The sequence below is a fragment of the Balearica regulorum genome, chromosome 1 (genome assembly GCF_011004875.1).
Source record: "Balearica regulorum gibbericeps isolate bBalReg1 chromosome 1, bBalReg1.pri, whole genome shotgun sequence".
In the NCBI taxonomy this organism is placed as follows: domain Eukaryota; kingdom Metazoa; phylum Chordata; class Aves; order Gruiformes; family Gruidae; genus Balearica; species Balearica regulorum.
This window is the reverse complement of record NC_046184.1, coordinates 199,020,020-199,153,735: the sequence shown is the minus strand read 5'-3', so window position 1 is coordinate 199,153,735 and position 133,716 is coordinate 199,020,020. Positions and strand designations below refer to the sequence as shown.

At 40.4% G+C, this 133,716-nt stretch overlaps 3 protein-coding genes across 5 annotated transcripts; 1 reads left to right on the top strand and 2 right to left on the bottom strand.

Annotated features, from left to right (window-relative positions):
- Window positions 1–9,481: 9,481 nt before the first annotated feature.
- Window positions 9,482–21,692, top strand: IL17D (interleukin 17D). The gene is made up of 3 exons (XM_075742194.1): window positions 9,482–9,697; window positions 9,837–10,135; window positions 19,735–21,692. Exons 1-3 carry the CDS (start codon window positions 9,551–9,553, stop codon window positions 20,048–20,050), a joined length of 762 nt encoding a protein of 253 aa, XP_075598309.1. The 5' UTR covers window positions 9,482–9,550; the 3' UTR covers window positions 20,051–21,692.
- A 3,160-nt stretch (window positions 21,693–24,852) lies between these two features.
- Window positions 24,853–37,830, bottom strand: EEF1AKMT1 (EEF1A lysine methyltransferase 1). The gene is made up of 5 exons (XM_075742195.1): window positions 37,728–37,830; window positions 31,270–31,423; window positions 30,274–30,356; window positions 29,386–29,666; window positions 24,853–27,899 (listed from the first exon to the last, which is right to left on the bottom strand). Exons 2-5 carry the CDS (start codon window positions 31,417–31,419, stop codon window positions 27,772–27,774), a joined length of 642 nt encoding a protein of 213 aa, XP_075598310.1. The 5' UTR covers window positions 31,420–31,423; window positions 37,728–37,830; the 3' UTR covers window positions 24,853–27,771.
- A 5,810-nt stretch (window positions 37,831–43,640) lies between these two features.
- On the bottom strand, window positions 43,641–127,538 carry XPO4 (exportin 4). Of its 3 annotated transcripts, XM_075742192.1 has the most exons (23): window positions 127,275–127,536; window positions 104,688–104,793; window positions 99,623–99,764; window positions 99,234–99,372; window positions 87,255–87,371; window positions 86,327–86,480; window positions 77,128–77,240; window positions 74,547–74,704; window positions 74,101–74,275; window positions 69,252–69,428; window positions 66,895–67,037; window positions 66,633–66,778; window positions 65,139–65,316; window positions 63,251–63,410; window positions 61,421–61,590; window positions 60,289–60,463; window positions 58,878–59,171; window positions 57,810–57,990; window positions 56,176–56,294; window positions 55,358–55,488; window positions 54,483–54,600; window positions 53,133–53,225; window positions 43,641–49,862 (listed from the first exon to the last, which is right to left on the bottom strand). In XM_075742192.1, exons 1-23 carry the CDS (start codon window positions 127,350–127,352, stop codon window positions 49,665–49,667), a joined length of 3,465 nt encoding a protein of 1,154 aa, XP_075598307.1. In that variant the 5' UTR covers window positions 127,353–127,536; the 3' UTR covers window positions 43,641–49,664. The 3 variants fall into 3 exon arrangements, 2 of the variants coding, with proteins under 2 accessions (XP_075598307.1, XP_075598308.1); XR_012833387.1 differs by lacking the exon at window positions 43,641–49,862 and having other exon boundaries at window positions 54,378–54,600; window positions 127,275–127,538; XM_075742193.1 differs by lacking the exons at window positions 77,128–77,240; window positions 86,327–86,480; window positions 87,255–87,371 and having other exon boundaries at window positions 127,275–127,537.
- Between the last annotated feature and the right edge of the window lie 6,178 nt (window positions 127,539–133,716).

Below are 133,716 nucleotides of genomic sequence, written 5' to 3'. Positions count from 1 at the left end.
ACCCAGCTTTCTCTTGCCTGTTCTTCAGTGCTGCCATACCTAGTGCTCTGGTCATGGCATGATGTATTCCTGCATAGCATGGTAGTTCTCTTCTGTCAGGCTGACAGTCTTGGAAGACCTGGACCTCCAGGATGCAACATGCCAGGCAGGAGGGAGAATTCTCAGCTACAGACTGTAGTGGAATGAGGTATCTATCTGACTAAGCACAGTGGGAGAAAGTATTTGGGACCATGGTACGGAGAACAGGTAAACCTGGGAAACAGTGCAAAGGAGAAGGCAGGCAAGATACTGCCATGGTCTTCTAACACAAAACCATTTGAATAGAGCATCTAATCAAACATTGCAATCACACAGACATGTCCATGATAAGTGGTATGAATCACTAATAATTTGGGATATGGTTCACAGGCAGACTCCTATGGTCATCAGAGAGATTTTGATCAGCAGCAGTTTCCTGATTCAGTTTGCCCAGATGCCTAACTGTACGTTATGTGAAATTCTGTGGTTTACAAGTACAACTTCACTTTTGTTCCACTCCTGCACAAACTCCAGAAACTTCTGGAATGTTGTCTCCTATAGCATGAGGATCTGATTACATAATGCTCTGGGTTATGATGGCCACGTGATCCAGCTCCAACACTGGAATAATAAGTCCTGCTCAGTCAAAATGATTTAGCCCAGGTCCAACTCCTTCAAAACCATGTTAACTATGGGTACATCTCCACCGGAATTGCAACATCGCCAGGGCAGGCCCAGAGCAGAGGACCTGATGTGTAATCATCATCCATACTGTAAGACCAGGAGAACGGTACAGTTTTGGCCTGTAACTATTAGCAATCTCCCAGATAATTGCCCTGCATGACCCAAAGGTTAGCCTAGGCCAGGAACCATTCTTCATAAGTGGCTTCGGTGCAGCCTTCTCCTTCTGCTGTGTGAGATGTTCTGTGTGAGGGAATGCCAGATGTAACATCCCACCTGGACTCACAGCTGGAGAGTCCCCTGATGGAGACTAATACAACTGTAATCTGTTCAGGAGAAAGAAACTGTGTGCATGTCCACAGTGCTATGTCAGCATATTGTTGGAAACACTGCATGAGCTAAATAATTCTACCTTTATCCCAGAAACTCAAGCAGAAACATTTAGTCAGGTTTGGTTGTACAAAACAGACTCCGTCTTCAGAAGCTGCACTGCGGGTATGTGCTTCCAGCACCACTCAAGCCCTGATTTTGTGCTTCTAATTCTGGAATTAGTAGATCATTTAAAATTCCCAAATAAAGTTTTGGCAAATGCAATAGGACTGCTATTATATTAGTTTATTTATTTATTTGTCTTAGGAGGGCAGCAGCATTAAACCTACAAAAATGCTAATCCTCTTGAAGAACTGACTCACGAGCTATTTTAGCTTGTATTATTGTGAAAAATGTATTGGTCACAATATTAAACAGTCCTCAGTTGACTTCTCAGACCTGAGATATTCTGTAAGTCTGCTTCAGGATGTTACATACAAAGTTACCTTTCTCTTTACATGTATGAAAAATGCCTCTTTGTACAGTAGGCTCTCTGATAATGACCCTATGAGGCACTGTCATTTTACAAAACATACAGAAATTTAGTTTCTTTGGATGAAGGTGGAATGTAATCACAGCAATTCTATCCCCTGAAACAGACATTTGGCTTCTTGATTCTCTGTAGAGTTTTCTAAGTGAATTACTGCTTTCAGAAGTGGATGGGGGAAAAAAAATCATAGAATCATAGAATCATAGAATGGTTAGAGTTGGAAGGGACATCAAAGATCATCTAGTTCCAACCCCCCTGCCGTGGGCAGGGACACCCTCCACTAGACCACGTTGCCCAAAGCCTCATCCAACCTGGTCTTAAACACTTCCAGGGAGGGGGCATCCACAACCTCTCTGGGCAACCTGTTCCAGTGCCTCACCACTCTAACAGTCAAGAATTTCTTTCTAACATAGCTTCTTGGAGCACCGGCTGTGGACATTTTAGTTGGTTACCCTGATGATGAGCATCTTGGCAGCACAAACAGCCAAATATAAAGGATTATCTGGGTAGTATTTTATTTATTTCTAAACAAGACCAACTCCGCAATATCAAAGCATATTCACATATTTCATGTTTCACCCTGAACATCCTTCACTACAGATTACATAACTCCTCACTTTTAAAACAAAGCTATTCTAGAGTAACATGGGAATTGAAAGCTGTACAAAGAAAGGGTAAATAGTTCTGCAAGTCTTACGATGAACAGCTGTTTCTCTTCTTGGTTCCTTTGCAAGTGTAGTATGAGACTGTAAGAAGTTAATCTAATTTGCTAAGCTTTGATTGTTCTTCAATTCAAAGGCACGGATTCTCAGTTTTTCAATAGAAAGGCTATTGGCAACCTGTTTCTCTTGAGTTTCCACCTTTGCAAAATGAAGGCCGTTAAGGATTCTCCACTTTGCAAGAAGTCCATTTTGCAAAGCTAAATTGCCTAAAACAACTGTAAAATACGCTGAGATCCTGCTGTAGAAGATGCTATGCCATGGAAGCTGCAAAGTGGTATTACAGTGCTTGCAAATTCAGGGAAGAGGGAATGGGAACAGAATCAGCAGTTTGGATGACAGGTTGTCTGCAAACGGAATGTGAGTGAGGAGGACGTCTTTGGGGAGTAATTCAATTCTGTCTGAAGATTTATACCTGCTGGTGATGCCAGCTGAATGTTTGTTCCTTATGACAGTATGAGTTGTTCAACTTGAAGATCTACATGATGATTTCTAAATATTTTTCACATAATTACTTCAGATAGACATGGGATCTCATTAATGTACACACTGCTGCAGCAGGATGGGGGTGAGTATTTGGAATGTGCCGGTTTAGAGCAATTGTACCATTGCTGTGACATGACTGTGACATCATCGATAATGCTTGTCACAACAATGTGCTTTATTTTTGTGTGAACCATAGTATCTGAAACTGGTTGTCATGCCAGGGTTGCTATGGAAGACAACAATCCCAACCAAGGTTGCCTGTTGGTGATCAATGTTTCTGGGAAGGGATACATTCTTACACCTACCAGCAGGTTTTCACAATCATTCTAATAGTTCAGAAACTACTTTCCAAATTGTCTTAATGCTCTGATGATAACGTCTTTGAATAGGATTTTTTCTCCTGCTATGACATATTTTTCTCCAGCTGTTAGTAACAATGTAAGAGTGAAGATACAAACTGTGTGTTTTGTACATTTCAGTGTTTAACATTGCATGAAACGCTCCCTGATGGAATCACATGCAGAAAATGTTTCTTCTTATTAATATGAACTCAAAAAAAAATCTGCCTTATTCTTGCACAGCTCAGTTTTGTTTTGAACATCCTGACTTTCTCATTCCAGGGATTTGTGGAACCAAACTTATTATTAACTATCTGGCATTGATCACTATGGTGATAATCTCAGGACAGAGGCAGCTGCCACTCCCAAGTATAAATGTTCCATGACAACCCCCAGAAAGAGCATTTAGAATATTATGTAAAAGTGAAAGAAGTACTTTTTCTACTACTCAGTAGATTTCCTTCTGTCTCTCCTACCAGTGGCAAGTTTCTCTTCCCCTTCCTCTCAAATTTTTTCCCCCTTGTTTTAGTTAAAAAGAGATAATGTAAGGGGAATAAAGGAAGATAAGAAATGGTAAGGGACACCATGATGCTCACCAGAATCCAATAAAATAGAATGTGAAGATTAGATCATATTAGAATTCACAGATTAAATGATTGCACAGAAGGAGGTGGACTGTTATCTTCATTTGTAATACATTCTGGGCCAGGAAAGGGGAAAGTTCTCAATAATATATTGTTGAAACACTGAAGGACACCACCAGAAGTTTGGGAGACTATCGAGAAGAACACTTATGAACCATTAAAAGTAGCTGTTGGTTTTTGCCAGCACGTACAAAACTGCCTACAATGTATTAGAAAACAGAAGTCTAGGAATTTTCTAAGGATGTAGAACATTGTAATAAAAATGTTTATATTGGTATGAATGGTAAGGAAATTTGAACACATGGGTGCAAAATACCAGCAGGAGGAGGGCTATAAAAACAGCATGTGTTGCTGACATCTACAGTAGCAGGTCTTCAGGATCTCAGCACACGTCTACCTTCAGTTTCTCAGGACACCCAAATCTGAAGCAGAGACATTGACAAACTCCTGATGACTCACAGAGGTGGGACAGGATCAAGAGATTAACCACTGTCAGCTCCTGATGGGTACAATGAGATGCATCCAAAGCAGCACCCTCCTAAGAATAACCCTGCAAGTGTAGGGAACGGGCTTGAAAACTGGTGCTCTGTGTCCTCCATGTCATTGCAAGCCACCCGGGACAGAGTCCCTGGATACAGGTGTTGGTGCCTGACTGCTTGGTGGATTATCTACGTGCATCTTGGTGTTTGTGTGTATGAAAGTGTATTAAGGGCTGAAATCAGTTGTGTTTTAACACAAATTATTATTTCTGTTCTATGAGATACCACACTGAGCTACGTTGTTGCTACAGTGCCATGATGTGTATTTCTGTAGTCATTACATTTTCAGGATTTACTAAAAGATAGGAATTCTACAGTAAGTGATTCAACATCCATTCGTATAGTTACAACCTGTGAGATGAAATGCTCTATTTAGCAAAATAAAGGATCATCTCTAGTGGTAAAGTGCAGAAGAAAACCAGCATTTCTAGGAGTGGGTTCATCCCATTCTGATAGAGTTCAGAAAGAGTTCAGATGATTGCAACCACCAGAGCACAGAATCAAGTTTCTCATGGTATCCGTCAGCAACACATTGTTTACAACCAAAGTTAGAAGTCTAAATGTAGGAATGCATTTAAAATGCCTGAATATATTTATGTAGACCCATACCTCAGACTCTCCAAGACATCCACATACTGCTGCCATGTATGACACAGGATCTATGGGAGGTCTCTGAAGTGCCCTCTGGGGATCCAGCCAAGTACTCTAGGGGATCTGAAATGCACTCGAGACCCAGCTTTAAGCACCTGAATTATTTTGGGCAGAGTGTCTAGCTCCTAACAGATAAATATCCAGTGGCATTTGGGAGGTCGAGGAGTGTCTGAGACCCCTCAGGCAGAGCAGACCAGCACGGTGCCGCATTTATGCCAGTCCTGTCCCGTCCTGGTGTAGTGGCTACAGGCCAGGTGAGGCTCCTCACGCTACTCAAATTGACACCACGGAGCCTGTTTCCAGATGACTGAATCCTGCCCTGTGCAGCCAGGTCTGAGCTAACTGTCCACCCAGTGGACTTCTAGGCATTACAATTAAGCATTTAATGCAATTTGAGATGCCCTAGTGTATCGCACATGGCTGATGCCAGGTCCAGTGTCCTATCTGTCTAATATCCTGCATGCTCACAGGATATGAGGCTTTAAGAGAGCCAAAGAGGCACTAGATAAGTATGTTAAACACCTGAATTGCTCCCTAGTGTTTAGACACCACCTTTATTTGTCTGCACCCTCATGCTGAGCTCTACCTCCATCCATCTGGTCCTGACAGCAAGGAGGTGGCCAAGAGAAGGCGAGGTGGGACGGGACAGGGTGGTGAGGGGATGGAGGGGACCACAGCCCTGGGCAAGAGGCTGTCACCACACAGACAGGAGTGACAGCAGGCTCTGCTTGTCAGCTGTTCTCCCCATGGGCCGAGTTATGGGTTTTGTCCATCCCACGCTGTTTGAGCAACAGCCCTTTTTCCCAGCCAGCTGAGGGCTGGGCCTTCCATCACCTCTGGCACCCTCCTGGTGATGTGGTGGCTGTATCACAGTGAGCAGAATATTGGTGGTCGCCATGTCACAGGGGGTTGGTGAAACGACCACCCAGGACGGTATAAAAAGAGCTGCGTGGTGAGGTGACCCAGACTGGAGGCAGGCAGGTGAGCAAGGGCTGAGGCAAGAGGGCAGGGAAGGGAGGGCTGCTCCCCTTCCAAGAGCTGGGCCCAGGTAGACATTGCCCATGGCTGCTGTTCCTCCTTTGTCTTTTAGAACTGGAGGCTCACTCAAGGACATGACCAGACCATGGTGCATTCCTGTCCTCAGCCACTCAGCCAGAGAGATGATGTGGGACTCACAGCCTTGGCCTGAGGCTGGGAGAGCCCTGGGCAGGGAGGCAGGGGTTGCCCATGGAGGATCGTTGTTGACGATAGAGGATGGCTGCCCCAGTTGTTGATATTACCCTGTCTTTTACAGCCACAATCCATACTGCAGCAGAGTCTCACAGGCAGCTGGAAGCCTCCCCACAGCCATGGAAAACGGGACCTCTGCACTACCACACTCTGTGTGAAACTTGTCTCAAAATAAACTTTTCTGATTCATGAACCCATTGGCTAGTTCCTGTTTCTGCAGTCTTTTGGGGAAAATTTGTCTGTATATATGTACAGAAAAATCTGTATGTATACAGGAAGATTTCCGGACATAAAGGAGGTGGGGAATCAATCAGACGGTGCTCTGAGATCATGTGCGTATCATGGTTTCAAAATATGACAACTGTCTGACCACAGTTGGAAACAGTATGAAACACATGGGGGTATGACATCATCATCAACATCAATCTCCATGTTTGCAGTGGGCAAGGGCTTCCTGTTGTCACATACTGCTGGGAATGCGGTAAGGAGTGGCTGGGCCTGTCAGCCAGCCACAAGCCAGGATGAAAACATGTGGGCCATGAGACTCAGAAATGGCAACTACCTGCCATAAAAATGCACCTGAAACAACATGGTGGGCTCTGTGCATTTTGTGGGCGGGGACTTCTAGGGCTGACACGAAGGGGTGGCTGGTCCTGCCAGCCAATCAGAGGGCTGCCTGACAACCCACTGCGGTATGGCAGTGTCAAGAAAAGGCCGTGAGCCAATCACAGAGCATATGAAAACAAGTGGGTCGTGTTTTACAAAATGGCAGCTTGGTGCCATTACAAAGAACTAAGAGTCATGTCATTCGGCCAGTGAGATGAGGCAGGATGCAGTCTGTGGGCTCCATATGGACCTCGTCACCAGGCTGGCTGTTGTCAAGGGCACGTGTGGGATGTTCTGTGCTCTGTCGCTGGTAATTTTCACCTGAGGCCATTGAAGGAAAACACCTCACTGCCTTGTCTGTTTTCTCTTAGAAACAGCCATGACCCATGGAATTCCCTATAGATTCACATAAAGGTGCACATGGCTGCTATTCTGAATTTATTGATTGAAATATTATAATATATTGCATCAAATCTAGGACAGACTTTTTATTACTAAAGATTTTTTCCCCAATATTTCATTATATAGATATCGTGAAGTCCCTCATATTCACAGAAAATTATAAATCAAAGTCAATGACAATGATACTGGTACCTTAGTAATATCTTACTGACTTCTCAAATTCATGGTAGAACCTAAGTTTTGCCAAAGTGAATTTTTTTATGATTCAGATGGCTCTAGGGTAAACTATGCCATGAGAGCTGGTATAGCACTCTTTCAGTTCCCATGTAATGGAATCTCATTTGCTGCCCTTCTGTGATTCTTATTATTATTATTTGAATCAATGAGACTGCTAATCAGACAATATGATGCAACTAACGTATAGAATTAGAATATCATCTAGATGAGACTCAAAGCCTTAAACTCACTGGCAATTTAATGTCCGTGCAGTTGTTTCCGACTCACTGGCAATTTAATGTCCGTGCAGTTGTTTCCGCTCCTTCTGCCTATTTTTTGAGCCAGACCTCTCCCAGAAACGTCAATGCATATAAAAGTAGTGCATAAAAGTCATGTTTTGCAAAGCAAAATGTGACATCCTCACACTACTTGGAAAGAGTTGAGAAAAGATACTAGTTTATCAGAGGAAGAGTAATATAAAAAGATCTGTCAAGATAAATATTAGTCATGTTGCCACACATATCACTCGAAGGTGTTGAAGTAACTGAAGGCCAGGTGCAGCATAGGGCTCAGGGCGTTAGACTGGCCTGGGCTAAATGGACAGGTCCTTTGCCCCAGTCTGTCACCTGAGGATAGGACTGCAAAGGAGAGCTTTGAATTCAACTGGGAACAAAGTCCTTCCTCAGAGTTGAAACCTGATTCAAATCCCATACAGTTCAAGGTTAAGACACTGCTCATGAGTGATACTGACCTGTGATGCATAAGGTAACAAAACCACTAAAAATCACACTTTGACTCAACTCAATCACTTTTCAGAAACCATGAAATCAAGTCACTTCATCACATGATGAATGCCAGATCATTCTGTTTCAATTCCAGCCTGGTCTGTGAAGCTGATGTCTTGTATTTCTGTGGTACCAAGCTGGGGTTTCACAGTCCTTGTATGACTTATGAACATATTTTCCCTTATTCCTGATCAATATTTTCATATTTGACTATCCTTATAGTACATGCCTCAATATACATGCAGGGCTTAATCACAGCACACCAAATATTTGATTCAAGTGATAAATTCTAAAGGCTGTTTTTAGTGCAAAACATTTCAGTGGGCCACATCTTTTATGACCTGGATTACTACAGATGCTCATTTTTGTGGGTTGTGCCAGAGACTCTGAATGTATTGCATTATGTATCTGTTAAAAGTACTGAAAACCCAGCACAGAATGGATGGAGAAGTCATTAGAGGTGAGACTCACCTCAATCTCATTTAGATATGTACAATGTAAGTTTCTCACCTTCTGAAGTTGGCTTCCTTTTTAGACAGCGGAGAGTGACATTGTCGAGGGTGTCTGCTGCAGGCCACCTCGGCTGGAAGAACAAGTGGATGGGGCTTATATAGACAGCTCAAAGCAGCCTCCTGTGTGCCATGCCCAGTCCCCCCACGGGACTTCAACCACCCCAATATCTGCTGGAGGAGCTACACAGCAGGGCTGTTTCTGGAGAAACAAACCAGAGGTGCTACCTGGAGCTAGGCATGTCGGAGATCCCAAACCCCTACAAGGGACAGTGCCAGTTGCTCCAAAGCAACTGAAAGAGCCTGGACTGCAGCAATCTCCTCCTCAGCTGCAGTTCCATGGCCAGAGTTGTGCTATTTTCAGCTCTAAATCCCCACATTTTTTCTCATCAGCCTTGACACCTTGGCTCCTACCAGGCCAAAACCATCCTGGCTCTGCCACAGTCTCGTGCCCTGGCCGAGTGGGTCCCTGAGTGGGTCCCACTCGAGGCTCTGGGCCCCAGTGGGCTTAAGGAGAGACCAACTCATCTCCACACCACTCAGGGTGGTGGCTGCTGCTGACCGCAGGTACGAAATGTCGTGGAAGGGAGCGCTCGGCCCCTGACAGAGCAGAGGAGGGGACGGGGGCCCGCAGCCCCCCCCCAGGTCTGAAGGGAGAGCCGGGCGGGTCGCCCTGCGGGGTTGCTGTGGCCGGACCCCGGAGCAGGACAGCAGCTGGTGGCGGACCAAGCCCGTCCGTGCCTGCGGGGCTGCCCCGGTGGCCAGGGGCAGCGGGGCAGGACGGCGGGGCCGTGCCTAGTGCGGGACCGGCCAGCTCCCCGGCGCTGAGCGCTCGCCTCCTCCGTGAGAGCCTAAAATGTTCCTGGCATGCGAGGCCAGGGGAGATGCAGTGAGCAGCGGGGCACTTTTCCAACAGCTCCTCCGCCGAGAGAGCCAGTGGCACGGCGCGGCTCCGCTAGCCCGTCGCTCTCCTCAGCTTCCTCGAGCAGCCCGACCGCCATGCAGCGAGGCAGGGTAAGGGACTGCGGGCCGGGGACCGGGCAGGGCGGCCCGGGGGGGGAGCGCCCCGACCCCCGGGCCGGGGGACTCGGAGCACTGCGGGTGGCGGGGGGCGCGCCCGGTCCCAGCCCCGCTGACGGCGGCGTCGTTGCAGGTGCGGACGGCGCTGGCGGCGCTGCTGTGCGCGGCGCTGCTCCCGCTCCGCCCGGAGGCTGTCAAGGCGCCCAAGCGGCCGGCGCGGACCCGGACCTGCGGCGAACGACCCGAGGAGCTGCTGGAGCAGCTGTACGGGCGGCTGGCAGCGGGCATGCTCAGCGCCTTCCACCACACCCTGCAGCCCGAGCCGCCGGGCCGCCAGCACAACGCCAGCTGCCCCGCCGGGAGCCGGCCGGCCGCCGACAAGAGGTTCCGGCTCCCCGTCAACCTGCGCAGCGCCTCGCCGTGGGCCTACAGGTGACTCTGGGGCACCGGGGGGGAGGAGGGGGCTCCAGCCGCGTCGAGGGGAGAAGCGGTGCCGCGGTCCCGGCGAGCTGAAGAGAGCCCGTTCCGCTGTGTGGGACCCCCCGTGCCTCGCCTGCCCGGGGCTTTCCCCGCGCCGTGCCCGGAGTCTGGCGCAGAAGGTGCCAGTTCTGAGGGGTAACTTGGTGCACCGAGCAGCAGCTGGATGGAACGGTGTTACAGTAGGCTTCTAAATAGGCAGATATGAGGTAAATATGTAAAAACATATGTGTGAGGAATATGTCTAATGGGCAGAAAGAGAAATGAAAAACGAATGAGGTGGAGCAAGCTGTGAGATGGAGCTCACACACCCCCACTTGCGTGGGAGCACAGACCACCCCTCAAAAAGTCACTTCGGCAAATAGTCGTATGTGAAGTTCACTCAGAGGGCCCTCGGCAAAGGGCCACCACCAATAAAGCCCCTCCTGACTCTGTCACATCCCCAAAGGGGCTCAGATGCTTTCCCTGAGATGTGACTTCCGACACTGTGCTGGTTTTTAAAACGTGTCCGAGTGCAGTGTGTGTTCTGGTTACGTACCAGCAGAGCCATATCTTCACTAACACGCCAAGGGCTTGCTGTCCAGTTTGCTGTACAAGCACAGGCAAGGAACGAGTACTGCAATTTTCTACATCTGTGTTTGCAAACACCCCCCCACCCCCCCCCCACCCCCCCCCCCCCCCGAGGTGGAACAGGGGCTGACAGACTATTTTTAAGGGGACATAAAAATAACTAAGTAAATGTGTTGTTAGGCTGGTTAATACACAAAACAAGGGTCTGCACTTCTGTAGGGAATGATGGAAAGGCTTGGCAACCACTGATCTAGAACACTAAAACCAACGTGTGATCACATTCTCACTATCAAGTCCTCTGGTAGTTTTGTCTGAATAACACTGACAGAGTTGGGTTCTCTGTTTTTGGCTTTCAGTAAACACACTGCAGACAACAGCAAGCTAAAATATGCAGCAGACAACAGGAAGCTAAAATTTGCACAAACTTAAAAGGAACTGACTTTCTTGCTACTTTCTCTATATTATCCTTCATATATACCTTGATGCAGTTACTGTGTATTCAGCAAACTTAAATATCTCCTTGTTAGCGATCTCCAATAAACATTTATTTTGTGGCATGGTTTTTGCCTGCTTTTAGTCTAAGAAGTAATCCTACTGAAAGAAAAAATGGTTTATTTGCTCAATAAGCCTTTCATAAACAAAGTATTTTTAGAAATAGTATTTTTAGTAATACATTTTCTCTAAGCAGACTGAGGATTTTTTAAGCTACCTAAGTGTGCAAAAAGCAAGTACGATGAACAGAACAACTACCATGAGGCTCGGGTATTTTTTGCATTGGTTTTGCCAACTACTCGTGCTATCAGAAAATTGTTCTCCTGATCTGAAAACAGTGCCTTCCATGCTTACATCTCGTTGGGCAGGTATTTATTTTTTCTTGGAGCTCTGTATAGACTTACTTCTGAACAGAAAACCAGCTGCTATGTGGGGCCTCGCTTACAAAAAGTTTATTAAGAAACTGTAAATCCACTGTACTTTTCACCAGAATGTTTTCAAACAGTCCACTAACCCTTCAAATACAAGTAACTTGATGACATCTCCAAGCTAGAAATTTTAAAAGATAGTGAAAAAAAGGTATTACAGTGTCAAAGGCAGAATCTAAAATTATATTTAGGGGAAAAATTGTTTCTCTAGGGTGCAGAGGCCTGAGTACACTGTACAGTTAACAGATCTCATTTACAGCTTTTTTTCTTGATCCCATTTTTACTGTATCATTAGTGTGCAATGAGACAGCAACAGACATTGCAAGATGTGTAATGGAAGTGTAAAATATAAAATTGCTCATTATGAACACTAAATGCACATTTGCTATTACAACCTACTATTTCATAGATTTTGAAGCCATATAAAAGCATTATGAAGATCTGGTCTGATCTGTGGTGTCCAGCCAATTACCCTGGAAGCAAGTTCCCAAATCCCCTTAGAGCTACTGCGTGTCTTTAAAAAGGACATGCAACTCTCCGTTAAGGATTCCAAGTAATGGCACATTACATCTTGTCAGTGGCTAACCAATTCCACTTACATGATCCCAACAATTTCTTCTCCACGTCAGGGGTGTTATTCTGAAAAACTGCATACAGCTGTCTCCTAACACAGAACTTTCTTGACAAGCCTACTTACGTTTAATTCTTTTAATCTTTCCTCATGAGCTGCTCCCCTTCGCTCATCTTGCCAAGATCCGTTGCTGTCTCTTGAACTGCCTTTGAACCAGTGGAGTTGTTCTAGTAGTGAATGCCCAGAAATGAATTCACTGTAGGCAGTCCCCCCTTGTACACCCTGATAGGACACCCCTCAAAGCATGAATTTGACTATTTGAAACTTGCATCAAGATTCCTGCCCTGTTTCAGTGTGTCTCACAGACATCCTGCTCTCCAACTTCTTTTCTGCCCCTAAAGAGTTACAGTGCAATTGATTTCTGCTCTGTGCACAAAGGGTCTTTCTTCTTTTTGACTTGAATTTTAATGTCTGAGATATCTCCTGCTGTTTCTCTGTCTTCATTGGTGTTGCAGCAGTTCCCATTGTTACCATCTGCAGATTTCATTAACGTACTGTTTATACTCCATATTCCAGGTCATTAATAATAAAGATATTAAGTCTGGCTCTACTTACCTTCCCCTGCATATCTCCCTAGGCACCTGCTCCCAGCTGTTTAACGCGGTTTCTTGTAATTCTTCTGCTCACACGACCATTCAGTTCAACTGATTTTTTTCATATCAGCATTTGTGAGAAAGAATCAAATATATTACTTAGAGATCTGTGTATAACATTCACCCTACTGCATCGCATATATCCAAGCTTGTCATTCTATTCAGCGTGGAAGAATTAGGCTTGATTGGCTCAAAGTACAGATAATCCTTATGTGGCTTCTTTCCTTGTCTTTGTTCCGTGCTTACTATTTATTTCCTATTACTTGGTCTTTAATTTGGTTATACAAAAATAAAGATTTACATCATTTTTGGCTTACTACAACCCAGAGATACAGGAGTTGCATGTGGATTGCACCACAGATCCATCTGGTCCACAATCCTGCTGCTGGCAGCAACCAACGGTTGGTATTTCAGGCAAAAGTTAGAGGAACAATATTAGTTCATCTGCCTGATACTGAAATTCCATCCTGATGGCTACAGGAGATCAGTATATAACTCAGAGCACAAAGTTTAATCGCACAAATCGCTCTTCACCCTGCAGAGCTATAAAGAGACAGCAGAGTTCCCTGAAACCTGTTGAGTGGAGTGAAATCTTGAGCATACTGGGTTTGCTCAGCATGTCAGGAAGTTGGTCTAAGAATTACCCATTTTTTTTAAAAAATAGACCCAGCGGCAGAAGCTCTGCGGTGAAATCATCAAGCCAGGAAATCATCAGGCTGACTGTGTGCCAGTTTGTGACATCTATCCAGGAGTTGCCTGGATAGATACTGGTTGTTTAGTAGTATTACATGGACAGTGAATGAAATCCAGAAAGCCTGCTTGTACAAGGAGGTACTGGCAAGGGCCGTGGTGCTTGGCTATTGCTATGCTTCACAGTTGCTTCATGAGAATTAGTGATATGGGTTGTCTTACCACCTATAGATCCCTGCTGACAGCACAGGTTGGGTATTGCTTGTTAAAATTTAGAGAAACTATAAGCATGGTGAATATTTACCAATGCAGGCTCAGCTCCAGAGATGCACGCACAAGTTGCTCATGGATAAGAGCCATTATAAAAAGGATTAATTTTAAATGTGTGCCTGTTTGTAGGCTGTGACCATAAAGCTCAGAGTAATGGTTGAAAAATGTGATCCCACTGAAGTCAACAGCGCATTTACAGGTAGTGTTGATTTGTGATTCCATTCATGGTGCTGCAGAGCACAGGTGCCATTTGATAATCAGCTGTACACACCAGCTCTATTTTTATTCTCTGTTGTCTTAAGGTTATAATACGATTCATAGCTAGTTTGTGGGAATACATTCAGAGTCTTCCACGTGAATTTAGCAAAAATTCTTTATGCGTATTCAAGAAGCCATTCCTGTTTCTGAATTTCCAAATCTCATGGCTTCTGTGTCCGTCTCTGGGGCCTAATCCTGCAGTTGCCAAGGATTCATTTACAGAGATTGAACTTTTATTGTCAGTGTTGATCTGATCATGAAATCCCATGTTAGCTAGTCCCTCTCTCAGACATTGCCCAGCTTGTTTTTTCTGCTTTTCAGAAACCAGTTTCAGTTTGTAAGCATCCTTGGTTTAGTGCTCATCTACATAAAATATTTATAAAAGTAATACAGGCAAGTCTTTTTTTTCCTGGTAAAAGCCAAGCTTGTCTGCAGTGCTTTTGAAAAAAGTCATACAAGAGGGCTTTCCTTTAAATAATACTCCAATGATTTTCAAGAATCTTATCCAAGACATTTTCCAGGATTTAACATTAGCATGTGGCACAGTGTGCATATCCCAAAGATGCAGCCGAGGGAAAGAATACAAGGGGACGCAGAACTGCCATCCTTTTTATTTGAGTACATATTCATACAGCTCTTCAGAAAATCACTGTTAGCACTAGGCTATTTTATGCAAGCACTTATTGCCTGTATATAAAACAAACTAAGCATAATGTGAACAAAAGAACACCTGCTATAGAGAAATAGATGCCTTGCCAAGAGGGAAAAAAAGTTGTTAGCTCTTAATCCTGTAAGTATTTCAGACTGCAAAGTAAAGGGATGATGATCAGCTTGTTAGACTTCTGATATCATCCAGCTGTTAGTCTAGTGCTAAGAGTGATTTTCTGAGGAGTCAGCTGTATCTGCCTGCCCCAGCACAGCATCTGACTCACTGGATTTAGAAGCTTGGAAACTATGAAGTGATAATATTATTAAAAATACTACATATGAAAGTAGCAGTTCAGGACAAGACAGATTAAGTCTTTGCAAGAGTTTTACTTCTGACAGAAACTTTTCTCTTGAGTTTCCAGGCTTAGTACGTAAATGGCAGGAAGTTTGTTTTTCACTGGGAGCTCTCAAAGCACTCGTAGGGTCGTAAGGAAAAGCAGCCTAGAACTAGTCACACTTCATTAGCAGTTCCAGTTCAGTACAAACCTGCTTCTTGTTCCAGCAGATCGAAACACAGCAGCCCAGCATAGCTCACTGCTCCTGTCATTTGTAAATCGGGAGCACTGGCTAGGCAGAGTAAGCTTTACATATCAGTAACCTGAGTTCGCAGGACAAGGGCAACCCTCATCGAAATGGCTGGGCCATCTGGTTTGCAGCAGTGGCCGCAGCAAATGACACGAGGATGCAGGGGATGCTTGGGTGCCAGAGGAAAGTTGCACTTCTCCAGTCCTCCACCACTCCTCCCAGCTGCTTCTGTTGTGTTCACTCCAGTTGGGTGCATCTTTCACTACATATAGGAAAGAGTTAGTGGGAACTTGGAGCATATGTTTTATCCAGTTAATTAACCTGATCAAACATGTTTGCTCTGTTCTAGGGGAAGACATAAAAACATGACTTGTAGTGCTTGGAATAATGGCAATCGTAGAATGCTACAATGGTTTGGGTTGGAAGGGACATCAAAGATCATCTAGTTCCAACCCCCTGCCATGGGCAGGGACACCCTCCACTAGACCAGGTTGCCCAAAGCCCCATCCAGCCTGGCCCTTGAACACTTCCAGGGAGGGGCATCCACAGCTTCTCTGGGCAACCTGTTCCAGTGCCTCACCACCCTCACTGTAAAAATGTTTTCCTTACCTCTAATCTAAATCGACCCTCCTTCAGCTTAAACCCATTACCCCTTGTCTTGTCACTACACTCCCTGATAAACAGTCCCTCACCATCTTTCCTGTAGGCCCCTTCAGGTACTGGAAGGCCGCAATTAGATCTCCCCAGAGCCTTCTCTTCTCCAGGCTGAACAACCCCAACTGCATCAAACTATAGTAGCTGAGGCTGTGGTCATTATATGCACAGAGTGATTATGTTCAGTACATGCAAACAGAGGAAGCACGTCACACAATTGTATTTATATGGCTGGGTTACTGGTGTTTGTTAGTGGTTCAGGCCCAAATCAGTCTGGGTTGCCTAGAAAGATGAAAATGAGGTTTTAGTTATATGGCCTTTCTTAGTGGCTTTGAGATGAAGATACAGAACCTTGGATATGGCTTCAAAGTTTAGTGACATTTGAGTTCAGCGTTTAATCTCAGGAGGCATTACTTAGAGCCTTCAGCCTTAAAGTTCTGGCCTGGAGGCAAACCCACATCTATATTTTGGATCCATCTTTGGGTTTGGATCCTCTCTGACTCCTTCCAATCCTTACATGATGGAGTAGAGGTATCTACATCAAACTTACCAATACAAGATATTTTTTTTTATGGAAAGCAGAAGACCACACCACATCATCCTTCCAAGAAAACCTCATTTATACCTGACTTTTGCCATATGGGAATTTGGAGGGGGGAAGTTTGTTGTAGACCATGATTCCAGTGACAGTGTTCTCTTGTTATTGGTGAAAACTCATGTTTGCATCCAGAAGCATGTTCACGCTTTCCAGTAACATCATAAACCAGGTGCTAGAGATAATATAGTAGAGGAAATACCAATGACTTGACATATGGTGTGTTTAACAATCCACCACTGAAATTATTCACACTTGAGTTTGAAATGGGAATGTATCACAGGAGAAAAGTCTGTATTCCACTTTCTTCCCTTCTGCTGGCTACCAGACATTTTATTTCACGTTGATGTGAGATCCTGTAACATGAAGGTATTTCCTGGGGAAAGTAAGCAAGTATAAATGGGACAGAGAAGCTTTGCAAAAAATATCTGCGACATTACAGATGTCTGGCTATGAGAAAACTGGTCAGAGTTTTCTGTGAGGAAAACAAATTCCTTAAAAAGACAAGAATCCAGATTATATGACCATTGCGAAACAAACAAACAAGTCTCTTCTCTTTGATGACAGGATAATCAAGTTTGAGTTTGGCTGAAGCTGTGATTCCAGATTTGTTCCAGATTTGTTTTAACCTGATAAACTGGTGTTACTTCTGAAAAGGGCAGCCCCCTTCTGCCCTATCTACAGCTGCTTGTTTCTGTAGGGCTTTGTGTATATGTGGACCAAAATCCAGATTTTGATGAGATTACTTGTCTGTTGGCTGAATTCCCCCATCCATCCTGTGACCAGAAGAACATTAGCATCATCCCAGGGGTGGAGGCGAGAGGGACAGCTGGGGTGCCTGTGTTGGCAAGTGCAGCTTTTGTTGACTAGAAGTGACTGTGTAATCACAGCTCAAGGCAGATTTGCAGTGTCTCTTCTGCAGCTGAAACCTCTTCTCATCTCAGAGACCGCCTGAAAAGAGAAAAGGCTAATGCTTTGATACTCAAGGAGGTGCTACAACCCCTGACGGGGTTCTGGGAAACACAATCTAGGAATCACTTTAAGTCCATTGTGTTTTTCAAAATTGGTTATTCTGAAAAATGCTGTGGGAAGTTTGTATCACTCCATAAATAATTATATTAATGATAGGTACTTAACTTACTCATTTTTCTAATGTAATTGCCCCACTTGATCTACTCTGTGGTGATCCTATGTTGATCCCAAATAGAGGATGGTTTAAAACCGAGTGCAAGAAGTTTTACTGGTTTTGCAGCACTTCCCATCACAGTAAAAATTTCAGGCTTGAACATTCTCTTTCATATCAAATCTTTGACTGTTACTCAGGTTTTTTTAGCCAAAGCTGCTGTAATTTCCCAGCCAAACATGGGAAATGATTGATTTAGTTTGCAAGAAAAAAATGGTCCACTTCAGTGTTAGGAAAACTTCGAAGAAAAGAGGCGGTGAAATACTGCAACAGAGCATCTTGGCAGGCTGGAGAATGGCTCTGAAGGTTTTTAGAACAGGCTGGACAAACAGGGGCAAATACCTCTGAGTTTGCCTGATGGGGACATTTGGACTAGGTCACCTCCCAATGTGTCTTCACACTCTCTGTGTGCCTGTAGGATACTTCTGCTGTGCACCATGTGTAGGTCTAACCATCTACTGTGTGAAAGGAGGCGCAGGGGGAAAGGGCAGGAAAGGGGTTTCTGTTTGCTGACAGGTAAGTGCTTCTGATAGTGCCCTCAGGGTCAGCATCCTCCCAAAGCAGGGACTGGCTCTGGGGAAGGAGCACCGAGGGGTGGCTGGTGGTGCTTCTGGGCTGAATGCTGCTCCAGCCAACGAGAGCTGTCGTCCCTCTCCAGCTGGACAGTGCAACCACTGCTGAAGCAGGGCTAGTTCTGTGACTGTGTGAGAGCAGAAGGTGATCTGGAGGAAGCTTTTAGAGGTACAAAGAGGACAGCTGGCGAGGGGTTAAACATATTAAAAAATCCCCTTTTTCTGGAGGTGCAAACATCTAGAATAATGACACACAGTTGTAATAATGTATAAGTTACAGCTAAGCCCAGCAATTGCTTCGAGTATAAGCGAGAAGAACGGGTAAAGAACAAAGCAACAAATACATCACCACCACAATAAGCAGCATGGCTACACACTCTAGTACGTGTACTCCGCTGTGTACTTAGTCTTTTATTTCACAAAACAAGCAGAATGTATCAGCTTTTACTCTCTTTGCCGAAAACAATGGCTATAGGCCAGCCAGGATCTGTATGACTTGAGACCATAGTATCACATATTTGTTTCTGCATCCAGCAACATCCAGAGAGGAATGTTGGAGCTTGGACTTTGTTGGTCCAAGCTGTACTTAGGTTACAATCTTTCCAGCTCCTGCTAATCAGGAATTTCCAGAGACAGGGTATTAATAAACAAAAAGAAAGGTTCAAACAACAAACTGTAAGAGAACATAAAATAGAAGCTATACTCTTGAAGCTTTGGGGTAATGCTTTATTTCAAACTGTAGCAGGAGTGGGCAGAAAAAACATTAACTTTGCAGTTTATCTCAGTGTGGGCATGCAAACATTACTCGTCTCTGGAAGAGACAGTGGAGGTGAATTAGAGAAAGAAATACAGACTTCTGCTTTCAAGAGGAGGGTAACATTATAACCTCAAGTACACTAGGAAGCAGAAACTATTGCAGAAATAGTAGTATAATTTAATTCTATTTAAATTATAAATTTTTAAAATATCATGTCATGGCTTCAACAATAATAATGTCAACAAGGATTTGTACCAGTTTTTGAAGAATTCAAGGCAGATCAAAAGTTTGGAAATGTCCCAGTGTCCTTTTTAATGCTCTTTTTACCCATTCAGTCCAAAATGCAAAACTTACTCTGCTTCAACCTCTGAATCTCACATTTTAGAAAGCCAGTCATACTTCAGTGTGCACTGTAGGACCTGATCAGTTCTATAAGTTGTTCATCTTTTTTCTTTACACTTTACAAATAAGAAGCCAAACAGCAACAGCTACAGCTATTTTTCCTGGCAAAGAAAACAAAAGCAGTATATAAATGTTTACAGTCAAATCGCATTATAATAATGTTTTCCAGATGAATATATCTATTTTTAGAGATACTAATGAATCTTTATTATTTGCTTCCCTATAGAATTTCATATGATCCCACAAGATATCCTAAATACATTCCTGAAGCATATTGTCTGTGCAAAGGCTGCCTCATGGGGATCTTTGGCGAGGAGAATTTTCACTTCCGCAGCACTCCTGTGTACATGCCAACAGTCATCCTCCGTCGCACGTCGTCGTGTGCTGGGGGCCGTTACGTCTACACAGAAGATTACGTCACTATCCCAGTGGGCTGCACTTGTGTACCTGAGCAAGAAAAAGAGGCTGAAAGTGTAAATTCCAGCATAGATAAGCAAGAAATGAAGTTGCTGGTAAGCCAGAACAAGCCGTCATCAGAATGAAGAATATATAAAGAATCACATTACAGTATTGGCTTCACATCATCATTTCACCACCTCAGGAAACTGCACCACAGCAGCAAACACATCAACTTACCCTCTTTTTCTACTTACAGTTATTTCAGTTATAAGATGGAAAGTTTTGACCAGTCGCTCAGATCATTAGAGGTGACAATTCATATTAAGAACTTCTTTAGTTCATGTAAGTATTTGTTGCAAATTCCAGTGTAGCTTTTTTTTTTCCTTAGAGCAGAACATTTTATCCTTGCTTATTCACAGTAAATTTTAGAAGATGATGCAACTGTAAGACATGCTAGATATTACTATAGCAGGCTACTGGTTGTAGATATTTTAAAGGAGTCTCTTATACTCTACTTTTAAATACTCTTATATAAAAATCATGTAGCTGCCATACATGTGCCAAATCAGCAGTTAGAAGGATAATTTCTCAGGCTGGAAGAGCCTTCCTTTATATTGCATATCTCAACTCCAAGCAGTGTTATGGCTGTTACATCTTTGGCTATTTATACACTACAGTGAAGAAACCTTTGCTGAGTTTGTCATTTGTGAAACAATATTCTACGAGTTTGCTATTTTCAAACTCGCCAAATTGCTAAGGGTACAAAAGTGTTGAGAAAAAGCATGCTAGAATATTGTAAAACTTTTCTGATGTGGACTAAATTTAATTGCACAGAAAATACCAATTAGAAAAAACACAGATTGGGTCCCAAGAATTCTGTATTAGATTTCATTCGTCACTAACTGTTCCTTATGACAAAACTGTATTCTGTACAGTTGAAAGGACAAAACCTTTTCCATGTTAGGAGGGGAGATTCCCCATTAAAAAGATAAGTACAAAGGGTAGGCTTCATCTCAGGTACACTGCAGATGAGTAAACAGGCTAGGTCTTAACTTATAGATGCTACAGAGGTCATTGAGGTCAGTCCCAGCCAAGCCAAACATGTTAAATCCAACTGATTTATAGAGTTAGTGTTACTTATTTTCCCCTATGCTACATGTAACAGACAATCACCTGTAGAAGATGGTAGTCTGTGGAAGAGCAGCCTTCCATCTTTGCAGCTTACAGGAACTTGATGGCAAGCCCTAACGAGAAACCCTAGATGCAAAACAATTTGCATTACCAGAATAAAGGACTGAAGGTTGACTCAGTCTAGTGAATGAGAATCAAGAGTAACCAGGCATGTCTCGTGCGACCATAACTCCTCAGGGGGGCCACAATCACCAAAGTTGGTAAGCAGAACAGCAGAGAATATCTTTTACAGTTGAAGGATCATGACTGCAGTATCATTACAAAAAAGAATAAACACCATATGCAGCAATGTATTTGCTACATCAAGAATCTCAAAATTGGGCTTAATTCATAGCAGAGAAAGTCCCTATGCTACACAAACTCACACTCCTTTGGAGTGTCATTGGATGAAGAATGGAAAGATAATGAGCTAAACAGAATTAACAAGTTAAATAGAGAATGAAAGTCATATGAAAACTCCTTGTTGTGGTGCATAATTATTGACTCAGTCTAGTATAACAGTATTTTTATAGTGCAATCTGTATAGCTTCTTACAAAGCCTAAAACAACTTTAAGAACTCCAGAAACCAATAAAAGATTCCCATCACAATGTCAGAGTGAAGTTTATAACCGCGTTTCTTGTGCAGATGCTTTTCCACAATTCTGCTTGTTTTCAGATCTGTGTTTCCTCAAATTGTGATGCTTCTATCTCAAGGGGATTCTCAAAGGAGGGTTCAAAGAAGGTCATAAAGTGTTTATACTACTCAGAGAACAGCTAATTGCCTAGCTGCTGCCAGCAATTAAAGGTAGTTACCTGTTCCCTGGAGAATGTAAATACTTGCAGCAATTACAGCCACTTTTCCTTCCTCCTAATGTGGAAGAACTTCTCACCTTCTGAGAAAAGAGAAATGGTAATTAAAGACAGAGGGCCTCAAAAGGGAAGCAGATCCTCAAAAGTGGAGAAACACTGCATTAGATGATGCTTCAGCAGTCTAAGATCTTATGGTTTCGCTGTTAAATTGTGGGGTTTTTTTTTCTCCACACATGCACACTTCAGGGTGAAGTTGTACCTTCAGACTCCACAGCATAGAAAGCAAAGTCTTCACAGTAAAAGGCTGTAAAAAACCCCAACAACAAAAAAAAATCCCAAACCACGCAGCCCTTAACGTTTAGTAAATAACCACAGGGGCTACCAGCTAAAGCTGACTAAACGCTGCCCTCCAGCAAAACTCATGTTTGCCCACACACTTTTGTTACACAAATTTGTCTGCAACAAATTAGTTTCAAGAGCAGATAGATTTATTTGCATGATGTGGAGGGAAAAAAAAATCTCACTTTTTGTTGCAACTCTTTTGTCCTGCAGGCATAAATTATCAAGTCAGTTTGAGGTTTTCAAGTAACTAGAGCATATTCTGGGAATTCCTGGGAGTCACAGGCTAAGATCAGGTAAATGGAACACAATTGGTTTTGCCAATCCAGAAAAACAGATGCTTTAGCTTACATATAGCTTCAGGAATTGGATGACTGAAAGGAAAGTGTTAGAGAACTGCAAAACCTCAGTGGATCAATAGATCACGTAGGTTGGCGACCTCCTCGTCATACTGCAACAAGTGCAGAAAGCTTCCTATGGTTACAGGTAACCTCATGTTATCTTATTCAGAAGCCCATTTTCCTTTTTTAATCCTCACCCTCTTCTGTGACTGACTTTTTAGCTGAGCCACTTTGCTTCCCGATGCAGCTTTCCAGTTTTGTGTCTCTTAAAAGCTATGTTTAAGTTTCAGTGTGAGCAACTGTTTGATAATAATTTGTTAGTGAACAACTGTTTGTTAACACTTAACATCAAGAACTATTAGCTACACAAACAGTTGTTAACCTTCAAAATATCCTTCCATATATAAACTCTCTCCACATTACTCATGTGGAAAAGGTTGAGTATTAAAGGTAGTTTGTTTGGAATTTTTTTTTTTTTTAAGAGATCGTCACATTGTGGATTTATATCAGTTTCACTTCAACTGTGGTGTGACATTTTCCAGCTTCTAGCCCTCTGGTTACAGCTGCCGCAGCCTTGCCTTTAATTTGCAAGGGGAGGGGGGGGTTCACTGGAGTTCCTTCAAGGCTCACAAACTGTTGACACAAGGCAGACATGAAATGCCTCATTGAACCAACTCCAGGCCCAATAAATGCAAACAATTCAAAGCTGAAACTATCTGGCAGCTGCAGCTGATTTGAGAAAATTCTTGTTGTGCCAGGAAAATCTTTTCCTTCAATGTTGTCGTCCCTGGAATACATTAGGAGCCACAAAACACAGAACAATATCCGTGGTAAAGAGATTATTTTCTTCTCTGTAGTATCACTTAAGATAGGTTGGAAAATTCGTATCATGCAGGAAGGTTGAGAAAAGCCTGAGATGCTAGTTTTGGTTTACTAGCCAGTCATTACATGAAGGTGTTTGTCAGAATAGGTGCAGGTCTACAGCTGCAAGGAAACATGAAATTGCCAGCAGCAAGGGGAAAAGGGAAAAAGGCTGTGATGTGCTCAGAAAGTATAAACACCATTAATCTCGCTGGGATTAGGGAGCAGCCATAACTACCTGGACTAGGGCACATGAGGGAGATCTAGTAAATCCTACAAGTTTTGCTGAGTAGCAGCATGAGCTACCACTTGTTTTTGCTGTACTCCCATCTAAGGAGGCTGTGAAGCATGGCTAGAACCAGAGCAGCAGCCCAGCTGAGAGGCTGCTGCTGCTGAGGGGCAGCCCCAACCCAGCCACTGTTTCCCACCTCACTGCATCCTGCAAGTAACAGAGTGACAAAACCAGCCACCTGAGATGTTTCCCACTTGCTCTGCTACAGAGGGGCACGGGCGGAGGGGAGAAGGCAATTGCATAGTACAGAGACAGGCTAACTGCAACATCGAGCTGAGAGCATTTTTAATGGGAAGTGCAGATTAGATCTTAATGGCAGCAGTACCTTGGACTTCATGCAACGGCGTTTCTAGAAATCTTTCATTTGCCACAGTGGGGGAGATGCTGACAGCTGTAGTATATTCTCTTCCACCTACAGCTATCGGCCTGTGCACAAGACCCCAGGCTTCCTCTGCCAAACATCACGTTGATTCTGACAGCAGGGCATTGAGATGTCCTGCTGCTGCACAGTGCCTGTTCCTGCAGCAAGAAGCTGCAGCACATACGCCTCTGCAGTCATAAATGCCACTGGAAGAGTAACATGGTGATAACACTTCACCGCTGTCTGTTCCAATAGAAAGTCCATCCAAAAAGACACCCACAGTAAAGCAAACCATAACTACTTGACATGGGGTTTTTTTCATAATCCTATTACAGAAAAAAAGAGATTTTGCTGTCACATAATATGACTTAAAGTTACTGTGATGGCACAAAGTACCAATTCACTACGAATTTTTGTGATTTGTAGCCTGCTCAGAAACACAGCTACTTCCTTGGAAACAAGCATGACAAAAATAGTTTACCTCCTCTCATTGATGATGGCTGTGAATACCACTAGTCAAGCTCTGCTTGGGCAGCTGCCTGCGCTCACTGGGCTTTTGAGAGGGAAGCCGGTGGACAACGGGCTACTCTGTTGAGTGCATCTACAAAGATTTACACGTACCCTCATTTTCATAACCGTGCATCTTCACAGTGCCTCTTTTCAAAGCCATCCAACCTACATGCAAGAAGTAGCAGTTATTTTCTTGGCGAACTGAATTTCTTGGTACAACCAAATAGTATACTTGTATTTTTTTTAAGAAAGGTCTCTGATGAAGTTAGCGAAGTTGTATTTTAATTCTGATAGAAAGAGCCCAACAACACATATTTAGCAAAATTAAGCAGACAAATGAAGGCATTACTAGCAAATCCGCAACACAGGTGAAGCTTGTGCTTGAACAGCACGTTTTAGTTTAGGTGGGTGGCAAGGAGATGAGTGTCATCCCTTCTGGCAATCATACCCGTCTCACTTGAAGTCTCTGCGTAGTTTAAAGTTTCAGGAGTTACTTCATTGTCTCCATCTGCTTGGTGTGCAAGACATTGAAGTAATAAACATAAAACAGCTTACAGTTGTGAAGTATAGATTTGTGCCAATACCTATGCATTTAACATTTTGGTTTGCTTTCTTGTTTTGAAACTGGCCACATAAAAGTAATGGCATGGCCTCCTGGAAAACAGTTAAACCCAGCTGTGTGGCACCTGTGGGCAGTCATTTTCAAGGGGGATTCTGGCTTTATTGAGCTCAGCAGCAAGGATGGCTTCTGGTTTGAAAGGCAAAACTGTATCAGCTGTGGGCTCAGAGACTGTCGGAAGAGCCTGGTCTCCATTTTCCCTGCAAGCTCTTCCTCTGCTACACTTTTCTCATTTTAAAAATACCTGTTACCAGTCTGATAGGAACCAAGGCACGTGAAAGAGAAAGAAAACTGGTATCATGATACTGATGAACACTATATGGGGAGAGGAAGCAGCAGCTAAAAGATGTGAGGAGGGAAAAGCCTTAGGAAGTGAACAGATCTCTTGGAACGTGGGGAAGAGAGTAACAGTGCCTTGGATGGGTATTTATGAAGTAGTGTTGTGTCCAGCTCAGGAAGCACGATTCTCTGGGCACTAAGAGAGGATTATATTCTATATACATTATTCCTGCTCATTTGTTTACTCCACCAGGTGGGAGAATCTGTATCCAAATGGCAGAAATACACAGAAACAAGTATTCTCTCTACCTTATTAAAAGTCTTGTCTCACAAGCTTAATTAGATTTATCCCCACTGCAAAATAAATTTAATACTTCATTTTAGGTGCTTAATTTTGTAGATGCAGTGTTTCTATTCACCTTTTACACAATTCCAATATAGAAATATGGCATATAAAGACAGCTATTTATGTTTCATACAGTATATTTATAGCTGATAAAACTGATGAGTGCCTTGGAATTTATGAACCAGCGTTCACCCAAAGAGACATTAGTAGTGTAGTCAAAGGTTAGTCAAAACTGACTTTTAAAATTCCCAGTTAATGAAAATCTCTACTACTCCAAAGCAAAGTTTTTCTAATGTATCATCATCTGTTTTGATTGAAATTGATTGAAACATAGCCCAAACCTTGTATATAAAATTCAACATTTGTCTATTAGAAACAGTAGGAGTTTATCAATACATTATGTTATACCTGCATGGCCTTGTAAAATTCAACAATTTCCAAGATGCTTCTATTCTACTACTCTGCTGCTGCCTGTGGAACAGGAGGCAAAGATGAAACTGTGCAATTAGGAAAAAGGACTGTTCTTGTAACTACAAACCTGACATACCTATAAATCATCTTTAGCTTGATATTGAAATCTATTAAAAAGCAGGCACTGTATTTAATCAGATCCATTACAATTTATGATTTAGGGGACCAACATGTAGGGGTCACATTACTACAGAAGTATCTCACAACCAACAGTATGAGTAACTTGAAGCAAGAACCCACGAACACAGTCTGTAGCAGGAACGCAAGCAGTGGCTGATGTGTGGCATCTTTATTTAGTAACGACTTTGTATTTCAGGTGATTTGGCCTGACTAATGTATAGGATTCTTAATGAAAGTAAAGCTCTAATGGGGAAACCCTTATTGTGCTTTTTTCAAGGAGACATCAGGTTTATACCACCTCTGAAGATTAGCTTAACTAGTAAATAGAAGAGCCTAGTTGTGTGTGGGGTTTTTAAAAGCTCATGACTTTTTCTTGCTCTAACACATAAACATTGCAAATTAAGTGCACCGTACTTCTGCAAAGAGATGTTTAACAACTTACATTACTTTTTCTGTACAGCATACATACACACACAAGTTTATATGGTCATAAGTGATGACAAAATAGATCTGATCTTTTACAAAAAGGAGGTCTGGGTTTGTGACCAGGCTTTAGAAAAAAGGTGAAACAATAACCAGAAGTTTTTAAAAAGCCAGTCTGGCAACAATAGTGGATAGCCAGTCTTATCTTACTTGGCAACTGGTAGGCAGTTCTGATTATTATTAAAAGCAACTGGAGAGGCCTCCCCAGAAGGAGACCTATTTTCTCTTCTAGTAATCCTTTATAAAAACGTCAGCCTGCTGGATAATGAATCTGAAAACACACGACATATTCAAACATCTCTCAATCCTTTTACTAAAGGAGCATCTCTCAAGATTGAAAAAGAGACCACTATTCATGATCTTTCAACCATCCAGTTGTGGTTGTTATATATATGCATTGTTATAAACCAACCAGCTAAAAATCACTTCAGAGAGGTCACTGAAGAGTCCTTGAATGCGTGTTGTTCTTTCAGCTGGGATAGAGTTAATTTTCACAAGAAGCTGGGAGTGGACACAGCCAGGACAGGTGACCCAAACTGGCCAAAGGGGTATTTCATACCATGTGACATCATGCTCAGGACAGAATGGTAAAAACTACCAGTTAGAACGGAACTCTAACAGAGAAGTTCCCATTATCCAGCACCTGCATTGTTTGGTCCCCATTTACCTAATAGGTAAGATACAAAAGACAGTAACTGCAAATGTCTACACATTTAAAAGAGAGAGGTTATCACACCGTGTTGATTAAAGCTAGCCCTGAAAACATTACTTGCAGCTGAATATTTCAGCATTGAGAAATGTGGAGTCACTGATAAAAAACCAGAAGGAGCTTGGCTGAAAAAGTTGTAGATCTTATGAGAATCAGTGCAGTCCAGAAGCATAGTTCACGTAACATCGAAATTCATTGGCTAAATTTCGTGAGTGTTTTGGAATAAACTTGCATATCTTTACACCAAGATGCTTTGCTGCCTGTTCCTCCATGATTGCACCTGCAACAAAAATAATTAGTATTTGATGAGAAAAACAGTAACAGAATGTTTGGGCTTTTTTAATAGCTCCTCCCAAACGTGTATATATTGAGCCGGCTTTTTTTAAGGAAGCAAAGCTTAAAGCAGTGACATTGTCAACCCTTTTTAACAGCTGAAGGTATTGGGAAATTTAGAATAAATCTGAAAGAATGGAAGATGCCCCAAGGAGATGAATGTCCAAGGATTTTCATAAAAATAGGTAGAGGGTAAGATCAGTGCCCCTTTTATAGAAAACAGAAATTTGAACTCAATCTTCTTGCTACATGCCAAAGAAATTACATGGTAGGGAGCCATGGGAAATGCAAACAGATTACATATAGTCTTCTACTTAAATAAACTGCGGTGTGGTATTTACAGCTACGTGATGAGAGATCACTTCCTTGGGCAGTATTTCTCAAACTTTGTAAACTGAAGGACCACCTATCCATTTTAGGGGAAAAAATTCTGAGAACCATCCTTGTACATGACTGCCATGTGCAATTAAATGAAGAAGTAGGCTTTCTATAGCCATATATTATCTTAATTTTTATTTATTTTGCCTGCTTGGTTGACTTCCCTCAAGTTGTATGTATAGAGGGCTTTTGTCCTTTGTTTTTTTGCAAAAGTTGCTTGGACATCTTCAGATGTCTTGTAATAAGATTACAGTTTAAGAAACACCATGACTAAGGCAGATACTCGTTGCTTCTTAAACCAGTAAGTGCATCTTCATCAAGAAGGACCTGCAAGTATAGTTTGTAAGTCTTCCAGTTTCACTGCTCTAGTCACTGGGTTTTCATTCCTCCTGCTGCATTTCAGCATCTAAGATCTCCTCACTTGAATCACAGTGGCAGAATCTCCCATACATTGTAATTCACATTACAATTTCTATGTTTACCAGTAAGGACAGGTAATATGAAAAAAAAAAAAAAGTTTACTTTTTTTTCTTTTGAAGACTTAGCTAAAATCATCCCACTACTGAGCAAAGGCCATGCCAACCTATTTGTCATTCTTCCTAGTTAGCTCACCTTAGATGCTAGGTAGTATCTGGCAGCTGAAATCCTGCAGCTACTGACATGTTTAGAAAATCATAAATTTGTCAGGTTATTCAATAAGACATTAAGTTGCACCTATGTTTGTCATACCCAGAATTCAATCATTGCAATTACAGAGAATGGCCCTTTTACAAGAAAAAATTATTTCTGGAATTTTGCAGGACTGTCTTACAATTCTTCAAGAATTTAGTAAAACTCATAATGCCATATGAAAAAAGTACTGACGTTAACTATTAAAAAACACAGCCTTCAGTTTAAAATAAAGGTTGAACTAAAGTATTCCCCAAAAAAAGCTCAGGATACCTCCTTGAATTTATGATAAATTACTGCATTAGTATTTTTCTCACTTGAGTAATTTTGTCTTTTGAGAGAGAAAAAGATTCTTAATGGTGACCTAATATTTTTATTAATTATACCTGTGCAAAGCAGAATCTTTCCTTTTGTTAAGTATTTGATGGTCTCGGCAGTTTTTTGAAGACATTCCTCAGACAGATAGGGTGGATCTGCTATTACAATGTCAAAACTGTGTGGAAGGAGATTTTCAGGTAAGTTCAAAGGGTGGTTGTAATCATAGAAGATAAATTCTTCTCCATATACAGAAAACCTTCTGTCGTATTCCAGTATACACACTGAAAAATCTTTACCATCCTGTTCTTTCAGTTTCTGGTACACACTTGGTACACTAACACATGCTATCCTGAAAAAGAGACAGAATATTTAAAAGGCGAACAACAAAAAACCCTACAGCAGTCCTCAGGGCTGCTTTGGGAAAACATTTGTCCCAGAGATGTGATCTACTCTTCCTCCATTTTAACCAATAATTACTTTAATAACAAAGTTTTAAGTATTAAAGTCATTACCTATTCAACCTCCATGCTGCACAAAGACTTTAGGCTTAACTACAGAGAAAATCGTGTTTCAGAACAGCAAGGAAATATACTTGAAAACCTAAAATTAAAAATGACTCCTTACAAAAATAGGATGAAAACTAAGTTTTTCCATCTGTTCTACAGAAACATTGCATGAAAAAAGGAATTAAAAGTCATTAATATGCTCTGGAACTCTTTGTATTTCTCAAAAAATAAAGATTCATAGGCAGAGCCTACAACGTTCAATGAAATGCTGAATGGTAACATCAGTATGAACTATTAATTAAATAACACCAAAGCATTTCTGCAATATCTCAATTGAACAAAGATGAAGTACAATGAGTAATGAATTAAACAGCATGCTCAGCCTATGCAGCAGAAAAAGTATTTACAGAAAAGACATGTTAAATCTACAATGAAATCATTAAAACCTACCTGCCACCTTTTCCAGCTGCCACAACCGCTTCATTAGCCAGGCACGATGCAGTTTCATCATTGTACCAAAACTGGCTCAGTTGCTGAGAAAGATAATACACAATTACAAACAATATCAAACCTTCTGACCGTGCTATGTACAGTTAGTTTTGGTGAGTCATATTCAAAGAAAATCAAAATCCACAGCAACTTCTCAGTTCACAAACGGTAAAGCTGGAAAGCCGACTATTTTGCTGATAGCCTTTTTACTTCTGTAATTCAGTGACAAGCAGCAGTGTCACTGCTGTGACACTGTGTGTTTCCAAAGCATTTACTGCAGTACCAGGAAAACCAAGTCATGCAAAATCACTGACAAGATTAGTTCAAACCAAAAGTGCAGATGCACAATATTTATGTGCTCTTCAGTTGAGTTACTTTGGCAGAAGAGGAGAAAGGAACTTGAAAAATGACAGTATAAGAGGAAATAAAGGATAAAGTACTAACCAGAAGAGGTCAGGAAGAGTACAAAAAAACCCCCAACCCAGAGACAAAAAAAAAAAAAAAAAATCAGTCTGTCAGAAGGAAAAAAGCAAGGCAGCCATCCACAAAACCAAAGAACTAAACCACCAAAAAAAATAGGACGTGAAGGGAAAGATCACTCAAACTAGATACACTGTTGGTCTCAAACTCAAGGAAGAATCTTCACTATCTTTCCATGCCAGGCTGAAGTTAAAATTTCCAGAAGGACAGATGCTTCCATTGGCAGCTTTATTCCCTCTCTTCAGGTAATTTCATTTTGTACCCCCCCACACATGGAGAACAGAAAACCGTGCCCAGATTTAATATTAAAGCAAATATCCCTACAGTGTTACTGTCCATGAGTGGTTCGATTTTGCCACTCTAGGAACATCTTGAGTGTTCCCCTTGTTAATTTAATTTCATTATCCACCCACAAAAGAAACCTGGTAAAGCCTGTTCCTCTAACTGTGCTTCACTCCTGGAAGTTTAGTTTCTTACCCAGTCTTCTTCTATTGAGCCAACAGAATATTGATTAAACCCTTGGGAGGTCTTCATGCCCTCTCTCTGCTGCTGTTCCAGATAGAACTCCTGGAGGGCAGCCAACGCATGGGATGAAAGCTGGGGAATGTCATCATCATCATCATCCATTTCTCTAGATGTCAATCGGAGGGGAAAAAAAAATTAATTAAATTACCCCTTTTCAGTGGTGAATGCTTTTAATAACGGCATACTCTGCTGAAGTAAAACAACCTCTACTGACACTGCAGACTTAGTCTAACAGCTACTGGGAAAAGCTCCTAACATGAGAAAACATACTCCCTCTACTTAGGAGCTCTTAAACCAGTGAGAGGCAGATTGAAATAACATGTCTCCAGAGAGAATTCAGGAACAGCAGCAACACTGCTCCCTTTCTATACAACACAGATTTGGCTTGTATTCTTACAGGTAAGTTGTCATTACAGTTCTTGATTTCCTGAATTCATACACCTTTTTTTGTATCAGCTTGCAGGAAAAAAAGCTTTAGTGGATTTTGCAAATCCTATATAAATTACTGCCTTTCCCCCCAGAAATAATGATAGCTACTGGTCATTCCGTCCTATGTTCAAAAGTCAACACAATTCTGACTCAAAATGAAGTAAACTAGTATTCTAGGATCAGCATCACCTGGCTTTTACTTCCACACCAGAATCCCAGAAGTCTTCTACAAACAAGAGCAGGCAAGAAGCTCAAGAAGATGTTTTTCTAAGAAAACACTACTTGACTGAAAATCTGTGTATTTTGTGCGTAAGAACACAGCCATACATTGTATCAAAGAGACATGGTATATACTAATGGAAAAGTGCAGCCATTTTCAGAAAACTCTTGAGGTGGGTTATGCTGCACAGTATCACTTAACCCTGCTCGCCCCAAGCAGCTAAGCAGCATCTGCCCAGAGGGAAACCTGACGCGTTGGTGTCTGTCCCAGAAGAGACCACCTCAGGGAACAAAGGTGATGAAAAGAGGAACCCAGCACCTGAAAAGTACTGGAGAAAAGTGGAAAAGATTCTTCTCTAAGAAACCCATTTTTTCTGCAACTGGTCTAAGAACTAGTACACAATCAATAACAGAACTTAGAAACAGGCGTACGCTGCCTTTCTGCAGAAGTCATCGAGAGAACCGTGCGTCATCTGAACTGCATGCAACTTCAAAAATTCAGTATAATTTGAAGTATAGCTGCTCAGGGTTTTTCTTTCTCCCTATTCTCTGCATTACAACAGAGGAGACAGCTTTCAAGACATTTCCTAAAACTCAGCTTCTCCCTACTTGCTGGAAAAATGGTACCATTAACTTGCCACTGTGAGATAACTCATCAGTATTCATTAGAATAATTACTCTGCCATTCCACTGACAGGGTACACACCTACATGCGAGAAGAGTAAAGCTCGTGGCTTTTCCAGAGTATCGTTTATTGACTTACTGGCTTCTCAGGCAGGGTTGGCCAAACAGGGAATCGTTCAGAGCCTAAAGACCCACCTATGCCATTAGCAAGAGAATTCTGGAGTCAAGCTACCTACTAAAACCAAAATGGCTAGTTTTGTCCCTATTTTTTGGTTGAATAGAACATAAATGCTTTTAAAGTATTTATATTATTATATTATGTATTATTTAAAGTATTTACTATAAAAATTACTGCAAGTTCACACAGATAATATAGTTTCTAGCAACAATGCTGTAATGATACACAATGCTACAATCCATTTTAGGCCCTGTACAAGAACTTTTTTCATTAAGACAGATGTTAGAAGTTTAAAATCACTCATCTCACAACTTACTTTTTTATTAAGTGCATCATACATGTAGTAATCTGGTTTGTTATTATCCCCCTAGGCAAGGACACATCTATGCTTGACACTAAGAAACTGAAACAGCTGCAAACTTGCAGTTCTTAAGTCAAAAGTTGAAATTTTGCTGTTCAGTGAGCCCACATAGGCATTTTGCAAGGACTAAATCCATGCCCCATGAAATGAAACTACTCCACGGATAACATTGCTGATGAAGCATTACCCATTTGTTTCAGTAGATAAAAAGGCATACAGTCATAGACATCTTTTTTCTATAAATATTTTTGTAGTTGATTTTTAATAGTCTTCCTTTCGGTTTGTAAAGTAAAGCCTTAGGAACCAAGCAGTAATTAACTGTGAGGTTGCAAGGAGAGGTAACTCAAAACATATGGTAGAAATATTATGTACCCCTATTAGAGCACCTTCAAAATTCAAGATACTTTTCTGAAGCATACATATATATGCCTAGAAATACTGACGTAGGTCATTAGCATGAAGACATTTTCATGCTCAAGAAACTACATCAGAAACTATTAAAGTGAGTTTATGTGAACGAGACTTGTAAATTCCTTTGGCTTTAAGGCAGTAGAAAGTCCACTGTTTGAAAGCCCCCTCTATACCCCCCCTCTCCCGGAAAGCTCAGCGCTCTCAAGTCCAGAAACAACCTTGAAAGTTTTGGGGGAGCGATGGGAGGAAGCAGAGACATCCAAGGTGCCTCTGGCGCTCAGGGAACCTTTAAACTCTGTTAACTCCCAAGGCCCCTAAGCCCTGAGGCTCCAGCTGGCCCATCCACACTTGAGCCCCGGGTCCCTCCAGGAGCAACCTGGAGCAGCCTGTCCTCTGTCCTCTCTACTAGAGCCACATGGGGGGACAGGGTTGCATTTTAGGAACGCTCTGAGATTCAGAGCGTTTGCAACACATTCAGTATTGGTACAGCCACATTACCTACACTAAACCTTGTACGAATAGGAATACAAGGTTTAAAAACTAGCAATGTGGGAAATCTTCTTACTATTACTTCATAGCTGAAGTGTTGCATTTGCACCTAATTAAAAAGCAAAACAATAAAGAAATCAGATCTCCAAGAATAGCTCAAGAACATTGCGTACACAGCTTGGAAAAATAAGAATCACAGTGAAGTCAAGTTCATCTAAGGAAAGCAGGAAAAAAGGGGGTAAGCTCCACAGAAACAGCAGAACATCAACAGGAAGGGTTGTGTTCATAGGGTAAAATGGCAAATGTGAATGCTACTGGCCTCTGAAGGGCCAGATCTACCATAAAACGGGAAAGTGAGATGACTACAACTATGCCACATGGCCCACAGCTCACACAGTGCAGCAGGTAGGACGCAGGGGGTGGAGGTGCCAGCAGACTCCTTAGTCCCTTCCCGTCTGCACAGCTCAACCTCTCTCTTACTAGATGATGAACTGTTCAGGTAAAAGCCATCACTACAGAGTGAAAGCTCTTCAAAGAAAACAAAAAATAAGTGAAAAGAGATAATACCAAGTGAAAACAGGACTCCAGGAGACTCCAAGGCCTTGTCTATGCAAGAATACTGTACCTATTTAACATTACTTTCCAGCTGTCATGTATGAAAACTCTGATTTTATATAGCCAAATTCTAAAGGGGAGGGGGAAAAAAGTTAGAAGGAACACTATGGAAAAATTACTCGTTCAAAAATTCCTGCAGTCTTTGGTCCCCTGTACATTGGTCCAGCCATAATTATGAAGTTATGATCATCTGGAAACCAGTCCTCTTTGAGATAGAGTGTGGCTTCTATGCCCAAATGTAACTGTGTCCCCTATCCAGAGAAGTTTGGAAACCTGCAGTCACCAGGTCAGCTGAGACAAGTGCCCCGAGTGCCACCTGCCTGGAGGTGAACAAGTCCCGATCAGAGTGCTGGACATGTGCCCTACCACCTTAAAGCCTGGGAGGTACTGCTCTCTGCTTGAGCTTCAGCTCCTTAACACGTACAGGGATCCAGATCCCACAGTCCCAGACAATGATCGGAGGGGGTGGCCAAACTAACCCACATATAGGTGCTGAGGGAAAAAAAAAGCCCAGAGAAAGAGTGTCTCCTGCTGGAAACAATTTTTCAGATCTTTAAATCCTAAAAAAAGTTGTCAATGATTTGACAAGATACTGGGAGTATCGCCAAATGCACTTTCACAGGAATGACGGACAGGACAAAGTGTATGAAATATATCAGTCTAAAGTAATTTAGACAAAACAAAACTCCTCCTGCTAGCTAGGGTGGTCTACCCAGAAGAAATGAAGAAATGCTAGGCCATACCTATGTCTGTTTTTGCAGAATCTTCTAATACAAATAAAACTTTTTGCAACATCTGAGAGGTCATCCTCAGTCACAGGCAGCCGCTTGTTCCCTCACAGTCAACTGGGAAAAACTCAAACCTCAAGTTTTTGGGGCCCAAGTGCCATGAACAGAACAGCCCTCTGAACAAGATGGCCAAGCCAGGGGATGTCAGAAAAGCAGAACTGACAAACCTGCACACAAACCTGTAAGCAGTTTTTTCTTATGTACTAATGGTTTTGTGGAGTAGGAAAAGAGGGACAAGGCAGGATTTGTGGACCACGAGCACCTCACCTGCCACAGATCTGAGAACAGCTCCATTTCAGGATTAAGTCCAGAGAACTTTTTGTTAACATCTACGGCAAATGGTTCAAGAGGAAAGCTGTACTAGTTCAGAGCAAGGGTTGATAGTGGTCATTCCTGAAGGTGGCCAAAAACAGCTGTCTCGGAGCAAGATAAGGCAATTACATGTGATACCTCCCCACTCTATACTCTCCCAGACTTTAGCCATTTTTCACTAAGGGAGTTGGTTTTGCATCCGAAGTGATTTATTCTGTGCATGCAGTTCTCTTAGAGATGCTTGTCCAGTATCCCTTAAATTCACATGAAGCTTTTTAGTCTATAACGTCAGCTGGTAAACTACCTCTTCTTGCTGTGAACTCTGCTACTAGCCTCACGTGATGCAAAAACTTGGCATATCAGAAGAGAAAGCAAATATACAGTCTCTCCACACCACCCCATGTGTCATTTCACAGACATCTGTAAGTCATCCCCTTCCCTCACTCCGCAAGTTGGCTCTGTTCTAGCCTGAAGGGTCTTCACCTACTCCATCGGCTGGCTGACAGAAGTCCACACATTCACTCATCCTTGTTACACGCTTCTAATACATGGTTTTTTTGAGATTAGACTAGAACGCTATACAATGATATATGTGTGATCATGTATTTACGCTGTCGCTTTATGATGTTTTTTAGGAAAAGAAATAGACTGTAACAGAAAAGTTCTAACATTGGAAGTGTTCTTCTGGCTTGCCACCAAACACTGATACAAGGCTTTGGAGAATCACATATTACCACCCTGAAGTCTCCTGCCTGAGTGGGAATGGTGTCTGCTGAGAACATGATTAAGTAGAATTTACAAAGAAATGTAAAAGGTTCTGCCAAGAGCTCCGAGATACAACACATACAGAACCAAACTAAAAAGCAGTTCTGGTCCCTTCATCTTAAGAAAAAAGATGAGAAAATATTGAAACTAGAAGAGGTTCAAGAGGGGTAGCGAGACATCCAAAGACTACGTTTTGAGGAGAATGAGTACGAGGAAAAGTAACTGATAAAGGGGTATGACAGAGCCTGTAATCACGAGTGGCAGGAACATTGTGGGCAGAGATCAACTACTGTTTCCCAAGGCAAGAACTAGAAGGCAACAAGAGTGGACTGCAAGAGCCTGGTTCAAAAAATATTAAATCAAAAGGAGCTGGTTCTTGACATGAGGTGTTGCTGAGCTATGAAGTATCACTGTTGATGACAAAATCACACTGCTTCAAAGCGACACAGAAAAGCTTATAAAAGAGAAACTCTGAGAGGATTACTAAATATGTAGAAACTGCATTGGATTCAAAAAGTAAGGTCTGGAGGCCAGGTGGCTACTTGGAGAATGAAAGTCTGATGTATTCTAGCCCAATTCCCACCCGTTTTAATACGCGCAGTCCGAGAGGGAGTAGGCTGGACTCAGAAGGGCTGTTACCCTCCTACACGTGAATGACGAAACACTGACAGTTTCTGAAGGCGGCCCTTTTCCCTGCTCCCTCTTGTATTCAATTGCTTAGAGCGCCCACTGCTGCTAGTGCATCACCGCCGCGCCCCCCCAAGAGGAGAGCCGAGCCGAGCCGAGCCGAGCCGCCCCCCCCCCCCGCCCTCTCCTCGGTCGCCACCTGGCCCAGAGCAGCGACAAGCAGAGCGCGGCCAGTCGGCGGGAGGCGCCGCGCTGCCCTACCGCTGCCGAGGGTTACCCTCCCGCCCGCCGCCTCAGCGGCCCCTTCAAAGCTGGGAGCGGCACGTCCCCGCCGCGACAGCCTTGCGCTTCCCCCAGGCCCGGGGCACCGCTGGGAACAGTCCCCCGGGCCGCAAACGCCACTCGAGCGCAGCCGGCGCGGTCCCTCCGCTACGGGAGACCCAGGCCAGGGGCAGAGCGGGCCCGAGCCCCGCCGCCCACGGAGAGGGGAGTGCCGGCCGCCCTCACGGGGAGGATAGGCGGGCGGACGGGCACGCAGTCTCCCCCGACCTCAGCACTCCCCGCACCGAGCCTGCCTCCTCGCTCCACTCACCGGCCGCCAGATCCCTCCGCGCACGCGGACCTGTCCCACCCCGCGCCAGTGCCGCGCGCAGCGGTGCCGGCCAAGGGCGCGCGCCCCCTGCCGGGGACTTCGACCGGGCGGGGCGGGGCGGCGGTCCCAGCGGCTGCTCCGCCATTGGCTGGAACGGCCGCCCCTGGCCCCGCCCCACCTCCCCCGCCCCCGCCCCTGCCGGTCGCCGCTGACAGGGCGCCCGGGCTGAGGCGCTGCCGTGCGCGTAGGGCGGTGGCGGCCTGCGGAGGGGCGCGGCCTGCCCCCGCCGCGGTTCCCTCACCCTGCCCCTCGCGGCCCTCCCGGCCACTTACACACTCCGGCGGGTGCCCGCCTGCGCCGGCGTCTCGTCCGAGCCGGGACCGGCGGCGCCTGTCCCGGAGCGCAGCTACCTGAGGGGGGCTACTGGGGCGCTGCTCCCCCGGCAGCCGGAGGGCAGCCGGCTCATTTCGCTGTGCCTTTCACCACTGCGGTGGTTCGGGCGGCTTTAAAGCGATCTGCAGAAAGGTTTCCAACTTAAATACGAGCTTCATAAAAACATACGACCTGTGCAGAGAGCCAGCGCCGTTAACTGCCTCAGCCCGGAGCGCTGCTGCCGCCGGTTCTCCCCCGGTTCACGCGTCCTTCCCCCGTCCTGCTGCGGGGTCAGGCCCAGGGCAGCCCCACATGGCTTGGAGTAGTTGTTTGCGCAGATACAGAAATCTTAGATAGGATCCACCTCAGGCTAGACATCCACAGGTAGCCAGTCATGTTAGACTTGGGAACGACGGATGTATGTCACGTTAGATGCCAAGCGTTGAAAAGCCAGGAGCTTCTGACTGCAATACCAGCCTAGCTCCGCGCGTTGGTTTTCTTGATCTGGCTCTCCTGTCCAGTGTCTCCATTTGAACTAAACATTATCAGGTAGGAACAAGCTCCCTTTCTTGTGTACAGACAGAAGTCAAGCTGCTGCTTAGATAGTTTCAAAAGATAGCAAGTTTAAAAAAAATACTGTTTCAATTAATTCACTGCATCTTTCACTTCAGGCACGCAAACTTCTCCTCATTTCTCATGTTGTGCAGGCACAACATGCTTGTCTGGTACTTCTTGTCATCTCACATTGCCCCAAACAAAAAACTTAAGAACTTCCTCACCCCTGTTTTGTGGGGGTGTTTTGGGGTTTTTTTGGTGGTTTTTTTTTTTTTTGGCTGTGGTTGGTTTTTTGTTTTTTGTTTGTTTGAAGTTCCTTCTTTATAAAGGCTTTATAAAGTCTGGTAATTCGTAAAAAGCATTTTCATAACATTGTCTGTCTTTTTGCTCATTCACTCCCCTATAAACCAACTCATAGAAAGTCGCCCATCAGATTATTTGTAATTAACCCAACAGCAGGCTCTCCTCGCATTCTCCAGAGCTAGATGTTCTTATCAGCAAAGAGTTGAGTAAGAAGCTGCTATATTACCTACGACCTGTTGTATCTTTATCTGCTGCAACACTTCACTCTGGCTGAACAGAAAGTTCCAGGCTCAGCACTGGGCACCTACAAGCAGAGCAGAACTAGTTCCTTGAAGACAGAAATACTAAATTCTGATGAAATATTTTTGCAGTACAGCTTACATAGGCAGCAGAGAATCAAACTTTCTTGCCATAACAGGCAAGAGGCGGAGATAGGCCGATTTTTCATTCAGATCCTCATAGCTTTTACCTCTCTGCCATTTAGAAACAAGGCTTTGCATGACAGTAGAGAACTGTGAGCACTTCCATTTGGTTTTAAAAGACTTCCGAGTAGTCTGGATCTGGCACTCAGTGCATTACCCCCTTTGTCTTTGACAGGTCTTGCCAATAAAGGTCTTCAGCCCAGCACAGAAGATTGGCCTATGCGAGTGCACCCATATCCATTCATGTTACCACCACTGCTGCAATTTAAAACAAACCAACCAACCCTTTTCCCTGCATTGCTGCAAAGGGACAGTTATCAGACATCTGCATGATATTACGGAGTGCAGTAAGAAATCTAGTTTAGATTCTACAGAGAAGTGACACAAATAATTTTCTTATTTCATGCATGTTTGGAAAGCATTTTACATGAAAAATGTTCTGCATAGGGCTGACAAGGAAAGGGTAAAGGAGACCAGGCAGACATACTCCTTCCAGATTTCTCAGAGCAACAGTCCCCCACTGTGATGAGCAATTCCTCCTCACCGGGAGGGTTACAGAGATCATGTGAGGTCACATGGCTGTGCAGGGCCACATTACTGAGGTTATGATATCAGATACTGCTTGGCAGCAAACAGACATCTCAAGACCTTGCTAGAATCTGTTATGGGATGGTTCTAGAAGGAAAGCTCAGGAGGAGCTGGAGTGACCCTGTAGGAAAGAAAAAGAGTTATATCCTCAATGCAATCTCTTTGGGATGGGAGGACAAACGAACCACAAATACAGGAACACCTGTAATGTGCACCCTGCAAGAAATTTCTTATTAACAGTTAGGTTTTATTTTTATTGTTTCCTAATCTTTTTTACAGAAAGGTATTTCTAGTTAGGCCATCTCCCCTCTCCTTCCACTGACAGACCCACGTCACACAGCAGTGACAACAGTCTAAGGCTTGAACCTGACAACACAGACCACTTTACTAATGAATTTCCCAGCACTGTCAGACCAGATCAGGAACAGAGCATGGAACAGTGTTTAAAACCACAGTTCTACACTGGAAAGTAACAGTTATGTTACTTTTGTGGTTTAGCTTTTTTTCCTTTTTATTTTATAGTCTATTGTATTCTTTCTTTACTAATGAAAGTCTATACTTTCCAGTCCTCTTGTTGTAGCACAAGCCATAGCCATATGAAAAAGTATAATCAGTTTTAACTAATAGGAAAATAGATTATTAAATTCCTAATGTAGAGTCTCTGCTGTTGCCATTAAGGCTAAAAAATTTAATAGCTTTTCCCCCAAAAAATCTCGACATTTTTAGGGCTGGTAAGCCAACTGCACATTCATTTGGACAGCAGCCAAGCATGCAATGCTTTACAACCATACAAGGATTGCTTCTAGTTAATGTCAACATCATCCTACTTCTGAAGATGGAAAATAATAGAAGTGGAAATACTCTACCTGCAGAACAGCCTGCAACATCTTGTCTTTGTAAGAGAGGCTTACTGCACTTTTTCTTTCTGTTCTACAGATGCAGGAGAAAACATGCACTAGAGCCCCATGGGGTAGCTCGGACAGCTTCAGGAGCCCTTGGGTCATGCAGTAGGACAGATGGACAGTCAGTCAGCTAGCCTTTTCAAAGCTTGCAGTCGCTCTCTGCATGCAAGCTCAGTGGTAAGTTTTCATCCTCAAACAGTTTATGGACTCTCAACTCTCTATTGGAGATGCAAATCTTCTTAGAAACATTACAGTGATACATGATGCCAGTGATGTCGTCTTTATTTTGTGAGGCTTTGTGGATCCCCTGGAAGTAATTCAGGGACCACAAAGAGGGCTACAGACTTCCGACTGAAAAACCTTCTACTTAAGTGACTACTAGTCACTTCATACCACCTAGTAGTATTGACATTTTAAATGGATTTTAGAAGTATTTAAAAAAACCACCCTGAAACAGAATTACCAGTCTTTATACCTTTGTACATTTTAATATCCCCATGATTTCACTATGCCACAGTGTCCCCAATTTATGCTGTTCTCTCAAAAACCGCCCTGAGATACATGCTAATGTACAAACTTGATGGAATTTTCTGGCCAGAGCCTTCTCGTGGTTGTTTTTGCTTTCCCCCTCCCAAAAATGTAATCACTCTGCCATCACAAGAAGCAGGAAGGAAAATATATAAAATATATTTAGCAAAACCAGTAAAATTAAAGTGGAACAGAAAATGCAGTCAAGTAGCAAACATTATGTACAGCAGCAGATTTTACAGTTTTTCCTACACATACCTCTACACTTATTTCACACACTCTTTTTAAGGAGGAAGAAGAAAATAGAAATAAGCTAGTGTTAAGAAAGAAAACAGCTTTTTCCTGAACAGTAAACGGGCTTTATCACTGTTTTTTGCTTTTGAAACTCCAATTCCGACTATATATACCTCTAAGAAAAATAAGAGGATGACACCATTTTCTCAGCCCCTAGAGAAAAATTACACTGTCCTCCTTTTACAGACTATACTGGTATCTTAAATAGTTACAGGATCTAGACATTATCTGGCCATCTTAAGGGATGTAGGTAACAAACATTTTAACCAAGATACAAAACAGGTATCCGATTTTTCCAGCTTTCCTGAGGCTGAGTGGATTGTTTAAATACATGTGCGCTTATCAAAATCCATGTTACAGTACATTTTTAACAGTAGTTTGTTAAGAAATCGTGAAAGTGCATAACAGCCTAAAAGCAGGCGAAAAGTACGTCAGAAGAACAGTCTTTCCTTAACGTGGCAGAAGGATGTAAGCCTCCCCAGAGCAGTGATCTCGTGTGAGGACATCAGGGATATTCCTAAAGACTCCACACTGTGGTGGGGGGGTTGGGGTTTGTTCGTTTGTTTTTTTCCTAAGTTACAATAACCATTTGAATGAACAAAAGACCATTAGAAGCATCGGTGCAGTTCTAAAATTAAATGTCCTGACCAACCAAGTTATGAAACCAAGTTATTAAACCAAGTTGTGAAAGAGGCTTTCAAATCGATACTCGTGTTGGAGTCTAGTGATGACTTTCATTCAGTAAACACCAAACACAGGGACTGCAAGCAGTTCGAATGTGCCACAAGCCCAAACGGCATCATCCAAAGCAGTAAGTTAAAGCAAATCCAATATTCATGCCTTCGCAACCACGAACAGCAGGCCAGACACAGAGGGGAGGAAAAAGGGAAGTACGTCACACCCAAAGCTCTGCCTTACTCCAACTTGCAAAGGCAACACAGCGTCAGAAAAATCAAATCTGATAACATCTGATAGACGTTAAAGTGAAAACAGTTGTTCTGTAAGAGTCAGATACACAAGGGAGGAAAACTAGTAATGAGTTATAGATCAGTCAGAGTGGGTAACTTTGGTTTTCTCTTCGGAAATGTAGATTTGTCTGGAATGTTTCCCAAAAGAAAGATGATTTTATTATTTAATTGACCACACTCACACCAATAGTATCGCATTTCATACAGCTCCAAAATAACACTTTCTCTTTTCCTCAAAAAACGTGTTGATAAAATGGCCACCTTTTACTAAGCCTTGTCAGGATGGCACGGGTTATGAAGTTACGGGATAACACTGGGATTATGGATTTTTTTTTCTTCTTACAGATTAGCTTCATCTACTATTTTACTCCACATAAGGTTGCAGACTTTTCACTTGCTTCTTCTCCTCCTCCTCCCCTCTTCCAGTTCATGTATGACCATCTCCTCGGTTGACCTGCTGACAAATTCCACTTGGACGGTTGAGCTTTCCGACCTTTCTGCTTACAATACATGGCAAATCAGTGAAGGAAAAACCCCACTCCCAACTTCACTGCTCACCACTTGAAGCAAATTTAAGTTTCATAAAGGCAAAATTGATGGGTTTTGCGTACACTTACACAAGTGTGAGTAAAGGCTTTGTACCCAAATCATTCAAGTTTATTCCAGACCTCATATTTAAGGTAAAGCAGAACAGTTCCATTTCCTACATGAAAGGCTCTTGGATATGCTGCTGCTGTTGTTCATCTTACCGGCTGCTTTCAGGGAATTCCTTAAAATTACCTTAAATGTTTCTGTCTTCCACCAAAACATTCACTGAACTAGACCAGGCCAATATAAATATATAACTGCAATAATTTTACTTCTAAACCCAGTAAAATTCTAGCAATACATACAGCCAAGATGTACAGCAAGCTGCCACCACCAGAGTTGTCGCATAGTTTTACTTTCAGGATTTGTGAAGCTTCTTTTTTTTTAAGAAAAAAAGATGTGAGTGCATGAAAGTAAGAGGGGGAAAAATAGAAAATAGCTGCAGTTAATCCAAATGTCATTGTATTATAGCACATTAGGAACTGCTGCCTGTTGCTGAACCTTTCTGACATACATGAAGTAACACACTGCTAGATATCCCTTACATGGGAACAGACCACGAGTTTGGAGAACATTTCCGTGCCAGATATCATCAGAAACTGTTTAGATTAAATCTACACCAAAAAAAATAATTCCAAACCCAGAAATCAGTATGCCTTCTGGGTAGCAAAACACCACCAATAATAGTGACCTGAAAATTCACTGTTAAATTTTTTTTGGAAGTTGAGGGAAAAGCTTAATTTGATTATATATTCCCAGCCGCTTCTGGTACTTGTAGTCCAGTGTGAGATACTCCTGTTGCACACCTCATCACGTTTGTTTTGTGGGTTTTTTTTCTGTTGATGGACAAACTCAAGCCTGAAGTGCTGATGTAAATTTAAGTTACCCCATCAGGTTTAACTGGATTTCTGTGCATTCACAGTACCCAAAGAGCACAACATGCAGCACAACGTTCCTATTCTTTTTTTCTACCGTAAGGAGGTACAACAAATGCTATTTCAGGGATTCAACACAGGTGAGATTTTAGAAAAATATTAAACAAGAATACACACAAATCACACATGGCCAAAACAAAATAATAAAAGTCTTTAGTGGAAAACAATTTTATCCTCCTCCTGCTTATGGATCTTAAAAATACACAAAAGTGTTCATTTCAAAATTGAAAATTCAGTTGTGATAAGGCTTGATTCCACAGCTGTTTCCCAAGTCTTATTGCAACAAATTGTGAAATATTTCTATGCAACTTCATATCTGCAACTGTACAGGTAAAACAATACTTGAAATCAACTAGCACTTCAATCCCTGCATTTTTAATATATAAACTCAACATAGTACTGAATTATACATTTAAAATATTTACACATTTGACCAACAGCAGTACTAGCATTTATTGCCTTAAAACTGCATGTTCACTGCATGGAGGTTCCTTATTTTGCACAAAGGGAACAAATAAAAGAGGATAATATTTTTTTCCTAATTATAAACTCTAGAAGGATTCAATGGGAGGTTGAAATGTGCTGGAGAATGCTATTAGAAAGGATTTTATCAATTTCAAGTATCAAGCTGTAATAACGTGGAAAATCACATGGGTAGTATCTTTCCCTTGAGGTTGGAAGGGTCTTCCAAATCTTTTTGTAAGAATGGCTTAAAAGGACAGGAAAAGCAAGACAGGGAAAGGGAAGAAATGGAAAAGCAGAATCTACTTTAATTCACTGAGGAGAAAGGAAAGCTAGGGATATCTTACTTCTCAGTTGCTAGGGCCCCAAGAAATCTCATATTGACAAAAGGGGGTTGTAAGACAGTTGAGAGCTTAAGGCTCCAGAGCAAATCACACTTCATGATTTGCTTCGTGATTAGTAATAGAAAGCATTCATCTCGTTTTCTGCAAAGAGGGTACGGGTACAAGCTCCTCATATTAAAAGCAAATTTATGGGGGGGTGGAGGTGGGTCAGGGCTGGCCCTTTACATTTGAATTGTTACCATTAGGCTTTGGTTATACTGAGCGACTGGAACAGATACGGGAGAAGCGAGTGGTGTTTGTTCCTTGCAGAAAAGTGTAAAAAACCCAAACCAAACAAAAAAACCCTAGCACCACAAGTGGCACTTGTCACAAGTAGAGGCACCAAAGCCTGAATAACTAACAACTGTCCTCTCACTATGTAGACCAGAACCGAGGCACACTGGTGGGGAATCTCATCTCCTTGACGAAGTAGCCACTGTTTCAATTGGCTGTAATTGAAATAACTACAGTTTACAGCAAGCATCACTGTACTGCAGTAGACCAGTCTTGGGGAATACTGCACCACTGCTGCCTCTACTGGGCTTTATAATTACGAAAATCTTCTGTTTTCATTACAGTAAATCTTACACCTCACAAAACTAAAATTAAAAATATTTAATATTTACATAGCATCTCAGATCCTCAATGCATTTTATAGGCATAAGCTAATCCTCACAACATCCCTGCGAGGTAGGTAGGTATTATCGCTATTTTAACAACAACACAGTTCTAGCAACTTGCCAATGGCCACAGAGGATCCAGTGGAAAAACTGATACAAAATTAGAGGAGCCTGGCTCCTACTCCTGCGCTTATATTCATCAAGCTACTTCCATACAAAACACCCCTTCTTATGTAATTATTTAACCAAAACTGAAACTACTTGAAGTGTTTTACAAGCGAAATGCTGCAATTTGTATTTTTGAATAGCTTTACAGATCACAAATTAGAATTTGCTTTACATTTTAAAGAATTAGGTTTTAAATGGACAACTGACTGCTCTGAGCAAGCTTATTTTCTAGAACTACATGGCTTAGATATAAAGGGATTTACCCAGGTAAACACTGGGGCTTTAGTGAGTGCTACGCATTGTCAAAGAGATGACACTGATTCAAGCCCCTCTCTTTCAACTAATAGGATTTGGACATGCTGAGAAAACAAGTTTCTCCTTCCTGAGGAAAACGGTGAGCCCTTTATCACTGAAGAGTGAAACACAAACCTCTGGGCAATAAGTAGCAGATTCTGGTGGTAATTCGCTGAAGATAATTAAGGCATAAATGCACATGAAAGTGGAAGTTTCACGTAGTAGTAGTCCACTTCTCCCTGTCCATGTGTATCTGTGCTTTTCAGAAGGTCTTGAATTTCATGACCTAACTAGATGGTCATGATTGCCAGCATAAAAAAATCTAGGTTGCATAACAGGAAATTACTATGCCAGCATTAGAACTAGCTATTACAATGGGAAGGAGCTGGCAAAATGGGAAAAAGCTACTTGATTTCTAGTCTCAGAATGAAAGCACTGGAGTAATAATCTGGTTTAGCAAAAAAAATCTAGACGAATATATTTGTTACAATTATATCATGCAGCATTTATAATTCAGTCTGAGTTGCCTTTTTTTTTCTCCCCTTCAAAAAACAGGTGTATGTTTAGAACCATTATTCACTTTGCACAGTGAATGGAAAATCAATGCAGTGATGCTATAAAAAATTCAGAACACTTACGTGGATCCAACTCTCAATGTTCACTAAAAATGGCCTATGAGTCTTTCCTATGGGCTTGAATGAGATTTTTCATCTAGATATACAGCAACTGGATGTGTAGAAGATCACTGAAGGATTTTTTTTCTTTTTTTTATTATTTTTTTGGAAGGGATATAGAAGCCAAATAGTTAAGGAAGAAGCAGCCACCTAGACAGCAGGAGTATGAATTAATAAAACTTCTTCCCAGAACCTTTTGCAACAATTTCATGGATGTCACTAAGCAGAGACATCTTAGTATTTGCTCTAAAAGAAACATAAAATGGCATGGAAAGAAAGATCCCTGTTGAATACATGAGAATGGAAGAAAAATTAAGAAACAAGAAAGGAAGAATGTTGTCTAGCATAACATCAAGCAGGAAAACTATAAAAAACCCTTACTAGGACAGTTTCCATTTAACATATAATATTAATTTTAAATGAAGGGCAAAGGAAAGTTACTTTCAAAACTAGTCTTTGAAAGTAAGTGTTTGTACTTTAACAAGTCTTGATAGTCAAAAGATGCTGTGCGTCTCTGCTTGCTACAACACAATGGGCCTGACAACGGACGTACTGGGTATGCATGTTACTTTGTCCTGAACACCAACTCAATTTGTGCTCCCATTCATCAATCACAATATGCAGGAGGATTTCAAAATTTTAAAGTTAATAAATATTTTTAAATAGTGACCCAGCTTTAGGATTAAAAAAATGATAGTGATAGAGCTAGTTAAAAGAGAAATGATGACTGAGTATATCAGTTATTCAGTCAGATCCAAAAAAATTGAAGGTATTTGCTATGATCTCTTTGAAGACTTTGGCCTAGATATTTGACATCGAGCACATCATGACAAACTAGCAGCTCCTGCTGCCGCTTATGTTCCCAGGCTTTAATGCCCTTCATCTGAAAAAAATGAGGTTTCAGAACTGCTGCCCTATCCAAACTCAGAGAAACTCTAGAAACAGTTTCAAAAACATAGCAAAACCCAGACAAATTTTAAAAAATCAGCCATCAGAACAGTTTAGGTTCTGCCAGGATCAATATCTTTTGTGCAAGTGCACAGTCAAGAAATCATTTAAAGAAAAGCATTAGAGTTTCAAGAAAAAACTGAAAGCAGTTCTAAAACCCCTGTTCTAAAAATACTACACAAATTATCTTAGAAATAAAATACTAGCTGGGAAGGTACATTATATCTAGGAGGTTTTATGGTCACTTTTTAACGTGTAAATCTGCCCTAGCTCAGTTTTCACATAAATTAAAAGAGAAAAGTATCCCAAAGAGATGGCTTTTTTTTGGCCTTGTGGATCCATGCTTGAGACAGGTATGGATTTAACTAAAAAATAAGAAAAGCCTTAGATCACTCATAGCACAGTATTACACATTTGTGTCTTTAAAATTCTGGCTATTGTGACTAATTTTGAGATGAATAGCTGAAGAATGGCACAGAATTGCAAACATGATGCTATACATAGCCATGTAAAGGTGTATACTGTACATTTTATATAAATTTTAAAAACACATGGGAAATATTCAACAGCATAATCTAGCAGAGGTCTTAAACGAAAGGGCCCACTTCTGTCTCCATGTATTTCAATCAATTTTACTAGACATACAGCATTTGTGTTTGCTTCAGTCTTCTCTGGCTCATGACTGGAGACAAAGCAGCCCTTGTGCTGCTCCCCCTTGTTGGTCCACTATACCGAGAGCACTATACTCTGCTGTTGCAATAGCTACAGTGCTGGTACAAAACACTGAGCAAGAGCAGAGCAGCTGGAAGGGCTCTGCAGAAGTGGGGCTAGATTCAGCAAAACAAAAAATCCCCCACAGCACTACACATCCCAATTACCTTTCTTGACTCCAGTCAAACAACTATGACCCATGAGTAAAAGGGTTTGACGCCCCTGTTCTAGCATAATTGTTTTAGCTAATGCCCCAACTTTAAAAGGTCTGCCAGTAACTTACACCTTTTGAGTTGTTATTGCTTATAGCAAACAGTTCAGTGTAGAAATACTTTGCAGTTGCTTGCAACCCAGGTACGAATCAAAACAGATACTGAAAGTAAAACTACACATGAACCTTGCATTAGACACTCATTCCAAAATGACACATCAACGTGAAGGGCTGCAACAGGTACACAGCAGCTTAATGCCAACATCCTAAACCAACTCTGAAGAGTCAAATCTTGCCTTACATTTCTTATCTAAAGTATATGAGCTTTTTTTTTTTTCCTTTTAAATTAAGGCAATGAAATGGCTACAGTTCCTAAAGTTCATTTTAGGGGAACAAAAATATACAGCTTTTTTTTTTCTCTGAACTTTAGGCAGCAGAACATAATGTAGAAACCTACATTGCATTAAACATGCAATATCAGGTTGATGTAGAAAAACAGAACTAAACACAAGTTAAAATACCATTTGGTTTTTCTTCCCCATTGGAACACAAACTCAAACTTTAAGAGAGGAAAAATAAAGCTTAAAATCAGCTAAACTGTTTAGAGCTTTATATGTATCTGCACCACACTCTAACATGATTTTGGGTAGAAAAGAAATCTGTACGTTTATCTGACCACTTGTATTTTAAACCAGTGCGGGGGAAAAGGCACTGCATTTTTTTTCATTGTGCCCATATCTGTTTGCACATATATGGAAAAAATTTAAATTCAAATTTTCTGTTCATTCTCTCCCACACACAAGTACAACAGATTGCAGCTAACACATAATAGCAGAAGCTGATTCAAAGTTGACCTCTCCTATTCCATTGTGTTATGTTCAAACTTCCAGGCTCTCTAGAATCTGAGATGGCTGCAAAGAACCCAGAAACAGGTACAAGATTTAGTCAGCATTCAGCATTTCTCAGTGCATTTTGCAGAAAGGGTCTAAGTTAGGCATAGAGTTTTCTTGTTTATTTTACACAGAGAAGTCCACCAACATTTGCCATAAATTCTTCTAAACTCTTTAAGAAGGCCATCTTCTGCTTACGGTCCAGTGTAGGAGGAGTGCTGCTTGCAGTAAGTTTGTTGAAGGCATCTGCTAACCGCTGGTAAATTACTGGATCTTGTTGAGTTGATAGCAGTGTTTCAACTAGCTCTGAATATTCAGCCTGTTAAACAAACAAGAATGCCATTAACTTAAAAAAAAAGATACAATGTATACAACATCTCTCATCAGGACAAAATCCAGAATGGAGGCCGTGACAGAATACTACCAGCACCTCTCTGCCTGTGCTCCAGTTTCACTGACTGGAGTACCAGAAGCGACTATGGACCTGCAGCCTTTCACCTACCTACCTCCACACCAGCTAAAGCCCTTCAATGGGACCATCAGGTTTTTTAGTAGGGCTAAAGAAGCCTCTAGAGCTGGGTACAGTGCTTGGCAGTGCAGAGTAAGAAGAAAACTTTAAGGCACGCCCTTCCAAGTGCCTTTTGGCTGTCACTTAGGCCAGGCTTACTCCCACAAACCGCACTGCTCTTTCTTCACGTCTGCCCCGGGTTCAGCGTGCCGTACCTATCATCTCCTCCCACAGGTTTTCCCTTTTCTAGATTCCCTTCCCTGGCACAGAGAGCTTCGATTCCTTAGTAAGAGTTTCCTACTTATGCTCGTGCTTACTTGGAGAGAAACAGAAGACAAAGAACACATGTCACACGTGACTAAAAGGACACTGCCACGGGGCCCCTGGAGCAAGTCCAGAGTGACTACTGAGCTCTAGGAGGAGGGGTGAAGGACACAGGAGCCAGAATGGCAGTCCCCTCCATTCTGCTGGTAAAGGGCTTGGGTGGGGGTAGACACCACAGGAAGTTGCCACCTGTGGCTGATGTTACATGGTCTTGCCAGCCTGGCAGGAAGGGCTTTAAAGTGCATGCTGGGGGATGGTGGCACCACTTCGTAGATAAGTGAGGAGACAGAACGCAAGGAAGCGTGATGGGTTTAAGAGTGCTCATTAGGAAGGATGAAACAGGTTGAAAGGAGGCCAGTCTCAAATGTCCGTGCAGGAATGCATTCAGCTTTGGAAACAAACAGGAAGAGCTAGAGCTCCACGTGCAAGATGCAGAGCTGCAACAGCACTGCAGGCACTGAGTTGTGGTAGGACAGGTGGCATGACTGGAGTGCTCCAATGGATGGACTCTTTAGGGAAGAAGCGGACAGAATAATGGCATTTATGTGACAGGGCAGATCAAATTAAGGATGCTCTTCTATGGACTGCGCAACAATCTAGTTGAGTGCTTATGGGTCATGATCAGAGGAGACGTGGTTAAGATGACATCAGGGTGAGAGCTTGTTACAAATCACTGAAACAGGGTGAGTAGTGGACTGAGCATCTTCAAGCAACTTGAGGAAGTTTCCAGATGAGACTTAGGAGAGGTTATCTCCCTGACATTTGCTGGAATGCCAGATGGACCACCCAGGGGCAACTTTGCATCTGCTACTCACAGCTAGGAAGAGCTGGTCAGGGATGTGGTAATTAATGGCAGCCTTGGCTGAAGTAATCATAAAATAGTGGAGTTCAGGATCACTAGGAGAGTGAGGAAACAGGGCAGCCAAGTACAGGCCCCAGACATCAAGAGAGCAGATTTCAGCTTATTCAGGAGACTGATGGGCGGGATCATGTGGGAGAGAGCTCTGAAGACAAAAGGAGCTCAGGGGAGCTGACAGGTCTTTTAAGGACAACCTCTTCCAAGCACAAGAATGGTCTGTCCAGATTCTGAGGAAAACAATCTAAACACTGACCCAGCTAAGTAGGGAGTTCATGACTGAAGTCCAGTGCAAGGAGGACACATGCAGGAGATAGAAGCAGGGACAGCTACAAAGGAGGAAAACAGAAACATTGTCTGGACAAGAACAATGACAGAAAAGCAAAGTTCAGCTAAAGCTGAATTTGACAAGGGATGTCAAGAACAACAAGAGCAGCTTCTACCAGTACTTTAACAGTAAAAGAAGGAACAGGGAAAATGTGGGTCCTGCTGCTGAATGGAGCAGGTGATTGAGAGACAACACACAAAAGAGAAGGCTGAAATACTCAGTGCTTTCTTTGCCTTGGTCTTTGCTGACAGATTTTCCCAGACCTTTATGACTAGAGACAAGGTTCAAGGAGGAGAGGAACTACCCGTAGCAAAGAGGATGAACCCAGGTATCTCTTGAGAAATCCTGATGCATATAAGCTCATGAGACCTGACAGAATCCATTCAAGGGTTCAGAAAGCTGACTCGTGTCATTACAAGGCTGTGCTCTATCATCTTTGAACAACTGAAAAAATCATGGAGCAAGTACTCCTGGAAGCTGTCTCTGGGCACATGATAGGAGAAAGGGATAGAGAAGAGCCAGCATGGATGTACCAAGGGTAAATAATGCTTTACCAACCTGACTGCCTTCTGTGATGAAACAACTACATCGGTGGATGAGCAAAGAGCAGAGGATGCCTGATGTTAGCAAGTCTTTAGCAGTCTTGCAGAGCATCCTTGTAACCTAGCTGGGATTTTTATTGTCTAGGTGGATGGACTACTATGTGGGCGAAAACACATCTGTATCATCAGCCTCTAAAGGACTGTGGTTAATGGCTTATATTCCACCTGGAAGCTGGTTACAAGTGGCACTGAGAGCTCTCATCTGGGCCCTGCCCTGTTAAATATTTTAGTCGGTGACCTGGAGGAGGAAAGGAAATGCACTCTCCTCAAGTCTGTGGATGAAACCAAACTGGGGAGTGCAGCCACAGGCAGGACTGACATTCAGAGACACTTCGTCAGGCTGGAGGAACGAACTGACAGAAACTTCATTAAGTTCAAAAAGGACAAATGCAACGTCCTGCAGCCGAACAGACTAACCCCCTGCGACTATACAGACTGGAAGCTGACAGGCTGGGGAGCAGATTCGCTGGATACAGGACCTGAAGGTCCTGGTGGACAGCAGACTAATCAAGTCAGCAGCGTGCCTTGTCAGCAGTGAAGACCAGCAGCACACTAGGCTGTATTTATTGTTTGTCTTCGTGTAGCACTTGTTAGATTAGATGTGGAATACTGTGCCCAGTTTTGGACTCCTAACACAAGAAGGATATTGATGAACTTGAACGAGTCCAGTGGTGGGCCACCTAGACTGTCTGGCAGGTGCTGAAAGCACATGAATTATAAGGATAATACAGCATTCAACAGGCTGCTTTGGAATATCCATCTTGGAGGCTTTCAAGACACAGTTGGAAAAAGTCCTGAGCAACCTGATGTGAATTCAGTGTTGACCCCACTTTGAGCAAGAGGTTGGACTACAGACCTCCTGAGGGTCCCTTCCAACCTGAGTGATTCTATGATTTGCCAGGCGCACAGTAACTAACCACTCTCCATTAACAATGGCTGGTTTTCAGGGTTAAGTTGTCTAAATGCCATACCTGATGCAAACACACTAATGTGTAGAATGCTTCACCTGCTGCAGTTGTCATTTCTGTATTGTGCTTCTGAAGTACCAGCATATCAAAGACCATCTGAAATCACAAAACAGAAGTAGTTATGGAGGTGTGAACTTAACTTTCTACTTTACCAACATTTGCTATTGGACCTCATCTTCCTTTCTGATAATAATAATAATGAATGTGTATTTACAAACAAGGTTGTTGTTTGTTTTGTTGCTTTTTAAAAAAAATTTAGGTATCAGTAATTGGAAAGCCAAGTTCTTTTAGAAGTCGAGTCTTGGCTTAACAGCACAAATTCACATCTGAAAGCACTGAAACCTGTTGTTGATTTATACGTGTTCTTCAGAGAGAAATAGCATCTCTTGTATTTTTCACCAAAAGTTGCAAATATGCTGGAAAAATAGTGATAAAAGCCTTTGCTCTTCCAGAATAAAACAGGGAAATTTTTCCTCAAGTTTTGGCAAGTCCTACAGCTCACAGAAAGCCAAACAGGGAACAGATTAATAAGAATGTTACTTTAAGTGGAAATTTAGAGAAAAGGCAGAAAGCTATGTTAACTTAGCAGAAATATAAAGACAAACAAAATTATTTAAGGTGTTTCTCATTCTCTCAGCTTGGCTGATGTATGCCTTTAATGAGCAATCCCCAGAAGTTCAAATGTCAGTTTGGTAAGAAAAGATGTCTTAAGGAAAACTGAAATCTTTACAAAATCAGAAGACAAGCACACAAATTCTACAATTACTTTGTTCCCAGTTAGCAGGAACCTGGTCGTTACCAGGTCACTCCAAAATTTGATGAGATAAGAGTGGATTGTCCTAAAAGGAAAGTACTAAATATGCTACTGGATTGAGAAAACACATAATTAATTTGATACATTGAATAAATGACAGCATTTTCTTTCCAGTTCCCAACTATGCTCTTTTTTTCTGCCTCTTGTTTTAGAACTCTACCCAGCCTCCAGTTCACAAAATTCTGGAAGCTTTCTATTTCACAGCTTTCATGGTAACTGCTAAAATTATCAATCAGGTTCATTCTAGAGCTTGTGTGTAGAGCATGGATAAACATAAACAGCATTCCGAGAAGCGCAGTCTCTTGTTGATTAGCAATAAGTAATTTTGTCCCTCTACACCTCCATCCTCCTTTCTACTCTAGTCCAATGTTTCCAGTCCTTCATGCTCTTTCTTCTTAAACTGTCAGTCTTTTAGGTAATAGGCTGTTTCCTACAGTATGTATGATCCTGATTAACCTGGTCAGACATGATCAATGTTTGTCCTCGTGATGCTACCTGGATGCAAAAAAACAAAGTAACACAAAACACTGATGCCTTACCTTAAGAAAGTGCCTTGTTGCTAGAAAAAGGGTTGAATCTGTTTCTTGTGCTTTTGCACACTGTTCTGCTAAAGGTGTAACAGCCTCTAGACAGAGCTGGCAAACCTCGGAACTCATTCTGATAACGGGCATTAAAGAGTCAAAGTCAGATTTCAGTTGAATTGTGCTAAAATTTCCCAGTTGTGTCACTAGAAAATATTTTAAATGCTTGTATGTTCCAAAATTTCTTTTTACTATACAGCTGTTAATAAAAAAAATTAAAAAAAAAAAAAAAAGAAAGGGGAAGAAAAAAGAATTCCAAGTTTGTTGCCTTCTTTTATTAGCTACCCATCCTAAGGTAACATAACTCCCTCTGACATAACATTTTCAGAAAGAGTCCCTTATGGTCAAGCTCATCTGTTTCTGACACGTGCCACAGATTAGTGAAAATGGTACTCCCATTATGAGAGGGAGAGCCCATTGGCACTCTGACAGGAAATGCTCTGGAGCCAGCCCAGTAGAACAGCAGCGATGTTTTGTATTACCAGCTGAGGAACTAATTCAGGAATGGCTTTGGGATACCAGCTGAAGGCTTATGAAGTTACACACTCTGAAATGAAGTAATGGAGGAGGCAGGAATGGCTGCCAGAAAAAACTTACATGTTAAACCACTTAAAGGCTGAATTCAAGCAACACAAGGCAGAGGAAATTCAGCTAATACTAGAATCTCAATAGACACTACAGCGAAACCCTCCATCACCAGAGAGCAGAGAGTAAGAGCTGATTACTGATACAGGTATTGATAGAAAAGGAAAAAAACCAAAAATCAGATTTTTAACAGGTTCTTATGAAAGCAACTCAGATTTTTAAACACTCCCAAGCTCTATAAAGGATACGATGACATCCCTAACTCCAGTGAGTACATTAGGCTCTTAAAGAGGTCCTCTGGAAGTTGTGGAATTTTCTCAGGGAATATCTCACAGATGAAAGTGATTAATTTGTAATATTGATTACACAGAGATGGAAACTGTCAAAAGAAAAACACGGTAAATTTAGAATCAATCACATAACTCTACTCTGACATAATTTCCATCTGTACAAGGAGACAGAACTGATGCTTTCCACTGAAGAAAAGACAATTTTAGACAACTTCAAAGTCACTAGAATGGCTACAACTTTATTAGCAAACACTGTGGTACAATAAAAAAAGATTGCTAAAGCTAAACAGCCGATGGTGTGAGTCTGGTATCTGCTCTATACAAATTCAAGGAGTTTTACTTCAGACATGAGCAATTCTAGTGCAGTGCAGTCCAATGGAATTCCGCCATTCCATTGCTTCATGTTCTACCCTTCTGCTGACAAGCTGCTGATGTTTATGATACGAAAGCTAGCTGTATTGTGAAAATAATTAAAGAGTTACTACTTAGGTTTGTAAGTAGTAAGTTTACACATTTCAGGTTTGTCTAATTTTGACCTGCATGGATTCACTTTTAAGAGAAAAAAGTTCTGTTTAGGCCCTTCAAATATACATTTTCTGAGCTTACAATATTTATTTTCAAACTATCTAGAACTACAGAACAGTTATTTACATTTAAAAAAGCCTAGAAAACTCAACTTATGGAGATGGAATGCATATAGGAATGAATTCTGGGAATTCATTACTATAAAGCTTTCATATTTTAGCAGCTAGGTGTAAAAATAGTACTGTACTTACCTTCAGCAGATCCTGGGACATTAGAGGCAGAACTAGATTAACCCCATATAAGACAACATCTGCTGCTGATACAGATCTATTTGTAGCTTGCCCAGGCTCATGTCCTCTAAATACTTCATCTGTAAAAAAAGACAAAAAATGTTTTGTATAAAAGGAGAATTCAACATATTGAAGGAAGAATCCCATTTCTTTATAATAACGACATTTTTAAAAATAGGACTATCTCCCTCTCAAAACATGAGGCACTGTATTAAAATAGAAGCTTAGTGAGTGGAGGCTGCCACATCACTCTATATTTATATTCATTAGGACTAAGCATTTCATAATCACGTGTACCAGATGGCATGCTAAACCAGCACACTTCAGGGATCCCTTCTATTACAGAATATTGCATTTGTTTCTAGTGATAGCTGCTTCATGCCTGCACACATAAACAGATAGTGAGCAAAATATTACTGCATTTTAATCCTTTATATATGTATTATATATTTACATATGTTTATATATGTTTTATAAACACAAGGAGAAATAAAAAGGAGAGTTAATGCAGAAAATTCTGTAGTTTAGATGTCACCAAGTTTTCTCCAGTTACAAGTAAGACCAACATTTCCATCAACTGGCAGTGATCTTACTTTTATAATTCTTGGATAGACTCAGCAACATTATTCAGACAACTTTCAATACATTTGATCTCTGGGTCTTACATTTAGGTCGTATTCACATTCCTTAGTTTCATGTTACGTATTTTACAGTGTTTTCCATGCAACTAACATCCAATATGTGACCTCAAAGAGAATATGTTACATGGCATTGACTTGTCCATTCAATGGACAAAGTCTAAATCTGGTTCCATTATTTGTGTTGTGCATGCATGACAAAACTAAAAACTGATGCACTGAATTTTGGAGTACAAGGTTCTCTCTCTCAAGACGTGCCTCAGAAAAACAATGAACAACATCAAAACAACCTAGGCAGATTCAGTTGGTTACTGAGCATGTTTTCTGCGCAAACTGCGTAGGACATTGCAAGATCTGAATCATGCAAATGTGTTTCAGCTTATTCAAAAGCAATGCAGCACAGCTAAGCTAGAACTGGCAGATCATATTCAGGACTACTGCAATTTTAAGTGGCAAATATACAGAAGAAAGTAACAGGCTGAGATACAAGAAAAAACCCTTAACTACACACACATACCATAAAGCATGTTCTGTGAATGAGGAATACAGAAAATCCTCAAACGTGATGGAATTTTAAGGAGTTCTGCATTTCACAAAAGTTGGATCTTGTACTGAGAAGATAATCCATCTGCCCTCTTGCGGTAATTTACTATTCCGACTTCTCTGTGGGTTTTTTGTCATGAAACTGCTGCTACTACAGGTTCAGATTTGCAATATTCAGATTTCAAGCTGTTTCATACATGCCTTTTTTATTTTACAAGAGCAATACTAATTTCAGATGCTAGAATACCGTGAAAAGTCCTTTGCTACTGGCACATTAAATAGTAATTTCCATATCCTGATCTAAGCAAGCCTCAACTTCAGTCCTCACTTTACCTGGATTGAACACATGCCCCACAATGGTTTTTACAGTTTAGACCACAAGTCACAGTTCAGCAATTGCAAATTCCTTCATACCTGTATCACTGAAATCTATGAATTCTTTTGATAGAAGATTAGTGAGAAGCTCCATAATGAGGAGGAGATCCTGGTACTGGTCTTCTTCTGCTGTAACATCTATCCGTTGTCGACCTAGATTATTCTTGGAATACACCTGGAGCAGTGTTAGGCAGGCCTCATACAAGTTCATGGCTTTGGCCTATAAACCAATGTTAGATAATAAGAAAACTTTCGTATGCTAGAAGTGACATATTTTGTTTTAAGATGGCATTACTTGGTTGATGATATCTTAAGATTTTACTTTCAGTTATATAACCACTTTTTGTAACAACTGCACACAAAATCATCAAGGAAGCGGTCATCTTAAACAATAAGAACACTTACAGCCATATATTGATGTGCTACGGATTGAAACAGCAGAACATTATTTTTACCAATCGTCTCCAAAAAGACAAGAGTGGCTTGGGACAGGCTGACACATCTCACTAATCTCACAAACTAGACTACCAACAAAATCCCTTGGGGACTCAACTTCAGCCACCGAAGTTTGGAGCCACAATACACTGTTTGGGCATACCCAGTTTGGAATAGGCAGGAACTCTTCTAGATGCAAAAGCAAAATCAGCCAACAGCACGAACATGGAAGTGACTCATTTTACCCATTAACTTCTTGGTACCTATTAATGACTTGCTTAGGACCAAGGCAGTGTCTCTATGGTATGCATTTGTCACATAAAACAGTGCTGCAATTCTCCTAGACTAGCCTTCAGAGAAGTTTGAGATGGTTAGAAATGTACTCAACATGGTCTGCACTCTTTTGCCACCAATACATAGAGTTAGACTAGTGATGAACTGTGGTTAAGTTTATTGGTATAACAACAGTCTAGATGTCCTGCTTTTAATCTTTGTGAGTGTATGTTTTTAAACAAAGGAATTCCTCTAACAGATGTAACCATATAGCATTTCTTTCTCTATAGAATCTAAAAATCACTACACTATTTTGTTTAAGGGATAGCACCGTATACACATGTATGCACACGCACACACACACATGCTTCCCCTCCTTCCCCTTCTGGTTGTATTTACCTCTCCAAGATAGCAAATTTGTTTATGTGCAACTTCAACAAAGACTTCTATTATGAGATTAACAGTCTCTGGTGTGTTTTTGTATACTTCCATTAACCCGATGCAATTATTAAGGAAGTCCATTAGGAAATTGAAGAGAATTGCTACGTTATCAATCTGGGTAGCCTCAGCAATGCCACAGAGTGCTTCCAATGTAGCAGTGATTTCCTGTTTCACTTCCTCCTCCTGGCAGATCTGCTGGAAGTTTTCTTGGTTTATCACATTCAAGAATCGCTGCTGAAGTGGCTGAAGAACCTTGACATTTTTAAGAAAAGTCACGTTAAAATAAGCATACTACTATATGAGATGTGAGGTTTAAGTAATTTAGCAAGCTCATGGGTTGCTTTTGGCATGGCAGTAAAAGAACCAATCACTTCCAGTTTGCAATGGCTCAATTATGTTATTATCTGTCATTTTAATGTAAGCTGAAGTGGTAGTGATTAGTGATTCTCATTATCCATCATCATCTGCAGGCTGGTTTCAAAATGAGCATCTCCATAAATATTTTATGTTATTTTGTAGTGTTTAAATAAATGACAATGACTTTCTCTGGCTCACAGTATTTGATTCTCTTCCAAATTCAGTATTAGGGGAAAAAAATTGTTACAGTTCATCAATGAAAGCATTAATTAAGATTCATGTTCACAATTATCTTTGTCGTATTATGATTCTCAATAGTTCAATCAATCTCTTCTGTAATCAGCTGTGTTTGAGACCAATTTAGAAGCTTCCATAAAAATAGTTAAATGTTTTTTCCCAATTACTTGCTGTGCATTATAGTCTTACCTTCAATCACTAATTTCATAGCTTTGCTAATAAAAGCAAATTTCTCTCAGAAAGCCAATGCTTTACAAACTCAGGCAGTGCTTCCTGATCACATTTCAGCTACTGTCTAGCACCAACATTTCTGATATTAAATATCTGAGCTTTAATGGAGCCAGGGCACAAAAAGCTGGTCAAGGCTCTTCATTATGTTCCACATTAGCTTTTGACTTACTGTCATTATCATTAAGTGAATAACTGAATAATTCATTACACCACCAAATTAAAATAAAAGGAAGAAATGACACAGTTTCAAGGGAAATTCTTAACCTTTTATAATAGCCTCTTTCAAATGTACTGCTATACTGGCTGCGTCATGAATCCTCCAGGTAACGATTAGTTGTTTCTGTTTAGGTTGTGAAGTTTTAGATACAATTTTTGGCAGCTCATGGGTGCCAAAGAGAGAATAATTAAAAAAAAAATCAATATTAGATGTTCAAAAATCAAAAGATTCTATGAGAGTTGATTTTGTGTCACCATAAAATTCCCTAAATCAACTTGTTGTACTACTTGCTAAAATGAAGGTAGCAGAAGCGTCAAAATAGCTTACCTCAGTCCAGTATTGTTGCTTTGTTTCCGTATCCATATGAGCAAAACCTCCTAAAACTAAAGCTTTCATTAGTGTTCTCTGCACAGAACTGGACAAATAGTGAAGAGGAGGGCTTCGCCTTGCAAATTGTTTAGCTAAATTCCACCAGTTTTCACACTGAATAACTAAGTTTGCCCTAAAAGAGGGAAAAACAGTTTAATTAAAGACTTCACAAAATTGTATGAGCAGAGCACATCAGGTTGCTACCAGTTGTCAGAAGATTTTTTTTTTTTAAATTCCTTTATTTTAAGGCTAAATCGCCTTTTGACTTTCATCTTACTAATGCCTCACCTCTGAAATTTCTAAAGTATATACTCTGAAAATAGCTCAATTCATATGGGAGAAAAGCAGGGAAGTGCTTTAGTTTTACACACATACACACACAAAGTTAATGGACATATTGCATGGATTAAAAGCTTAGTCTCATTATGTCAGGATAAAATAAGCAGTTTATTCCAAAACTAGCTCCTGTGGGTTTTAATTTTTTTAAAAAAGAAAATTCCTCGAGCGTTTAAATCTTCAAACTTCAGAAGAGTCTTTCAGCAGACTGTGAATGCAGGATTGCATGTATAATTGCATGTCAATTCACAAAAGTAAAATATTCAAGAATGTCCTGCTTCAGAGTTTGCAATACCAAAGAAAACCGAAATTTGTCCGAATCCACCAAATCCTGGATTTTTAAATTTTTTTTCTATATATTTACAAAGAACATTTTATACTGGCTTAGCCAGCATCTAAACACTTAACCTGGAAGAACTTGTTCAACAAAAATAAACAACGATGCAAAAATCCTTGCAATAAGAGTGGAGACCAGGAGAGTTTTCCTTTCTCGCTGCTTAAGAGTGAGGCACAAAGGTAAGGGAAGGAGAGTGCACTTGTAAACAATAACAAAAATTAGGTTATGTTTTGTCAAATACAGGTCTCACTCCTCACTTTGTCAGACAAATTTTTTTTTTCATTTATAGTATGCTACTAAAGTAATTTGACTTACAGAAACATCAATATGAAGTAGCCTACATCTGGATTACTTTGGCCAAAAAAATTTAAAGGAAGCAAAAGAAATTTTTTGACTTCCAGAGATATAGCAACTTACCGCTCTCTCCTTTCCACTAATGTTACTAGCAGCTGTACAGTATCATTTGCAAGGTCCTGCTCTGAACTCCACACTGCCAGGTTACTGATCACTTTTTCTAAAAGGTAACCCACAATCCACTGGGAACCCTCTGTATCAGCACCAAATGCTGTACTAAATGGCAGACTTATCTATAAGAAAAGCATTAAAATGAGTGAGTTTTACAGAAGCCAGAACCCCAAAGTGTACGGTAATCATTGTCAGCAAATTCTTTTCAGGCTGTCACTTCTTCCCTACTTAAAATACACAAATGCTACATAGACAAAGGCAAAGAATACCTGTAATAGAAAAATCTTTGCCAAATTTATATTGCAATTTTAAGCACAACACCTAAAACAAACGAAAGTTTCAACCTCATTACAAAATCAGGTTTGAGTATGTCTAGCTTTTAATGCGAATGCAAATTCAAAAGTTTTAAAAATTAAAAGAAAGATCCCAAAATCATCTCCCAAAAGTGTTTCCATTAATTTATGATTAAATTCCTCAAAATTCAGTGATAAAAATTATTAGAAATAACCCTAATATTAATCTAGATTGAATCTTCTAAAAACTTATTTTCATCGCAATTTTTCTGCATCTGCTTTCTGCAGATTGTTCCTTCAATCTATACATCTTTTAGGAAAGATGTCACATTCTGATCCTGGCACATTAAAATATGCTTCCTTGAAATTGCCTCTTCTCCTATCTTTTAAAAAAGGTTTCTTAAGAGTGAAATCCAAGGATTTTGTAATAATTGTGCAGGGGCTTCCTGTGAGCACACCATTAACATTTCTGACTTTAAAACTCATAATATAAACATTACTGAGCATAAGGTTTAAACAGAGGTTTCCATCACTTTCACATGTCAACACAAACTAAATGTGTGCATTTCCTAGATACTCTATTTTTTGTCTCTTCACATTCTTTCTCATGTGGATCTCCTTCTTACATGCTGTCCAGTTCTTCCCCAGCTAGTACTTTTACAAATTCTTAGCTCTGCTCTAAGTAGAAGCTGAATAATATGTCCAAATATTTACAAGTCTTTGGTATACCTATTTTTTTGTTAAGGAGAGGCCTCCTGAAGCGTTAGTATTCTTAGTTGCTTCAGTAGTGGAAATAAAGGGGAGGAGGAGGAGGCTTCCTTCTTCAAAGTTAGGGCAAATAGGACCTCCTCGGGATGGGTGGCCTCCATCAGCTGGCTGGATTACAGTTAGTTCGATAAGCAAAATCAGGATCAGGGTCTAATCATGATTAGTGCTTTCCAAACACAATAAGAAGTTGCCCTTTACAAAGAACGCACTGTTGATATGATATATACAATGAGAACAGGGAGAGGAGAGAAAGTAGCATGACATTAGCTGATGTATACTACCTTGTGATGGTGTTAAATGTCTAATTCAGAATCATGGCCAGGTTACTCACTAAATCATCCATCAAGGGCAACCACTGTATTAGAGATGAACTGTAAGATCTGATGGATAGTGAGAAGTAGCTTATAAAATTGCTGTAGTCAGTGAATTTCACCCACTATGCAGCCTGAGAGTGTGCTATGCTATTCTGCTATGCCAATGGCTACAAAAAAAATAAATCACATTTGCACCAAAATATGCAAGAAGGGTCCCCTAACAACTTATATTTCTAATTAAAAAAAAAAACATCAACTTTCAAACAAATTCTAAAATAAACCACAAGCTATTAAACATTAAAAATGCTTTATCATTGCAGTTTAAAATAGTTACACTGACATCTGCATCCACAGGATAATATTATTACTAATACTCACCAATTAATTCGTAAAAGTTACATCCTTACCTGATCATACAGCTTTTCGTCTACTAGGAGGTAAGTCTTTGCCCAACGCTTGAGGAACCATACAATATCTTTGCCCATCTGGGGGCTCAGGAGGTGCGTGAGATTTGCCCTTATTGCTCTAGATTCTACTTCTGACACCCTTAAAATAGCAGATAACAACCTGCAGATTTAAAATACAATGAGGACATTGAGAGTGGTTTTTGGAGAAGCAATGTGACTACCAAACACTTTCATTTTTTATGAAACATGACAGAAGGAACAGTATAACAAAGTAGTTCAACTCGAAGTAAAAAGCACCTGAATTTATTGTTTCTTTAAATGCAAGAAGAGACAGACAGGATAGACTGGCAAATACCCTCCAAAAAGTCAGAATATGCATTAGAAGATAAAGTGATTGTCTTTGACATCAAAATTACTGCAACAAAGAATCCTCACAAGCATGCTGACATCAAGAGAACAAAGACAAATGGACTACTACTTGGAGTGCTTGAAAAGCATTTTTGAAAAAAATGATTCTCCATTCCTTGCACCATCAAGCTAAGTGACCAAGTGGGGCCTCATGGTGCAGCTTTTGCTGTGTGATGCATACTAAAGAACAAATACAGAAATGACCAGTTATTTCTCTCTTTGTCATTACTGCAGAGAAACAGTCTGAAATAGCAAATCACCAGGTGATTGCATTAATGCAATCAGTCCATAAAACTACATTAAATATTAGCTTTTGCAGTATATCAATTAAATCTGGTAAGAATGTGACAGTGCACAAGGAATTTAGGAGTTGACAGTGCTCTATTTCTTGAAGATGTTTCAGAGCTATTCCCAGAGAGCCTCAAATCTCTCCTTATTTAGATTTGGTTTTATTCCCATGACCACTGAGACGCTGCATCAAGAAATCCTGTTTGGTAGCCACTTCTAGAAGCTGCCAATAGTGTCGAACTTCTAAATATTAGGCACATCATTGCTAATGAAGATCCATTTTTTCCTAGCCTCTTCCAGAAGAAGAAAATGTTAAGTACACAATAACTAATCTTGGGTTAAGAATCTTCCGTGTCAATTAAAAGTGGAATGCAATCTTCTGAAGTGTGAGGATTCAAATTGACAAGTCCCTTTGTGGGCATCAGCCTTCTTGCAAAAAGAGAATGGAAATCCCCTCTGCTGCTCCTTTTATAGGTGAAAAGTGGTATGTGTACATAAGCGACAACAATTCCTCCCACACGGAGGACCAATTTTGCTGCTACTGCCAATCTTGGGCAGTAACTCATGTTCAAAGCAGACAAGATCACTGGTGCTCTGGAAGGAGTTTGCTTAAGCTGTACATGTGCTGAATAAGCTACAGATTATATATTACCTAAATATTTTGATCTACCAACTTTTTAGTAATTTAAGTAATTTTAAGGATTTTCTGTAAGAAATAGAGCAAAGATGGGTTTTCAGTAGAGAGATAAAACTGTTTCTGTTTATTTCCAAGACTTTGGCTCATGTCCTCTGTTAAGACTATTAGGTCAATCTAGTCATTTCAGCCTTCCCATCTTGACTCAGCTTTATCTGTTTTGATGCTTTACTCTCATTTTTCTTCTCAGTCTTCCCCTGGATCACCTTGACTTGAAATATCATCTGTATTTATCCTGCCTTTCCCTAAAAAAAAAATCACTTCATCTTTTCTGTATTTTCTTAATCTCTCTTACAGCATTGCCTTAATGTCTGTTACACAACCGTTCTTATAAATTATTTGCCCTTACTTTAATACAAGAGAGACATTTCTTTTCTAATGTTCAGTGTTTACATACTGCTTTTTCACTTTTCAAATTCACAGAAGTCCACTCACATTCTCACTTTTTTCCTCTGAAAAAGCATTTAACATACTTAGTAGTATGAGATGCATCCTTACCTAATTACAGAATCAGTTCTGTTGTACCCTGGGATGGAAGAAGCCTTTTCTCCTGGAGATCCCAGGATCTGAAGTGTTGTATTGATGTCAACCTCAGCTGAATGTTTAATGGAATATTCCATTACTTCTGGAGGTATTAGCGGAGTCTCTCCCTGAGTATCATTAGCCAAGAGGTAGCCTTACATTAAAAGAGAAAGAGTGATCACAACTTTCTACCCTAGGTTAACTTAGGGCTTTTTGATTAGAGAATCCATTGGCTTAGCTGCAGACATCACACCAGAATCAAATGTTTGTACAAACCCTGACTAGCACTGTTTAAGTACGTGTAAGTTAACTTTAGAATCCTTAAAGCCATTCAGTAGTGAAGAACCTAAAGTGACAAGAAACCAAGACTGGAAAAGAAACTACCAAATTAAAAACACAACAAACAAATAAAAAGAGATAAACTTTGCTTCATGTAAAAGTACTACACTCAATTCAACTACTGAAGGAGGAAAAAAACCCCAACAAACCCAAACCAGCATTTTGTTGTCACTTTTTTCTCCTTCTGTTATGTGACAAAAAAAAGCCTTGATTTTACAGTTTCCCCACCAAGTCCATCTCATTTGGGACTTCTGTTCTGCTAACATTTCAAATCTGTCAGAGGCTTTCAGACACCAAATACATGTGTTATAATAAAGTTTTCCTTGTATAGCAATCGCAGATCAGGTGAAGCATGGGGTTTTATACAGTACTCTTGTGTCCAGATAATGAATATTAATTCCAGCTTTTGTCATAGTTTTCAATGTCTGATCTTATAACTATCTCTGAACTACAAACTCCATCCCAAAGTGATACAAAAACATTATAAACCCATTCATGTCAACATCTGAGAGCAACTAAAATGTCAGATGTTCAAAAAGATCCCACAAAATATTTCATAAAGCATACATTTCTCCTAACAAAGTACAGACACTGTCTTAGTTGTTATTACGATTTGCAAACAGATGTAAGATAGTTCCATCTAAAAATCAAAATGGTTCTAAATTCAAGTTCCCTGAAACATAACAAAGTGCCAGGACATGGATCATCAGCACTGAGAGATTCTGGAACTTATTTGATTCTTTGCCACCACTGAGTAATACCGTTATCCTGATCTCATGTTGATTCCCTTATAAAGTCAGGTGCCCCCAGACAATACAACTGACATATGAACAGACTAATTTCTTGAATAGGCTGACTGATAACACATCTAAAAAAAATCTGTAACAAAATCAGGGGAATTTCCAAAGGACATTACTTCGTGTGAAGATTGATGAAATCTTTTAAAGATAACATTCATGTTACTTAAGGCAGATGAAAGTGAAACAAAGACTTTGTGAGTAGTGTATGTAAGATGAAAGCATCATAAGGGATAAAATTTATAGTCAGTTAAGAGCAGTTGATATACAGGGTTGTTTCTTTTTCCTGATGTGTTCTAGCTGCAATAAGTACTATTTAAAGCCGTTCACTAACCTGTGACTAAAATAAGCCAATGAATATCCTCATACAGGTCATCAAGCACTTTATTGTCAATCGAGCCCGATGCTGGTGAGGCAAGTAACTGCTGCTGATGTCTTTGCAACTGACCGTGGAGCCTTGTCACTCGGTCTTCTAATAAACTGCAGATGAAGAACAGTAAAATAACTTTGCTGTTTTTAAACTGTTTCAGCAAAGTCAGGCTTTTCATATGTGATGGCTTCATTGATTTACATTCATGACTTTTTTTTTTTGGTACCTTGTAAGAAGAGGTATACAGTGTTCTGCAGCAATTCTCCCCAGCATGCCTACGCTGGCCAACTGGTCACAGAACTGGTCTCTGTCATCTTCCTGCAGTTCACTTATTTCTTCTTCTTCCCGAGAGGCCACACCATTAGCAGTCTTTGGTTATTGCAACAAAATTAGAAGCAACCAGTTAGTGTTATACTTGTTAAATTTTATCGTCACCACAATTTTCTACATTATTTTGACTTTTTCTTTCAAGGTGTTTTGCATGGATGAACAACAGACTTGTACTAAATTAGACACAGAAGAATTAAACAGAGTAGTAAACAGGGCTTCATATTGTTTTAAAATCAGCATTTCACAAACTCATTAGCAAAATGCCACGTTCAGTTAATTGTGTATTTGCTACCATTTCCAATAGTGCTCTCAAGTCAAAAGATTCACTGTTTGTGAAAAGAGTCAAGGATAAGAGTTATGAAAATTGAGACTTGTTATTGATAGGATAAGCACAGGCTGGACAATAGCAAAATAGCTTCTTTACACTGTAGGGTATATAAAAATCTGCTCTGTGAAGCATCTACTGCTACAAGTATGATATAAGGCACTGAATGACCCTGGCTCACAGAGATGATCTGCAAAGCCAGTGGTCAGAAGATTGCTGAAGTACATTTGCACTTCAAATCACACATATAGCAGAACAAGAACCATTTTAAATACTGGAACTTCCATGCTTTCCCCCTATTCACTAGTCAAAGATACTGTTCTCAGTTGTCTGAGATCTTAGAGAAACCACATAATAGGTAGTATTTTTCATGATGAAATGAAAATAATCTTTCATTAAAGATTTTCCTTAACCCATTGTTCGTGGGGAAAAAGCTTTAAAAAGTAGATGGAAAACAGAAGACGAATAATCATATTATTATCTCAGTTATCATCTTTATCTCAGTTTTATTTCTTGCTGATGCAGAAATTGCACTGTTTCATTTTTCAAAGCTTGTCTTGGCTGCATTATAAAACTACTTAAATAATAATCAGACCTTATTCCTTGAAGAGATGAACCACAACATGTAGAAATTAAGTATCGCTGTTAAAAATGTTTTTAAAAATCTCTTAAAGAGTCATAAAATTTACACAACTAACAAAGTAAAATACAAGTGACAGAGAAAGGTATCGGCCTGCTTTGTTTCAATAAAGGCTCTGGAAAACTGAATCCACACCCAACTCTTTATCCGAAGTGCTTTTAACCCATCCTTACTTTATGTAACCCAGCAAATCATTCTCTTTTGGCAACTTCAAAGTTGCAGCTGTTTACTGAAGGGTGATACTCTGCTCTCAAAGCAGAGACTCAAAGTTCCTGTTACTGCTTTGATATTGAACATGAAGCATTCTAAAATGCCAGCTGTGGCTTTTAAAAGGTTACCCATGGGATAAATGACTTATCTCACAGAATGACATGAATTAACCTGTGTATACAAGTTATGTCAAGACCGCCTGATATGAATTCAAAGTTCTTTTGTGAAATATTTCTGTTTTGGCACTGTTATTACCATCTGTTACATATTGAGATAGCAGAATTAAGTTTTATATGGTGCTTTTCAGAATGAGGTATCTTGGAGATCTTTGCACAGCATCAAATTAAGGAGAGATTTTTATAAAGTTATTGAATTGAATCTATGCAATAATTAATTCATCCAACATCTACAGCCAACTTCCTGTATGAGAATCTATTTTAGTAAGATCCAGACTCCTGGCAAAAAGACTAATCTGCTTTCTTTCTCAATGGTTCAAGAGATACTGGAGGTACCTTTTAAGTTTTCTCTAGAACGGTCACCTCAAAAATTCAGTTGGGAATTCATTTTATCCAAAAGAACCAACCTACATAATATTGCAAGTTTCTTCTAGTCTGAGCATAGTCATTCTACATTTTTTCAGATATTTATATGCATAGCAATTATACTTCAAAAAGTATACTGTGAAGATAATGTATGGAAGGTAATAAACATATAAAAGGCTTCCAATTTCATTGGGGATTTTAACTAGGACCCTAGTCCAGAGAGGGACAGTCAAAAATCTAGACACTGCATCTGTGGGAAGAACAACAAGATGCACATTGACTTGAGTAACAGGTTTATTTTTTTTCTATTTTTTTAAAAGTGATTCCAACTTCGGATTCCTTTATTTCCTCTTCAGAATGTGTGAAACAGATGGGAAGATGACCACTACGTAACAAATTCAGCACATTTTTCATTTCCAAAGTCACAAATAGCAATTCTATGCTAGCTCCCTTGAGCTATGTAATATAGTACACACCAAAAGACATGGGCTAGTTGCTATATATCATCATCAAGAACTACCAGAATGAGAGCTTACCAAATTCCTTGTACCATCAGGTGCAGCTAGATGGCACTGAATGTAGGAATTAAAGACCTGAACAGCATGTTGGGTAAAGAAACCTTTATGGAAATGTTTGTCATCTTGTACCAAAGTAAGCCAAGATTCCAGCAACTTATCATATGCTTCCATGTATACCATGTCATCTTTGTCAAGCTGTAAAAGATGAAAGAAACAAAAATCATATTCCTAAACTAAACCAGAGGAATATACTGATATTCATTGTTATTTAACAGATGTTGTTCTAATGTTGAAACAATTTTAAAAAAAATCAGTCACAAACCCCATCTATGGATAGCCAAGAAAATATCAGAATGAACTGAAACAACCCATCAAAAAGGTCAGTGCAGCTTTCATGCTTGCTCGGCTTTAAAAAACTGTCAAAGGGTTTAGCTATTTCTCTTCATCTGATGTTCAAAATCAAAACAGCCTTAAATTAAGCCTTTAATGTATAATTACCTAAATACAGGAGCTACTGAGCTTTTACCCCAAAGATGCCAAGCATCTCAGCTCTTATTAGTAACAACAAAGAATCGAACCATTTCTTTTTAATTAATTAGACAAATATAGAACATGTGCATATAGATTTATATGTATTCCACTGTTACTGAAATAAAGAGAAAAGATGATGATTCTCTGTTCCAGAGGAAATCATTGTAACATTGCATGTGTTCAAGGAACCCTACTACAGGTAGCCAGTTTGTATGATGATAAACAACTTCTCATTCTATGAACTAACAAAAAAAAGCTGGATTCCACAGAATAAGCCTGCACCTCCAATTGCTTAGTGCATTTTAACTGATGCTTCATGGTTTTAGTTATTCATATGTGTTTCTACTTAGTACGTAAGTTGCAAAAGGAAGTAACATATCTAAAAAACAAAGTCCTGGGTTACAGGCAAACTAAAGAACCCAGGTAGCAAAGAGGCCATTTCTTTTAAAAAAGTATTTTTAATGTACCTACCAACTTTTTGATTTGATGCAAAAATTGAACTTTAGTAAATATATCCAACTTCAAATAACTTAAGTATGGCTATAGGGATAAACATGCTGCTAAAGCAGGACATTTCTTTCCTCTAAGAAGACTTCTCAAGTTTTAACCAACAGGATCTCTCACAAAAGTTACTTTGAGATAGCAGAGCTTAGTAAAATGATTCCTTGATGAAATAAAGAGATATTAAGGCCTTAATCATGCTCCAGACAGAAGAATCTCTGACTTTCAGTGAAGTTACAAACACAGCTGGATGAAGAGGAAAAGAAAACATTGATGGATGACTGATTAAGGGGGAAAATAGATATCACGTTGGAAGCATTTCAAGACAGCTTCACAGCATCATTGTATAACTGCAAAGTAGTCATGTTTACAGAAGTTAAAATATGAGACACCAATGCAAGTGTGAAAACAGAAGCTGAAGGTGACTAGGAGAGAGGCAAAACTGTATTCAACACTAACCGCAAATTTAGGATGAACATCACCAGCATGTCTTTTTAAAACTTGGCTAACGGACACATGAATTCATAGGCAATCATTCAATCCTGAAATATTTTGACATATGTATGTATGTGTATATTTACATATATAACTTTTAATAATTTATGAGAATCCAGAGCATAAGCCAATAAAGACATGTCTTTTTATGAACAAAAGAACTCAAATCTATCAAATTAATTTATTTGTGAAGGTAATACAGAAGTTAATGCCATGGAAAAAAAAAAGGTTTCAACACTTTATGGTATTCTCATAAGGAAGCTAGGATTAATAAGTGCCTCCATAAAGTACGTGCCCAAATAGAAGAAAGAGTTTATCCATATTGAACAAATTTGGTCACAAAGGAACCTTACTAAAAACTCCCAATCCTTATTTCAGATTAGCTACAGCTGGGCTATGGAAGATGTCATACAGGTAAACTAAGTGACATGCTGTCGACTGGGGAGCTGAATCGTTCTGATGGATCCAACAGAAGCAATGGCAGAGCCCAGTTCAGAACTCAGATCTTCAGGAAAGGCAAGATACAATCAGTAAAGTCAAAGCAAAGGTGCTTAATTTCTCTGGTATGGGAAACAAAAAGAAAATTGATATTTCTTCCTTCGCAGCCTGTTGACCCTTTGAAGAAAGAACACTTCTAGAATTTGTCAAGCAGCAACAAGCTGGAAAGAGTTGGATGCGTAGCAGAGAGGACCAAATTCAGAATGATCTCTTCCATCACATGCCTGTTCATACTCTTCACTAATTCAGATGGACTATTTGATTTTTACTTCCGCATAACCAGTATGTCATGAGCAAGGGGACGCATAGCTGTGGACACGCATCTTCTCTCAGACCCAATGCTATTAAAGGAAGAGATTGCTGGTCCAACTTGCACCATAAACTAACTCCAAGAATTGCTGAAGCTTATTGACTTCCACCAGTGCAGCTGTCCAGGCAAGTGTTTCAACTTCCTTCAGCCAATCTCCCCAACCTCAACAGGCAAGTTAATGTAAAACAGCATTTGAACATGATGTTTGGATTATGGGGTTTTTCTCCCTTGGTTGAAAATCAGTATTAGCTGCTTTGAAATGATTTGCATATTATGGCTCAGGACCTCCCAGTTTTGACAGTTCCCATAGCAGGTCTTCAGCTAAGCAGATTCCTTGTGCCTGGCAGGGTTTCTGCAATGTTCACATGAGAAGTTCTGCTGGCATATGAAGTGGCAGAAATATGGGGAAAACAGCTTTTCCGGCCAGCAAAGCTTAAGGAGTACGCCTGCCTGCATTTTGCTGCACTTCGGATTTCTGCAACGTTCCAGGAATATTACCTGAGGGACTGTACTGAGCCCAACGTACACAGTATTTTATCTATCAAAAGCTCTTAATTAGACAGCACATGAGCTCACAGAAGGTGTCACTACAAGCAGTCTAAGCAAGAAGCTTGGGGAACATATTAACCATGGCTGGGACGTTCCTAAGCCAAAAGATTGTTTTCAGGGATGCAAAGTAGTATTTCTACAGGCACAGCACACAGTATCGTTACGCCATCTGGATTAAGTCAGCAATAACTTAAAAGTCTCGGCAGTGTGCCTTATTGCTGACACACTGCTAAGGTACAAGAATTATTTTTTTGAAGGCCCATCACCACAGAATTCTGTATCGTCTGTGGAAATCAGAGAAACAGCATGAAGTTGAGATATCTGTAAGAGCTATGACAGAATGGAAAGGTGCAAGTCTAATGTTTCTCTTTCCACAGAATGATTTAAAGATTCAAGGAGAGTGAGAAAATTGCCTTTTAAAACAAACAAACAAAATCTTACATTCTCTTTCTGATGTTGATGAATCTGAGAACATTTAAGTTTAATACTGAAAATACTTTCTTCAGCAAAAACTATGGGATTCTAAGTGTAGGCAGCCACAGTTTACTAGGCATAACTCGTCAGTCATTTCCAAAACAAACTTTGTACCAGACAGTAGTATAAGCTACCATAAGCTTTTGCTGAGAGATGAAGTGTTTTGAATGGCATTATGTTGAGCACTGTTTTCATGGTTACATATTCTAGCTCTCAAGTAACAAGAGTCTAATTGAAGAAACAACAACCCCTTAGTCCCTTTAATTTAAATGATAGGTGCCTATGGGTTTGCCGAATCTTTCCTATAAAGGCTCCAGGAACGTTCCTAAATGTGTTGGTGAGCACCAGAATATTTGTTAAATGGTCTAGCAGAAAATCTCCAAAGCAGGGCACATTTTGACCAATAAGGTTTGGAAAGTAGCTGTATTTTAGATTCTAAATTTAATCACCAATTTTTTGATTAAGACATGAACACACCTGGAAGTTTAAGTGAGCACTGGGCCAAATGTAATACATTTTAACCTTGAAGCAAAGGCATGATCTAATGCTCTGCAACGAATGCTAATTAACACACCTGTGACCTCTGGTAAAGAAACACGTCCATCACCTTTATAAATAAATACTTCTATAATTATTTTCAAACTCAGGTAATTAAGTTCAGTCAATATAGCAAAACTGGTAAAAATTCATACTTTTTAATGATAACGGGACAATACTGGCTAATATCTTGATAGTGTCATTTTAAATCAACAGCTACTGAACATATATAGCTCAAGTGCAAGATTACTCACATTAATTCTTACCAGCTTTTTTCCTTAAACTAGGTCTCCTTAGTTTTTTTTAATGCAATTTTTAGAAGCAGAAGACTTAGACTATCCCAACTGCTCTTTAGTGTTAGAATCAAAGTTTGAAAGAAGTAAATAGAAAAAAACTCTCTCTGAATTCTTGTGCTAGATTTGTACACAGAATTACCATTTGAACTGCGTCAGCAATGAAGGGATGATTTGAACAGCTTAGAAGTATGAGGTTAACAACAGATCTTAACAGCTACATTCACTTAAAACAGAAGTTCCTGACTCAGAACTCTTGACAGCAGTTAAGTTTCAGTCTGTCCATATGTTTACGTAGTCATTTTAAGCTTTCAGGACTGTAGCTCGTTCATTATCTACAACAGTTTTCAGAGAAGTCCTACAAGAGCAAGTCAGCAATATTTAAGGACTTTAGTATTTTTTAATGAATCTATTTTTTTAAAAATGAAAATATAAGACAAGGGCTTTAAATCTAAACAAAGTCTGAAAGATGCACACAGTGTGTGATTATGTTCACTATGTTCTTTGAAACAAAGAAGACCTTCTCAGATGTGATTTCAGAAATATTTAGAACAAAACCACTGAATTCCCAACAGTTTTTAATAAAACAGCCAGATTCTCATGTCACTTATGCTTATCACAAATAGAGAGAAACAACAACAACAAAAAGACTACCTACTATTTGAGAGCAGATACTTACCACTTCTTCCAAGGCAGCACTTCTTCCAAAAGAACAAGTGAGGTGTGCGAGGCAGTTAACAAATGAAGAGAAAAGTTCATTTGGAATGGCAGTTAAAATATTGCGAGGAAATACAGTTATCAGGTTGCTGATAATACTGGAAATTCCCACTGCTTCAGAGTCTTCTATTTCAATTCTACAGATAGAAATAGCAGTTAGTGTGTTGCCATTAAGAAAAATGCTAAAAGTGAATTGATTTTGTTGATACATTTTCAATCAATAAATCTATTTCATATTACTTAAGCACCACCATCTTTAAATTGAATTTCTTAATTTCACTAATCCAACAGTAAGCACAAATTATACCCAGAAATAAGCAAGCCATACCAGTTCTCCACAGAGATACGCTACACTCCAAACTAAAGATTAAAAGATGCCATCTAAATTTAGAGAGCAGGCATACATACCCATTGATAGTATTCAGTAATCCCTCAATGAAGTGTGCCAGGTAATCAACTTGTGAACCTTCATCGGGAAAGACTGGCCCATGCAAAGATGCCAGCTGTGCCAGACACTGTAATGAATCTTGGGCCATATCTGTATCTTCTCTGATTTTTCGATGTACCTTTCAGGAAGTGAGATAGTTAATAATAAACGGAAAATAGGGTGTTCTTACAACAGTCACATGGCTCTCAACCCAAAAGAGCACACACCAAAAAAAGCTTACTATAACTTCCATTCAGTCTGAAATGCAAGGGTTTCTACAACTCTCTAAACCGTAGTAAATGTCAAGATTGTGACTCAGCTCACAAAATCGCAAGCCTTGAGTTAACTCACTGAAACTAACATTTAGTTAAGTCTCACCTACATGTTGAAAATTGAACTGTCTACTGAATGTTATGTCTTAAAGAGAGAAACAGATGCCAGCCAGCCAGACATACTGCTCCTTCTAAAAACAGCAATAATGACAGTCATCTCTATTATGCTAACTATGCCTAGGCTACGGAGTCTTGCTAAAGTTAGTCAACAAGTTCAATCAAGATTATACAGATGCTTCTTTAGCAGAGGTAAACACTGAAGACACATACAAAAATGAATGCATCACTTCCTTGGCAACACCCTTAACATTATACAAGGCCAACAATAATCTTCCCACATTTCTACGAACTGTTACGTCATCACTTCTGCTGGCAAGACATTCTAGATTCAAATCTTCTAATACGTCAGTAATCTTATTCTCACAAACATACTTTAATTATCAAGTACAGATTTTAAGAATTTTCTTACGCTCATGCCTCCTATTTTTTACATAAGATATAGTGAATAAATACAGTGTAGCTTTTTCACCCAGAAGCAAATTTAGTTAAAATTATTTCATCAGTATTATACATAAAAGTACAGTTCAAACACTAACCATTTCTCTGTGGGATTATAGTTACCACTTCACCCAATTTATAACTAGTTGGATTAGTTGCACAGTTAATCTCTGAAATATCAAACTAGCAGGAGAAACAAACCCTGCAACAGAAATACCCCTCCTAATATACATCCCACACTAGGCTGAGATTAGAACTGAAGGCTCTCTCTTTAACATGGCAGTCCTGCCAACTTTTGCAAGGTTATTAAAATTTCTTAGATCATATAAATGAATATAAACTACTACCATTCACTAACATTACTTCAAATAGCAAACTAATACGACAAGCCTCAACCATTGCAAATCAGGAATCTAAAACCATACTGCCCTGGCTAGCATTCATTCAAAAATAATCAAATACAGGCGGGTTTTGGTTACTATTAAGAGAAATGCAGATGTATTAAAACAATTCTGCATGTTATTCAAAACATTCTTATCATGAATAAGTAATTGTAAACCAACCAAAGAAACAGATATCTGACAACTTCACACTATTAAACGAGGAAGGGTTAATATGTAAGCCAAAAAGTTATTTGCATGTGGAGGTTCACAGCTGACAGTAGCAACTGTCTGGATAGTCTAGACAGCTGTTCAGATTGTGTGTAGCTGCTAAGAGTTCTGCCAGTGATTTTTTTTTCACCTTTTCAAAACTGCTGGAACAGATAAACTTGCCGTAAAAAAAAAAAAATTAAAAAAAAAAAAAATCTAATTTATCAAAAAATCCTACAAAGTAAGGACATGTATCCAAGCATGTATCAGACAACTCTCAAGCAGCACTGGAGAGTTAGATTTAATTTGTCTAATAATAACTTTGTCCAAGTTTTCAGCACATTATTTCTCTGCTTTGCAAAAATAAAAATAGTCCGAGAATTCTCAGGTCCCAAGCGATGTAACATAAGATAAAATAGCATAGTAAATGAATTCATAAGCGAATATATGTTGCTGCTGCAGTAACTCCTAGCTGAACAAAGACTACAGACTTCTCACCCCGACACTGGTAGAAAGAAAACAATACTAATTTTATCTGGTTTTAATATCATGGGGATTTTTTTTAAGCTACAGAAATTCAATATTACATTCCCCTATCCCAACTCTACGTCTTCCCCATCCCTCATAACTTATCTGTTGTAACTTGTTTGGATTTACTTTGTGCAGAGGAAAGAGATGCAGAATTCTGTATGCTGAAACTGCTAGAAAACTGCAATTACATTACTTATTTTCAGCTGTTCCGTTGAGCAAATGCTTTAAGATCAGTAAACACACACTGTTCATTTGATCTTTTTTGAGAGCTATTACACCTTATCTGAAAGAGATACTCTACTACTGCTTACCACGCTTGGTTTTGTTCGGTGAATACATGTCCAAAAGTATTAAATGTATAAAAGTTTAGACAACTATACACCTTTCTGTTTTGTTAATGATCATCAATTCAAGGCAATTTATAGGCAAAATACATATTCAGTAACCTAGCAAAAAATTACAATCCTTCTGTTTGCTTTGTAAGGCAAGCTGAAGTTAACAGAATCAGTCCTACCTGATGCAAAAGGAGGAGTCCAACAACACAGTTTTAGAACAGGAAGGAGCTGCTTTCCCTGTGGTCTGTACTATCAAAGTTGAAGAAAGAAACTTACTGTAAAGAAAAGCTCCATAACTCTGCTGTCCAGGAGGGTCTCGCGCCAGGATTCTGTTGGCTTTAGCATCACATTTTGTGAGGATTCAAACATAGCTATATAATGTCTGCCCAGTTATCTGGTGTCAAGGTCAACAATAACATTCCTACTTGGCTTTAAAAAAATCCTAGATACAACAGGATCCATTCAGAAAGAATGTAATGGAAACAAACTTTAAGCCTCTTCACATACACAGCATAATTCATGCATGAGGCCAAGGAATAAAAGGTATTAAGTATTGAAAAAAAGAATGCTCCAGGAATGTTAGATAACAGTTTGATCATAATTATGAGACATACCATAGTGATACGATCACTTTGATAACCAGGGTGTCTAATGTGACACAGCGAGAAGGGAAAAAAGCAACCGCAATTAACAGGTGTTAAAATTTATGCAAAATGGGAAATCATTTTCTAAAAAATTTTCCTGGCAGCTTTTAAAAAGGCCTTATGATAGCTAAAGATAGCTCATTGAAATCTATATCCTATTTTTCTAAATAGCCAAATATGCATCACAGAATGCAGGTATGTTAGCCCTGCATTAATCTACATTTTTTAATCACACTGCGAAGAACAAAAGCATAAGGCACCACAAGGCATTGTCACATTAAACACATGTAAGAGACGTGTGTGAAAAATGCGCACACCATGAAGCCACGATTTTGCTGCACTCAGTTCTTACCATGCATTTTGGCATAACTTAATTTACAAAATTCTGCAAATGCTCTAGTACAGAAAAAACAGAGATGTGAGCAAAAACATTTAAAGAAGCAGGTTACATTCTTTGTCAGTCAGAAGAGCTTTCATCAAAGATTTTGGAAAGTGCTTCCTTCCGTGACACCCTCCAATCCAAGTAGTAGTAAACCAGTTTTACTTTGGCAACTTCTGTTTTCATTTGTCTATTTTAAGCCCTTCATTATCCAACCTGATCCCTTTCTAACCCAACCATCACAATAAGTAACAGCATGCTCAGCAGCATGTAATGTACTTATTGGTAATGAACTGCATTAGCTTTTGTACTCTAAGTCATCAGGTATTAGAAAAAAATGTGTATCAAAAACCTATTTATATGTCTAGAGTAAAATAAATTTCACAATGGTATCATTCAAGAAAACAGACCACTCAACTTTTGATGGGTTTTAAGAGAACAATATATAAAACAAACATCTAGCTTAATATTAAGAATTGTGGCACAAGGCAGAATGCACAATTTTAGTTTATTTACACTTGTCTTCTGAGTTCTGCCAAAACCAGAAATTCCTAGCAACACTGTGCAGAACCACATTCCAAAAAAAGCAACTTTTTCCATGGCACAGTACCAAGTGGACATTCACTGTTCGTTTGTGTCCACAACTGTTGTCAGCACGTTATAACGCATAAGAACAATCAAGGAACCAGTTTCACCATTTTCAAAATTATCAATGTGTGTTGAACCATACCAGATCTGCATTATTTCAGATGGGGAAAAACTAAAAATCATAGAATTGTCTATTTTACTTCCATCTCAAATACAGATGTCATTTAAATGATCAAAAATCCTTCAGTTCTCCAGATGGGGGGTGTGTGTGCATGTGTGCATGAAATTATCATATGCAAGCATCCCTTATCAGAAGTAGTATTACAAATGAAAACTAATTTTATCTGGCAAATTAAGCTATGCTTTTTTTTTTCCTTTTTATTTGGAATGTTTTAGAAAAACAGTATTTTAGAATTGTTTACTGACAAGCATGTCTTTGCTGTAAATCTCAAATAAATGACTGGCTTGGAAATACATCAATATCAGAAGATGATCATAGATATGTTATCAATCTCTGAAAATCAATTTGCTCTTCAGTAGTTTGAGTCTACAGAGGGGACTAGCTACATAACATTTTTCACATGGAATGAAAGAAGGGCTAGTTTGCTGTCACTATTTTAACAAGCCTCAGTATTTAGCAGCCCTATCCTGTTATTTTTAGTACTGTTTCTCACACTAATGGACTGATGACACATCTGACAATAGCAGATTTGTTCACTGAACAATACAAGTTATGCCTGCACCTATCACGTAGATCTTACGCCCATTTTCAATCACATATGAGATGTATGCAAACATTAGCATAAGCTGGTTGTGGAGATGCTTGCTGCCATGAAACACCTCAACTTATTCTGTGCTATGATTCAGCCTTATTAGCAGCAGTAAAGTTATGCCAAACCTGAAAAAAAATGGCACTAAATTACCTAGTACATGGATGTACACAGGACAAATACAGTCTTCATCATCAAAAATTAATTTACTTCTCAATACTTATGAGGAAACAAAAAGTACAGAACTAGCACAACACTCTTTTGTAAGCACTCGAGCTATAACATAGACTTACGATAAGCATAGATCAGTCTACGATGATTTCCTAAAGGGTTTGGTTTTGTTTGATTTTATTTAAATGAAAAACAATTGTAAACCACTTCCAGTAATATATTCAAAAATGTGTAACATTCCCAATTCTACTGAAGAATGAGTAACTGTCATTACAGTTCACTTTGAATGACACGGAAATCCAGGACAGGAAACAGCACGGCAATGTTTCACACAGTTCACAAGACCTAGGACACCGATTCCTACAGAGACTGGAAACTTCTGCTTGAATTGGATCTGATTCTTCAATAACATATACCAAGTTCTACTGAAAAGCATAAGAATATAACTACATGCTTTTGTGTATGATAAGGCTCATATGCTAATTAATGCCTAGAGAAGAAGAGAAGACCATAATGTTTAAGACAGATTTTCTTTTATCTTTGCCTAAATTTATGGATGTAGACATTAGCTCCATGCTTGGCTTTGTTTCATGAGCTGGAGAAATAAGAGTAATCTTTTTAAAGATATAAATTTCTCATTTTAAAATTGTAATTTGGAAAAAAATTTGAAGCTTTATATGCTTCTTGGAGGAACATATTAAAAAAAAGACAATAAAAGACAAAACAGATGTGTAGTTTTCCTCCCACTCTTTGCTTCTGTACCAGGAAGGGACTGATGGGTGAAAATGATATCAAAATATTTCATATCCTGAGGCAGCCATGAGGGATTATAATGTTTCACTTCAGGACTTCCCACAAATTCCAGTATCTGAGATTGGATCCCATGGTCTTCTTCCTAAGAGAGGAAAGGCTTGCCCTTCCACAAAGCAGTAAATTAGGAATCAAAGCTGAGATTTTTTCTGCCAGACTTCCATGCACAAATTTGTCCTCAGGAGTGAAGAACAACTCAGAAATGGAGGCAGAACTTCTGGAGTGCTAAGACCTGAATATCTTTCTTAAAAGTTATTTTAATCACTTTACCTTTGTTGTTTGGAACATTTCTGGAGAGCTTTGTCAGTCAGACTTACATTTCACAAATAAAAAACTGCATTAGAAAGGTAACTGCTTGGAGATCTGCCACCCAGTGTTATAATGCTAACATACTGCTTATATTTGGATTTTTAAGATCTCCTCTGGCTTGCTAGCTAATCAGCCAAGCACATGGGATGAGTCTAGGAGCAACTGTCTAAAACTGATGCAGAGGCTTGCTGCCCCCTATGGAGAAATGCTTCACAAACCTTTGTATGACTTACACTCTCAGCAAACATATCCAGCATTCAGGAGAAGGAACGTATGCTTAAATATTTAATTATTAAACACAAGTATTCTTAACTGTCATGAGAATGAAACAATACTTTGTGTTGGAGACACTGGACTCAGATTGCAACAACAGGCGTAGGAAGTGTAGGAAGACCCAAGCTAATTTTAAAACTGGCCAGTTCCGGAGCCGCTAGCGGTGTAACCATGCCAGTACCAAGTCTCATGTTGACCACCCAAGTAGATTCTGCAGCTCCTGCTACAGTTATACAGCTAATAGTGTGCAAGCTAATCACTTTAAGCCTAACTTACACTTAAAGTACCTCTGCAGAAGTGACTGCCATGCAGACACAGCTCAAGAGTCACACCATTCCACTATATACTGGCTGCCACCTAGGAAGCTGATGACAAAGCACTGCAAAACTGGAAACTTAAAACCACTGGGGCGAGAAAGCAGAAAAGGGAAAAAACCTATATATTTTATCAGTTCCCCTTCATAAAAAGGGTCATTACTGGCCTCTTTTCCTCTTCTGATATTAATGCTTTTAAGATGCTCTTATATTGCAAACTGATTTCAAAATTCATACAGGAAAACCCAAACGATGAAACACCAAATGTTAAAAAGTTCAGTATCAATACAACCATGTTTAGTGCAATTATGACCAAATTCAGGGGATCTGTCAATCTGCCCAACTTTGTCTTAAAAAGTTGCTAGAAAGGATTGTCAAGAAAACACACAGTACTCTAGAAATAATTTCTGAACATCAGGGATTTCAAAGTCAGGTCAGTTTTCACCTAAGAGTGATGTCTGATAAACATAAAACGCAGCTCTCCTTTGCACTTTCATAAGTACAGCTATTTTAGTTACATTGAATTTTTCTTTATATCCCAAACAACAGCCAGGACAGTACCCCAAGTCTTCATCTTTCAGATAAGCACAGACTGCTGTAGTAAATTCAGGATATTCCCAGGCTGCTAACAAACACAAGGCCTAAGGAAAGCAGCCCTGCTGCTGAAGGAAATCTGTGTTGTCGCTCCTTGGTACAGGTTCAATCATTTCTGTAGCTGTGCAACAAATCAAACTGGGGACCTCAACCTGCTAAAAAAAAAAAAGTTTTCAGCCAGCTGGTTCCCTGCTCAGTATCATGCTCATGGGAGGTGCTAGGGCAGGATGCTTTTTCAGCAGCAATGCCAACTTAAATCATTCCCCAAAACAAACCTCAAGTTTTCTGGAGCATTCTATATGCCTTTCATGCACTTCCATTATGCATAACAGATGCTACCAATCTGGGTTGGACCAAGTTCAAATCTTGAAAGTCTGCAGAGCTGTATGGTTCACAGGATCTCCCAAAAAGGTGTCTCGTTCTGGCTTGAGGTTTAAAAGACATTTTCAAAACAGAGATATGAAGAGCTTTGTTCCTTTAACTGTGTGGCTGAGGAACACACACTTAAAAAGCATTCAGATCAGACAAAAGCTTCTGTCAGTTCATACAATTGCCATCACACTATTAATTTCAATGGAACAGCAACAATGCACATTAGTTGAGTGCATCCCATTAGGTTTACGTAACCTGTATTTTAAATCCAATCCCCTATTCTACATTCACTTGAAAATTTGCCAGCTTGCCTCCAAGCAAGTAGAGGCATCAAATCCAAAACAAGAACTAAAGCTCAAGTTCCTCTTTATTCACATACTCTAACGCATATGTTAATGAATAAAGGATAAGTAGTTCTGTGACAGCTCCTAATGACAGATAATAGACACCTTTTTGTAAATTGGAGACAACTGGACAAAAATCTTATGTTCTAAGAACTTTTGCATTTGAGAACATTCATCCAAAGTCCACTGGTACGTGGCTGCTAAGAACAGATAAATCCTAAAGTCAAGAAGTAGTGAGAAACATCGCTGGAGGTAAAAGAATATGAATTACAATTACATCTTGACTCCGCAGGACATATATGTCCATGTAAAGCTGCATTAAAGCCCAGCAACATTCAGCTCCTTAACTGGAGACTTTGGACACTCACAATATACTAGCAGTGAGATCCCTGAAGGCACTCTTGTAAAGGAGTGGGCCATAGTTCTTGGTATTGATCTCCTGCGCTTCCTTAATTAGTTAAAACATTCATTTAAGAACAGATGCAGTTAAAACTAGTTCCATTTGAGTAAACCATACTTAACAGTACTGTAACAGCATTGAAAAAAGAAACTCTACATAAGCCAACATGCCACAACAGACTACCATACGTTCTTAGTGCAAAATAGTAACCCTATATTATTGTTATTTCCAAAAGCACTGCCAAAAACTTCCAAAGCATCCACAAACACCAGGTGAACTAATACCTTGAGGTAGCAGATAAAAATAAGATGATTGCCTGTGTATTAGACAATGATATGGAAGAAACTGCATGTGACTGAAAGGAGGCCTCCTAGGTCACCATGCCCTGCCCTTCCTATTGCAGGCACTACATCCCAAGACACTTGAAAAATACTGAGTTCCAACTTGAAAGTAGGTAGGTCACAGCCTCTCTTCTTTTGTTGCTCCAATGAGGTGGCTATTCGAGAATGCATCTTTCATGCTAGTAATAGACAATAAAGACTTACTACAACTCTTCTGGGGCCCTCAAGATAAGAAGGACACAGACCTGTTGGAGCGAGTCCAGAGGAGGGCCATGAAGACGATCAGAAGGCTGGAGCACCCTTCGTATGAGGACAGGCTGAGAGAGTTGGGGCTGTTCAGCCTAGAGAAGAGAAGGCTCTGGGGAGACCTTAGAGCAGCCTTCCAGTACCCGAAGGGGCCTACAAGAAAGCTGGAGAGGGACTGTTTACAAGGGCATGGAGTGATAGAATAAGCAGTAACGGGTTTAAAACTGAAAGAGGGTCGATTTAGATTAGATATTAGGAAGATATTCTTTACTGTGAGGGTGGTGAGGCACTGAACCATTCTATGATTCTGTTGTGATTGGTGGCAGCATTGTCCAAGACTGCATTTAACAATGCAACACATACTAAGTTATCCTATAACAGCACAAGAACTCTTGAGAAATGTATGTTTTGATGCAATTCTCACAACATGGTAATTTAAATAACATGCCTCTTGGCGATGGTGACTGTAGAGTTAAAGCATGTTTATGCTACTTCCTTTTTTCAGAGATACAAGAATCTTGCTAAAGATCGTATACCAATACTGCGGACTATTGTTATGCTGCAGGGAATACTGAGAATCAATACTATGTTGCCAGGGGAAATACCAACTAAAGGAAAAGATATATCTGTGGATACAATGGATCATTTTACTCCATGTTTCGAGTATTAAATTTATGCCCATCGCTTTGGCATATGTACTGTCAAGATTTGGAAAGAGGATACCAAAATGATACCAACTGATCAATCAACACAACAATTCTTACGTTCTTATGTAATGTGCCATCTATTTAGAAACTGTGGCCTTAAGTTTCACTGCCCATGAGCTAACAATCAACAGTTACTTTTAAATCAGTCTTCTTAAGGAAGAGAGATTTATGCCACAATACAATCAACATGGTGCTATAAACCCCAACAGTTATTGAATCTTGGTCAGCTAAGACCCACATTTCTCAAGGATGATTAAAGCCATTCCAACTTCTGTGAAAACAGGCCCCTACATAGAGGAGGGAGACCCAAGCTGGTGCTATAATTCTTATATCAAAATGAAATGTTGAATGGTAGGAAACAAAAAGATGGTATCAAATGGAGCAGAAGTTATGAAAAGATTTGAAATAGAGCCATGTAAGAACACTTGTGGTGGTTCAGACTAAAGGTCCATCCAGTCTCCAGAAGTGGCAACAATTTGTTTAACAGGTGTAATATCTAAAGTAGGCCAAGTAGCAGAAAACACTGTTAACCTTAAGCAGCAGTATGGCTTGCTTAGCTATTTCAATTAACACCTATTTACTAGCACCTATAGACTAAATCACTTCATGTTATACAGAAGTATAAATGAAAGGTGGAACTCCTAAGGCTCCACATCTTGCTTGTATATATCTAGCTCCACCACTGCAAACCTTAGCCTAGGATAAAGGGCTCGTGAAGGACTAGAGCCTTCACTTTCAAACTTTAACAAGATCAGTATTTAGGACTACATCAAAGGTATGCACAGAGCAAGACTAAAATTCAGAGGGAACCATCACTGCACAACACAAGAGCATTTCCTTTCTATTTAAAATTACAGCTTTGAAAGAAAAAGTATTCATACATTATTTGAATTCTTACAAATCCCAAATCCTCTTCCAAAAACTTTTATAAGATGAAATAATTTGACTCCAGTCTCAGTCCTGTAGGCACATGCACTAAATTCCTCTCTGGACCCCTGTCAAATCACTTCAGTGATTAATATGAGTGAGATATTTACTTTTAATCCATGACACCTTCCATAAAGAAGTATTCTGCTGGTATTCTGCTTTGCAGATGTGAACCAAGGAATATCCAGTTTTAAATAATTTCACTTTTGCTGCCTGCTGCATAACAAACAGAATCAAAGACTTCAGAAACACAAAGATATCACCTTCTGACCGTCAAACCAGGAAAGCAAATAAAATCCTTTACAGTGGATTTGAAGGCAACATTGAAGGCAACATACAACTGCAGTATGTATAATTTAGTAGCAATTTCAAAAGGTTTTAAGGAAAAAAGGCTTATAAACTAGCTTAAAAATTAGGCTCTTGGAAAGCTTGCTGAGCATCTTAAAGACAATCTAGCTATTAAGAGGCACTGTGATGTGTTACTGCAAGTGCTGTCATAACCCTCTCTTAAACAGAGAACATGATTAATTATTTTTACAATTTCTGGCCTATTTTTGGGGCTGAGCATTTTTGTATCTCTTTTCTTCTCTCCCTCACTAAGACTCTTTCTCTTTCTGATTCCCATTTCCTCCTTTACCTTCCATATCCACCTTTCTCTGGACTTCCATAATCAGCACACATCATAAAGATGTCAAAATGGAAGCAATGGCACCTATGCAAAAAGGAGATGCCATTTCTCCTCTCAGCTAGCAAATACTTCAGACTGAAGAAAAAAACTATTATATGTTCTGGTATATGACTACACTCTTTTATGGGGAGTTGGTTGAGCATGCACTTTCCTAAATGATGGGGCATTTACCTGCCTCCCTCCCCTTTTCTGAGAGAGAAAAGTAGGACAGATCAGATCTCCACATAAAAATTCAACAGAGCTTAAACCTCTTCAGCATTTGGTTCTGCACTAAATCAGTATATTACACTCTTCCTCTCCCCTGCACCAACTAGATAGACCATCAACCTGTAACTGGGGGCTGCTCTGATGAACTTGTTTTGAATTTTATATAAAATATTTTAAAAGTTTAATGAAGAGCAACAGCAGCTTCTGTACGTAAGCATCTGTTAGCAAGCACGAGGGTGACCAAGAACACTAATGGAAGAAAACATAAATCAAGGACTAAATATAAGGCTTATAATTTTTACATTTTTCTCTCCTCGCAAAGACTTTACTTATCACCCGCTAGAAGTGACCCAACCCAGCTGAAATAAAGGGCCTGACATTAAAAGGATATAATTTGGAGGAAGGAAGTTCCAGCTTAAGACCTGATTGGCTAGTGCAAGATAACGCTGAAACACTGAAGACATCTGAGCATTGAGGTTTTCACGTCTGCTGAATTCCTGAAGTACCTCTACTGTGAGCATGAAGATCTGCCGCAGATCGTCCTCCTATAGTCAGGACGAACACAATATATTAATAGAGTCTGTCAGTCATTAATTAAAATGTTGATTAAAAAGAAATACTTTTCTAAAGAGAAAAGAATTTTCTAGGTTCACCCTATTTTTCATTAAAATACAGAAAATATTCTGAAGTTGTCAGTCAGACCCCCCCACCATGCCAAAATTAACAGATTGTGTTTGTAAAGAATAAGAAAAAAAATCTTATAAATGCTAGTGATTAAAAGAAAAACTTAACATGTTTTTAACAACTGGTGGAGGAGAGGGTTGGTCTTTGGCATGAAAAAAAGTTGGTAAGTTGTTCCACAACAGTCAGTTTAAAGCAATGCCTTCACAAAAACATTTCTGCCTGGCCAAACAATACATCTGAGACAACCAGACTACACCATCTGCAATAATATTTTTAAATACATAGCTCTCCCTGGCTTTAAACCAAAGCTATATTTAAGACTATCATTGTTCCACAGAGTATTCGTTTTGTTTGCAATTGGTAGCCAAGGAATTAAAGAGTCCAACCACATAAAGATCTGTAGCTCTACATTCATAAAATGGGCAAAAAGGGATTGCACCTTTTTAATACCAGTTTTTAAAAAATATATTAGCAACTTTCCTGAAGTAGCCAGTATCTCCATTTATATTTGTCCTATTAAATGGTCTTAGACACACACTGTACCTGAATGCACCTGGCACAAGAAAGTACTTCTGTTTCTCAATGTTTAAGTTTTAGAAAGACAGGAAGCATATATTGACACAGAACTAGTTTACCTGAAATATACGTTTACAGTTACCATGGAACTCCATGCTTAGTCCAATGTTGCTGGTTTTACTTGAACTTGAGAACTCGCTCAACAACGCCGTTAAAATGGAACAGGCCAAAGTTTGCTATAAAAAAAATAAGGGGGAATAATATAACTAAAAGATGTCCAATAACGTAATACCACCTACATTGTCCTTAAATTTTTTTATTAGCATTTTTCTACAACTAGTACTTCAGTTTCTTCTAACACAAACTAGAACAAGTCAAACTTTCAGGAGTATAGATCCTTGGGTGAATCACCTCTGGAATCATCAAGGCTCCATCCTTACAAAAGCAATTCAAGTATTCGAGCAATACAAAAGCTAGCACCTGCACAATCATCACTACAAAATGGAAACAAACTTACTGCAATTCATTTCTCAGCCTTGCCATTTACTTTCTCTCCCTGCACACAGGGCTTTACAGGTAATTAGTTTAAGAGAAGATTCATTTTCCACTTATTTCTTTTGATCTAATAATTCAGGTCACTCTGAAGTTTATTTTGGCTCCTCTTTGCTACACTTACCATATCGATATTTGATCATGATTAAATTTATACCACCAAAAGTGATAAAAGCTAGTCAAAACCAACAACACCTGCAATACACCATCTACTACATCTTTTCCCTCTCCACCCACCAAAAAAAGAGAGGAATACACAGAAAGCTCTGATGCTTGAATGCTTTTGGATACTTCCCTCCAAAGCACAGCATCCACAAGCCTCAGAAATAACCTTTAAAACTGCTCTATTGGAACGATGTCTCTGAAGTGATATAAAAATTGGTGAGAAAAAGGCATGTTGATTTCAGAGGGACAGATCGATGAAGACTGAAGGTTTAAGTATCTTTCTCATTCTCAAAATTTAAGATAAGGTAAATCAAATGCTTATCCTAAAACACAACTTAAAGTCAACTTTCCTTTATGAAACACACTGCTCTAGCCTTGTTGCTGTTTTTTGAAATAAAAGCTTTTTTTCCTGATGCCAAAGTCCAGTAACCATCATCACCAGTTTTAATACATTTTTTTTAACTGATCATTACACACAAAGGGGAGTAAATATTGTGCAGCGGAGATGCAAGCAGTTCTTCAGAAGTGCACCACACACTACTGTAACAAGCACAATAGAAACTGTATACACTTTTTGTTAAAGAGATGTTCTTAACAAAAAACTTCAAAATTACTGGCTATCCTCCCAGACTGTTCGGAGCCAAGGTGCCAGGGATGGACAGAGGGATAGGAATTGTTAAAGGGTCATGCATGCCAGCAAGTGTCCAGGGGTTAAACAGAAATATGCACACTACCTCTGAACACCCGAAAGATTAAAGTGGAGATGATACTATTTATGCAAGCTCATACAACAGCTGAGACCAGTGCCATCCACCCACCAACTGCAACATCTTTGTTCAGAAATGCCTCTGAAGTCAGTACCTTGACCCCCCAGACAACTAGTTATCTTAGCCAGTATACATTAAATTAACATTCTTACTTGCTAAATAAGTCCCAGACAGATCAAACATAGTGGCTTCATGATAATACATGGGTTTTCTCTTCTACTATATAAAAAAGCTGTAAAGTGGACCAGCATATCGCCGATCAGTTGCTAAATCCAAGCGTTCTCATTTTGAAGAAATAACTATTTATTTCAAGTGGACTATTTCTCATCTACTGTCACACGTCACATATGATAAAAACAACATTTAGCCGGTGAAAAACAGCATCACACTTTACTCCAGCAAAAGTGCAATTTTGTCGAGTTCTATACTAAACTGAGAAATATTTCTAATTAGCTCAAACATTTCAGTATTTTATTTTCAAATTTCTGGGTAAACTATTTACACAATAAATATATTTTATTTAGAGGAAATCCAGATTTGATCCAATATAAAAAAAAATAAAATCAATGTAGGCTAACACTGAGTTTTAAATCCAACATTAAAAGTTCCATATGAAAAGAATTAATTTGGGTTAAGAAAAACCCCACAAACTAAAATAAACCCCCAAAGTTTGGCTCTAGAACAACGCTTCAGATAAGAATACATGTTTTTAAAGGAATAATGCAAAGTTGTCAGAGAACACTGCCCAATTTCACTACGTGCCAGATGCAGAAGCCTCACAAGGGTCTCTAAAGACTGTAAAATGCAGGCTTTTATTTGATGCTTCAATTACTGACACACTGATACTTTTCAGCTCAGAGAAGCCATGATGTAAGGACATCATTAGTTGCAATTACAAATCTGTACAGCTTGATGCTCTATAACATACCAGATTACCATGTGGTAATTAATGTCCGCAATAGTACAACAGCCTGGCTAAAGCTAAGCTGGTTCTGCTCTATCATGTCAAGATCTTCACACCAGCCACCATCCAGACCACCGCAGGACAGCGATGCAGACTGCCCATCGCTTGCAGCGGTTGCCAATTATTGGAAAATAAATCAGTAAGTTCAAATGACAGGTAAGGAGCAATAGCAAACAAAATGTTTGTTCCCAGCATGACTACAAAATAGTTAGTATTAGCTGAAATCATAGATATTTTCTTCTTCCATTTTTCCCAGTTTGTTTATATGGTATATAATAATTTGTCCCTTCTGTTTGGATAGTAATGTGCTATTTATTGCATGATAAAAACTGTTCCAGATATTTTGTGTGCTTTTCTCCTGATTTTAAGGAGAAATTTAAAAGGAACGTTAAATTTTATGACTGATGGTGAAGAAATTTCTTCAAAGATGTAAAGAATGGATGCAGCTAGGCTGACAATCTGCTAAGAGTATGATAAAGCAGCTTGAGCAGTGACCTGCCCTCTGATTTCACTAAGAGTTATTTCAGGTAGTTCTGACATCAGTACCTGCTTTGAGCATGAAAGGAGAAGCATGATGTTACTAGACATTTACACACTTTACTCCCCCCAGCAGCCTGGTGCACAGCAAACACCAGGGCACACCATATCCCTCCGCTCTCCTCCCTCCCACTGAATTCCCAACATCCCACCAACTCCTTCACCTTGGTATTTCAATACCTGGGGTGCAAATCCTGCCCCATTCCCTCACCACTCCAAAGGCCCTGTGTGCACTACAGGCACATCCATGCCTTTCCTGTCACTATCTGCATCTGTGCTTACCCCTTGCACCCATAAGGAATTGTAAGTACTCCCGTATATCCAGGTCACCAGAGCAGGAGAAGACCAAAAGATAAGATATTGGACAGTAATTTAAAATTTACTGCAATAAGAGGCTGAGAGGAGATTGCTTGAGATTGGTTTCCTAGAAGGTAGATGCCAACCCCCAGGACTTATAGATAAGAGCAGAGGAACGGATCAAGACCTGTAATCTGTCCTTGCAACGCCAAGCATTTGCTTAGAGCTGCATACGAAACCACCACTGCTTCCCAAAACTGCCGTAAGACTATAGGAATTTACATAGATTGTTGTGCATAGCAGTGAGATTGCCATTTTCATATGAATATTAACAAACTAATTAGCCTAAAAGAACATGTGCTCTGCCATCTATTGAACTCTTCTGAACACACAGTAATACTTCAGAAATTCTGTAATAAAGCTTAAGTAACCTTTAGAAAAGTAAAATTTTACTTTATCAAAAATAACTTTACTGAAGGTTAATTACTAGTATTTTAAAATACTGTTAATTTACGTATATGTTTGGTATGAAGACAGTAAGTATGTCAACACAAATGCAGACTATTAGATGAAAGATTTCAAAAATCTGAAACCAACATAATTTCAGACAAACCAATACAGTTGTGCTCTGTGAAATAAAATTACTTCCTCTTACACATAGTAAATTTGAATGCACTTAACACATGTAAAGTTCTAGGGTGGAGGGTTTCTTTTGTTTTGCAGTGCTTAGGGATTTTTTTAAGGTTTTTGCCACACTACACAAAAGATTAACAATCCAATTTAGTAATACCATACAGTAATAAGTAGAAAATGCACGTGACTCTGGGCATCATATTAAAAGTCAGATCTGAATGTCTATTGTGCAGTAATGCCATTAACTTCATACCAGTAAGAGTACACCTCTGAACCTAGTTTGACTCACTCGCTAGCAATTTCACTAGTTCTGCCATAAGTACATACCCAAACAATAACCCCATCTAACAACATAAAATACTTCTCTTGTTGAGAGCAGACTGCCTCTGAGAATAGCTTGGCACTCACCCCAGTTAGCTTTATTACCAGGAATAAACTTTATGAAAGATCGCTATACATAAAATAGACTCTCAGCTGCTCAAACAGAAGATCAATGGGACTTGTGATAAGAGATTAACTTGGCAATCAGACACCCAGTAGTAACATCGTTTTAGTGGTTTTCTTTTTAAATTACTCTAATAAAACACAGACACTACAGAAAGACCATGCACCATTTTAACAGTAAACATTTTTATATCATTCATAAAACTCAGATGCAGAACGTAAATGCAACTTATTCCTCCAAATGGAATGTCCCGTATAACAAAAGTTAAAGCCATAATGTTTGAAGGGATTTCACACTTGTGCCTGGACTGCCCATGGAATAAGTGAACTGCTTCATTTGAGGGTAGTTAGGTTACAAAGCATCTGAAAGGAAGAAGAGTTCAAATACAGCTTAGGAAAAAATGGACATGTGGTACACCAGCTCCGAGGCAGAAAAGCCAACAAAGCTGAATGAGCTACAACACCAAAAATGTTTCCTCTGTTCTGAAATGCAGAGCAGAGATACAGCTAGGTTGTCAGAGGTTTGATTAAATAATGCATTTTACTATAAAACCTAAACTATCGAGCAATCCCCCCGCCACCCTCTGCAAATGTCATTTATACCTGCAGAAAAATGAGTAAGTATATTTAAAAAATAAAAGTCTCACCTGAACAGAACAAATCATAACATCTACCCTGTGACATTAGATCACTGCCACCCTGAATATGCATTTACAGGACTTTTTGTCTGTATAATGTAAACTCTGTTACTAAAACCAAAGGGAAGTCACAAGAAGCATTTAATAATATCCCTAAATCAGCTAATTTTAACTTGCACAAGAGCAGGAAGAATCAAAGAGTAAATCTATCAGAGGTAGAATTTGTTGTGTTGTTCCTAGGTGATAAAATTCTGTAGTGAGAACGTGTCAAAAGCAATTTTACCAAATAAATTGTTTAAAGCAAGGCTTCCTTTATAAAGGCAGTAATACACTTCTTCCCTAACTTCCTTGAATAAGCACAGCTGTATTTGCTAACATTTTCAGAGTATCTAAATCCCCAGAATGCAAGCTGCAACTCCAGATGGAAAGGTTAACAGGATGGCCACAGGACCAAAAGAAATACCATTATGTGCACAGAGTAACTGGGGCCAGTCCAGCTTTTCAACTTGCAAGTTTTGCACAACTGGGGGGGGGGGGGATGGGGGGATGGGATGGACCCAGGAGCTGAAGTAGTAGTTCCCAACCAAAGAAAACCAGAACATATTCCGAAGAAATATAAGCAAACATCAGGAAGAACCTACTGGATTTTATCTGTTTGTTCCTTCCCAAATGAGCCAACTGGTGGAAAAAAAGCCGTAGAGCAGGGACAGGATGATAGGAATAGGACCCACAGCTGCAGTTTTGTGCTGTCAGCAATAAGGGACTGGCTGGGCAGCGCACCCCTTTCCTTCCATTCCCTCTCTGCCACTGTGCAAAGACAGACAAGCAGCACCAGGTTAACACACTACGCCTACAGTGGCACAACGGGCAAGACCTGGATTCCCTTCCTTGGGGGGAACCAGGCAAACCTAGCAAGGGAAACCCCCGAGGTTGAGCCAAGAAAGAGAAAACCAATTCCTCTGCAAATTGCTGGGGGCCACAGGAAGATGATCTTGTGGCATGTGAAGCATGCAGGCTTTGACCAAAGAGAGAAGGGAAGTAGCAGCCTCTACTAATAATGGAAGAGGTCCAGGCAAAGTTTGCTGGCACTTAGGGTGCAAAACATGCTTTTCTTAGTTTCTCTGGAGACAGGTGAAGTTGTGAAGCAGAAATCAGGAGGAGGAAAAATAAGTAATCTCATTTAAAAAAGTGAAGGACTGAAAACCGTTTATCTAGAGGTAACATATCCTTCTCCAGGTTCTTGTCTGAAAGACATCAGTTGAATCTCCACTCCTACAGTAGTTGCATGAACAAATCCAAGACTTTCAATTAAATTCAAAATAATCAATAGCAAGACTAGCCGTGCAGCTTGCCACCAGTATCACCCAGCTTTAAATATACATCATCCTGGCAAGTGCTCTTTGCGTGAATGTGTCACCTCTCCGCCCCACTTTTCCCAGTACTCATTCCTGGTCCTTCTTGCCTGCCTCTGCCCGCCATACTGCCAGCTATGCCAAATGAGCTGCGTTATACGGCTGTGCTCCACAGCAGATCTGCTTAAACAAAAACCAAAAAGAGGTTAGGAGGGAGAAGGTTGGTTGTTTTTAAGTAGATTCCCACACAGATCCAGTTTATTACTAAACGTATATATTCAGAAGGGCAGTACCTCTGAGAGGAAGAGCAGCTAGGGTCAATAAACTTCCTAAAGAGGCTTTTCCCATCAAGCCTGTTTGTGTGTCATCACAGCAATAAAAGAAACATAGGTGTAACACATGGAAAGGCATAATTTCTTCCTTCCCAGTGAGTCTCTGAGGTCTACAGGTGAGGGCCTCCATGCCTGCACATCTCGTGAGACAGCAGACTTGAGGAAATTAAGAGTCCTGGATGCCATACATAGAACACGAGGCATACATCTCTCCTCTGGATCATGACTCCTCACTTCCCAGTCCTGTCTTTGAAACTGTAGCTCTATTGTAAATGATAATACTGGAAGCTATCAATTTCTAATATTAAAGTTATTAAGCAACTAAGCTGGAGTCTTGCTACACTGCATCTCCAGTAAAGTAGGCTCTCTTTCAAAAGAAAAATCAGAAAACTTTAAAAGGCATCCTAGTTAATACAACTACTAAAAATTACTTATGTTTTAAAGTCCTCTTACATTTCTATTACCGAGTTTTAACCTCATATTTGGAGTTGTTTCAGGATCCCTAAAATTCCCAAACCAATCTTTAACACACTTAGGCCTTTATAGAGCATTTGTCAGCATGAAGGAAACAGCTTAAATATCTTGGTTTACCATCTGGTTTTTATACTCAATATGTCTCAGGGGGACTAAGGTTCACAGGACAAGGTAATAATTTTATTAGACCAGAAGATACAGCTGAGAATAGAGGGGGGGGAAATATGACATTTTGATAAAAACGTTTAAAGTCATGAGAGCCTCCCCAACTCCTACTCTACCACATGAGACAGCAACAGTTATACAAGGATCCAGAAGTTAAATTCCTCTTAAATAATAGAAATAAGAACCATAAATGCTAAATAAATATAACTATGCAGCCATTATTACTGATAGATTAATTTCAATGAAGATGAACGTCTAGAGTTCTGCTTACTAATATTCCCCACTGTTGACATGAAATCCATCCACAGCACATTCCTCAGCAGTTTTAGGTAACCTGAAGCATCTGAATCTCCTCCCTAGCCCAACCGTGAACATTGCGAAACAGACCAACAGATTTACAGATTTTAAGAGAGAAGGAACTGTTAGGATCCCAGAGCTCTTCCAGTAAGTCTTGACAAGTCTGGCATATACAGAAAAATATAGGCTTCAGGTATGGAGCTTTATATTAGAATACATTCTGCTGTATGCATCGTAGATCTTAAAAAACAGCTTCTGTTGCTTCCCAGTCCTGTGTCAGGTCTACAGCAGTTGGACCCCTCTGCATCTGCCTACCCATGTTCTGGAAGAAATTGAGGTGTGACCCCTATCCTAGTCCAGTTTTAAACAAAATCCATCTGATTGTGTTCACATGCAGACCAGTTCCTCCTCCTGGGAATCAGCTGCCTTAGCTGCCAAGATTCCTGTCCTTCTGGCAGGCATGAAGGACAAATGAAATCTTTCAGCTATGCAAAAGCAGAATATTCTAACACAAAAAGAAAAGGCCAAGAAATTGAAGGCATTTATAGTCGAGAAGAACTTGGCCCACGTAATTCTCCAAAATCTTGAAATCAGTGATAGAAAACATGTTTTTAGCATTTTAAGTTTGGTCCATGATACGGTGTCTACTGCCAGAAGCTGTCCCCCAGAGATGAAGATTTTGAAAAGAGATCCTGAAATTGCCATTGGAGGGAGATTACAGACTCTCCTTCCTTCGTGAGCAGAAGGATGGCTTCTATCTATGTTACAGGAGCAGGCAGGAAAAACAAAACTAGGAACTTCAAAGCTAATCCTTGTCCTCCAAGAGGATTACTACCTAAATTCATTTATAAATTAATAGGCAGCCAGACCCTTTTTGCTTTCCCTTCCCAGACAGAGGTTTCTTGCATGAAATCCATAAAGGTCCATATGGCAGAGAAGCAGCAACGGGAGTCAACACTCCAGGTTCAAAGCCTGGCTGTAACCACACATCCTTCCCATCCCTGTAGTACTACCTCTCGTTAGTGCCCTGTTATTTCCTTAACATGTACACTGTGTTCCACTATTAAGAGATTACTCAACACTAAAGCCATCTTTTTCATCTCCTGCCACTTTCTTCCTCTCATCACTGTTCCTCTCTTTTCCTTCATTTTTTCATTCCATCAGTCTTGCTCCCATGTTGGTTTGCCACATTACTCAACATATCTTCAAGTTCCATCTTCAAAATACATCAATTTCTAAAGATATTTCAAACTAATACTCGAGAAGTTAAGGTATTAAGCATATTAAATCCTGCAAAAGGACACATGCAAAAGACACAGCACCATCTACATTTGCTGCTGTCCTTATTACACCAGCCTTCAGGACTTGGCCCTGACAAGATGTTACTGAAAAGTGCCAAAGATTTCATGGAGAAGGAGCAGGCAGGAAGCAGGCAAGAGACCACTTTGTTTTTTTAAAAAGAACTTTCTCTCAATTACAAACTGCTGTAGAAAGCCATTATCAACAGCTAAGAGCCACGTTTGAGAGCTTTAAACATTTTTAAATACAAAGTGATGTCCTGCTGACTCTGTATGTTATTTCTCATCTGCTAGAGTGAACCTCAGGTAGGACAACACAAACAGGTGGGCAGTAGTCAGAGGAAACATGGAGCAGAAGTCTGGGAAGGATACAAAAACTGACCAAGAGACTTTACAGAGAATTAGGAGTCACAAAGGTATAACAGACTTCTGAAACTTGAGTGTACAAGGCTGGAGCCAAGAGCGCACATCACATCACAGGAAAGATGTTAAAAAAGTGGAATGAGTCAAGGAGGCACAGAGCACTAGAAAACATCTGCTGATCTCTCCCAACATCCATATCCTAGCCTCCTCCCTGACTTATTTATAAAAACAGGCCTCCATCCAATATAAACGTCTCCAGTGAAGTGCAGAAACACCTGTGACAGTGCACGGCACTGTGCTGACAGTGCATCTTGGATCTTGGAAGCAGTACCACTCCCCTCAGCCTCACACCGTACCCTGTAGCACCCTTAACTGAGACTCCGCACATCAGCAAGGCAGCTGCACCACTGTGGTTCCACACAGCCTGATGGGCATGGCTGAACGCTACAGAGACATTAATAACAAAAATATCCACCCATATTTGAAAAGGTAAGTGGAAAATTCGTTGTATGAATTATTTCATAAAACCTTGCAAAGTTATTATATATTTATACAAGAGGCACGCCCTGAACCTACTAAGAGCTCAGTTGTGGCAGGTACTGCGCTAACACACAATTTTATTATTGCTTATTACGTGTGTATGCCAAGTCCTGGGTCACATGAAGCTGTGCCAGGACCAGAGCTTCTCTTGCAGCAAAGTCTCAAAAGATTACAAGAACATTTTTATGAATGAGAACTGTTTTATAATATAAAACTCATATGTACATGGGAGCATGTGTTTATAACCAGCCTGCCAAAGACTAACAAAGATATACCGTGTCTTACAGAAAAGATGTTACAGCAGCATCATGTATCATTTTTATTAGTACATTGTATTACCATACTGGAATAGAAAATAGAAAATAGTTTTTTCCAAACTATTTGTGCTCAGGTTTTAAGAAGGGTATTTAAAACATCTTTATATATTAAATATATATTTGTATATATAAAAATATATAAAAATATTTTTATATATATTATATAAATATATATAAAATGTATTTATATATTTATGTATATAAAATATGTTTATACATTAAAGATATAGTATATATTTTATATACAAATATATATTTAATATAAAATATATTTTATATATATTATATAAATATATATAAAATGTATTTATATATTTATGTATATAAAATATGTTTATACCTTAAAGATATAGTATATATTTTTATATACAAATATATATTTAATATATAAAGATGTTTTAAATACCCTTCTTAAAACCTGAGCACAAATAGTTTGGAAAAAACTATTGAGAAAGTAATGCTTATGAAGATGGGTAGATAAAGGGAAATGACAAGCTGAGCCAAACTTGGTCTTTGTGCAGTGGCAATGAGTGAATCTCGGGAGGAGACTGTAATATTGTCCCTTCCCCCAGCCAGAGCTCCTCTGTGAAGTGCTCTGTTCTGCAGCAAGCCTGGGATGATATACTTACAGCAGACAGTGTAGTATGTCTGTACATTAGCGCATGCACAGAATATAACTGTAGAAGTTGGACTGTGCAAGAGTTGAGAGGACTTCTCTGTCAACATCCATATTTCTGTTTAGTCAACTTTTGTATCTTTATGGAAAGATGACAAACTACATAAACATACACACTGGCACGCATAAAACTTGAAAACCTCAGTTGTAACTGCATTTTAATAACAAGGCTGCATTCCCTGAAAAAAGCATGAACTCAGCATTGCTCTCTTAAACAAATACCCATTTCTATCAAAATTATGCACAACCAAAAGGCTGAAGTGTTCTTCTTAAGCTAAATAACAGTAAAATTAAGGTTTAGAAGTGTAACTGAAATTTCCATACCCTGGAGGGATATCACTTGTGCTCAGAGGTGACACACTATTTTTAGGACCATGACATGAGCTGCATTACTTCTAGTACACTTTGATCGAATTTTCAGAGTTAAACATTTGCTGCTCACATCTAGTACAACTGCTGCTCTAAATGCTCAGCAATGTTACGAGTCAGTTCCCTCAAGGTTTGTTTTGTTTGAGAAACGCTTCTGCTAAAAGTTTCAGCATGGAATCTACATAATCTTTCAATTTGCATCTGGTAGGAGAAAAATCACCTCTCTTTAATCTCTAGTTACATGCCTCTATTATGACCTATTCTAAACTTATCTCCTGGCATAGCAAACGGAATTTCACTAAATGCATAGATAGATATTGGACACGTTGTTTCCACTTTGAGCTCAGTATGGAAGGTAACACTTACCCCTAGTAGTATGACATTAAATCTAGAGTAAGTTTTGTATTTCCATTCCACGTTTTACTTCCTCACACCCCTTTCTCTCCACCTACCCGTCTCCCAGAGAACAGCAGAGGCCTATGCCTCTTGCTGGGTAGCCTATTCCGACAGCTGAGCCACAGGAGGGTGCAGCACTGCACAGATGGAAGGGGAATAGAGTGTGTAGAGAACCTGCCAGCTAATGGAAAATCCATTTTAGATCATGCTGGTTTATTAAAGAAACCCAGAGAAACAAAAAAACCCCCACCCCGTGGCATTTAAAACAGCTATTCAGAGAAACTTATTCCCTAAAAAAATATGATGTAATTGTTTACCAGAGAACTACACATACCACTCCTAATCCCAAAACATTCTCATTCAAAAAACCTGATTTAGTAAGTTATTGCTTGAATAGCTATCAACTTAATTACTAATTTTAGTTTTTAGATAAGTATACAAGATTGTATAATCACTAAATATATAACTTAAGTTGCTGGTACAGATTGCTTAAATTTTTGAAGAAAAAAATAAAATACTTACCACAGTTGGGTTACCACTGCTGATCAACTGGCTGACTTCATGAAAAATGCTTTTGCAGTCGATTGATTTGTCTAATGATCCCCGTTTCACTATCACCGCTACTGCTAATAGAATCTGCTCCCGAACATACTTTTGAAGGCTGGAAACAACATTGCAAAAATATATTTACAAATAATTCTGAACATCAATGCTCAGTAAAATTTTAAACACATTTCTTTTTCAAACATTTTGTGTGAATTCATAAGGGAAAGCTGACAACTCTACAGAAGTCAAAGTGCTAAGAATGGAAGATCAATTATCGGTCTTCCACCACTACCCTGGGAAACAAAAGGATAATCCAGACTTTATGTAGTATCCTACATGTTCAGTGGTACTTTTTCTATACTTACTTAGGCCTTTGTAAGACATAGGTTAGAAGGAATGTTCGCAGTGACTCGATGCTAGTTTTTTCCAAGAGAATCCATTCTCTTACAACTGCTTCCATTATCGCTGTAGCAGCTTGAAAAAGGACATAGTCCACTTTACTAGTTTCTGTGGGGAAAAACAAAGGCAACCTAAGTATCAGAAGACATAGGTGTATTTTTCTTGCATGTATTTCTAAAAGAAAATAATAATGGAAATTACTGTTATTTGTTATTAAATGGAATTTTGTTGCTATGAAAACAGATAAAGAATTTACAACTCAAAAGGGGGCAAAAAATAATCAATAATCCAATTATCAAATAGTCCAATATTATTTGAGTCAGTGACTCAGGGGAAGAAACGTTAGCTGTGCAAGGAGAATGGGCCAAAGACCAGGACTAAGAATGCTACCACAACAACGGAACAAAATAAAAAAGATGACAGATTTAGTCCCCATACATTAAGATATGATTAATTTGACAGGCATGCCAGAACTGAAGACTCCTCTATCACTTGGGTGCTTGCCTTTGGAACTAACAGTGCATAAAATTACAAGTATTTTATAGATGACAATGAGAAGCAAGTCCATTTACACTGAAAGATAACATTTGTGTTTAATTATCAAAGCAAAAGTTTTACAGACTGGTGTATTTAAGGTTCTCTACATCACGATCAATATTCCATATTTATCTTGAGGTAATCAAAATACAACTTCCTATCAAAGTATAGGAATCATTAACCCTTATTATCTGAATATCTGATTGCTTTGTATATATAGATGCACTAAAGAAACTAGAAAAAGATCTTATGGAAAAAAGGTAGCAGTTTGGGTGACTATAACTTAGAATTTGTAGAGAAACCCCAGAATCTGAATTTAATTTATATGATGATAGAAAGCTACAGAGAATTTCTTTTTTTGTTCCTATGCTTTTAAAAATTTTAACTTAGAAATAGCAGGTAGTATCTCAGTAGCCAGCTGCAAAACATTCTGAGCTCTGTAGAAAGAACATTTAGAAAGGGTGTAGCCACAGGGTGACAAAAGCATAAAATATGAAATGGTGACATAAAATTCCTGAACTAGAAGCAGAGTTTGGGCTATGGTGGGCGACCTGCCAGGACTACAAAAAAATCTGAGGTTGTCTGAAAAAACCTTGGTCATGAGATGATGGGCTTTAAAGGACTACAAAACAAACTTTCTTCCCCTGATTAAATGCACATAAGTTTACAATATACATTTCCTTTGTATACAAGTTCCATATCCAAGATAGCAGCCAATTTGCTAAAATGTTTTAGAGTAATTTAGTCAAGCTCCAGATCTAAACTCTACACAGGTAAACATGCTTAAATCAAAATAAACCACCTTTAAATCTACTTAGCTTATTTTGGAAAATTAAGTAACCACTTTTAATTAAAAGATTAATGTGTATGTCTAACACATACATAAAAATGAGCCAAATTGTTCCTGCACAGGAATTTTAATTCTGGGATTTGTTAACTTCAGGGTCTTTGGCTTTTCAAACTGTACAAAGCTCACATAAAAAGAGAACGCTATTAAAAAGAAGAGGATGGAATTTCTCCTGTGTGTCAAGTACCACAGATGCACAACTGCAATCATTAACAGCACAGACCTTCAGCACTCAGTGTAAGCTTATAACTAGTCAAAGCACCATTATGCTCTACATGAAGTTACTAAAGAAAGGCAGGACAAGTTTTGCCAGTACATTTAATGGCTATAAGCTTACAGCAGAAGAACGTAGAGCCTCATGCTTCCTGGGTTCAAGTCCAGGTTTTAAAAGAAACTGCATGGTAGTGGCTGCTCCCCTTTTCCTTACGCTCATTGTCTCCATTGCTCTCCCTGTATCATTCGTACACTCTTCCTTCCACAAACAGCATCAACATCCTTGTTATATCTCTCTCCACCTCCATTCCAATTGCTCTCTTGACCATTTTTTTCTATTTCTTTTTAAAGCCATCTACTCTGATCCTCTGGTTCCTGCCCATCCTTACCTGCACATATCCCTTCAGTACACTTCAACTCCTTTATTCTTCAACATGAACAGCTTGTTTCCCCTCCCTGGCTCCTGATTTCATAATCTCTGCCTCTCATATCTCAATTCCCAAGTCTTAACTAGCTGTTCTGTCTGTCCAGACCATACAAACACTAACTCAAGAAGCACAAAGTTTTGGGAAAAGTCTCTCAGTTCCAGGTTTCAGCATCACAACTGCCTGTGCTGCCAGGAAAAACCTGCCCCATGTGGAAACATACTGGTTTCTCAATGGTGGTAGCATATGAACAGTTTAAGGATGTAATATTTCTAGACATCCAAAAGGTGTTAAGAACAGGATCACATTCCTTCCAACCAGCCACAATTCAGAAGAAAAAAAAAAAAGCCCACAAAGAATCGCTGCAGTGATAGTTCATTATTAATGCTAAATGGAATTCCCTTCTTTGAGAAGATGCAGTGATTTCATGAATTTTCATTATTTATTTCTGATTAGTGACAAATATATCACTTATAAGAGATCGAAATGGTCTGCAAACAGTTACTTAGTCTGTTTGTTTGTCCATTTAAAATTCTCTAAAAATCTATGTGAAAATAAGTATCATGAATTTTGCTGACCCATAAAGCAAAAAGTGTAATTACAGGCTTCATGACCAGATGAAGTACTACTAAAATATACTAAAACCAGAAGAAACTCATTTGTAGAAAAAGATTTGGTTGAGGAGTGGGTGTAGGAAAGGAAGCACACCCTGCTCTATATATCACAATACAATTTAACAACACAGTAGTAAGCCTGCAATATTGACATCACAATATTCATTAATTGTAAGTCTCTAATCCAGTAAATTTAGAAATAACTGTTTTTAAAAAAGTGGAACAAATTAAATATTAAAATAATTTTATTTTAAACATAAATCTAATATTTCTCTGTTCATTCTGGCAAATTCTTTGAAAGAAAAGTTGCTTTTTGTGGTGTTGGCGTGTGTTCTTTTCCACAAATTTCCAGGTTTTCCTCATTGGGTTTCAGAGTCAGCTTTCACTGAAACTTCCCCCTTGCCTCTCCCCAACACTCACATCTGGTCAGTACAGCGGTGCTGAGTAGGAATCTTACATGCTTACTGCTCCTGCAATTTTCAGATTATTTAGCTGCCAAACTCTAGTAAGTCTCTATAGTGCCTGTAAAAACAGATTTATTTTTAAAGACTTGTAACACAACCACATTTATAACATTTCCATTAAAACCCAAGAAATGTCTGATAAAAGGTGATACCTACCTCTCTCCTTTCTCCATAGGCATAATCCAGAAAACTTTGAATCAATACTCTATTGTTTCTACCAGGTAAACAGAAGCTTTTCTAACTAATTTTTTTTCCCCACTTTTTTTTTTTTTTACACAACATTTGGGCTGTTAACAGCAACTTACTAAAACATTCAACCTGAAATAAATTCTCACCATGGAAAATTTCAGCATCAGTGCAAAATCTGACAAAAGTATATAAAATTGCATGGTTGGTTGATTTAATGGGAAGCATCATAGAATCACAGAATGGTTTGGGTTGGAAAGTACCCTAAAGATCATCTAGTTCCAACCCCCCTGCCATGGGCAGGGACACCCTCCACTAGACCAGGTTGCCCAAAGCCTCATCCAACCTGGTCTTAAACACTTCCAGGGAGGGGGCATCCACAACCTCTCTGGGCAACCTGTTCTAGTGCCTCACCACTCTAACAGTCAAGAATTTCTTTCTAACATCTAATCTAAATCGACCCTCCTTCAGCTTAAACCCATTACCCCTTGTCCTGTCACTACACTCCCTCATAAACAGTCCCTCTCCATCTTTCCTGTAGGCCCCTTCAGGTACTGGTAAGCTGCAATTAGATGTCCCCAGAGCTGCCTTTTCTCCAGGCTGAACAATCCCAACTCTCTCAGCCTGTCCTCACAGGAGAGGTGCTCCAGCCCTCCAATTAGCTTTGTGGCCCTCCTCTGGACTCGCTCCAATAGCTCCATGTCTCTCCTGTACTGGGGCCCCCAGAGCTGGATGCAGTACTCCAGGTGGGGTCTCACGAGAGTGGAGTAGAGGGGCAGGATCACCTCCCTCGACCTGCTGGTCACACCTCTTTTGATGCAGCCCAGGACTTGGTTGGCTTTCTGGGCTTCAGGCGCACGCTGCCGGCTCATGTTGAGCTTCTCATCAATCAATACCCCCAAGTCCTTCTCCTCAGGGCTGCTCTCAATCCATTCCTCGCCCAGCCTATAGTTGTGCTTGGGATTGCACCGACCCGCATGCAGGACCTTGCATTTGGCCTTGTTGAACTTCATGCGGTTCACACAGGCCCACCTCTCCAGCCTGTCAAGGTCCCTCTGGATGGCATCCCTTCCCTTCAGTGTGTCGACCACACCACACAGCTTGGTGTCGTCAGCAAACTTGCTGAGGGTGCACTCGATCCCACTGTCCATGTTGCCAAAGATGTTGAACAGTGCCGGTCCCAGTACTGACCCCTGAGGAACACCACTCGTCACTGTTCTCCACTTGGACATCGAGGCGTTGACCACAACTCTTTGAGTGCAACCATTCAGCGAATTCCTTATGCACTGAGTGGTCCATCTATCAAATCCACGTCTCTCCAATTTAGAGACAAATATGTCGTGCGGGAAAGTGTCAAATGCCTTGCACAAGTCCAGGTAGATGACAGCGTCCACCCTTATCCACCGACACTGTAACCCCATTATAGAAGGCCACCATCAAGCCAAGCAATCCCACTACAAGTAGTTCTACAAGCTCCACAGATTAGACAGTATTACAATAATCATGTCACAGAGGAAACATGAATCTATTAAATCAGTTTAGGAACTTAGCTACATGAAGTTCCACCTTACAGCTTTAAAGCTGCCAGAAACAAAACCAAAAAGGGCAGCAACAGGAATCACTCTCCATCAAAAAGTACCCCTCATCAAAATCAGAACTGATGTTCCTATTCCCAGCTACAGAAGAACAGCAAAGTTCCAGTTATAAAAACAGTTACACGCTTAACTTCATGTATTAAAACTTACCCAAAATGTGTTTGCAAACAGCAAATGGTGATTTTGATTTTCTAAATGATAAGAATATGTGCTCAGCATGTTGGCGTTGTTCATTATTGACCATGGAAGGTGGTGCCTGAAAGAAAAGAGAAAAAAAAAGTTATTCAAGCACTAAAACCCCATTCCAATTGTAAATATATATGAGAAATGTCATGAACTTATAAATATTTGCCTTGTTAAATATCAAAACCAAGTATCTCTTGGTAAAACTGCCTTCTCTCTCTCGGTCGTGGCCTCTTCTTACATACCACTGTGTATTTATATCATGTGCACATAAGTGTGAATATTGAGACATCAGGCAGAGAATGAATAATTCTAAGCATTGTGTTCCTAATGACACTTCTGAAGAAAGATAAGTCAGATCTAAATTCAACCCAATCCTTTTTTGTATTCAAACCAAAAATACCATTGCACTAAATACTAAATGCTGCTATGCAGTCACAGAAACAAAGCACTGTTTTTCTTTAGTTTTACATTTGCTTTAAAATATTGAATTGTATCATAAATTCAAGGGATTAAAAAATTACTACAGGTATGCTCTAAAATAAAGTACTAGCAGTAACATACTACCCTCTAGTGTTTAACATTAAAGTTGACATCCCAAAGACTAAGTGAGGGCTCCAAACGAAGAGACAGGTCAGCCCATTTGGGGATGGCTACAGCTGTTCCCCAGCTGCCTATACCCATCCCCTTATATCATGGGCACCTTGGCTGCTCAGGTCACTACTGCTGAAAGACAGTTCTATGGTGGATTCTACCTGAAAATCAACTACAGGTAAAGCATGAAACTACACAGTAAGCTGGACCATTGTGAGGTGGGATATCACTGACGGAGCACAGATGAGAGCTAACTGCCTGCATTGGAGCCTCACCTCATTGAGCAACCCTGAGATCCCTCCCGCTGCCCCACACAGTAAAAACAACCCTGCAGAAAACATCAGCTGCTCACACCACCTCTGCTCTCCACTTTTGCCACTGATATTCTCCGATTTCTGCTATTGGGGATTTATCTGAATAAGCACACAGCACAAAATGACTCTTACAGGAGACTGGTACTGCAAGGCAGCGTAAGCTAAACAGATGCACCTTTCAGAAAGGAACATGCACGTGTAGAAAGATTGCACACAAACTGCACAGCCAGGTCAAGGTGACAGAGTAGGTTATTGAACTTCAGCTGAACTTCCAAACTCCAAATTCCAGTCCTGTTTCTAGCAATCTGAGGAGAATGTGTGTGCCACGTACCTTTTCGTTTTGATTTATACCCACTGCTTTGGGAATAAAAGCATGAAGACCTTAAGTTAAAAACCTTGGTCTTTATGCTAAGTGAAATATTTTCCAGTAAATACAACATATCAAATCTGATTTAATTCTTTCACCCGTGACAAAACACAAGATGACAGAAGATTCAAATATGAGCAAATAACACCACAGATTAAAACCCCATAATCTGAGTAAATAAAGCAAAGGAAAGCAGGCTGCTGATCCTTGGCTCAAGGGGGTGCTAATAAACAGCTGTGCTCCTTCTCACGCAGCAAATTTCTGACTCTCACAACTTCTCCTGTGCAGATATGATGAATGTCTGTGAGTGGAGCAAAATAAGTAGTGGAGGAAGGCAACTACAAAAAAAGCCTTGTGGATGCAGAAAAAAATGCTCTGTCCCTTCACAAACCTGCTCTGCAGCCAATTTGGGGACAAGAACTCCCTGGACAGTGATTTGAATGTATGCAGGACAGCTCTCACCAGCTCTGGGGAGAAGAGCACAGTGTTTGTCCATGCCTCCTTCCTCAGAAGGCAGTTCGTGTGAGGTTGTGCACACATGTAGATGGCAGCATGCCTTCAGTTCATGCCTGTCTCCCACGTGCTCAGAGCAGCCTCTCAAGGGCTAAGCCAGTAGGTTGCAGGCAGATGCATGCACAGAAAAGATTTTGGATTATTTGGGGCATTACGTGCTGCTGAACAACTGAGAAGTAAGCTCCATGGCGGTACCCGAGTCCTTCCAGGACAATGAGCTTCTGTGAACTCCAACCCAACTCAGAAACCCAAACTTTAATAACTTTTTGAGCAAAAGTAAACTTGTAAATAAACAGCCTCACCAAACTGGAGCACGTGACACTTTTGTGATAAAACCTCAACTCTCCTGGGTACAGCCAGCCATCAGCAGGAGCTGTGTCCAGCCACCCATGCTTTCTGCAGTCTGAAGGACAGTACTTCTCTGTGTGGACTCTAGCTACATTCATTGCAACAAAGCCAGCTGGACTGAATGCCCGAAGTATATTTGGAGCAGGTTATCAAAAATGCAGGAATGACCTACACAGCAACAGCTTGACATGCACTCCAGTTAGCGCTGCTGCAAATAAATCAACCAAACAAAAAAAGTAGTCCCCACTTTTTTCCCCCGTGTTGTATGGGCAAGCATTTGTGCAAACGCACAGAGAACCAGACTGGGGAAGTGATCACTGAATCCCACCAGGCAGGTTATTTTCATCTGGATCTATTCCCCAGCTACCAAAAGGAGAGGTCCCACTCCTTTCTTGCTCCCACTTGCATGGTCTTGTCACCTCCTCGCATTATCCCTTCTATCAACTAGCCCACAAAAAAAAAGGGGGGGGGGGGGAGGAGGAGGAGAGGGGGAAGGGGAATGAACACTTTTTTATTACTTTAATAAGCATCAAAAAGTCAGACAAGTACCAGAGCCAGTGCAACAATGGGGAGGAAAGGAGTGGAGTGACACTGCCCTTTCAGCAGCACTGACCTTGCACTCACAGCTCTGCAGCCTTGTGAAGCCTCACTAATTACAGTCACGTTAGAAAGAGTCCTTTGGGTGTGACAAAGCGTAACATTTTGCAAGTCTGGGATCATTTATATTCAAATTCTTAGAGCAAGAAGAGTAAATCAAGGCTACCTGATCTTGCACTAATTTTACATTTACAAACCATATTTAAGTTTGTCATATAGAGATCATACCTATTTTCACTGTTCTGTAATACCTAAGGGCACTTTCAGGGACATCAGCAGCAAATTATGGCACCACGAAAAAGACAGAATTAAAGTTTTGTGGGAAATACCCTCTTATGTTTACAAGAACTAGAAAAGAGACCTCTAACTTTACATTATTTTAACTCTTCTACTTAAGTCTGATTACAGAAGACATTTGGCACCTTGAAAAGGCACGTTGCACATCATATACCTGTATTAATTTTAAAAATCACAATAATTTAATAATACATTATGAGAGTCTAAGTAGACTCTTAAAACTGTCCAGAAAAGTTCAACAGATAAGCTTTAAACTGTAGTATATAGCCACCAGAGGGAGCTTAAAGCTCGGTCTACTGCCTTCACTGCATTCAAACAGTAGTTACCTGTACACGAAGTATTTTAAATTTAAGGCTTTAAAGGAAAGCCTAGCATATACATATTCTGTGTACAAATTTCACATTACCAGAACACTGGCTTAGGTGAGCCTGAGAGTCCTGGAAGCCAGTACCCAGCATCCCCTTAGCACAACAGAGTTAGAAATGTACCCCAAGTACACATCGTGCTTGGAAGTATTATTTTCCCCAAAAAATACCTACACGTTTGCTATCTTTCTAGTTGTCTCCTTCAAACTCTTCTCTACCATCCAGTTTATGGGGGGGAATTAAAAACCAGTGTGGTAAGGATCAAACTCTTTCGGCATGTTGAAACTATTGCCAGCTATACCACTTTCTATACCATCTGATGTTACCACTAACACCCATCTGCTCTCTCTTTTGTCTTACAAGTTACCTATAAAAAGTGCTCCTGGACAAGGATCATCTTTCTGGTTTTAGCATAGCAAGATACTGCCCCATAAGAATAGAGCTCCTATATAACACAGTGTTATAAATAAAATCACATCTTTTCAGTTACCACAGCTGTCTGGATATGGAACAGGAACAGCCATGCCTACTGATCAGATCCAGCTGGACTCAAATGGCAATTATTCACACAAGGGAAAGAGAAACTGAAATAAGACAAGACTGGAAACACTCTGGCAGACTAGCACTAATACTGTCAGGACCACTAAACTTATCTGAAAGCCTAGACAACTAATAAGTAATGTAACTCCTTCCCTTTCATGTCAACCAGTTTATAAAAGAAACAAACATAGTTTGTTCCACTTCATTATATCCTGCTATCACTAGTCCAAACAAAAATAGAAAGAGAGAAAAAATTAAGGTAAGGTATTTGATGACAAAATTCTAACAAAGCCAATAAGCATACATTTGAAGATTAAAATCCTGCCCGTGCTTACAGAAAACCCATATTTTCTCTGTGGTTTTCTGCTCAAGAAAAAAGCATGGGAAAGTCAAGGTCTTTGCTTCCTTTCTCACTCCTCTTAGAAGAGCACAAATAGTTGTAACAGTTCTCAGACATGGGCAAGCATTTCAAAAGTTGGGCAGTCTCAATGGTAGGGAGAGAGATTAGGCTCTTATACCCTTGATTAGATTCTTAACGGTTTCCTTTCACAGACTCACATATCACCTTACATTTGATTTTTCACTTTTTGTACATTAAAAAGCCAATAAAACCAGCCCACTCTCAGGAGACAACCTATCTCGGTTTATATGGGTGTTACAGTAATGAAATAATTATTTTGGAAGGACAGGAACTGTCACATAAAACTAATTCCAAGTCAGGTTTTGCCTTCCTTGACTATTAGACCAGATACTTTATAAAAAGGTAATGTTTAGATTTTCTTTCCCATGTGAAACCTGGTAAAAACAAAACTGGATGCAGCTTTCCATCAGAAATAAAAGTTTCTCCTCAATGAGTTCAAGATCAGCACACTCCCTTTAAACACTCCTCCCCTTTCTTACCACTACGAGAATGTCCAAAGCTCCACTGCCCTCCTCCCTACTAACAAAACAGGAGGTGCACTGACATTGTTTGTAACGACTGTTTACCTCTCACAATCTTAGTATAAGCAAGCCACTGATCTAAAAAGTGCAGATGTCAAACACAACAAATTAACAATATTAAAACCTCCAAACAGCATGGGCTCCTTGACAGCCATGAGAGTATTGGTAGTTTTTTCACAAGCTTTCCCATCCTTTCTGCCTGCAACCATCCTTTTGTACTATAGGAAGAGAAAGAGCAGCACCTGGTAGAGCAGCATCATTTAATTCTGTAAGTTTACATATTGCCACTTACATTTTTCCTCTCCAAAATAACCCATCTTTGTTTCTTCCTTGTCTAACACCGATTTCTCATTTTAACTATGATAATCTTTTTTTCTGCTCCTCCCTTAATGGCACACCATCAATTTAAATGATATCATATTATTCACTGATGCTACAAGAAAGGACAGCACAACTAGGAACGATTAAAAAGGCTAAAAATTTGGCATACATTACCTAAGCAGAAACTGTTTAACACAATCAGCTATTACAAATAACTTAAAATATTAATTCATAGCGACACTCAGAACAGGAAAGAAGTAGATATGAGAAAGGGTTAGACCAACTGACATCTGGAAAATACACACGTGACTAGCAAACATCTTGTGAAGGTACATGTGGAAAAAATAAAGGGTAAAAATAAGGGGCTTGGGGGTTTTGTTTTAAATAGAAGTATTAGTTTGATGCAGATAGATGATCTGAAGCTACAGAGGTATTCAGAAACACATGCTTTGTACAAGCATTTCCTACCTCAGTAACATACCTTTAAAAAAAAAAATAAATTATGACTTGTCATGATGGAGAGTGCCAAGCAATGAGGCAATAGATACAGGAGAAAGGTAGCAAATAGGTTGCAAATATCAGACGCCCTCTTCGTAAGACTAAAGTTGAAGTCACCGTGTAGTTGCCAATAACAGGTTGAAGAAGTAACACCACATCCAGATTTGAAGTGGTGTCTGCTTTTTTAGCTCCTTCCCCTTATTTCTGAAAACACTTTTTGCTTTAAAAAAAAAGTATCAAATCCCCCCCAGGTGATTCTGTTCAGGCAGTTTAATAGACATACAAAATAGAACATTTTTTGATCACTTATTATTAGAAGGGAGATTATTTTCTTAACTATTTTAGATGCAAGAGAATATTACTTACTGGTCACTTGTGAATTTTAAGATATTGTCACTATCAACAACTTCTAACATTCAAGTGACAACATTATTATTAAAATCAATAATGGAATAGTTCTGTATTTAAGTATGATTTATCTAACTTTTGCCAAGAAAAATCCTGTTCATGATCTTGTATAAAGATAATTACGGATGGGATGAACAGTGTTCATTCCTTGCAGACAGAAAAGTTTGCTAGAGACAAATTCTTGATTTTTCACCAACTTTTGCTATGGTAAGACAGCACTAAATACAACCAAATTCAGCGTCTTTCTACAATTACACTGCTGGAAATCTGCAAATTAGCATGTCACAAAGAACAGTCACGCACTCCTCCAGACTTTGCTGCTTAAGAGAACACAAAGAGAATACACCAGAGTGTTTTAGGCTGACACCCACAGTATTCCCACCTACAAAAAAGGTCCCCTATGAACAGTACAGCCTAAACACTAGTAGGATTATGGAAGGCAAACATGCCTACTACAAGAATTTTCTTGGGTTTAAAAAAAAAAAAAAAGATCAAATTGCTTGTACCTGCTACTACTAAAGCTAAGAAGGAACTTTCTTGCCAAAGGCAATGTTTATGTCTGCAAGTAAAGTACATTACAAACTCAACAAGGGTAGAAACAAAAATCTGAGATTTCTACTGAAGTGTGACTTCATAAAATTCACCACAAACTCTCCAAACTGAGCTTCCCCAAATATGTAGGGGAATCTTGCTTTCCCTGCAAGTCAAGAGGTAGAATAAAACAAAACTGTTCCCAAACTCTGGTCTGTGGGCTATTATCAGCTTATGAAAAAACAACTGAACACATTAGCTGTTCTTCAGAACAGTGTCTAGACTCTGCTGCAGAGAGCCTGGAAGCCTAACAGAGACAAGAATAAGAAACTGAATCTCTATCAATATACAAGGATAAGCAAAAGCCACCACAGACGGCGATAGCACCACTAGGTCTGGACCTTGCTGACAGCCACCATCAGGCAAGACACACTCAGAGGACTGAAGAATAAAGGAAGCCCAGATGGCTCACCAACACATCCCAGCAGGCAGGGAAGCCAAGTAACAGCGAGGCATATGCAAAGGAGAAAGATCATAAGTGAATTTGAGAAGCATGTGCAGGGGAACACCATGTGATAGCGATAACATAGCTGAGGAGTATGGGCAAAAACAGAAGGAAAAAGAGGGAAAAAAGGGGAGAAAAAAAAAACCAAAACACAAGGGCAAGCAATAATTTTTAACTAGTGCACATACTGCATTTAGGACAGCTAAATATATTACTCTATCCATGTAAGCAATTGTTATAGCTGCAACATACCTAAATAATCAAGGGTAATGAAATTTTAACTTACTGTGCTCTTCTAAAATGCTCAAAACCCCCTAAAAACAGATTTCTGTATCTTAAATAACAAAAAACATCATAAAAGAATTACTCCTCATCACAGTTCTGCTATATAGGCGAGTTATACAAAAGAATCAGATTCTCAGAATAAGGAGATTCCAAGTTTAATTCTACCAAAGTCACGTCAAGCCCCAAGACTGCATTACCCTGACTGCTGTGGAGTCAAGCCATAAAGAGCTTCCATCCCAGTTTTACCAGTAACACTTTTCAAGTGATTTAAATAACCTTTTTCCTACAGCATATCACAGCTCATTCAGTAACCGTCACTTGCCTTATTAAAATAGCTCATCAGGATATCAAATGCAGGGGTCATACAGAGAGAACTAGATGATTAGCCACATTTTTGTTCTCAGCTATGCACCCTATTTCTGTAGCACTGATACCTGACAATGCAGGGATGTCTGATGCAGTCATGAAGCAGATGCCACCAGCCAACAATTCCGGCTACATGAAGATGCTCAGCTCCACAAGTGGATCAGACGTTCCTGCCTTGGGCACCAGACCACAAGGCAGTTCAGACAACTGGTATTAAGAGCAGCTTCAGCTGTCCAGTTCAGATCTGTCGTTACATGACTGCCAGAGCTGCGAGTAATAACTAAGTTGCTACAGAAAACCTAGGTAGCATAATAAACAACTTCAACTATCTTCCAATTACTTCCTTTGCACTTGTTTTTTGGAATAATCATTTAAATTACAGCAGGAACTCATCCTCCAACTTAAAAAAATACCCAAGATTATTTTTGAAGATAGGTAGGAAAGATGCAATAGATGGCTTCTGATCAGACCTGCAATAGAGACAACATGGTAGAAATTTAAGACTTTCTGAACAAGAACTTTGTTTAATTTAAAAAAGCCTTTCCTGAAAGTGATTATGATTTGAATTATTTAAACCCCAGAGTGCCCAGTATTTTTTGGTATATATTTGGAACAAATGCGTGACTGCTGGAGGAATTACCTCCTACACATCTAGTCACTCATGTCTTGCTTTCATGCAGGGGCTTAACAATAGGGGAAAAAAAGATATTTTTTTTTCTTCATATCAGATTTTGCTTTGTATTTTGGAGTTGAAGTACTTTATTAAGTCTTTTGCAAGTAAATCAGGAGATAAATTGTAGTTTGTGATAAGATCTATTCTCAGTTTTGAAATGGTCTTATATAACACACTATATATACACATTAATTGACTAGAAAGCCAAAGTAAATCACTACCATCAATATCAAACTGTTTTCTGAGATTAGACTTCCTCTCCAAGATAAGCAAACAACCTACCGAGATTTTACTTCTCCACTAACAATCTGACCCCCACAGACAGACAATTACAGGTTCTGCACCGAAATTACCATTCATTTACATACACTTCAGATATGTGATTCATGGCAGCCAGTCTGCAGAGGAACTGTCCTCACTGCATGAGGATGCAGCTTCCACTGTTCATGGCTGCTTCTCAGCATCAAAACAGGTACTGCTGCTTGAAGAAGAGTAGGTAGGACTTGAAAGGGAAAAGGGAGGAAGGTGGAATGGAGTCTTTGTTTGAGGAAGTAGGGCCACAGAGGAGCAAGAGAAAAAACCAGAAGTTGTTGAAGGCATAGCCCTCAACTAGCTGTGGTAGGACACTGACAAATGGATGTCTGTAGCTGGTCTATGTATTTATGTGAGCTGTTCATCCACCATCATCTCTGACTGTTGTCGGTCTCCTCACACCATTCATTTAGGACTTCCTCTTTTCTGGCCACTGTGCACACTGCTCAACAAGAAAATCCGCAAATTCGACTAAACTAACAGTACATTGACTCATGCCAAACTTATGGAAGCATTAGGTGAACAGGAATAACCCAGACTCAATCTATCCCATGGAGGGTTGCTCCAGCAGAATTTGGAAAAAATGATCAAATTCTGCATGGAAAATTCTGCATATCCCAAGAGTTAGAAGTTTAAACTTGTCAGTGTTGGACCAAACTCACTCATATAAAGTAACCACAATAGCTGCACACACAATTATCACAGACATTACATACACTACGATCAAGAGCTGGTTTTCTTTTTAAATCTTAATGCTTTATAATCAAGAAAATGTTTCAAATTGGTTCCAAGAAAATTCAGTGTAAACTTTAACAGTCTTTCACTTCTGTAAGTTTAGGCAATGGAAACTAGGATATAGCATAACACAGCAGTGAAGACAAAATCCTTTAGAAAATTACATGTGTGCTCTATAGCTATTTGTTCGTGTTTCCTCTGTAACTGCAGTTAGGACATTGGTTTAAGCACACTGACAACAGATAAATCTGAGAAATGCCCTATAATGGATATTTAGCTTATGGTAGTCTGGCTGTGGACAGCCAGAGGATGAATGCTGACACGAGGTTACAGTTCAGACCCTTAAATAAAATGTTATTTATTTTCTAACCTACACATTCAGTCTTCCAATGTTTCAAAGCACAAGCAAGGTCTGACAGGCAGTTCTCTTTAGCAAAGTAATTTCTGTAAAACGCCTGGCTGGTGGCGATGGGCAAATCCATGCACAGTTCCTTGAAGTCAGTAAGATCCTACAAAGCAACAAGAAGTCAACCCATGAAGACTAGAGAAAGCTCAGTCAAGATAAAACAAGTGTGACTCAATACAAGAAAGAAGGACAAAGATAAGAAAAACATAACTACACAAAACAGTTATGGAAAATCTTATTATTCCAAATCTTTTTAAACCATTTAACGTTAACAAATAAAGTCAGCTTGCTTTGACTTCAGCAGGAGTGAAAACATCACTACTGCAGTAGCACAGGAACTGTAAAAATATAGGTTACTAAAGGAATACAAAGTCATGAAGTGCCCTTACTACAACTGCACTGGCCTCAAGTCCTGCTCTTGTGATTCCTTTGACCGTTCTCCTGGAGCTGGAGTGAACTTGACCTCCTCATCTGGCAGGAAGAAAAAGCATTGGTGGAAATGGACCAAACTTTTCCCTCAGCTACTACGAACATCAGGCGTTTCTTTCCCGTGCAAGGAGTCATGGAAGATAAATGGGTCCTAGGTTCAGGTCCTGAGCCTGTTATTCTAGAGGACGGGAAGGAGAGGCATCTCAGCATGAACTCATACTGCAGCTTCTACTGCAGGGTAGACTATCCCCATGAAAGGTCCTGTTCTCCAGCACGAGGTAAGACCCTAGCCCATCCACAGCCCCTGAAATCACAACTGCAACTCGATCACAAGATTCAGGTCGTTCATCTTGACATTGTCCATTTCTGTACCTATAAGACAGTATAGGCATGGATTAACAAAAAAAGCCGGAACTGTGACAGTGAATTTCAAGACAAAGTTTTAGGTCAAGGAAGAACTGTTGTGACTCCTCTTCTACTAGACAGTAGATCATAATAATGCTGGTAATGGCCGTACTCATTTTCCAAAGCTCACAAGTTGAAATGTAGGTGATATATAACCTAGTTATCAGGCTCACTGTACCTCAAATATTGTCAGCAACTGCCCTCCTACTGCAAGAGAAACTTGAATATCACCCCTATGTGAAAAAGTATCTTGTAGTATCTATTTTTTCCTATTGTCCCATTTCAAATTAAACTTGCTGAAACTACAGCTATAACCACCCATTGCTGCAAACAGCCTTGTACAGTAAGCACGTGCAGATGGAGGATATCACAGGGGGAACACGACATCACATGGATAATCTCTGCCCGCCTCACACACACTCCCTAACAGAGAAGTTGAAAGTCATCACTCCATGAAAGACAAACTGAGATAATGATGCCTTTTGGTTTCTGAGAGTTTTAGGCTTTGCCTCCCATCACAAAAGCGTTTCCTCCCACTAAGCTAATGAAGAAAGACAGGCACACAGGGCAGCCGGCTTCCCTACCAGAATTCAGGTTTTATTCAGCACTTCCTTCTCTATCAATCTTTCTAAAATTTCAAAACCATTTTGTCCCTTCCTTGTTATTTGGAAAGAGTTGATTAAAAGCGAGATAAGGATTTTTTTTTTTTTTTTTTTTTTTAAGTTTTCAAGGTTTATCTAAATTTCACATGGAAAAATCCTTTGGCTTAGTGTACTTTCAAAATGGCACAGCCTAAAACAACTACTTTCAGCTGTTAGCACATTAATGGAAACTTACAGACACACACAAGTAAAATACACATGAAACACAATACCTGAATCAAGTAAACAACCAGAAATGTAACTACAGGAAACATGAAATCAAGATTTAGCAAAACAAGAGCAACAGAATAGAGGCCAGAGGAGGAAGCTCATCACCTAAGCCAGCCTGCAGGATAAGGAAGTCAAGAGGAATTGCGAAACTGAAAATGATTTTGTAAAGTGAATCTGTCACTCAAAACCAGGACAGATTCTGGACTTTTACTAAACACCTCAAAAAAAGCTCCTTTCCCTAACATTTTGCCGACTACTGGGAAATGGCAAAAATATATCTAGCATTGCACACACTTGAGAAGGTAGGATGTCATTTACTTTTACCTTGTTTCACTAATTTGTTCCACTCTTGCAGATACAGCCTGAACCATGTTACCAAAGAAGTTACATCTCTGTATTCATCCTCCACAATACAAAGGAGCAGACACACAATAGGTATTTTGAGAGATTCTCTTCTAGAAATCATTTCTTTTACGAAGAAAATTATTTTTTATTCCACATACACATATTTTGGGGGTTTATTTAGACGAGGTAATTTTTAAGACTTCCTTGAAGCTAAGTGCCCAAGTTCACTCTAAGAACCTGTATAAATTAGCTAAGTCTCAAGCTCTGAGCGGTCACAGGGCACCACATACTTACTGAAAAATGATTGTGAAGGAATGTGGTCATAATTATATATTTTATTCTTAGGGCTGTTAGAGGGAATGTTATTGTAACTTGAACAGAAAAACAGCTCCAGAAACAATACTGTCATTTCTCTTGATATTAGAATTTAATATTTATATATTCCCCACTAAACAATTCATTATCCTGAAGCTACCCAACATCTGTTCTTAATCCCACTTAAAACAACCTCACAAAATAAAGGCTTTGCAGCTAAGCCTCCCTAATTCTCTCAGGAAAAAGCATGTTATTTTTTGGGTTGGGCTTCTGTTGTTGTTGTTGACACGTAAGGGAAGCACTATTTGTGTTTTCTACACAGAGAGGAGTGTACGTGTTTTGTAAACCTATTCACACATTTTCTCAATACAGATGTAAGACTTCAGCCATCTGGGAAGCTACCAAAAAACCACAGAAAAGTCAAATAGCAGCAACATTATTAACAAAGCAAATAGAAGACAACAGTGACTGAAGAAATGATAGAACTAAGCTAAATGTGAATGGTTAAGACCTTAACCAAAAAAACTCCAAACTCAAAACTATGGTCAGCGCAGAAAAGACCCAAAACTCTGTTTGCACATAAAATCAGTGAAGTTTTAAAGTAATGCTTTTCAGCCACTGCTTTAAAACCACACAAACTCAACTTTAAGGCTCCTAATAACAAACCAGCATCTGTAGCTGCAAGGGGGAACATTGTTTTTTTCCCCCAGGGTTGCAGTCCTGTTGCAACAGAGATACGGATCCAGTCTCACCTTTGGGGATCTCCAGTTACTGTATATACATATATACATATAGATGCTGTGGAGGGGTCCTCATGAAATCAAGTGTGTAAAAAGTAACTTTAAGATGAGAGGTCTAACATGAGAGGAAACTAACTGAGCTGTAAGGTGAAACCCGCAGCAGGCAGGCAGGGTGCGCCAGCAATGCCTGGGTGAAGTCATGGCAAGACAAATGAGGAACTGACTGAAGGATCTGATGCCAAGACCACCAATACAAGCCCAAGCTCTGGCAGACTGAGTTTGGGGAAGTTCATTCTGAAACCTTGAAACCACCTATTTGCAGAGCCAGACAAAATCAGCAAGACAGGACCCTGCCTTCACTGCATGCCCAAGGCAGAGAAGCTATACATGTAGATCCTGGTCCAGAGAGGACCCCAGATTGATGACGCTTGCCCCCATATCACCAGCACGGGAACACTCTCCCAACCCCAGCCAGGCCGTGCACAGAGGTATGACTTCTCTTGTGCTACCATGTGACAGAAAGGTGGCAGTTCTGCAGTAATTCATTAACAAGCGTGTAAATGAGCCAGCGTGCTTTGTGTTTGTACAATTGCTTTTGCTGTTGTGTTAGCTTTGATACTGTTTGCATACATTCGCTAATGCCGCAATTAACAATAGTTGGAATATTGTTTTATAATAATAAAGGATGGTATAACTCAGTGTCGGTTGTCATCCAATTGCACCGCTGATCTTTGTACAAACAGCTGTCCTGTGGCATTGGCCAATGCAACAGCCTCTGGAGTACACCCAACTACTGGATTTTTGAGACTGTGTTAATGATACTGCAACCCGTTTTGTGAATTCTACAAACTGTCTCTGCCCTCCTTCACCTGTTGTTGGAGCAAAAACCTTGGCAGCCAGGATATATACTTGTGATGCAAGAGTCAAATTCAAGGTCCTTCCAAAGCAGCCCGAAGACCTGATTGAACACAGCTCAACCATTAAAAGCTATGAAGTTACCCATTTCTGAAAAACTGGAAATATAAAGTCAAGGAATATACCACTCACTCCAGTACAGCCTTAATCCCATACTACAGCAACCCCCTCAAAACACCATCACTTTAAGCATTACAGTCCACTCTTACCAGGAAAACAGAATACTTCAGTAAAGTATACATAAAGACAAACATCATGTAACTTTTCTGCAGCTCTTCCCATGAACAGATTTCAAAACATGTTCATGAAGGATGCTGGTATTATTCTTTCCCTTTGTTACAACAGGATCCTAGTCTAAGTTGATAGTAGTGAGCAGAGGCTGCCAGAACTCCAAGGCTGTGGTTCCCAGAGAGGCAATGCAGTGATGGAGACCTGCCTCCTCTCCTTCCAACCACGCTAATTCCTCTCCACTCCTAGATGCCCATTATTAACGTTATCTTGTGCTAGCTTTGGCAACTGACAGGTGCTTCCATAAGCCAGTCCAGCTCACTAAACTAGCAGATAACCAACCCAGCAAAAAGATAAGTAATAGTTTTCCTCAGCCGTTAGGCTCGTTTAGGCTTCTGTGAAAACATATGTCTGCGTCACACTTACAAGCCTGGGACTGCAGATGTTCATCACCTTGGCCAGGCCCTTTGAAATCCCAGGGACTGTTGTCATAAATGGTAAAATTCCATGGCAAAACACCTTTATGCACTTTATTGATTTCACAGCCAGAAATTAATTATACAAAGCCTCCAAGAGACCCTGGCATAAGGCATATTTTCAACATTACTACAGCTGCGCCTCTACCATTTTGCACAGCTACACATAACACAGCTGGACTGCATGACGATAAATACTGAAATTCTTAATTTCAGCACAAACCGTGGTATATCTTTAGCCTTTCTTCATATTCACTTTTATAGTTCTGTAAATTTTGAATTTGGTAGGCACCATTAAACCAACTTATCTGACTTCGGGAGTAACAAAAGCAATAAAACTTCATTCACTTGCTCCTATATTAGTGCAAATAACTTTAAGTGTATTTTCTATTTAAAAAAAATAAATCAGTCTTGATCTGAAGATAAAGAGAATTTTATCTGCTACTTCCTAAGTGATTTAGCAGCATAATTTGACCAAAGTTTCTTTTAGGAGCATAGGGAACCTTTTTCAACTCAGTTAAGGTAGCAAAATTGTGTATAATGCAACATAGTAAAAGTTACTAGAATTAAAACTTTTCCTCTTGCATCCACTTCCCAATCCAGTTCACCATGCAGCCACTCAGGTGGGTGCACCGCTCTATGTTTCAGCAGAGCCAAAGGCAGTGCTGTACAACTGCCGCTCATCATTAAGTCTCAGCAGTAGGAGAGTCTGAGGTTTTCCTTTTCGGGAGGCAGGGAAGGGAAAAAAGAGGGACTCTTTAAATATGTCCTCCTGTCAGCATTCCCCCATTTCTTAAACTCCTTAAACAACTACTCCCTATTCAACAGGATGTTTTAGACAGACTTTAAAGGGATGAAAAAGAACTGAAGACCCACATCAATGTCTCCTACAGCTCAGATCTGACACCCTCCCTTCTATGCCCCATCTCCCAGCACATATATGGGTTTATGCCACTCATGCACCCTGCTACGCATCAAAATTCCTCCAAATGTTACCACATTCCCTTTACAGCCCCAACACAGGCATCAGTTTCACTTTCTTTTGTTCTGGGGAAGCCAAGGAAACCTGGAAAGCAGGAAAGGAGATAGATATGAAGAATACATTTTCCCCTGGTAGAATGGAAAAGGACATGACCATCAAAATCCAGAATTCCATCCCTACATCAAGCCAGGACACAGAAGTGGAGATCTTACGTATACCTAATCCAGACAGACTTTTTAGTATCCAAACAGTGTCAGAAATTATGAAAAGGAATATATTACTTAGCTACTTGTGACAGCATCAGCTCAACTTAATAATCAAGAGGATTTCTTCCACCCTTCCATATGGAAAGCTGTTAATTAACTAATGAACACAGATTAGCATAACAACGATAAGACTCTTAGGAAGCAGGTCAAAGGGAAGACAGCAGTTGGTAGTGCCTGAAGAAGACGTATCCAGATGGAGTTGTGGACTAATAAAGCTCCCCAACGGACAAATCTAGGAGCAGACACACAGTATTTTCACTGACAACTCAGAACAAAATAGAGAAATATGCCAATGCAACAGCAATGTGTCAAATGAGTGTGAAAAATCATCTTGATTCAAAGACGAATACTCCCTCTGTGAAACAATCAGGGGAAATAAACCCCAAGTGTGTAGAATCCCATTTCACTGGATTTTTCATTTCATCAGATGCTACACTTGCTTTTCAAAGATATCAGAACCTGTATCAATCCTCACATTCCTATTCTCAACTCCTCACCCTTAGTACTGTGTGCTTCGGGTATGCTCCATGCACATTTGTTCTCAGCTCCCAGGTAAGTTTCATCGGTGTGCCGCGCACTGCACGTACTTATCTTCCAAGCTGTAATCTGAACCATGTGCCTGTGAAATGCACCAACCATACCAGTTCTTAAGCAAAAGGAGGAAAAACTATACATACACGTGATGGACTTAGTACTGGTCCAGAAAAAGATCTGGACAGCTTGGGTATAGTCCTCTGAAAACACCACCTTGCTGCTCTGCAGTAATAAAGAAAAGCACAATGTTAAGTACTATTAGGAAAGGAATACAAAATAATCCCAAAAATTTACAACCATCTAAAATCCTCAAGTATCCACATCACAAAAGAATGCAGTTCTGGCCAGTCCATCTCAAAAATGGTATCATAAATCTAAAAAGCTACAGAGGAGTACAGGGATGCTTAGAGGTATGGGAAATCTCCCACATGAAAAAATGAGTAGACGAGAGCCTTCCATTTAGCTAACAGATGACTGGAGGATGCAATATGATAGAGAGCTATAAAAATCACAAAGTGTACTGCAGAAGAAAAATCAGAATGACGACTGGGTATTTCTCATAATTCATGAATGAAATGATCAAACTGCAGGGCTTCTCTCAAATAATGTAACATTGGGGTTTATTTCAAAACACACCTATGGAGCTCACTACTACCAGACAAGTATAATATAAAAACCAAGAAAATTAAAACCCCCACAACTGCACACATTAGTGGAAAAAAATTTGATCAACAATCATTAAATGCAACAATGCTACCTTGAGCTCTTGAAATTGCTAATTCAAATGACGTAAAGTACGTATCAGTGAAAGGATTATCCTCATTTTTTAGACCCTTTCTTTAAATCAGTAGCTAGAGGCCATCACTGGAAGCAGAACTCAGCTGGGCACATGTCTGGTCTGGTCCAGCCATAATATAGCACACATCCAGCTTGTTTTGCTGGGTGATGGCTTGGAGGACTTCCACAAATCATCTCAACATTGAAATGATTCATTTGTCTCATTTCTTTCAAGAAGTAACCTGCCATAATAAAATCAGAGCTAGTCCATCTCTTCCTTTCAGCCTTACTATTATTCATGCTTCATGGCCTGAAAAACTGCCCCACAGTGAAGACAGGCTGCAATGAGAAATTGAACTTCCTCATGGAAGGACAATTGTCATGGTCCTGAACCAAGAAAGGCAGGTCAAAAAACTCAAAACAAACAGACAACATACAAATTGTCAGGGTAGATGATGTAAACAATTTGTTCTTTGATTTTCAGCATACTAATGTGATCCCTTATGCTCTTGTTCTATATGCTTATTTCAACATCTGAAAGAGAAGTAAGTCAGACTACCCAACTTCAGCCTAAAACCTCCCTCAGAGCGCAGGGTAAGCCACAAAGAAATACTCTAAGAAGATAGTAATGTATGAATTCCCCCCCCCCCCCCATCATCCCCAAAACACACCACAGTGAGACCAGAACATTTACAGACTTTTAAAGCAGGGAATTCTTCTGCAAAAGCCTTTGCTCAAATGTTCTCAAATCTGTCTGTTAATGCTAGCCAGACTCATAAGGCATAGACTAGCTTAGGATGACAAGGACCTCTGGACCTCACTTTGCTCAATCCCCTGCCCAAAAGAGAACTTATTTCAAAGTTAGATCAGGTTGCTCAGGGCCTTGTTCAGTCAAGTTTTAAATACCTCCAAAGATATGAGATCCCATAGCCTCTCCAGGTAGCCTGCTCCACTGCCTTCACCAACCACACTTACTGTGATCATTTTCTTTGCCTTCTATCCAGCTGGAATTTCCCTGAAACTTGTAACCTCTTGTCTTTCCACTGTACACCTCTGACAAAAGCCTGGCATTTCTAATATCAAGGCAGTCTGAGTTGGCAAGTAAATTGTACAGTGAAGGTATATGATACACTTGAGCCAACCTGACAGCTCACCACTGCTAAAAGGCGCAGACCGGCCCTGTACATGTCCAACAATCTAATTTCAGCCCCCCCGTGCTAGCTCTGCAACCTAAATGGCTGCACAGATAGCCAATTCGTCTTGCTAGCCTGACAGAAATCCATTCCTTTTTTTAATTCCTATGTCATCTCAGCAATATTAATATGCTCAGCACAGAGTCACAAGGGAGAAAGTGGAGCTGCAGGTAGGAACGGAGCACCCCTTTATGGAGAGGGCCAGGGGAACAAGCTATAACCTGTGAATTTAGATTTAGGTGTCACAGAACATCATATGCTAAAAAAAATTCAACCTGCTTTAATAAACTCCCAGCAATAACTAAACAGTTTTACACATGCTTCCTACTTCATCCTCTCACCTCTGGGATGACATTTACATTTTTTCCTTAATAATACAACCTATGTCTTCTCTCATCCATGGAGACAGTTATTGAAACAGTGCTTTCCTGATACTAATGATATTCAGTATTAATTACCACTTGAGCTAAACAGAACGTAATAGATGGGAAACATATACATTTGGTTAGGGGGTGCCATGCCACTTGGAAATGGAGAAACAGTAAATTCATTCCGTTCATACAGATGCTGGTGTGTGGTCTTCACCAAAGCCACACAGGTCAAAGGTGTGTATCAACCTATGGCACTGAATAACCACACAGCACGTTATACTTTAAGTTACAAGGCACTATGACCTTAAAAAGGTAAAACTTGACCTTACTTCAAGTAAACGGCATTCAGCTTTGTTGGAAAGGAATTAAGTACCCAAAAAGCAAGTACTTTTTAGTATAGCAAATACTCTTACACGCAACAAAGAACACTGTCACAGGACTAGCATTTAAAGTCATATTTGGCAGCTAATGACAATTCAAGTTTCATCTTTTGTAACAACTCTTCAACTTATACCAAATTTCAATCATTTTCCAAACTAAGCCTTTTGAATGTGGGCTACCTAGAATGTGTTGGAAGGTGTTATTGGTAACAAAGGAAAAGCATTTCTATACAGCTGTAGAGGAACTTGATGAGAGAACAAACTGATTTTTTTTAGTTTTCATATACTGTACACCATGGTTTGTAAAGTCCATAGAGATCAGCAATTTATGAGATCAGAACTAACATAGCTCCTATCTGACAGAAAAAAGTAGTTTTCCAAAGGAAAACTCAACTAACCCAGAGCAATTTAAAAAAAAAAAAAAAAAAGAAAATACTTATCAAAGATTTAGAGAGCTCATTGTAATCCATACTTACCCTCAAGGAAAGTTAATTAAACACATTCAGGTCTTTTTATTAGCATGTCTGAATTTTTCTAGTCCATTATTATCTAGTCCATTCCCCAAGGCTCAGTATTTCAGTTTGAAATCAAGACAAGTACCACATAAACCACCATCACTCCCTGCTCCATCCTCAGATACGTTGCACCACCTTTGATACCTCCCTAGCCAACTGTATTTCGCAAGGATTGCTACTGTCTGAGCTGCCACAAGAAAACCTCGCTGAATCCCTCCACAACTCCCTGCCCAGTTAGAACTTGCTGCCACCTATTGTCAGACCGTTCATAGCTCTGCCCTTTCCCATCACTGCAGGAATGGCTCCACTGCAAGGTGCCAGCCTCTGCTGGTAATGACCTCCATTACAAGCTCCAGGTTCACCACCCTCCCCCTAGTCCTCAGATTTTTACATAAATACCTAAGTGATCCCACCAGTTTGCTCGACCAGTTCACACCTCCCAACTGCCACACAGAGTTACTTCTTGCCCTCCTCCCCAAGTAGACATTTTACCAGATTTTACCAAACTGTGTAGTCCTCTGGCTAAATTAAATTAAGATCATCACTGTCCAGGTGCAGTCCTGAAACGCGATTCAGCCCTTGTTTTTCCACAGTTGCTAGTGAGAAAGAACAGGAGCAGAGCGCATAACCTTTTCAGTCTCTGCAGTCTCACATCCACCTTTGTAAAGCAGCACACGCAGCAAGCTGCACTCTTCCTCTCCATCAGTCCAAAGACCTGATGATTTTTGAGAAGAAACAACACAGAGCGATAACCCTAAGCAGTTCTCACAGCTCTTCTCGAGCCAAACCAGCTTAAAGCCTGATTCTGGGTTCTCAGCCTCACGGATAGCTTTAGTAAATATCTGTTTTGTGCAGTTTCCTCAGGAAGAGCCATCTAACTAATTCTTGTCAGTTCAGTGCTGTCTATAAGACTTCCAAGAGCAGCTGTGGAAAAGAAAAAAGAAGAACAAGAAAAAGCTAATGACAGCAACAAGACAGCTTTCATACTGTCAGAGGCTGGAGGAAGAGAGGAAGCTAGAAATTCAACAATGATCCTAACAACCATGTGCTTACAGATCTGAGACTTTGTTTTACCAGCAAGTTTAGCACTTATTCTTCAAGAGAAGCACAAACATTAGCACAAAAGGCTTGCATCTTTTCACTGTATTAACATTTTTATTTACCTAAACTCCACATTAAGTGGCATCTCGCCCCCATGGCAGCAGGGCTAGGCTAGGGAAACTATGCCAACACAAGTAATATTAAGTTTTCCAGCACAGATGCAAAATTTTGGACATGCCACTCCATGCGCTATCAGTTTGATACTGAAAACTACCTAACCACCAGCTTCCTTCCACACACGTGTTCTGTCTCATAATAATACTTATTACATATTTCCCCTATGCAGTCAAACACTTCTGGTAAGTACGGCAACTGCGTTATTTTTAAAACTGAGACAGACATCATGAGAACGTCCAACAGTTGACACATTTATGTTTTGCAAAGGCATGCATGAATCAAAAGCAACTCAAAGCTCAAGATGCATCACTATTCACATACTTTGAGAAGTTTTTTTTCTAAAAGGATTAGTGCTTGTTGCTAAGCTATCAGTCTTTACTTCCCTGTTTGGAAACATAGTAAATGTTTTTCAGGCTTTGATTTCACAAGGAGTAACACGCATATTTTGATGAGGACATCTGCGAGTAAAGCTAATCGCCTGTCGCTTTACAGTTGGGCCGCTTTGGCTAGACATTAAACTCGCAATCATTCAGGCTCTGGTCACTGATCAGTTATTGATATCAGGCAAACTTTCCTACTATTGGCTTGGTTCTCTTGAAACCCATCTAATATCAACAACTTGCAAACTTTATTTCTGTTGGAATCACATTTTGGTAAGATAAATTTTGTGGGGGAGGCGTTGAGCTAGCCATTTTTAGAAAATCTGCAAGACAGACCAATATACAGCTTTTCTTTCAAAGGAAAAAAAAAAAACTTTTACAAGCATGCACGACCAGGATGTTTTAACATCAACGGTCACTACAGCCATTTAGCTCCAGTGCAATTCTGATAATTGCCCTGTGGACTTTCTCTTCCATGCAATCATGGAAAATAACACACAACGCGTTCACAGGCAGCACAGTTAACCGGTAATAAAAAGATCAGGGCGCGAAGCCTCACTGAACGCCTGGCTTTAACGCGGCAGCACCGTGAGCCTCCGGCTGCTCCGTGCTCCTTCCTCCGCCGAAAGGAAAACTCTGGAAACGAGCGGCGCTCAGCCCGCGGTTCGCGGCACTTCTGAGGTCGCCCCCACGCTGCCGACGGTGCCTCAGTGTCCCCCGTCGGACCGGGGCCCGGGCACGACCCCCCACCGTCCCGCCGCTGCCGAGAGAGGCGCCCCGGGGCCCGCCGCCGGGAGGGAGAGTTGCTCACCGGCAACTTCGGCGCGGGTTTCCGCGGCGGACAATGGGGGTGCGGGGGCTCGGGGCGTGGGGTGGACGGGACGGGACAGGACACCCCGCCGAGGCGGGGAGCTCGGGGGGCGCGCAAGCCTGCCCGAGGCGGGGGGTGGGGGGGGAGAGCGAGCGGCACATGGAGGACCGGCGCGGCGTGCGCGGCGGGGGCCGAGCCCGAGCCCGGCTGCGGGGTGACAGGGACGAGCCGGCGCGGCGGCGGCCGCCCGCGGAAGGGGAGGCCGGCCGGGAAGCGGGAGAAGGCGGGGAGGGGGCGGCGGAGGCGCCGCGCCCCGGCGGGCTGCGCCCCGAGCCCCGCGCCTGAGGGGCGAGGGCGGCAGGAGGCTCCGCGGGCGGCGGGAGCGGAGGCGGGGAGGGGGGGGGGGAGGGGGGGAGAGGGTTGGCGCGGGCGCCCCCGCCGCGAGGCGCCGCTCCGGGCGCGGCGCGTGCCGCCGCCCGCCTCACCATCAGCACTTTGGCCGCGTTCTCCAGCTGGGCGATCACCTCGGGGGCCCCCCCCGCCGCCGCGGCCGCCGCCATCATGGTCTCTCTTCAATGACGCGCCATGCGCTGCATTCTGGGACGAAGCGGCCGCGCAGCCAATCCCGGGCGCGGCGCAGCCCGGCCCGGCCCCGGCGCGGAGGCGAAGCGGCGCCGCCGCCGCCGCCGCCGCGTTACCGCCGGGCGCCAGCCAGGGGGGGAAGCCCGAGACAGCCCCCACCCCTGCGCCCCGCGCACCTTCCTCCCCTCCCTCCCTCCCTCCCCTCCCGCTGACCGTCCGCCTCCGGGGCGGGCCTGGCGCACGCGGCGGGACCTACGGAGCCCCGGGGCGGAGCCCGCCACCGCCCGCCGCCGGTTCGAGGCCACCGCACCTGCCGCGGCCCGCGTGTGGGCGGAGGAGCGCTGCAAGGCCTCCCGGGCCGGGTCAGGGAAAGCTGGCTGAGGGCAGGGCGAGATCGGAGCGTGGGGAGCGTTTGGGCGCTGCCCGGTTCAGTCGCGTTTTCCCGGTGCGTGCCGGTGAACTCGGGTACTAGCTGCAGGCGGGTCCTTATGTTTAGCTGTGCTTGCACATTTTTAGTGGGATGAGAGGGACTGGTTTTTAAAATGCAGCTTAGAAAGTGGTGGAGAGTGGAGAAGGTGGCCAGCGTCTTTCCAAATGGAACTGCTTTGTGGCAGACAAAAACCAGCTAAGGTTTAAAACCGATCTAAAATGCATTTTTTTTCCATGTAACTCCATCTGGAGCTCACTTCACTTTATCGGATGTGAGCTATAAGACAGCATCAACTCTGAAAAATATGCTGGAGAGGACGTCGTCGTACACCTGTAGGAGCAGAAGGACCCTCAGATTGTGCGTTCACTGGCATTTCATTTTGGTTTAGGAGTTTGCCTTTCAGACAAATCTGATGGTTTCCACTTCAGTTTGCACACTGGAGCAGACTTGTAGCTTTGATACCTTCAGATGAAACTGCCAAGGAGTATTCAGTGTGTAGGACCAGGCCAGATCTCCTTCTGAGTAAGTCCCTCGCAGTGCGGACCACTGAGCAGCATCTGCTCTTTTGTTCCCCAGATCCCGCTATATCACTCTGCTTTTAGTAGTAATCACGTGTTTCCAACCATATATCTCCCATCCTCCCAACCTTGAGAAGACATTAGCTCACCTCTAGTGCTGAACTTAGCAAAGCCTGGAAGATACCAGCTAACTGAGCAGGCTGGTAGGAGGAATGCTCGCAGGCTGCTCATGTACACCTGGTGTAAATTGTGCAATGTTTCCATGCCGGTGATACAATGTAATAGTCACAGGCAGAAGAAAGGATCAAGGAAATGGGATGACAGCAAGAAATACATCTTTCCTATTTGAAAGAACGGAAGTATTTTTCTCCCAATAAATGGCAGCATCTGGTGCTGAAGGGAGCATGGCAGTGCTCGCTATTCGACAAGATTAGAGCTAGCAATAGAACAATGTAAAAGACTGATTTTGTGGTTTACCTATGAGGTAATGTAATACATGCTAAAACATTACATGTATTTCAGGGTAACATTCAGCTTCACAGTTGAAGAATGTGGGGAGATGAGCAGGGCTGCACTGAGAGGAGAGATGAGCGTAAGGAACATTGAACCAACAGTCAGAGATGGAGGAGTGTGAAGGTAGTGAAAGTATGACAACACACTTAAGTCCTGAAGTGTGGTTATTGGGCAAACAGTGCAATGTGCAATGATGAGTTTTACTCTAAAGAACAGCAAAACAAGAGCTAAAGACTTAAAAGTTTGTGTACAAAAAGGTAACATCAACAAAATCTGAAGAGTATGAGAAAAGCTATTTTAAAGAATTCTATGTTCAGTAAAGGACTACTTCATTTGAATATTTCTGTACTTGTAGCTTGTATTCAAAATGAGAATCTTCAACAACTTAGCCTCTCTTCTGCTGTTCCTGACTAGACTTTCTGGCTGGACTCTGGACCTGACTCATTATCTCGCCTTGTCTTGGACTCTCAAGAAGACCTGTCACCAACCAGCCCTGCTTGAATCCTGTGGGACTGCACCCTGGTGGGTGAGGGCACTGCCCTGCCTGTCCTGCGGTCAGCCTCGGTTCCCAGCTTATCTGCCCTCATGGAGCGGCCCTGCTCTTGTTGTCCGTGACATGGTCCACCAGGACCTCCAGCTTCCTTTTTCAGTCAGTCCTCAGTCTATTCGGCTGTGGTGGTTATTCCTTCTCAGGTAGGATATGACACCTTAGGATCCATCCATCAGTTCCTTGAATAGGCATAGTGGTTTGATCAATCTGTATTTTTCCCTTTTCCCCTGAAGTTGTCTGTCTATTTGAGCATACTTCAAAAGTAGCATGTTCATTAAATCCACTCTTTTTTCACAAATGTGTGCAATAAGTGCAGACAAAATCTTGCATTTTACCATATCATCATCAGGTGCACCTTGCCCTCATTTCCAGCAAAGGACTGAGTGGAGGAATCTGCAGTAAAAATGAACATGTTCAAGTAGTCACATTTTCTCACAGCTATATTACAATCAGTGTTCTCTTGGCTAGTCTTAGAAAAGCTGATTGTTCATTTATCTTGTCAGAGTGAATGCTGAAGCTATTTCTGCTGTTGGCTAAAAAAGATGCATAACATTCTTCCTTAACACTTCCCTCTTTTGTGGTGTTAATACTCTTAAAATAGTTCAAAGCTTTTGGACTTGCTGCCAGAAAGAGTGTTGTCGATAATGGGGCCTGTGCTTCCTACTCTAGCAGTCTTTCTCTAGCTTGCTTTCTTCCACAGCTGAAAACATCCAACTAGTGCTAGTTTTGGCTAAAGATTAAAATGTTAAGGAAAATGAGCCAACAGATGGTAGTAAAACAGTCATGAATTAGGTGGTTTGGTGTAAATATGTGTTAATCAGACAGTCCTATGTATGCACACAATAACACTAGGAAAGATCTGTTGTAGTCAGGACCATCTGACTAAAGTAAGGAGATAGAAGTGATTGAGCACTAAGATGAGATAAGGAAATCAAAGTCAGTAGGGAAGTGGATAACTAGCATGAAAGCGCAATGACAGTTGCAAGCTTGCAAGTGGCAAGCTTGGGAGGAATTAATCTTTCATCATTGGTTAGGTAGAAGCTTTCAAAACCATCCTCTCCTATCAGGACGTGCATCTTGATTTATTTCCTATTCTTGATTTCCTAGTGTTCTTAAGACCATTTCCCTCCTGTTTCCCAAATGTGTTCAAGAGATCTCTTCCCACATAGCCTGCCTTATTTTTTCAGTAGACCTCATTTCTCTGGCCAGGACATCCAGTTTGCTTCCTTTCCCAGGCACCTTTTTCCTTACATCTACTTCCACTGGCTGGATTTCTGCAACAAACCCTGCAATAAATTCTGCAAATAAATTGAAAATAAATTTTGCAATAAATTCCTACAATACTTTCTGATTTATTGCTGGCTTTTCACTAGTGCCTAGCAGAAGTCTGTTCAGAGTAGTGGCCCCAGTACTAGCTGTTCCAGTTGTGGTAGTCTGTGATGCTCATCTGCAGTGACACAGGAGATCTCCCACCAGTGTGAACTACTTCAAACAATTCCGCTTAATTCCTTCGGACACCTTGGCTAGATTTCCATACAAATGGCCTCAGTCAAGTTACATCGGCACATAAATCACTGTTCGCCTCTTGAGGAAAAGCTTCTGCCAAAATTATTGTAAGCGAGTCTGGTAGCACCACCCAGTGCTGTTGGTCCGTACTTATGAACCCATTTCTCCGTTGCCTTGGAAGTTGTGCAAAATTTAAAATTTTAGGAATATAGATTTCTGTGCAAGGTATCTGTTACCAGTGCTGTTGGTCCGTACTTCCTTATGAACCCATTTCTCCATTGCCTTGGAAGTTGCACAAAATTTAAAATTTTAGGAATATAGATTTCTGTGCAAGGTATCTGTTACAAGCTTAGAGAATATGTACACTTGTGCTAAAATGGTAGTTGCTTCTGAAAACCAAGCTAGGGAAAAAGGAGAGATTGAATTGAGGCTTTTGCAGAAAGCCACTTTTTTTTTTTTTTTAATGGGTTTGTGTTTGGCCACATTTGAATTAGTAAACTGAGGTGGCTTATATGTACTTGATTTAATAAAGCAAATGTAGCCTGCAGATCTCCCTTCTCAATGACAATTCCTCTTAATGTTCACGGAGGATCTCAGAACGATCCTTTCCCTCACAGCTGTCACGCATGACTGGACTGCACGTGTCTCGTCCTCCAGAACATGCTCCATGCCCTCACAACTTTTGCTTCTGCCTGAAGTCTCTGCAATTCACCATCCATTTCCCCCTTACCCCTGCTTTCCTTGAGGATGCAGAGAGTGGTTCCCCAAAGTCTTTTTTGTGAATAAATAAAGATCCAACTCTAAATCAGAGCCCTGTGAGAGAAGAAGCTTGTCCATAGTAAGAACATTACCTTTCTTGTGGAGGAAGTGCAGGATGAATGAATATGATTAAGCAGATTCTAGGAATTCTGGGAGAGTACCTGTCTTTGCCTGCCCGTTCTTGCATTGCTCTGGTGAGGGGCTTAAACTAGGCTTCATATTTTTGCTGTGTGTCATATTTTATGGGTCTTGACTTGATTTCTGGGGTCTATTTGTAGAAGCACTGAAGGTCTACAACTGCAAGTAAAGACAATGAGAGCTTCATTGGAGTCATTAAAAATAAACTTACTTGGTATCTGAAGAAGAGTTCCTTCAGGTTGTTCACTCTGAAGTAGACATTAGCTCTTTGTTTATTTCTTACAAAGCAGCAGTATGCAATGCTGCAAAGCTAGATTAGTCATTCAAGTAATTCATTTCAAGTTCTCAGTTTTGTTAAGAATGGAGTTTGACTAGAAATGGAATGTGTCATAAGTGAGGTTAACTGGGAAGAGGTAAAATATTAGGTATTTAAGTGAAGAACATCATTGTAAGACTGAGTCTTACTGGAAGGAACGTACAAACCGCATTAACCAGCAGTACACAGGCAGAGATAGAGGAGATAAGAATGATGTTACAGAGAATTGGTGCATTATGTAGTTGTGTGTGCGCAGTACCTATGACACTGTCAGAGCAGTGAACAGTGACAGCGGCTGGGAGCAGCCACGGCACACCCAGAGCAGCAGTCAAGTTGCTGCAACAGCAGCCTGCAGAAGGGGAATTCAGGAGGATGTCAGACACGCAGATGACTGAGTCACACTCAGTATTTATTAAACTGATATTCCGCCCCAGAATTGAGGCACACACCTCTCACATAACCTGGCTTTTCACAAGCAAGGCATTACATTGGGGTAAGGCTGGGAGGCAAATAGTAGAAGAAAAAAATGTAGCCTAGGTTGACACTATTAGTAGATCTAGACTTTTTGTGTCTTGTCACACTTATTCCTGTATTTGGAGCTTAATAGTAAGAGCTAAAGCATTGTTTAAAACAAGCGCGTGTATTAATTGTTTTCCAGGAAACCTGCTGTATTTGTTTTTGTTTCTGCTTATGTTCCGTTTCTTCCTGGCTCTGCTTGTCTAGCAACTACCGTGTCAGTGAGCACTTTAGTGTACCAAGAAAGGGGGACCTGGACATAATAGTCACTAAGTTTAGCTATTTTGACCTTCAAAGTTATCTTTAGGATTTATGACTGGTTGACCAGAACATGTTGCTTATGATTCACACTTGGAAGTTTATCAGCAATAACTTACACTAAGAATTTGGAAAACGTGTATGCTTTTCTTCCCACAGCCTCTGTGCTGCCTCTACCATGGTATGGGGGTATTCGGGAACACTTTACCAGTACGCTAAATGGTAGGATGATAGCTACAGCTAGCCTTTTTCATCTGTGTTTTGTCTGTAACCAACACTTAAAAATCTTCATGCAGCAGATATCTGTGTTCAAGCACACAAAATGCAAAGTCAGATTGCCAGCTTACTGCCTCTTTCATCTCAAGACTATTGTGAAGGCAAACTTGCCAACCCAAAAGGGATCAATGCAGCACCAGTGTATTTTAGGCTACTGCCTCTAGACACTTACTTGTTTCATACAAGTGTTATACACTCAAGATTCTTTTGTTTGGCATAGGCTACAGTACTGATGCTTTAGTCTCTCTTCTCAAATCGTTCTGTTCTGACCCTGCCCTACAGATGCCTGCAAAGGGCTTCCTATTCCTAATAGTTTATTCCCAAGACCTTTTGCTTAGGAGGTGTTTTTTCCTTCCTCTCAGTAGCTTACAAGTCACAGCCAAGTTCTCACTGGTCCTGCATAAAAAACAAGGACCTAAATGGAAGTCCTCAGCAAGACTTAGGTAAGACTTACTATCTTAGTGCTAGGCCAATACACGGGCCTAATCTGGATGTCTGACTCTCCCTGTGTGATATAGGTACCAAAGAGTGGGGTTTGGAGAAGCTGACAGATGCTAGCTCACAG

Coding starts and splice junctions, on each gene's coding strand:
- EEF1AKMT1 (XM_075742195.1), bottom strand. CDS start 31,419: ATGGATGATGATGATGATGACATTCCCCAGCTTTCATCCCATGCGTTG. Junction 30,357..31,269: donor GCTCAATAGAAGAAGACTGG/GTAAGAAACTAA, acceptor TATCTTTCTCAG/CAACTGAGCCAGTTTTGGTA. Junction 29,667..30,273: donor GCAGCTGGAAAAGGTGGCAG/GTAGGTTTTAAT, acceptor TCTCTTTTTCAG/GATAGCATGTGTTAGTGTAC.
- XPO4 (XM_075742192.1), bottom strand. CDS start 127,352: ATGATGGCGGCGGCCGCGGCGGCGGGGGGGGCCCCCGAGGTGATCGCC. Junction 77,241..86,326: donor GAACTTCCTTCCTCCAAATT/ATATCCTTTTAA, acceptor ACACCAGATAAC/TGGGCAGACATTATATAGCT. Junction 65,317..66,632: donor TTGGCTTATTTTAGTCACAG/GTTAGTGAACGG, acceptor TTTTAATGTAAG/GCTACCTCTTGGCTAATGAT.
- IL17D (XM_075742194.1), top strand. CDS start 9,551: ATGCGAGGCCAGGGGAGATGCAGTGAGCAGCGGGGCACTTTTCCAACA. Junction 9,698..9,836: donor CCGCCATGCAGCGAGGCAGG/GTAAGGGACTGC, acceptor GCGTCGTTGCAG/GTGCGGACGGCGCTGGCGGC. Junction 10,136..19,734: donor GCCTCGCCGTGGGCCTACAG/GTGACTCTGGGG, acceptor GCTTCCCTATAG/AATTTCATATGATCCCACAA.